This window comes from Microtus oregoni, unplaced genomic scaffold (assembly GCF_018167655.1).
Source record: "Microtus oregoni isolate MIOR12 unplaced genomic scaffold, Mior012 000054F_ref0000373, whole genome shotgun sequence".
Lineage (NCBI taxonomy): Eukaryota > Metazoa > Chordata > Mammalia > Rodentia > Cricetidae > Microtus > Microtus oregoni.
The window spans coordinates 15357628-15500121 of NW_024543830.1; the positions used below are offsets into that span (position 1 = coordinate 15357628).

The 142494-nt window shown below is 46.5% G+C and overlaps 6 protein-coding genes across 10 annotated transcripts in view; 1 reads left to right on the forward strand and 5 right to left on the reverse strand.

Annotated features, from left to right (window-relative positions):
• Positions 1-3147, reverse strand: part of LOC121437992 (glutathione S-transferase Mu 4) — a 5518-nt gene extending 2371 nt beyond the window's left edge. Inside the window, exons 1-7 of the mRNA XM_041638155.1 lie at positions 2953-3147; positions 2671-2746; positions 2199-2263; positions 1825-1906; positions 1628-1728; positions 211-306; positions 21-131 (exon numbers count right to left, since the gene is read on the reverse strand). Of these exons, the coding sequence (XP_041494089.1) occupies positions 21-131; positions 211-306; positions 1628-1728; positions 1825-1906; positions 2199-2263; positions 2671-2746; positions 2953-2988 (567 nt within the window). The 5' untranslated portion in view covers positions 2989-3147. The remainder of the gene's footprint in view (positions 1-20; positions 132-210; positions 307-1627; positions 1729-1824; positions 1907-2198; positions 2264-2670; positions 2747-2952) is intronic.
• Positions 3148-26363: 23216 nt separating this feature from the next.
• On the reverse strand, positions 26364-27328 carry LOC121438060 (60S acidic ribosomal protein P1-like). Its single transcript, XM_041638270.1, has one exon. It carries the CDS (start codon positions 26738-26740, stop codon positions 26396-26398), a length of 345 nt encoding a protein of 114 aa, XP_041494204.1. The 5' UTR covers positions 26741-27328; the 3' UTR covers positions 26364-26395.
• Positions 27329-30090: 2762 nt separating this feature from the next.
• On the reverse strand, positions 30091-42007 carry LOC121437994 (AMP deaminase 2). Of its 4 annotated transcripts, none has more exons than XM_041638160.1 (18): positions 41748-42007; positions 36634-36761; positions 36332-36462; positions 35974-36042; positions 35773-35884; positions 35318-35504; positions 34925-35066; positions 34730-34819; positions 34397-34526; positions 33527-33721; positions 33314-33445; positions 33008-33171; positions 32600-32726; positions 32348-32511; positions 31958-32078; positions 31526-31699; positions 31241-31351; positions 30091-31106 (listed from the first exon to the last, which is right to left on the reverse strand). In XM_041638160.1, exons 1-18 carry the CDS (start codon positions 41755-41757, stop codon positions 30900-30902), a joined length of 2394 nt encoding a protein of 797 aa, XP_041494094.1. In that variant the 5' UTR covers positions 41758-42007; the 3' UTR covers positions 30091-30899. The 4 variants fall into 4 exon arrangements, with proteins under 4 accessions (XP_041494094.1, XP_041494093.1, XP_041494092.1 ...); XM_041638159.1 differs by having other exon boundaries at positions 36634-36764; XM_041638158.1 differs by lacking the exon at positions 41748-42007 and adding an exon at positions 40782-41723.
• Positions 42008-49414: 7407 nt separating this feature from the next.
• Positions 49415-57465, forward strand: LOC121437931 (guanine nucleotide-binding protein G(t) subunit alpha-2). Its single transcript, XM_041638069.1, has 8 exons — positions 49415-49532; positions 51360-51402; positions 51638-51779; positions 52619-52776; positions 54249-54377; positions 54590-54719; positions 55825-55978; positions 57275-57465. Exons 1-8 carry the CDS (start codon positions 49415-49417, stop codon positions 57463-57465), a joined length of 1065 nt encoding a protein of 354 aa, XP_041494003.1.
• Positions 57466-65569: 8104 nt separating this feature from the next.
• LOC121437910 (guanine nucleotide-binding protein G(i) subunit alpha-3) lies at positions 65570-104793 on the reverse strand. Its single transcript, XM_041638028.1, has 9 exons — positions 104543-104793; positions 81646-81688; positions 81395-81536; positions 76186-76343; positions 73886-74014; positions 70411-70540; positions 69925-70078; positions 67677-67887; positions 65570-67584 (listed from the first exon to the last, which is right to left on the reverse strand). The coding sequence occupies exons 1-8, from the start codon at positions 104658-104660 to the stop codon at positions 67697-67699; spliced, it is 1065 nt and encodes a 354-aa protein (XP_041493962.1). The 5' UTR covers positions 104661-104793; the 3' UTR covers positions 65570-67584; positions 67677-67696.
• Positions 104794-105830: 1037 nt separating this feature from the next.
• Positions 105831-113464, reverse strand: LOC121437733 (G-protein coupled receptor 61). Of its 2 annotated transcripts, XR_005973006.1 has the most exons (3): positions 113403-113464; positions 108384-110558; positions 105831-107801 (listed from the first exon to the last, which is right to left on the reverse strand). XR_005973006.1 is itself a non-coding variant. In XM_041637805.1 (2 exons), the coding sequence occupies exon 2, from the start codon at positions 109973-109975 to the stop codon at positions 108626-108628; it is 1350 nt and encodes a 449-aa protein (XP_041493739.1). In that variant the 5' UTR covers positions 109976-110558; positions 113403-113464; the 3' UTR covers positions 105831-108625. The 2 variants fall into 2 exon arrangements, 1 of the variants encoding a protein (XP_041493739.1); XM_041637805.1 differs by having other exon boundaries at positions 105831-110558.
• Positions 113465-142494: the final 29030 nt, after the last annotated feature.

Genomic DNA, 142494 nt, shown 5'->3' on the forward strand with positions numbered 1-142494 from the left:
AAGGAGGATTAGGAAATCACCTCAAAGCGGGCCACGAAGTCCTTCAGGTTTGGGAATGCGTCCAGGCACTTGGGTTCGAATATACGGTGTAGGTCCAGGATATCATAAGCAAGGAAATCCACAAAAGTTATCTGCAAAAGGCCAAGAACGAGGGGGCATGAAATTCTGTGCCCCTGGAAAAATGACAACCCCCAGCTTCTTCTCTTTTACCTTTTCACCGACAAACCACGTCTGCTTCCCCAGGAACTGTGAGAAGAGCTTCATCATCCCAGGGAGCTGCTCCAGGTATTCTCCCTTCAGTTTCTCCTAAAGCAGAAATAGCTATCACCACAGAGTTCCCTGACAGAGCGACCAGGTCAGCAGTACCAGGCATGGTCCTACACGGGGTAGGAAGCCATCTCCACTTTGATTCCACATATCAACACTTATTTACCGGATTCCATGGTAGCTCATGCCACCCTTCAAATGCAATGGAAAAGCCAGAGAAGAAAAGGACACTGTGCACAATGGGAAATCATCATTCCTGATGTCTAAACCCATGAGTGCCCAGAGCACTGGCAGACACCGGGGCTGATGCCAGGCAGCACCAAAAGCAAGAACTGAAAGTAGGCAGAGAAGATGGGAGTTCCATATCATAGGTTCCAGAAGAATGAAATATATTTGAGTTTCCCCCATAAACTGAGGAGGATTTGAGGCTGAAGGAAAGGAGAGAAAGACCTTCAGGCTCTTCCTGGGTCACCTATAGAAAAACATGCTACCCCCCTTCCCGTGGGTGTGAAGGAAGCACTGGGAGGGGCTGGGAAGGGTTCCCTGTGAGTCTTCATCCTGGACTTCTTTTTCTGATCCATTGAGTGTACTTGTATTTAATGGACAGCAATGATGAGGGCCTAAGCAGAGGGCATAGGTGGAGAACACTTGGGAAACATGACGTCACTATCTAGGGTTTCGGTGGACCCACCAGCTTGCCCCTGCATGATCCAGAAAGCCCCAGTCCTGTCACTCTCTCTCCAATCCCTGCCCAGAGACTCAGAACTAAAAAAAAAGTGCCAAAAAGTCCAGTTCCATCTGCATTTCTGGTGACCATTGCAGCTTCCTCTCCTGTTTCTGCCAACAGCCTAAGTCCCTGTTTGAGCATTCAGCTCTTGACCATATTTGGGCACAAGCGCAGCTTATAGTGGACACATAATCAACCCGCACCTACAATCTATGTAATCTCCCTGCTTTCTTTTTGGCATATGACTCCTCTGGCCTCAATCTCTGGGAGTGGAGAGTCCACCCAGGAGTTGCTTTGCTCAAATAAACCTATTCTAGGACATTTTCAATTCAGCTTGATCTAGCTTACAGTGTTGACAGGGAAACCTATTAATGGGGTACAGAGGACCTGTTATTGAGGAACGTAATGTCTGCTCTGGAAGTCTGGACTAAGACAGGTAGAGCCTAATAAGAGTGTTCATTTGATATCAGTGTTCTGGGAACTGCTGGTGATAACACAGAACACATCCTGGAGGATAAGTGGCTAAGGAAATCAGAAGGTAAATAAGACCTATGCAGATGGGAATCTGAAAGAGCTGACTCCTGACCCAAACACTGTGTGACCAGCCCAGCACGGGAGCAGGATGAGACTCACAAAGTCTGGGCTGTAACAGACTCTAGCCAGGTCATTGGAGACATCCATGGCCTGGTTCTCCAAAATGTCCACACGAATCTTTTCTTCCTCCGTCTCTCCACCTGCAGCACACACAGCACAGACTCACCTTTAGCCTCTCACCCCAGTCCAGACAAGGAGATTGTCCCCATGTCCACCCTGCAGCCAGCCCCACTCACACAGGTTGTGCTTGCGGGCAATGTAGCGCAGGATGGCATTGCTCTGGGTGATCTTGTGGGGCCCGTCAATTAAGTAGGGCAGCTGGAAAGACAAGCAGGGACAGTCAGGTGGGATATAAGGTCCCAGCCTCACTTCCCTGGGTTAGGACAGACATGTGGCCATGTGGCCTGGCATTCAGCGAGGCTAGCATGGGAAGTCCTCCATGAACACAGTGCACACTGAATGGAAGAGCTGGGACACAGCCCATCACCCTGTGCAACCACCAGGAATGGGAGCAGGAGAGCAGAAGCTCTGACCCCAAACCCCCTCAGCCAGTCAAGGAGATGAGGTGAGGATGCCATGCCTACCCCAAACCTCCCTTCCCTGCACCTACATTGGGAAAGTCCAGGCCCAGCTTGAACTTCTCACTCAGCCATTGGCTTCTATCATAGTCAGGAGCTGTGGTTGATAAGGTTACATAAAAAGAAATCAGCCTAGTGTCCAACACGCCTATTCCAGGAACCCAACCTCTAAAGCAGGGAATTGCAGCCTCACACACTGAATCTCACTATCTAAGGTTACAGAGATGAGGAGTGCTTGGGGCTGTGGGTCCTACATCTCTAAAACTTACAAACGGTTCAGGCAAGTCTTCATGGGGAATGTGATCTAATTTCAACTGTAGTGGGGACCCACCCTCCATTACCAGGATTCAGTATTAAGATCAAGCCCACCCTCTGGAGGTTTCTGGAAGAGGAAGATTCTAAGTCCACCTGGAGGAGCCCTGTCATGTAATGTAGGTCAGAAAAGGGCTGCTAAGCACCAATAGACAGGGGTAAGGAAGAAGTTTGACCAGAAGATGGCATTACCGTCGCCCATGACGTATCTCTTCTCCTCATAGCTTGTGTCTGTGTATTCCAGGAGCAGGCGAATAGCATGAGCCAGCTGTAGAGATAGGTCAGGAATGGGGCCTGGGGATTTCTGTGACCTCACCTCCCGCCAAGTGAGTACACACAGGCGCACGCACCAGAAAGCACGTGTGCAGGATTCTGAGCCAGACAAGCAAAGGAATTCCTCTAGGACCCGCCCCCTCACCGCTTCCCTCATTCTAGCCCCGCGGCGATTCTTTCCACCGTCAGGTGGGCGCTCACCCCACGGATGTCCCAGTAACCCAGTGTCATAGGCATGGTGCTGGTGCTGGTGCCAGGGATTGAGTCCACTGGCCTCCGGGATGAGCACCTTTGACTTTACCCTCCTGCTCTATGATAGCTGGGCGGGGCTGGTGCACCGTGCGGTCCTGCAACACACTCCCAGCAACGAGGATCTTCGTCAACACCTATGGAAGCAAAGTTAATGAGCTCCACCCCCAAGAGACCGGAAAGCCGCTGCGATTCCGCCCGAAGTCCCACCCCCATCCTCCTGCCCAGTGCGCAGAAGCAGATCATTGCCTGAGCCGCTCACTTGGCCAGACTGCTCTGGCTGCTCGCCTTGCTGCCCTTGGTGTGTGGCAGAGTCAGGCCACAAGGGAGTCCCCAACCCGAGAGTGTTGATTAGGCACCTCATCCCTGTGGTCAAACAAAGCAGATTCCTGCAGGTTCTGCTGAAGCCTTTGTCCGGAGATGATGTTTCTCTGCCTAGCAGAAAGCAGTCTCTGTTCAGAAGTACATGTAAATTCAAAGAGATTTTTTCTATCACAAACCTCTGATCCAAAAAATGTGGGAAAATGGAAATTTTGAAGGTTCAAACATGTTCAGGACGTCTGCTAATATTATTCAAGGACTTAAAATGAGTCACGTGTCTCTCTGTTTTGTGACCACCCGATTATTTTTACTAACACTTCCTGGAAGGTCGGAGGGTTTACAGGGAACCCTTCCTCCCCCCTCAAGGTCAGCTCAGGGTCAGCTTCTAGCAATTGCCATCAAGAAAGAGATGCCTGAGGTGTCTATTGCTGCTGTTCATAGCAGAGTGTACTGTTCCCAACACTGTTTTTTTTTTTTGTTTTGTTTTGTTTTTTTTTTTGGTTTTTTTTTTTTTGGTTTTTCGAGACAGGGTTTCTCTGTGGCTTTGGAGCCTGTCCTGGAACTAGCTCTCTAGACCAGGCTGGTCTCGAACTCACAGAGATCCGCCTACCTCTGCCTCCCGAGTGCTGGGATTAAAGGCGTGCGCCACCATCGCCCGGCTTCCCAACACTGGTTTATATATGTGTACAAAGACTGTGTCTGGAGGACGGGGGAAGTAGGCTCTCCTTTTGATCAGCAGGGATAACTTAGTCACTCTTTTTTTTGTGGTTTTTTTTTTTTTTTGCTTGTTTTTTTTTTGTTTGTTTTTCGAGACAGGGTTTCTCTATGGTTTTAGAGCCTGTCCTGGAACTAGCTCTTGTAGACCAGGCTGGGCTCGAACTCACAGAGATCCGCCTGCCTCTGCCTCCAGTGCTTTGTAGGTAATATGTATCCTTTGAGCTGACCTATAATAACCTACAGATCAATACTTTGGAGGTTCATGAAATCCTTTTTATATTGGCTCAAGGGAAACTTTTCTTGGCCCTATTAGAACAGTTCCAGACTGCTGGTGATAGGTAGGTGGGATCACAGTGCTCTTAACCCCTAGTCCATCTCTCCAGCCTCTGTCGTAACATTTTAAAATACAAGAAAATAAAGTCAGGCTTGAGCTTTCCAGGTGACTCTCTACCAAAAAAAAAAAAAAAAAAAAGATTTAAGAGTGAAAGAAAAGCACAGAGAATTAACAGAACAATTCCGTGAAAAAAAGCTCTAGGAGCCCAGTATAAAATAACTAAGTCAGCCGGGCGGTGGTGGCTCACGCCTTTAATCCCAGCACTTGGGAGGCAGAGGCAGGCGGATCTCTGTGAGTTCGAGACCAGCCTGGTCTACAGAGCTAGTTCCAGGACAGGCTCCAAAGCCACAGAGAAACCCTGTCTCGAAAATCCAAAAAAATAAATAAATAAATAAATAACTAAGTCACGTAGCATGCAAATCCAGATCCTAAGTCCATTCCTTTACTATGAAACTTTTGTGACAGGTTATAGTTGATTTTCACATGTGAACTTAAAAAGAAAATAGTGATATACTAAAGTCTTTGTGTTTGAGACAGGGTCTCTGTAGGTAGCCCAGGTTGGACTCCGAGTCTCCCCCTTCTGTTAGAATTCCACAGTGTGCCACCATGGCCAGCTTAAAGCTTTAAATAAGTCTTTAAGCGCACGGTTTAGTTCTGCTGGCTGTAGAGCAGATTCATATAGCATGTTTACCCTGAGTGGCGGAGGGGCCGTGCCGCTCAGGGGCAGTTGACATGGTCTGCCCCATTAACCACAGGCAGATGCCATTTTTGTGCTACTCTGTGTTTGCCTTTGTTAGATGTCTCCGTGAAGTGGAACTATGTCATGTTTGTTTCTCTGTGAATGATTAATTTCACTTCCTGTTGCTGTATGTTGCAAAACTTCTTTCTTGGGCTGGAGAGATGACTCAGCATTTAAGAACACTGGCTGCTTCCAGAAGACCCAGGTTCAATTCCCAGCACCCACATGGCAGCTCACAGCTGTCTGTAATTCCAGTTGCAGAGGGTCTGACACCTTCACACCAATGCACATAAAATAAAGATTTTTAAAATAATTTCTTTCTTTCTCTTTTTTCTTTTTTTGTCTTTTCGAGACAGGGTTTCTCTGTGTAAAGAATTTCTTTGTTAATGCTAAGTAAATGTAACACGTTTTCTTTATCCATTAACCCACTGATGAGCACTTGGGTTGCTTGTTGCTTGGGCTGTGGTTGGTTGTGCTGCAATAAACAGAAGAATGGCCATATCCCTGGATGTGGGAGTGTTGGGATCATGAGGTAGGGTCTTTTTTAACTCCCCCCTTACTCTTACACCATTTTCTATTCCTGCCAACAGTATGCGGGCATTCCAGTTTCTCTGCTTGTTCTGTGGGGATAGCGGCTCTGTGAGGTGTGAGACGATACTTCACTGTGCTCTTGATTGCCTTCCCCTCGTGCCTGTTACCATCTACATCTTCTTTGGAGAGATGTCTATCGTGGTCCTTGGCAAAGATGGTTCAACAAATGCAAACCAAATGGACACGTTATGGTAACAGAATGCAAGATAGAAATCCTATGTCCTTCTATAGATATAGAAGTAGCATCTTGTAAAATTCAGCCACTCTTGTTGGAACATGGTCAAAAGACAGAGGAGTGGAGAACAATGCCTTGGGGAGCTATGAGAGAGGCTCCAGGGAAAAAGTCAGAGCCTTTACTTCGGGTGCATTGTGTTCCCTGGATTGTTCTTGCATGTGATCACGCCTCCTGTGTTAAACATTTACATTGCATGTACAAGACATGTTTATTGGATGTTGGATGTCAGAACGTAGTTATAGAACACAGTCTGGTTAAAAGATTGCTGAGTGCTGTCCCCAGTGTCTTCCCTGAATCTGCATATGGGCTCTGCCTTGCTTTTGTGCTTTCTCAAATATAATGTATAGAATGTGTCAGGCAATGAATGGTGTTTAAACTGGTGCGTCCTAAGGACATCCTGGGAAACGGCTGCTCTGTTAATATTTAGTCTGTGATTACTGGCATTTATTTACATTTCTCATCATGTTCTTCTGAATTCAAAGAACCTCACCTGGATCATCGCTGTCTTTGTTTCCTTCGGGATAAAGGCACACTGACCCCGAAGGAAGGCTGTCTGCAGCAGTGGGCTGTAGTCTGTCCACTCATCCGACCCTCAGGTCCCAGGTCTCAAACAGATCTACATAGGAAGGTGAAAGTCAACAACTCTCATGATTCAAAAACTCAAAAACTAGATGCAAAAGGTTTTGAGTTTTTAATACTCACAAGTCAACTAGATAGGTCAACATAATAAAAGCATGTGTAAGAACCCTCCATCATAATTAGCTGTAAAGACTGGAATTTGCCAGGCAGTGGTGGCGCACGCCTTTAATCCCAGCACTCGGGAGCAAAGGCAGGTGGATCTTTGTGAGTTTGAGGCCAGCCTTGTCTACAAGAGCTAGTTCCAGGACAGGCCCCAAAGCTACAGAGAAACCCTGTCTCGAAAAAACAAAAAGCAAAACAAAGCAAAACAAAAAACCAAAATACTGGAACTTTTTTCCCTCAAAGATTATACATGTGGTGTTTAACCTGCACAGGCGTCTGTGCCCACCCTGTTCTTGGTACCCAAGAAGGTCAAGAGAGGACACTAGATACCCTGGAACGGAGTTGTGGGCAGTTGTGAGTCACCATGAGGGTTCTAGAAATCAACCCTGGGTCTTCTGGCAAGAGCAGCCACTGCTCTTAACCACTATGCCATCTCTCCAGCCCCTACCCCAAAGCTCATAACCAAGATAAACAATGATAACTCTCATGGTTTCTGTTCAACACAGCGCTCAAAGTTGTGGCACAGCAACCAGGCGAGCAGGAGGAATAAAGGCTCCCACATTGCAAAGAAGGAAGAAAGTTTACCTTGATTTGCAAATTTCATAATCTCTCACACAGAAAGCCTTGCTCTGTGCTTTAGTGGTAGAGCACATTCCTAGCATGTGCAGGGCCCTGAGTTCAATCCCTAACAGCAGTAAAAATAAATCATCAAGGTGTAGGAGCCCGTATGTGACTCAGCTTCCATCTGGAGTCAATTGTGACTTAAGCTTGCCTGCTCCTCCTGCATCCTTGAGGACTGTGAGAAAGTTCTGATTGAGCCCACGGGAAAGAGCATTTTGCCCTTGAGAAAGAACACATTATCTACTAAGACACGGGCTGGTGAATGCCAGCTGAGGACACATCCAGATAGAAGGAGAAACTGCTTGCTCAAGTACAGGGATGGTCTTGTGGTTGGATACTGACTGACTGTCTCTGCGGTGCTCTGTGCTGCCTTTGCGTGTAAGCAGGCTCTGAAATAAACTCTGGACTGGTTGGTATTTTACCAACAGACCTCCCAAATCTACCCTGTGTTTTCTGTCTCAGTTTCTTTCATCTGACATTTCCTTAGCCTTATTGCCCACTCCCGACTCCAGGTGTCCTGCCCGACTCTGTTGGCACAGGCTCCATCGTGAAGGTCTGGAGGAATCGCTCTGCAGTTAAGAGCACAGACTGCTCTTGCAGATGACCCAAGTTTGGTTCCCAGCACCTAGGTCGGATGCCTCACAAGTGTTTGCAACCCCAGCCCCAAAAGATGCAATGCCCTCTTGTGTCTTCCTGCACTCACATACATATACCCACAGACAGGCACATGAAATTTTTTAAATTTTGGGCAAGTTAAAAGCACATACTCTTCCAGAGGACCTGAGTTCAGTTCTCAGCACCCATATTAAGGGGCTCACGGTCATTTTCTTCTTTTTTTTGTAGTGTGGGTGCCTTTGAACCCCAGCCCCAGAGGGATCTGACCCCTCTGGCCTCTGTAGATATCTGCACTCATTCTTAGTCACCCACACATAGACACACACAGACACATAGTTAACTGGAGAGCACTATCTGTGGAAGGACTAACCTCCATCGTCTCCTGCTTACAGTCAAAAAATTAAACCAGAACCCTCTCCAAAAGTCAACTCACCCATGCCTCGGGCTTGGAATTTGAAACCTGATTCTATAGACCCCGTAGAAGAAAACACTTTGGGATACTGGTCTAAGCAAGACTTCTTGGAGATGACACCAGAAGCACAGACAGCAAAAGTAAAAATAGACAAGAGGGTCACACCAGGCTACAACGCTTCTGCAAAGTCAAAAAGTAATGGGGGGGGGGGGGAGACGGACATTTGTGAATTACACACCTAGTGAGAGTCCATACCTAAAGTAGACAAGGAACCTGCCACTACTCAGCCTGAAAACATCTTTTAAAGCCTTGAACTATACATCTAAAATATAATTTATTTATTGGCCTTGCTAAATAAAACAAGTTATTAAATTTATCACTGAGTGAATTGTAATAAGTTTTCTAAACAGGTAGAAAATCATTCCCTATATTCTGCGCACATACCTGGGTCTCTCTGTAATTACTGCAGTCAATGCAATTACCTGTCTAGTCTAATTATTTTCTTTAATTAGAGTAACCAAACTTTTCTTGTTTTCTCTAGACACAAAATAATCATAGGGGGTGTGTTTAAAACTTTTTAGCTACTTTTAAATTTACTTCTCCTGCTGAGTGCTGGGATCATAGTCATGGACCACCACACTTGATTTGTGCAGTAATGGGAACCCAATTCAAGTCATGCTGGGCAAGCACTACCAACCAAACTACATCTCCAACGCCTTTAAATTTATTTTTAACTAATAAATAAGAAATTATGCATATTAGCCAGGCAGTGGTGGTGCACACGTTTAATTCCAGAATTCTGGAGGCAGAGGCAAGAAGATCGCTGTGAGGTCAAGGCCAGCTTGGTCTACAGAGCAAGTTCTAGGACAGCCAGGACTACACACAAAGAAACTCTGTCTCAAAAACATATATGTGTGTGTGTGTGTGTGTGTGTGTGCATGCATACACACATATATGTATATACCACATTATTTTTGTTTATAGTGTATATAAGTTTATACATCATATACTGAGAGGTGGTTAAGAGCACTGACTGCTCTTCCAGAGGACCTAGGTTCAATTTTCAGCACCTACATGGCAGCTCATACCTGTCTGTAACTCCATTCCAAGGCTTCTGACATCCTCACACAGACATACATGCAGGCAAAACAGCAATGAACATAAAATAACATTATAATAATAATAAATCATGTTAAAGTTATGTCATAATTATTTCTTTATAGTTAAAAATGCAGAATCTTTCCTTCCAGCTTTCAGAAGAACACGTGGCATTATTTTTAGGCATAGTTAGCCTCCTATGCTATATAACACACCAAAGTTTCTTTTAACCATAATTTGATACTTTCGCTATCTTTCTGCAAGTACAAGAATCTTGCATTATCTAAACCTTCTGATAAAGCTAAAGCAAACACACATGCATTATCATCTCTAAAAGTAATTGCATATTTTGTTGTTCCACTGCACAAGGAAAGATTAAAATTATGTTCCATAACCAATGTTTTTGGCTTTTTCCCCTAACTCTTAAAAGCAATTTCATTTGCCTAGAATCAGAAGCCCCTGTCCAGTCATGAATGGTGATTGTCTTAGTTAGGGTTTTTTATTGCTGTGAAGAGACACCATAACCATGGCAACTCTTATAAAGAAAACATTTCATCCGGGTGGCTCGATTACAGTTTCGGAAGTTCAGTTCCTTATCATTATGAAGAGGAGTGGTATGAGAGGAATCGCTGGGAGTGCTATTATTTTGCAGGCAACAGGAACTTGACTGACACACTGGGGTGGGGGGTATCCTGAGCATAGGAAACCTCAAAGCCTGCCTCCACAGTGACACACTTCCTCCAATAAGGCCACACTAACAACTAACAAAGCCACACCTCCTAATAGTGCCCCCATAAGATTATGGGGGCCAATTACATTCAAACTACCACAGTGATATCCAGCTTTGACTAAATCCCACACAGACAGGTCATACACAGCCACCGAGCTGCTCTTCTAATTCTTCCCACCTGAAACTTCACCCCTTCCAGCCTGACACCTGCTCCCTACGTGTCCGACACACCCTCCCCATGCGCTACACCAAATTCTTGTGTCTACCAAATTCTTGTGTCTACCTAACTGCAATACAGGTTGTAATCCTAAAAGACAGACTCCCAAATGCTGTGATCCTACCTGTCGAAAATGATGAAAATGTATAATCTGAAAAATCACAACTTCAAAAGATTAAAATCCCAAATGTGGACATACTGAAAGCTGAAAACAACAACTGTCACTGAAAAAAAAAAACGAAAACAAACAAACAAAAGCAGTTGCATAAGATGGCAGAAATCCAGACTGTGCGAAGAGAATTAGCCTGTTCTGTGATTTCCAGGATGTTTCTAGGAGTGTGGTGAAGCATTTTCGGGGCTTGCCTGGGTGTTGCCAGAGAAGATTAGGTGGGCGTGTGAATGGACAAGCGGGAGAAGATAAGCCACAGTGTAGTGCTGTTACTCGACCTGTGAGGGCAAAGCCTGGGATCTGGCAGTCCCTACAAGGTAGGCTGAGCCATCTGTCCCCAACACACAATTAAAGAGACAAGTGATATTGACTAACAGAGAAAGGAGATTTATTCAACAGGGCCACATTGGAAAGAAGAAAAGGCGAGGTCACGTGTCGCTCAAGTCTGTCTTGGGTGTACTGGTGTGAAGATTGATCCTGCCCAGCCCTCGCCATTTCTGGGCTCTGGTTTGTCTCACCTGGAGGTCTGACCAGTGTTGCCCTGTGTGAAATCTGACACACTGACCAGTGTGAAATCTCTTCATGGGAGGCAAGATTCTCCTCTGGCTGGCACTAGGACTTTAGCCTTTTCCTTTCTTCATTGTGGGGCTCCTGGGAAATTTTGTTTTTAATTTTCGAAGCCTTCGTTTCAAGAGTGTGATAGTACAAGCAAGTGCCTCTCTTCCCAACACCTTCTGCCAGGACCATTACAGCACCATCCAGGCTGCCCAGCTACAGAAAACAAACAGAAAGCTAACTTGTCCCTGAGAGTTGAGACCAAGCTTCCTGCTGCGGCCTTGGACACCAGCACTGCAGGTGCTACGGCCTTTGGACCCCCGGATCTGTGCCATCAATCCCACATTCTTGGGCTCTTTTAGCTAGTCTCCCTTCACCCTGCTTATCAGCACCAGGTTTTACAATCTGCTGTGCCACGTATCTCAAGTTTGCATCATTCCAAATCCTGGAAGCATAGGTTATGTGAAGCCCTTCGTCATTCCAATTCATGGCAAGCTTTTGCTTTTCTGCAAATTTTACTCTTTGGATGTCCAATATCATCAGCTCAGTCACGGACTGTGTGTGAGCACTGCCCATGCATGGAAAGATGTTGAAACGTCCTCGGTAAGTGAGGACATGGTTTTTGTACATCTGCATTTGTGGAAGACGAAGGTTTGAAGGGTCCCACTTCTTTGGTCAAGCACTTCTGCAATGGTGACTTGCTGAGACTTTGGCTTTGTTCTGTACTTGTAGTATTGGGGATGAATGCAGAGCTTCACACACGTAAAGATGTACCACTAAGCTATACTCCCCCACCCTGTGTTCTCTTCTCTCTTCTCTCTCTCTCTCTCTCTCTCTCTCTCGCTCTCTCTCTCTCCTTCCAGACTGCTAGTCACTGCAATTCGGAGAGGCCTGCCTCTTGCTCCTGCTCCATGCCTTCCTTGCCATGGTGGGCTCTACCCCTCTGGGATTGTAAGCTAAAATAAACCTTTCCTTCCTGAAGCTCTAGTCAGGGTGTCTAATCACAGCCCCAGTGAAGCATCACCTCCCCCTCAGATGCCCTCCCCTCATCCTCCCCTGGCCATCAGAGTGCTGCTTCTGCCAGATGTGCTGTTGCTGGTGGGAAGAGAGAAAGCAGAGCTCTGTGGGTTCCGGGCCAACTCGGTCTATATAGCAAATTCCAGACCAGGCAGGGCTGCGTAGTGAAATCCTGTCTCAAGAACAAAATAAAAGCAGAGTGCTCGATCTGACTTTAGGTCCTTTATTTGCCTAATCCATCCTTATTAACAAAATCAGTGCAAAATTAATTTCAAAACCCAAAACCCATCGTAGAATTCCCTAAAATCACCTTTTGAGCCTGCAGGTCCCATTCTTGGCTGCCCGCTGCCTCAGTTTACCCAGGTTATCATTCAACACTTATATGGACAAAATTTTCCCAATGCATAAATGCAGATTCCAGCTTCTACCCCGAAGACCAACACCTGACTTTGCTGCTACAAAAGGAGCCCCACCCTAATCCAGCTACACCTCAATAGTCAGCTTGAGGAGACCAGAGAAATCAAATTCCCCTTTCCAATAAACCATTCCTCTACTTCTTCGTACGAACAAAAAGGACAGAGATGCTAGACCACAGACCTCCTAGCTGCCTTCTCTGTCTCAGAAATTAAGGCCACGGCTCCTCTGCCGCAGGATCTCCACCTCCCGTGTGCGCAAAGGGAACTCAGAGACAAACATTCTGTACCCCCACTCTGAGCAAACAGCTCTGATGACCCCACCCCCGAAACCAGCTTTGACTTGTGGCCAGTCTCCCCCAACCCCCACCCCTAGGGAAAATTCTAAAAGTAAGACATTTCCGGCTCTTCCTCGCTCTAGACCCTTGCTTTCATGTCCGATCTCTTTCTCTCTCCTTCTAGGTCTGCCATCATGTTGTATGTGGCTCTCGTTCTCCTACTCTTCCTTAATGAAGCTCCCCACCAGGTTCCAAAGGGGACCTCTTCTGTTAGTCACTTTGTGTTGCCGCGATAAAATACCATGACCACAAAGCAACATGTGGGTGAAAGAGTACGAGTGTCTGGTTCCAGAGAGAAAGTCTGTAAGGGCCGAGGAGCCCTGGCAGCCAGCAAGCAGCAGAAGCAGAGAGGGCACGCCTTCAGCTGCGAGCACGGAGCAGAGGAGAGCAACAGCAACGTGGAGCAGGGCTCTAAATGCAAAACCCATCTCCAGTGACCAACTGGCTTCTTCCAGCAGGGTCTCACCTTCTACAGGGAGCATAACCTTCCCAAACAGCGCCACCAAGTAGAGGAGGCCTAGACGGTTACAGCCTGAGAATCCCCTACGGAGACCTGTCCCTGAGACTAGCTAACCCCAGACCTGCTAAACAGGAAAACCCTGACATCTCACAGTTCCTAAGCCTCCTGATTATCTGTAGCCGCGGCTGCAAACTGAAGTAACTAGTTTGTTGTACAGACTTAAAGGCCCACGAGGTTTCTGGCATCAACAACTCCTACAGTGCCCCCTGGTGTCCAAATGTGCAACTACAAATCAGTGGCCCTAAGGTTCTTTTAGCCCATTACATGGAAGAGATGTGGCACAGCCACACAGCCACAGTTACCTAAAGGAAATGATACTTTTCTTTAACCAAGGACGCCATCAGTTCCGTGAGCTACCAGGCCTATATCTTCCCAGAGAACCCAGAATTTCCTGATTCCCACAAAGGTGGCATGGGGGAAGAACAGCCATGGGTTTGCACCAACACAAAGGCCCAGCAAGGGCCTGAATGGGGACAAGAAAACACCAGGCTTCCCTGCAGTGGGGTCCCTGGAGATTCTCCGTGTGACTATGCAAAACACGGTCATATCTCTAGCACCTCCAGCTCCCCAAATTCTGAGCTTCTGTTTGGCTGCAGGACTGAGGTGGTGTGGGATCAGGGATGGTTGGAGCATCAGCTGATTTAGGCTCATGTAGAAGGCTGTCTGCAGCTTCCACACCCACTCAGGTGGCAGCCTCAGGCACAGGAGTCAGTGGCAGGACGGGGGATGGGGGTTGATATGGTCAGGATATATTGTATAATATATATTGCGTTTCATACATATGCATATTTCAAAAAAATTTAAGAATCAGAGGTATCAATGATAACTCAGCTACACCTGGAAGAGCCTCAGTGATCCCAGGTCCTGACCACCTCAAGAATACAACAGATTAAGTCGGGTGGTGGTGGCACACGTCTTTAATTCCAGCACTCGGGAGACAGAGGCAGGTGGATCTCTTTGAATTTGAGGCCAGTCTGGTATATGGAGCTAGTTCCAAGACAGCTAGAGCTATTAGACAGAGAAACCCTGTCTTGAAAAAACAAAACAAAAAAGTAAAATAAAACAGGTTATCATCTCACAAAAAGCCCCTTGGCCATTAGCATAGAAAGGCCATGCTGCCCAGCAAAAGGCCGTGTCAGCCCATGGAAGGAGGTCCTTCCGCAGGCACAAGGCACTGGACTGCAAAATAGCGCATCTCTGACCAGGGCCACATTGATACAGGGGTGATGCAGACGATTCGTGCTTCTCAGAACCATGCTTCAACTCCCTGTACCACACATCATTCTTGGCCGACATCTTTACGCACACTGTGTTTGGTATTTTGAGTCTTTATTGTAGGTGGCTCAGTGGTTGGCTTAGCAACTGGAGGATTGGTCATCTCTAGACGCCCCCTTGAGGATCTGTCCTGTGAGGTTGTGTCCCCCAGGAGCCTCCTGAACACCTGAAATTAATCTCACCGGTGCACTGTGGCTGGTATTTTGAGTCTTTATTGTAGGTGGCTCAGTGGTTGGCTTAGCAACTGGAGGATTGGTCATCTCTAGATGCCCCCTTGAGGATCTGTCCTGTGAGGTTGTGTCCCCCAGGAGCCTCCTGAACACCTGAAATTAATCTCACCGGTGCACTGTGGCTGGTATTTTGAGTCTTTATTGTAGGTGGCTCAGTGGTTGGCTTAGCAACTGGAGGATTGGTCATCTCTAGACGCCCCCTTGAGGATCTGTCCTGTGAGGTTGTGTCCCCCAGGAGCCTCCTGAACACCTGAAATTAATCTCACCGGTGCACTGTGGCCTCTGCTAATCTAGCCACACAGCCTGGGCCCTCCACACGGACTGTCAATGCTCTCCTCCCCATATCTGTCCCCTCAGGAGCTTTTGACTCCAAGGCCTGAGAGAAGAATAGCTACAGAGCAGTTAACTACAGTAAAAGCCATCTCCTGGGCCACCTCAGGAAACAGGGCTGTCTGGTGACAAGATGGGCAGCCGAAAGGCAAGGGGACCAGAAAGCAGCTCAAAGACCCACACTGAGAGACCAAAGACATCAATGGTAAAACATCAGAGAAGAGACCAGAGAAGCAGCCTGGGAGAAGTGACAGCTGAGCGACAGAAGCTCAGCAGTTGGAGGACCATGGAGGACAGTTGGATGACGTAGAGGAGTAGGGGAAGTAGGAAATGTGTGTGCGTGTGTGTGCGCGCGCGCGCGTGTGTGTGTGTGTGCGTGCGTGTGTGTGTGTGCGTGCGTGTGTGTGTGTGTGTGCGCGCGCGCGCGCGTGTGCGCGCTTGCACGTGCGCGCACGTATCAGACGGAGGACCCCTTCTGGTGGCGTTACTTGACACCAACCCTCTGCCCTTTACTTTAAAGACAGATTCTCTCCCTGGCCTGGAATTTACCAAATATCCTTGGATATTAAATCTAGACCAGTAAGCCTCAAGGCTTTTCCTGTCTCACCTCCCCAGCACTGGGATTAGAAGAGCAAATCAGGAGCCTAGTGGTGGTGGTGTACACCCTGAATCCCAGCACTCAGGAGGCAGAGGCAGGCGGATTTCTGAGAGAGAGAGAGAGAAAAGAAAAGAAAAAGAAAGTGTACCTCACCATGTATAGCTTTTTTTCTTTCTTTCTTTTCTTCCTTTCTTTCTTTCTTTCTTTTTTTTAATGTGAGTTCCAGGGATTGAACACTGGTCCTTGGACTTAAAAGACAGACACTTTACCTCCTGAGTCATCCCCCCAGCCACTGATGACCTATTTATTAAAAAATGATTCTAGTGTCATCAACTGAAGATGGGAGTGTAAAATTAATGAATATAAGCAGAATAAAAAGTTAGCCTGGGTGGCCCCTGGCAGAGTTGATAACGCAGAAGAAAATGCAAGGCAGGACAGGCTAGTCAGAATCAGGGGGCTGTGTGCTCTTCTGCTTTGTCACAACCTGTAAACGTCTCCCGGAAACACCTGTGTGTCACCGTGTCTTGATGTGAAATTCAGTTACTCCGAGATAGCTTCATCTGCAAAGTTCTAGGGGTTTCTAGAACACAGAAGTGGTATACCACAGTGACTCGCCTTGGAGTCTAAAGTCAAATAGACATGAATTTGGAGCCTAGCTCTACATCGCAACACAGAACAGCCAGAAAATCCCTTAATCTGTAGATTAGAGCGTCCATCTGTGAGATGTAGATAATAAAGGAGCTACTGTCCAGTGGGGTGTGCAAATCTGAAAAGGAAAGTAATTCCGGGATGGAAACAGGATGAACAGAATGTTGGTCAGCTGGTGGGGGCTGGGAGCTCAGGAGTTTGCGAGAAGGGCCGCAGCCAGCCAGTGGGTCTAGGTCTCCATTGTTACTCCCAAAGCCTTCTAAGAGCCGGGCGGTGGTGGCGCACGCCTTTAATCCCAGCACTTGGGAGGCAGAGGCAGGCGGATTTCTGTGAGTTCGAGGCCAGCCTGGTCTACAAAGGGAGTTCCAGGACAGGCTCCAAAGCTACAGAGAAACCCTGTCTCGAAAAGCCAAAAAAAACAAAAAACTAAAAACAAAAAAACAAAAGCCTTCTAAGATCCATGCTCAGGGCGGCTCCTCCAGGGGGCGCTCTGGGCCAAGATCAGCCTGTGCAGCAGGAACAGAGGAGGAGGTCCTGGGAGTTAAAAGAGACACTGGCATGCTTGCCTTCAAACGTGTGCCCAGACACACCCTCATTCCCCTCCACCCTCACCCTGGACCCCAACATCCCCGTTTCTCACTTAGGCCTTTTTGCAGGGCCTGACAAAAGTCCGCAGGATGTCCCAGAGGGAGCACAAAGAGCACACAACGGGCCAGGAGTCTGATGCTGACCCTCACCCGGCTCACTTCCTAGCCCTGAGACTGGCGAGGCATGTAGCCACTCAGTTGTCTACGCCATTATCGCGAACAATTCTGACCCCGCCTTGCTCCAAAAGGCGTAAGGCTGTTGGTAGGAATAATCCCACTCCTGTTTAACCCGCAACAGTCTAGTGAAAGCTAAAATGTGGAATGCCAAGTGCCACTAAACAGATATGGTTATGATTATTTTCCCCAAAAAGTAATTTACCTAAACTTTTCTAGGTCTCCCAACAGAATTTCTGACACAAGCACTGAATTGTGCAAGTCCTGTGTTCAAACTCAGTTTTAAATACATAGACTTTTGGTGGCGCATGCCTTTAATCCCAGCACTCAGGAGGCAGAGGCAGGCGGATCTCTGTGAGTTCGAGGCCAGCCTGGTCTAGAAGAGCTAGTTCCAGGACAGGAACCAAAAAGCTACGGAGAAACCCTGTCTCAAAAAATAAAAAAATAAAATAAAATAAAAAAATAAATACATAGACTTTGATCCTACAACAGACCCTCGCGAGAGAGACTGAGCTGGGGTTCGGATGTGAACATCATGCAGGGGCCCATGTGTTAAAGGCTTGCTCCCTAGCCTTTGGCACCAGTGGGTAGAAAATGGCAAAATTTTTAAGAGGGAGGGCCTCCCTGGAAGAAGTTAGGTAATTGGTGATGTGCCCTTGAAGAGGATATTGGGACCCTCCCCTCCTCCTACATGATGCTTCCTGGCCTCCGTGATCCATAGGGACCTCTCAGTCTGCGTTCCCTCTACTGAGTATTGTGCTGTCACCAGTCCACAGCAAAAGGAGCAGGCAGCTGGGGATGCAGGCCTCTGAATGCGAGCCAAAACCAACTTCTGCTTTTAAGTTATCCCAGGTGTTCTGCCCTGGCGACAGAGTTAACACACCCTGGTGTGACATTTCGTAGACAAGAGGACGAAAGCTCAGAGTCCACATAATTTCCTCAGGAGCTCACGCTAGTGAGTGACAGTGTACCTTGAAACTGAGTTTTAACCCGAAACACATACCTCCGTGGGGCCCAGTGTTCGGCAGCAGGGAAGTTTGTCACCATCTCTCAGCATGTCTTTTGTCAGACTGCCAGCCAGTCATGACACTGGGTATTTATGCCACCCTGTCTTAACTATTGGTCTTTTTAAACACACACATACACATGCACGTGTTAAGGGCCAGAAGACAACCTCAGGTATAATCCTTAAGAACACTGTCCACAGGTCATTGAACCCCGGGGAGCCTCCTGCCCAGCACTGGAATTCCAAGCAGGTGCCCTCAAGCCCAACATTTTTGTTGTTGTTTGATTGGTTTTGTTTTTTTTTTTTTTTTGAGACAGGGTTTCTCTGTGTAGCCCTGACTATCCTGGAACTCACTATGTTCAGGCTGGCCTCAGACTCAGAGATCCGCCTGCCTCTGCCTCCCGAGTGCTGGGATTAAAGGCGTGCGCCACAACTACCTAGCAAGCCCAGCATTTTCTTCTGTAGATTCTGGCACCTGAACTCAGGTCCTTGTACTTGAAAGGCAAAGGTTTTATCAACTAAGTTATCCTCCTAGCCCCTTAACCACCAATCTTTTTTTTTAATTGTACTTATTTTTCTTTTACGTGTATGGGTGTTCTGCCTACATGATGTCTGTGTGCCACATACCCACAGAGGTCAGAAAAAGTTGGATTTGCTAGAACCGGAGTTACAGACGATTGTGTGCTGCCATGTTGGTGCTGGAGACTGTCTATAAGAGTCTTAACCACTTAGTCATCTCTCCAGCCGTTAACTACTCCTCTGATGCCCTTCTCCACACCCACGGCGACCGGTCACATCCAGATCACTCACGCCAGGATGGGACACAACATTGTCCCCTCTCAGAGACTCCTGCTCCCAACCAGACACATACCTTGAGGGCCACAGTAGAGAGGCCAAGCATCAGCTCTGCACTTGCCAATTGAGTCATCTTAGACAATCATCCACCCTCACGGAACCTCAAGTTCCTCTCGTTATGAGGGAGAATGCCAGACATGGTGGTGAACCCCTAAAAATCCCAGTATTTATGAGGCTGAGTGAGGCAGGATGACTGATGTTAGTTCAAAGCCAGCCAGGGCTACATAGTGAACACTAGCGTGCAATATAGAACCTCTGTATCAAAAAGGAAAGGGGAGGCTGGAGAGATGGCTCAGTGGTTAAGAGCACTGACTGCTCTTCCAGAAGTCCTGAGTTCAATTCCCAGCAACCACATGGTGACTCACAACCACCTATACTGAGATCTAGTGCCCTCTTCTGGCCTACAGGCAGAATACTGTATAAATAAATAAATAAATCTTAAAAAAAAAAAAAAAGAAAGAAAGAGTGGGTCTGTGATGATGCTGATGTCAGAGACCAGCTCTGACAAAAATACCACTTACCAGGGTAGGGGCATGAGGACTAGAAAAATAGTAAAGAGAATGAAGATGCAAATAAAATAATAAAACAGAAAGCATAAAATAGTATGGGGAGAGAGTTCTAGCGAATACTGAAATCCGCCAGCGTTTAATCTTCCATACAGTTTTATTCCCCAATACAACATAAAAGACTGCTTTAATATGACACAAAGGACAATTAGAACAGTTACTTGCCTCAATACTTGAGACATCAAGTTGTTAGCATTCTATTGTTTTTGCAGTGAACCCACCCTAGACCAAGTATCCTAAAGGCAGCCACTCCCAAAGTCAAACCTCCTATTGCAAAAGAAGGCGCAGAAGTGTGCTTGAATTTCCTGACCATTGGTCAGGGTGGAGTGGATCTACCTGTATGGGCCCTGTTAATGTCAAAGAAACCAAGTAACCCCATCCTAGGTCAGGGTGTATAGCCACGCTTGTCAACAACTTTGCACAAGCTAAAACTCTCTGATCTTCAGACAAGGTGAAAATAGGCTCACATTTTTGGGCCTCCACAATTCCTCCCTTTTTATTAATTTTAATAAAGCCTGAGCTTCCGCTGCAGGACAGCAGTGCCTGCCTTAGGTGAACACTTCCCATTTTCCAGATTTACTCATCTTCAGTACATGCATTCCACTCACGCATGCCCATGTCTTAGCGGGAAAAGGCTCAAACCCATCTCTGACTGCCGGCCTCTGTAAGCAGAGGGTTAAGGGAGATGGCCTCTCTTGGTGCTCTGTGCCTTTGAGCCAACATTTTGTCAAGAGAGTTTACCAAAAACGAGATAACCATGTGCAAGCAGATGATGCTTTGTAATATAATGCTCCTATGGCTACAGCATCTCCTAAGCAAAGGAGTGGAGGATCACCAGGGGTGGGAGTGCCTTTTTGAATTGGTCTAAAGTGTTTCTTAGCAGTATTCAGCTGTATCAAAATCTAAATCTGTCTTATCAAATATGTCCAATTTAAGAATTCATTGGAAATGTCAAACTTCTCTTAGACAAGTCTTTATCCTATTCTAATCATTAACATCTTACTATGAACTAAAGTAGTTACAAACACTTTATGGTCAATGCCATAATTCTAGTGTGGAAATTAACGATAAACACAAATTGTCAAATCCCCAATTTTCTTAAATCTGTTCTAGTCAAAAGACAAGAAAAGGTTTTTCTGATGGGTGAGAGTCCAATTGCAATGCTGCTTTTAAATAACTGCCCCAGTCTCTGAGCAGCAGCAATAAACCCCTAGGCTATCCTCCTCATCTCTAAGAGGGCCTTTGGTCACTCCTTTTTCTCCATAACAAGTCCTTTTTCCCCAGAGGGGAAAACTGAGGTCTCAGTTTTCAGGTTCTTTCAACATTTCAATAGCAGACAATCCAAATTTGGTGTCCCAAAGTATAAAACAGCCAAATGTTCAGTCTGTATTTCTGGTCTGGCTCCAATGTAAACAGGACTCACTAGGTCTGAAAGTTTGTGCAGCAAGTCCATCAAGAGGCTGGAAATCACCAGCCGTCATCACGATCTTCTTTCCCTTCTCAGACTGCAGCATGATGGAGGTCAGGAACATTGGTTCAGGTACCCTTTTCCTCAGCCTGCAGCATAGTATGAGGAAGTCAGGAACACAGACTGTCACTCTGACTCTCTGTGGGGGCGTTAGCAGCTATAATGTCATTGGGGCTGGCACTCTTCTTCTGGACACATTGAACCAGACATTCTGGAAGCTATCTTGCTTGATCCTCATCCTGTGAAAAAAATACAGACACGCCCTCAGTCCCATATTCACACAGGGTCAGGCCCTCTCCATAATCCAGTGCAAGGGTCTCTCCACCTTGCTTTAGCAAAAGTCATCTTGGTGCCATCATGCTGAAATCTGTCCGTGGCAGAGTGCTCATGGACTTCTGTATTCAAGAAATTATATTCAAGAATACATGGCTTAAGGCAGTGTGTGGCAGTTGAGGATATAATTCTCCTGTTTTTATCTTTTGAAGTTGTGTTTTCAAGGAGCCATGGGCACGCTCCACAATTCCGTGTCCTTGGGGATTATAAGGAATACCTGTCTTATGTTTGATATTCTATTGGGAGCAAAATTGAATAAATGCTTTACTAACATATCAGGACTCATTATCCATCTTTATGATTTTTAGGGTTCCCATGTATGAGAAGTGTTTTAAGCAATGAGTTATTACATGCTGAGTGACTTCCCCAGTTTGTGCAGTGTCCATCAAGAATCCTTAATATGTATTGCCACATGTCTATATCTTAATTTGCCAAACTCTGCGATATGAGTAACATCCATTTGCCATAAGTGATTAGGAAGTAGTCCTGAGGTATTTACTCCCAGATGAGGTACAGATAAATACTGTGGGTATATATTACATTGCTTAACAATTTGGCGAGCAGCTTCTCTTGTTAATCTAAATTGTTTTCTTAAACTTATACTATTTTGACAATGCAGAGCATGTGATCACTGAGCAAGCTCAACCTGAGATAGAGTGATTCGTTTTATAAGCTTGTCAGCTAAAGCATTACCTTCAGTCAGTGGACTAGAAAGATTTGAATGCGCTCTAACATACCCTACAAAGCATGGCAACTTTCTTTGTTGTATGACATTTTGAATTTGCTGGAATAGCATTTTAACTTGCTTATTACTAGTCCCAATATGTGGGATGGTTTCTAGGACTCGAAGAGCAATAAAAATATATTGACTGTCAGTATATAGATTAAATGCCTTATCTGAAGGAAGCTGAAACACTATAGCAACAGCTCACAGCTCAACTATCAACCAAGGCTGGTTCTGTTTGCATTATATGTCTTTCTCCATTAGCAACACATGCAGTTCTTTTATTGGAAGAACCATTTGGGGAAAAAAAAGCATCCTTTAAGGGATCTTTTGCTATAACTTTTGGAAAAATAAAGGAATACAGTTGTGCAAATTGCAGCAATGGATCAGCTGGGAAAAGATTATTAATCTGGCCTTTAAGTTGAGCAAACACAATTACCCAAAAATTATTATTTTGAAATAACCAATCAATCTGTTGCTTAGTATAATGGAAGTTGATCATCGTAGGCTTTTTGTTAATCTGAGCCACCTCTCCAGTCCTGTAAGCTATCTTTTTAATTTAAATTGCAAGTCTGCCTAGCCGACAGGCTTAACTTGCTCATATGCATTTTAAAAGACATTTGACTGGGCCTGGAGTTGTAGTTTTTTGAGGTTACCTTTTTGTAGCTTGGCTGCCAGGTTGGGAACCTTGATTTGGGTTCGTAGTTCAAGCTGGGCTGAGCAGCTGAGCGGAAGTAATGCTCTCCACTGCTTGGCCAAGTCCTTTTTTGAAAGCCGGTCCCTCATCGCCTGTTGTGCCTGGGCAGGGCACAGGCTACATTCGGTGCCCCCCCCCCACACACACACACAAACTGTGACTGACTGGCAAATTTAGTTCAGGATTTCAGGTGCCTGCCATTGTAGGCTCTGAGACTGCCATGTCCACAAGCTTAGGCCGGTATAGTCATGCTGATTTCCTTTATTACCTCTGCTTATTTATTTTAAATCTTGTAATTATAAATCCTGAATCCTCTCCTCTGTTAAAAAACATAAATTTATCCACAGGCTTCTTGGCTCATGGACTAATTGGCCTCTAGACATTTTCATTGAAGGCTCCGAGTGCTGACTGTGGGAGGTAAAGCCCTTCAAACTTTCTTTCCTTTCTTGGCTCCCCCACACAGTGTGGGTCAGACTCGGCTGGCTACAGCATGTTTTCATGGACTGCTACAGTCAGTGGTAACTCAGGCCATTGCTGGGCCACACACCATACCGCCATCATTTTCCCCACCGGCTCAGCAGCGGCAAAGGCTGCGGCTTGGTGACCACAGCATTATAACTTGTCAGGGGGCAAAGGTCAGGCTGCACTTTGGCCTCTTCCAAGTCCTGGATCACCCCGAAGGTGCCAGTGGGTGCACTGCCAATGAGGGGGAGGGAATATACTATTTGCAAGCTCTAAAAATATCTGCCTTTGGTTTTCTCCCATTTTAGTTCCCCTAGCTATCAAAATACATCCAAGCAACCTGCACCGATAGTTGAATACTATTTCCTTGTCCTATATTGACAAATATTATTTACAAGTTTCACTCCCAATTTTCCCTGCCTCTTTTTCCTTTTTTATTAACTATTAGTATTTATTTTTGATCACTCATTACTTACCTCTATGCCTGTGGTGTCATTTTCCTCATGCAGGATCCCTCGTGTACTCCCTTGTACACTGGCCACACTTTTGTGCATTTTGGGGTTTACCTGTCGCCCCAGGTTGGGCGCCATTTGTCGGAGACCAACTCGGACAAAAATACCACTTACCAGGGTCTAGAAAAATAGTAGAGAATGAAGACCTCCACAGATTGACACGCAGAGCAGGCCTCGGTACTTTCCACACACAGGAAGAACGCAGACCTCTGTGTGCGGGGGTGTCTTTTTTTTTCTAAGATTTTTTTAAGATTTATTTATTTATTTTGTTTACAATATTCTGTCTGCATGTATGCCTGCAGGCCAGAAGAGGGCACCAGATCCCATTACAGATGGTTGTGAGCCACCATGTGGTTGCTGGGAATTGAACTCAAGACCTCCGGAAGAGCAATCAGTGCTCTTAACCTCTGAGCCATCTCTCCAGCCCCAGGGGTGTCTTTATCCTGCTAGAAACAGACAGGTCCTTTCATTTCCTTCCTTAGGGCCCCAGGCTGGGGTCTGCTGGTCTCCACTCCTCTACCTACTGATGTCTCAGGGCTCACTCTCTCAGCAAATAGGCTCACAACCCGACCAGTTCCTCGTGAGCCAAGTGAAGATGGATGCTCTAATCATTCTTGTCACTGTTTAGCAGGCAGCAGCCACGGCTACAGCTGAGACAGCTGTACCACACAGCCTCTTCAGCCAGACAGAAGCACTGACCTGGAGATCAGACCTGAGGCTGAGCCAATCTTCTCTGGAAGAGGCCTGGGGACAGGGCTCTCCTGAGCCCCAGGCAGACCCTGCAGCTGATTCTGAGGATCCTCCCCTCCAAGAGTTACAAACGTTAAAATGCACCTCTGGCCCTCATTCAATGTAACTCTTCTTCAGCTTAAACTAGACAGGCCTCCGTTGACTTGCTTTTGAAGTTACCCGACTAGAGCAACTCGTGCAACTCGTGTAGTTTAGAACTGGCTACGACTGCGATCATGCTGTGGAGTCCAGAGTGTTTGCCAAAAACCCAGTTTACAAATTGTTTTCAAATATGATGACATTTGTATGGATACTAAGATTAACAAATATTGAAACTGACATGCTATTTTCTTTAAACATTTGTTAGTTTCGGTTTCTCTTTTTTTCTTATTTTACAGCCTCCAAAGTTGTAGCTCCACAGCTTTGCTTGAGCTTTTGAAAGTTCACTCCTCAGGTCTACATCCACAGCCAGGGCTTCTTCCTGGGTCACCCCAACTCCAGACACTGCCGGAGACCCTGTGGCATCTACCTGCAGAGACCACCTACCCCAGGACATCAACCAGGCAATGCTGAGCAACTTTACTCCTATTTAGAAAACAAGGTGAATTGCTGAACATTAAATGTGAGTTAATATTTAAGTTCTATTGGACTTTCCTTGAATAAATTCACCTGTGAGGCAATAGTGTGACAGGGTTTGGATGAGCACACGAAATGTCCCCCGTTTTTCTCCAGGTCCCCAGGAGGGGGCGCCCAGAGAGCAGCCCAGACTACCGTCGGCTTGACTTCACTCTGGGCCAGCCCAGGGCAGCAAGGAGAGAGATTCTTCTGCTGTTGGCAGGCGCCGTTTGGGGCATTCTAAAGCACTGATTGTAAGTCAGCCGCCAACCACTCCCCTATCCTGCAAACAAAAGGCAGTTTCTGCCCCAGCCAGGACTACACGGCGAGTTCAAGGCTAGCCTTTGGAGGCTGGTAAGATGCTGCCTCCCCCAGGAGGGGTCCACACTCATCTCACAAGCAGACCACAGGGAGGGACTGGCAGGGAGACTGTATGGGAGGTCTGGAAAGGCAGAGAACAAACAAGGAAAGGGCTTTGGTTAGCTTTATCAAGTGAAAGAGATGTCTTAAACCTGGTAATTCTCTCTTATGGGCTTGTAGGTTAGGGTGAGAATCTCGAGTCTTGTGCAAACCCAAGCTGAAGCCTAACCAAAATCTTACCGACTGCTTTAAACCCAATGGCGGGGAGAATCCAGCATGAGGAAAGTACTATGGATAAAAGTCCGTAGGCATAGAGAAGGAAGGATCTTGCCCGTGATCACACGGACCAGGAGTACAGCTAAAGCCCAGGTGTTTTGGCCCACAGTGCATAGCGAGTCACTCACCCCAGGCCAACTTTTTACATTTTGAGCATAAGTACACATACCATGGTGCATGTGCTGGAGGACAGTTTTCAAGAACCAGCTTTCCCTTCCAAGGATCCACCCAGGGCAGTCTTGGCAGCAAGCACCTTTACCCACTGAGCCATTTCACAAGCCCAGGCTCAGTTATTCTTAACACAGAAAAGTTATGACAGTAAACCATGGAATAGGGTACAGCAACAAAATTTATATTTATAGATTTGTTTTTTGATTTTTTGAGACATGGTTTCTCTATGTAGCTATCCTGAAACTCAATTTGTAGACCAGGCTTGCCTCGAACGCACAGAGATTTGCCTGCCTCTGCCTCCTAAGTGCTGGCATTAAAGATGTGCACCTGGCTTATAGATTATTATTTTTTTTTTTTTACAGATTCATCCTTTTATTAGCCATGGTATCAAAACGCCTAGTCGAAAAGACCAAAGCCCATGCCGTCATCAGACTCCTCGGATTCTTCCTTCTTTGCTTCCACTTTCTTCTCCTCAGCTGGGGCAGCAGCGGTGGAGGGGGCAGGACCGGCTGCTGGTGCGACTCCAGCTGCTGGAGCAGGCCCACCAGCCCCTACATTGCAGATGAGGCTCCCAATGTTGACATTGGCCAGGGCCTTTGCACACAAGCCAGGCCAGAAAGGTTCAACATTGACACCAGCTGCTTTAATGAGGGCATTGATCTCATCCTCCGTGACCGTCACCTCGTCATCGTGGAGGATGAGGGCGGAGTAGATGCAGGCGAGCTCAGAGACAGAGGCCATGTTGCGGACTGTCGGCACGGTGCTAGTGGCCGGATGAAGTGAGGGCCTCACCCCAACGCGGCCTTAGCTTCCTAGGAAGAACCGAGCACCTTGGCGGCAGCAGAGGAAAAGCGCTTATAGATTATTTTAATGAAACGTTAAAGATATGTTAATGTTTTTAAAGCAGATTTATATACAACATAATCTCCATTCAAAGAAATCACTTGAATTTAGAGTATGGTGACACACAGCTGTAACCCCAGCACGAGGAAGATCGTGTAGAAGAATCGTGAACTGAAGGCTGCCTGAGCTGCATAGGAGACTGTCTAAAAAACAAAAAAAAAACCAAAAACTACTTTCGAAAAAGAAGTGGGAATGGCAAGATGACTCAGTAAATGATTGCTGCCACGCCTGACTCAGCTCCATGTCCAGGACCCCCGTGGAGGACGGAGAGAACCAAACTGACCGCTACATACACTCATGACAAGAACACATCGAGGGTGCATGCGTGTGCACACACACACACACACGCAAAATAAATGTAATAAAGATTCTTTTTGAAAAGAACTAGAAGGAAAACATAAATATGTAAAATAGATTCATGCATACACATAGCTCAAGTATGCTCGTTATAAACACTTGGTAAAATTGGTATAGGCAAGAATATGATTTTTACTTCCTACTTTCCTGTATTAAAATTTTTTTCTTTAATTCGGTCATTTTATTTATAGGTATGTTTCTGTTTTATGCCCCTAGAAGAACAACCCAAGGATCTTCCCTCCCGTGTATTTTTGTCTTAATTCATGGTTTGTGCTGCCATCTGGGGCTGTCAGGACAATGAAACCAAGCTGACAAGGCGGGAGTAGATTATTCCGCCTGTTTTTCCTAGGTCTCCGAGCTGCACATCACATTTGGGACCATGTCACGCTTGTTTCACCTGGCAGCAAGGTTCATTTTCCCTGCTCTGAGATCAGCAATGACTGCCAACAGAGAGCCATGCTTTTTCCTGTTAGGAGCCAGGTGACGACTCTGGAGCACGTGCTGGTAAGGATGGGATGTGTCTCTTCAGCACCACTTACACTCTTGAGAGCATCACCGGGAAATACATGTGCCCCATTCTGTAGTGCAGAAAAGTTCCTTTCCTTTTTAGTTAGCAAATCCTTCCTTATCTTTGAAATGTTAGTTGTTCCTGGGCTGCGCGTGCAGCTCACTAACCTAGAGTATGAAAGGTCTGGCATTCTGTCCCTGGAACCACAAGACCAAATTCCAAAAAGGAAAAAGATTCACTTGTTGTTGTTTTGTTTTCCTTTCTTTCTTTCTTTCTTTCTTTTTTATTTTTGAGACAGGGTTTCTCTGTAGCTTTTTTGGTGCCTGTCCTGGAACTAGCTCTTGTAGACCAGGCTGGCCCCGAACTTGTTTTGTTTTTCAAGACACGGTTTCTCTGTGTAGCTTTGGAGCCTGTCCTGGAACTCGCTCTTGTAGACCAGGCTGGCCTCGAACTCACAGAGATCTGCCTGCCTCTGCCTCCCGAGAGCTGGGATTAAAGGTGTGCGCCACCAGCGCCCAGTGCTGGGATTAAAGGCGTGTGCCACAGCCGGGCGGTGGTGGCGCACGCCTTTAATCCCAGCACTCGGGAGGCAGAGGCAGGCGGATCTCTGTGAGTTCGAGACCAGCCTGGTCTACAAGAGCTAGTTCCAGGACAGGCTCCAAAACCACAGAGAAACCCTGTCTCGAAAAACCAAAAAACCAAAAAAACAACAACAAAAAAAAAGGCGTGCGCCACCAGCGCCCGGTGGTTCACTGTTGATAAATGTTTGAAAAAGAATTTTCTGCGAAACTGAAAACCAAAGTCCAGTTGTTACGAAACTGGAAAGGTGGCTGAGGGCTGGGCCTCAGCACCGAGAAAAACCGGGCGAGAATATGAAAGGAAGGATTTGCCTTAATTACAAATTCAGCAAAAGAATATGGAGTCCTCAGTGCCGGTGTGGGGCGGGCAGGGCTGGCCTTCAAGGCACGGTCTACACCTACTAAGCCTGTTTGCCAGATTTCACAAAGTTAGCTCCCCTCATTCTTGGAAAGCATTGTTTTGGGGGGGTGCAGACAAGGCCCAGCAAGGTGTGTAGAACTTATCTCCAGTCTGTTGCTATCCCTTTCTACCTCCACAGCCCATGTCAATAAGCAGAAATTAGTTTTTTTGGCGTGGTTTTGTTGGTTGGTTGGGTCAGCCTTCCGCTCATGCCCAAACTCCAGCATTCAATACAGATATGTAAATGACTAAAATGAATTGGCTAGGAGCCAGTGAGAGTCAGGAAGGTAAACAGAGCTGCATTGGGTCTCTGGGGCACTGCTGCAAGTCTGAGGCCAGATGCAGACGAGCCCTCCTACCTGCTCAGAGTCAGGAGTTAGGGAGTGGGGGCTGCTGCCAGCCTTCATGGGCTCCCAGCCAGGCCCTTCATCATAACGGTTTGCAATTCTGAAGCAGGAAGCCCTTAGTACCTCTCCAGCAGCTGTGCAAGCGTCTGTTGCCTATGCAGGAAATACCCTACGCTGTTCAGGGCCGGTTCTACTTCCCATTTATTTTATTTATTTATTTATTTATTTGCTTATTTATTTATTTATTTGTGTTTCAAAACAGGGTTTCTCTGTAGCTTTGGAGCCTGTCCTGGAACTATCTCTGTAGACCATGTTGGCCTCAAACTCACAGAGATCCGCCTACCTCTACCTGGTCTACAAGAGCGAGTTCCAGGACAGGCTAGGATCAAAGGTGTACTTCCCTTCTTTACACGCCAATGGACTCTAGTACCTTAGAGGCAAAGAGATGCCCTGAAAACCGTACCACAAACTTGGGGTGGAAAGTCAACTGCTAGAGAGGGGTTCAAACACCAGCAGCTCCAGCTCCTTGCAATACAATCTGACAGTCTCACCACACCTGCCACAGGCCTCAGGCAGACATGTAGGGGCATATGTTCCCACCTGCCATGCGGTCCCTAAGAGGCTGCACAGGAGGCACGATGTGGAAGCGTGCCGTCCTTCCAAGCTGGTGTGACAAGGATACACCATGGACCTGGAGCCACCTGTCCCCTTCAGAAGGGACAAACCGGGTAATAGCGCAGTGGGCATCTTCCTCCTACTGACACCCTGGTCTCTGTGCAAACACACTAATCCACTTCATCCATGTTGTGCGCCTCAGAATGTACTGCACGTCATAGCTGTGACAACACACCCACACATGACCCAAGCACTCACAGGCGTCGGCAGGACCGCCACCAGCCTTTGTTAGACAGCAGCCCAGGCTGTACTCCATCCAGAGTACCTTGCCACTTACCACCTTTCCCTCCCAACAGAGACCTTCACATGCCTCATTACTTAAATAATCTTTATTTCTCATGCACTAGGAAAATGGGTCATATGAAACACTGTTCTTCATAGCAAAGGCCTTGGTCTAGAACATAACGCATAAGGCTAACTGGGATCTGGGCCTGGCCAAAGACCTGGGAACCCCCGAAGGTGGTACCACCCCCAGGGCTAATGGCAGGCCCAGCACCCTCCAACTGTACACACAGATGAGGGCAGCTGCCCGTTCCCACAGGGGCACAAGGGAGCTGGTAACAGAGGGACATGTGGAGTGGGGAGGAACAGAGGAGGCAGTGACTTGGCAGGGGCAGTGGTCCAGGCCTCCAGGGCCATGAGCAAGCCAAAGCCTACTCTGCCTAGCACAGACACCGAGCAGCCAGTGCCACAACAGAGGGACCATAAGCCCCTCCTGACTGCCCCATGGCCACATAAACAAGAAGGGACCACAACTTGAACTCTAGTCAAAGCCTGGATTTGCCGAGGTAGGGCTCCGGAGGCTAACGGGGCTAACAACACACAACTATCCCAAGCCCCTGTGGACACTGAAGACACCATAGGACAGCCAGACCTCTGACAATCCTGGGACGGGTCATTAGCAGGGCCAGCCCTAAATCTCAGTCATCAGGTACCACCTGAGCCAAGACGGCAGTGAAACAGATTCCTGGACTTGCTTTCATTGAGGTGGCCCAGAGGCAAGACCTGGTCAAAGACATGCAGGATGGAAACAGAGAACAGAGACATGCAGAGACCACACCAGGTGGAAGGGGGCCAATCACAGACACGATCAAGTCGCTGAGATGGGCGAGCACTGCACGGACCAGGTTCACTAAGGCCCCGGGCTCATGACAAGGCCCACTTCCTCTGGGATGGTCTCCAGCGTCTCACTCTGGATGGCCTGTGTGATAAGCGCCAGCTCCTGGCACAGGGTCTCATGGCGGTAGCCTACTCGGATGTCTGGCACGTTGGTACGGCGGATGTCATTGCCCTCGGGGCCCTCCTTGGTATAGTTGGGTCCCAGCCAGTGGCTTTTTACCTGCAGAGGGTGTGGTGTGGGTGATGAGCAGAAGCTGCAGGGAGATCCAATCATCATAGGGACACGACCGGGACCCCGAAACAAAGGATGACAAAGAGGTGACACCCAGCCCCAGGGAGGGTTGCGTATCATACCTTGTGGGAGAAGCCACTCATGAGCACACTGTTCCGAGCCAGTTCACACATGTCGCAGGAGCTGAGCTTCCACACCTGAGTGGCAATGCTGTACTCCTCCATCAGGGGTTCCTGCACAGGCCAGGTTCCTTGAGAGAGGCATCTGGTCCCTGCAGCCTCTCCCTCCTTTAAGGGCTTAGCTAACAGTTGCAATGCTCCACCAGCAAGGGGCAGCACAACCCAGAGAAACCCAGGGATCCCTGAGACACCCGCCCGCCCAAAGCCACCTGCTGCCGTGGGTCTGACCTTGGTGAAGTGGAACTGCAGGGGATCATCCGTGGACAGTGAAACCATGAGGCCGCGGGACAAGTACTCGGGTAGAGGGTTCCGGTGGTAGCTGAGGAACAGGCTGTTGTTGCTGAGTGGGGACATGGCGATGCCGATCTGAGCCAGGTAATATAGGTACTGCAGGACAGGGGCCTGGGGAGGTAGGAGGAAAGGAGGAGTTGTCGGGAGGCCTCAGTGCTGGGAGGGAGTACTGGCTCTGGGGAGCAGGGGAAGGGGGCTCCAGGTTGGGTCTCACTTAAGAATGGTAAATCCAAGCTGGGCTCTCAGCTAGGGGATGGGTGGGAAGAGCTAAATATATAGGGAGGAAGGAATGTGATCTCATGGCTGGGTGAGGAGGAGGAGCAGGAGGGCAAAGAACTGCATGTGGAGGCTGGGGGTGTAGACCCTGACCTTGCGCAGGAGCAGCCCGTGGGAGATGTTCTCGGCCAGCATGAAAGCTGACACCAGGTGGTGGATGGGCCCAGCCTCCCCGCAGTGCGGCCTCAGCACAAACGTGTGGAAACCCCTCTGCCTGAGGAGTATGAAGATACAGTCAGTTCCAGAGCCCGGATCCCACACCACCGGCACACACATGCCCTCTAGCTAGTGGCTGTGGGGGCCTAGGATGGAGGACAGGGGCAGATTCTCCACTAGAGGGGATGACAAATGAAGCCTATGGGCACAGAAAGAGCCCAGGCAGGAGGAGCCCCCCAGGGCAATGTGAGTCAGGGCACTAGCAGCCTCCGCTCAGGGCGCTCAGAAGCAAGGCAAGCGGAGGGTCAGCACCCCTGGGATAAGCACCTGCGCAGATGGTTCAACACGGCCATGTTAGCAAAGGTGTAATACAGGTAGTAGGCGTAGGGTGGGTTGTCCTCCTCCACCCAGGCTTCCGGGAGGGGACTCTCCAGGTTGAAGACGTGGTTCTCCGGCTTGGACTCATCATCCACACTGTCAAAGCCATCCACCTGGCAGACAGCTGGTGGTCAGTCCGAGGGCCACAGCTGGGCCCTCACCCAGCTAGCCTGCCCCCGCCCCGCCCTGGCCACTGCTCACGTGCTCCAGAAACAGGTGCAGCTCTGGGTGACTGGCAGGGTGCACGGTAGCCTCAAACAGTGGCAGAAAGATGTTCTCCAGCATCTCTTGGAAGTTGGCCAGCTGGCCCTTGGTGCGGTACACGTCACTACAGGGAAGACAGGACACAAGCAGATGCAGGGCCAGCAGCAGGACAGCAAGGGGCAGAGCTGTCATGAGGAGCACCAGCCTGAACCACAGTGGGAAGGTGGGACATCCGGAGAGACCAGGCTGGACAGACCGTGGGTTGGCCTGGGAGGCCCTTCCTGGCACTCAGAGTGCCTAGCCTGGCTCCTGAAGGCTTAGCCATCCCAGCAGAATGGAAGGCAGGCCCTGGCCCTTTGTACCTGAACAGCCCTGGGGCTTCCTCCCACTCTAAGGGACACTCACAAGAGGCGGGGCACCTGCACCAGCCAGCGCACATTGGGAGAGTGCACTTTGTGCACCACTGCCCAGCGTGCCAGCTTGTCCCACTCGTCCCTCGAGCGCCCGTAGATGGACAGCCGGAGCTCTGCGTTCTGGTATTTGCTCTCCTCCAGGTCTGACATCACCTCCTAGACAGCAGAAGCAACACAGCAGGTTCCTCCCTGCTAGGGGACCCAGCACAGGTGTTCCTCAGGCCTCCTGCCTCCCCGCTCCTGGCACTGGAGCCCTCCTACACGTGGGCTCTAGCTCAGTAGAGCAGCCGCTCCATACCTTGATGATATGAGCAAAGTACTTCCCAGAAATCTTGTTGTCGGTTTTGATGAAGATCTCGCGGAGGACAGACTCCCCGATAGGGTTGTATTTGGCATTGAATTTATCAAATCGGTGGAAGGTATTCCTGTCCTGGAGGAGATGGGAAGGCCGAGTCACACCCCTAATCCCTGGCCCTAGTACCGACCCAACACCCCAGCCCCTGGGACATACCGCATGAACATCCAGTGTGTCCACGCTGAGGTCATAGGCCGTGAGGTTCATGCTCTCGAAGACCTCCCGCAGGGTCTGCTCACGGCCCTGCTCAACATGCACGATCTCCTCCAGATGCCGCTTCATCGCCCGCTTGATGAAGCGCAGCAGATGCTTCTGGTTCATGCAGGATGAGGCATGGATGTGCGTGTCCACCTGCAGCAGAGAGGGACCGCGGGGTCCACCAAGGGCTAGGGCTTTGCTACTTCAGCACATGAGGACTACAGTAGTGATCCCCTGAACCCACATAAATGCCAGGGGTATGCAGCAGTCTACCTATAATCTTAACGTGAGGATGGCAGAGGCAAGGGAGACACAAAATAAACCTAGACTAGTCGGAGCAACAAACTCTGGGCTCAAGCGAGAAACTCTGTCCATGTTAACTTTGGCTTCCCCGCCATGTGCGTAAGTGCGCACAGGCATGTGCACATGCATGCACGCACGCAGACACATACACACACACACTGTGACCATGTACTTGCAAGCATGCATAAACATATGCACACATACCACACAAATGCAAAGTTGGGGAGAGAGGGCTCAGCAGGTGAAGGCACCTGCCACCGAACCTGACAAGCCACTCCCCAGGACCCAGAGGGCAGAAGAGGAGAAAGGACTTCTGGGAGGTTTTCCTCAGCCTCCACATGCCCACACCCATACACACACACAATTACATAATTGGAACGTAGTAATTTTTTAGAAGAAATGTCCATGGCCAAAACGGGGTACAAGAGGGCTCTCCATATTGACTGTTGGGGGGCGAGGGGAGAACCCCAGTCTTGGGAGGAGAGAGATGCATCAGGACACAAAGACCACAAGCTGAGGGCCCACCTTCCGGATATTGTAGAAGTCCCGGTGAGGCACTTTCTTCTGAGCAGCCAGTTCCTTCATCTCGTTGAGCAGAACATGCATCTGGAATTTGGAGCTCAGGTACTGCAGCCGGCGGTAGCAGAATGACTTTCTGGGCAAGAAGGAAGAGAAAGACTCAGCTCCTGATGGAGGTTCCTGGGAAGGCGAAGGCAGGAGGCAGGAGCGTACAGAGTAAGGGCAGCAGACTAGGAATACATGACTCGGGAGTGGCAGGAGACAAGTGACGGTTGTCTGGGGCAGGGCAGGGCGAGGCTGGAAGATCTGGGCTCTGAGGTGGGACAGGTGGAAACTTACATGGGGCCATTGATAATCAGGGCCATCAGCACATTGACGTCAGCAACAAACTCCTGTAGGTCAGGGTACGGAAGTTCTACCTCTGGACAGCTAGCATGTGGGAAGCTCAGGTGAGGAGAGCAAGGCAAGCCACCTGGCCCCTCTCCCAAGCCAATTCCCTATGGTACACCCCAGCACACACCACACCCCTCTTACTGCTCATCAGGATCCCTGCGGGTGTAGACATGCACCACACCACGCACCATGCGCAGGCCCAAGCCCAGGTCCCCAGGCATGGTGCTAGGCTCACAGTGCTCATACGGGTGCTGCTCCAGGGCCGGGGGGTGCACCGGGGCATCTGCAAAGGGGAGAGCGGGGGAAGAGTCAGGGCCAGGGAGCTTCAGACCTGCAGCTGCCCAGTCTGTGGGGTCCATAGCAAGGGATGTCAAAGGCTACAAAAGAGCAGCTATGGGCCCCAACCTCCACCCTGCCTGACAGCAAGAAGCCAGAAAGCCTGGGTGCGGGGAAATGCAGGCAGGGCAGAAGCGCCAGGCTCCAATCCTAGGCACCCAGGGCAGTTGGGGTCTGGGGAGGGACGGGAGCTCCCACCAGCAGACACAGGGGTATCAGGGCTCTGCTCATAGGTTCGCGTCTCCAGGGGCTTCTCAGCCAGCTGCTGCAGGTAGCGGCGGGTGGTGGGGCAGAAGCTTTGCAGGGCCAGGGCCATGTACTTCTCCCGGATGAAGAGTGCCCGCACCACACTTTTGGCTGCATCTAACAGGTCTGTGAATGGCACCTGAAGACAAGGACAGGCAGTCACTTTCTCCGGTCACTGTCCACACTCAGGCTTATAATACTCACCCTTTGGCCATCCCCAGACTGCACACTGCTGACCCCCAGTTTCAAAGGCCTCAAGCCCAGGACTACCCAGCCCTCTCCAGTCCCAGCACCTCTGACACTCCAGGCACCAGAAGAAAGATGTACTCTCTAGCTCCCGCTCTCTAGCTCCCGCCAGTTCCCCAGGCCAGAACTCTCTAGAACCCAAGGCTTCACTTCACACTCACCCCGCACTTCTCCTCCCCAGAGATGATGACCCGCTGAAATTCCCGTTCCAGTACTGCATCGCGCTCCCAAGGACCCCTGTCACCCTGTCCCTCTCCTTGCTCCTTGTAGAGCCTATGAGAAAGGAAGACAGAAGGGGTTGAGACAGCCACAGTACAGACCCCAGCTCCACAGGCCCCACGCATGCCCCCTTCCTTCCTCACTGTAAGTCCGAGTCACTGTCTGTCTTCAGGAAATCTTGCTTGGCCCGAAGCAGGATATCTGGCTCCAGCCTAGAGGTGAGAGGAAAAGGGTCTGGTAAAACAAGACCAGTGGCTGCAGCAGCCGGGTCCCAGCCTGTGCCAGCTGCTGTGCACACACTGCCACAGGTGGTCTTCACAGGCAGGGCTGTGGACCCTGGGCTGCTCGCAGCCCACTTCAGAGACGAGAAAGCAGTTCCAGAAGTAAGACTCTAAACCTCCCAGAAGATGGAATGAGCATGGCCTGGCTCCAGAGAATGTGCTCTGTGCTGCCTCCCCAGTGGACCTCAACGGGACAGGGGAGAGGCAGGAGCAGGCTCACTTGACATCCTGGCTGATCTGCCGCTCCAGCCGCTGCCTCCGCTCCTCCAGCTGCTCAATGGGGCTGGCCTCTGGGAATTCATAAGGGGCGCTGCGGAGCTCACTCTCAGCCAGTGAGCGGCTGAACAGCTCCTGGTACCAAGGAGGGAACGAGGAAAGGTCAGGAGGCCATGCTTTCAAGCCCTCTGCCCCCCACCTCCCCACAGAGTCTGGGCAAGGGGTGTGGGCAGGAGGCAAGGTTCCTGGGCAAGGCTTAGGGTCAGCCAAGAATGAGGTGAGAAGGGGTGGGGTGCCCGGTGATACCTCAGCGATCTCCTTGCATTTGCCATCCATAGACGTACGAAGGTCGAGTGGGAAGTGCTTGAGGCCGGGGGCAGTGCCCGGCAGGGATCGGGCAGACTGCAGCGGAGAGGACCCCAGACTACCCCGAGCTTCTGTAGAGACAGTGATGCCAGGGTCAAGGGGAGGAGGGGTAGGACCTATCTAGGAAGCCAAGAGCCCGTTCCCACCCTGGGGCCAGAACCTATTAAAAGCCAGGGCCTAGACACTGGGCAATATATCCACTGAGACAGAAGAACAGCCATGTGGGGCTCCCAAAGGAACCCATCCACATCTACACAGAGGCCCGTCACCACCCCAGCCTCAGGGATGAGGTCCTGCGCCTGCCTATAGAGCAAATGAATCAACTCTGCAATAAGAACTTGAGGTGGGGGTGGCCCCCTCCCTTAGACCAGGAGGATCTATCTGCATGGGACTACTTCCCAGAAAGGGGTGCACATGCGCGCGCACACACACACACACACACACACACACACACACACACACGGCACTCATTTAGGACCAATGGCCACACTAAGGATCGTCAGCTTCTAGCGCACAAACCCAGGATCAGATCCGCCCCTGGCCTAAAGGGTCCTTCACAAACAAGAACAGGGCGGCCGTCTCCTCTCCTAGACCTGCAAGGCACAGGCAAGTACAGCAGACACTCTGAGAAGCAACTATCCAAGAAGAGGACCTGGTTGCTAAGGCGCCCTCTCTCGAGGACCCCAGAGCTGCCATGGCTGCCCCACCCACTGCTAGCTGTCCTGAAGGGAGCGACCACAGTCTATGCCACTTGGAGACACTAGCATCTGGGCTGGAGGCCCCACGGAAGGCCCTGGGAAAGGAAAAGTTGGAAGCCAGGGGTCTTTCTACTCCAACCAGGGCAGAACAACTCTTCATGGGCCCCACCACGGAGCTAACACTAACGGTCTGAAGCAGCTAGTCTCCTGGACAGCCTGAGACCCCAGCCCACCAGGAAGGACCCAGATAGGTCCTTCAACAGTCTTAGCCTCCTCCTGCAGGAAGCTGTTCACAGACTCTCGGTTCTCCCAGCCAGCTGGAGAAGATGCAGCCATCCTTCCAGAACCCTCTTCCCCACCTCCACTCTGTCTTAGAAAAGGACTCGGAGGCTCTGTCTAGGCAGTATGCCTTATGGTCTTTGCACCCACTTCCTAGTATTCCAGGTACAGTCCCAAAGCTGGACAAAGAAAGAGAAAGGAGCTTAACCTAGATCAGGACCCAGCTACTGACTTGCCGTGGTCCCTACTGGCACCCTACCTGCGGAGTTCAAGAGTGTTCTGGTAGCAGCCCCGTGCCCCTTGCCTGCCTGTTTGCCTTGTGAAGCTGCAGTCAGTCCCCCAGGACAGCTCAGGGGCTGGCATGGGCTGTACCAAGTGCGGCTATAAGCAGGGGAGACCCTGGGATGGCCCCAAGTAGGGGGCTGGGAGAGTTCAAGGGAGTTCAGAAACCCAGAGGAGAACTCTAACAGAACCTTAACCTCTTCAGTGCCAGCGAGGTCCACCTCGATGCAGGGATCTCAACAGGGAGAAACAAGACAGGCTGATATGGCCAAGCAAGGCAGTCTGAAAAGGAGGGGCCAAGTCTCCTTAAAACCACAGCCCTCGGGGACAGAAAGTAGACACAGTCTGGCTGGCCAAACGGTAGGAAAAGAGACAAGAACGGAGACCAGCCATCCTCCCCTGGGCCCTGAGCCTCTGGGCAGTTACCTCTGTCCACCAGTCTTTTGGGCCCTGACTATGAGCTCTTCGGGAGAGACAAGGTCTTTGCTACATGCAAAAGCTGGCTGGTAGTTGGACCACCGGTTGAATCTGGATAGGAGCTAGTTACAGAGGCTTCTTGGCCTCCACATCAGTCCCAAGCCCACTGTCAGGGTAGGAACAACCTATTCAAGAAGACTACCTTGGAATATGGGAGCAGCATTTGGGAGACACACAGAACTCTACTTTTGTTTGTTTGCTTGTCTTAACCTCTGAACACAGGCTATAAGTGGGTCAGAAGTGGCCTTGTCCTACCTGGCCCCAGCCCCAGGACTCACAGGGGAATGTCCTACAAGTGTTCTGTAAAGCTTAGGGCCCTGAGTCCAGGAGACTGCAATCAGAAATTCCTGGGATGCTCCAAACACTTCCCACATGGAGCTCCTTCAGCCGGGAGGGTGAGAGGGCCTCTGAGCCCAGTACAGGGACAAGGCTGCTAATTAGAAAGAGCAAGAACAGAAAGGAGCTTTGTAGGGGTGATGAGGTGATACCATTTCTCCCTTGCAAGAGCACAGAATAGGTAACGATCAACAACTACCTACCCAACCCAGGTTTCAAAGTCTTTGATTATCAAGAACCCAGATCCTAGACCAGGCAGTGGTGGTACACATCTTTAAACCCAGCACACAGGAGCCAGAGACAAGGAGGATCTCTGCATTTGAGGCTAGTCTGGTCTACAGAGTGAATTCCAGGACAGTCAAGGCTATACACAGAAACCCTGTCTCAAAAACCAAACAAATAAAAAGAACCCAGATCCGGGTCCTATCCATCCTCTTAAATATATTTGGGGGTTTTGTTTGCTGTCTTTTTCATTACTGGGACCACACTGAGGCCTTGTGTGTGCTCAACCCTCACCCCTTTCTCTTTTTCTCTAAGGCAGGATCTTACTAAGGGGTCCAGGCATACCTGGAACTCATGATCCTCCTGCCTCAGCTTCCCAAGTAGCTAATGACAGGTGTGCATCACACATCCAGCCACCAGCCACTTCTGCGTCCCTGAAGGCAGACCTCAGAGCTGCAGAAATGAAGTCAAAAGCCCTCATTTTAAACCCTTTATTGTCAGGTAACCCTGGGCCTACACAGCAGAGCTGGATGAGCCGGCAGGGTTCCAGCAGTCAGAGTCATCTTCCCAATCTGTCACATGACTACAAAACACTACTAGACTCACCAGAGGGGACACACTGGCAACAACCTCCACACTCCCTCAGGCCAGGTCCTGTCTCCCTGGCCCGGGGCCATAAGTTGGCATCACAACATGACATATACAGCCCAAAGCCAAGAGGGGACCACACCATCAGCTCCAGGATTCTGGTGCCTAGTCTCTCCTCTTGACTAGGAATCCTCCCACCCCCCCCCATTATCAAGACTGCCTCACTAGGTCTTGACCCCTGGGACAAGATGCTCTCAGGGTCTAACCACCCAAGGGTCTCTGGTTCAGCCACAGAGTAACCAGCGCAGCCCCAGAGCACACACTTGGAAGACACAGATCTGAGCACACAGCCTAGCACAGTACAAAGCCCTAGTCAGGCATCTTCCGCAGCCTAAGAACAAGCTAGAGGAGGGTGGCCAGGGTGTAAATACAGCTACGAGGGGTTAACAACAATCACCAAAAGGTCTTTATTTAGCCAGAACACTTGAGCGTGGGGGACACCCTCACCCCTGGAAGCACAAACTCTAGTAGCTGAGTTCTCACCAGGACAGACAGTCAGCAGCACACAATCAGCCGCCAATGGTGCAGAGATACCCACAAAATAGGAGCCAAACCCAACGGTGCAAGGTACACAGCCCACTAGGCATCCCAAGGACTCCCGCTCTCCGGAAGAGACTCACAACACAGACCAGGAACAGGCACACAGCAAGGAGAGTAGCAATTGAGCCCTAGCTCCATATGTGCCAGCAATGCATGACCCCAGATGTCAAAGTCCGCCACTCTCACCAACGAGGGAGTTTTGGATCTAGGGTCTTGGAAAGCCTTAACAACGTGAGCCTGCCTTACCTAGGCACAGACACCAAACACGGTAGCCAGTCCGCAAAGCAGGCAGTCCCACACCCTCCCCACTCCATTCACATACACTTCACACGCCGTCTTAGCATCTGCACAAGCAGACACGTGTGCACAGACGACTCTCCTGCACCCACATCCACACCCACTCCTTGTTACGGAGGGCAGCATCCCTGACATGGAAACCTCAGGCACCCCCTCCCGGCCCCCTCTCTCCGCCATGGAAACCAGCTAGTCAGCCCTGGAACCGAGGTTAGAGAGGCATCATTGCAGAGAGGGTGCTGCAGAAGGGGGCCCCTCTCTGAGGCACCAGGTGACCTGGACGAGCCCATGCCTGAAGCCAAGAACACTTACCTGGAGCAGCAGCCGAAGCTTGCAGGCTGGCCCGCTTCTTAAAGGGATATTTGGACTTGGACTTGCTTGGGCCAGGATAGGATGCCATGGCTGGGGCCAAGGCGACAGCGAAGGAACCTCACCGGCTGAGGCCAAGCTCTCTTACATCCAACCCCTTCCTCCGCCCCGCCCCCAGCGGGAGTGACTGATGCAGGAAGCAGCGCCCCGCCAGCGGAAGAGGCCCTGGCCACGATTTCTGATGTTGTCTAGGCAACCTCGGGGAGTGGGGCCTCCATCCTGCCCCTTATCCCTCCCTTCCCACTCCAGTCCCTAGAGTGACGTGACTGATGGTAACGCGGACTGGGGTGGGGGTGGGGTGCAAAGAAAACAGATGGAGCAGCGCCAGCTCTCAGCTCTGCACCACCCCTCACCCCACCTCGCGAGCCCTCATCCCTTGCCAAAGCTTCAAGGCAAAGAAGCCAAAGTCCAGGCTAGGCTGGTCCGGCCAACCAGAGCGAAAAATAATAAGCAAAAATACAGCCTGAGCTTCTCCAAACTCAAAACCCATTTCCTCCAGGGACAAGGCAAGCGTATTCATGAAAACCCAGCGCCTCTGAGGTAGAGCCCACACTGTACTCCATCTGACCCCTGCTCTAGGGACAGCTCAGCTCTGGGAGAAGGAGGCTGAACGAAGAATTCGAGCCCGGGAGGGAGGGGCCTGTCTTGGGAAAATTCCACTGACTGGCAGACGCTGCCTCCTAGGAAGACAGGAAGAGCAGGAGGCACGGTCCTGTCTGCGGTCTGTGGGAAAGACCCCAGACTCTGCCTGCACACTCAAGCTCTGCTTCCCAGACCCTTCTAGGATCTGCTCACATCCCCTAGGTCTTGCAGGCTGTGCCAAGACCCTCACGCTCGCTCTTGTCACCCGGACCAAGGCACCTCTGTCCCGGGATCTCTGTATCACCAAAACACGCGCCCCACGCTTACCTGAGGCCATACTGCCCGAGTCCCGAGTGGTACCAGGGAGGCTGCCTAGCAAAGTCTGCCCAGCGGGAAAGCCCGGCTGGGGTGAAGGGAGAGGGCCCCACCGGGGCGAGGTCGCGCCACTGGCCCCTGCACCCGCACTGAGAGGCGGGAAGGCAGTTTTTCAAAATGGCCAGCTGGCCGAAGGCGGACTCCGCCGACTTCTGCCGCCAGAATGACCTCAGGAGACCCTGGAGTCGCGACCCCCCAGCCCGCACTCAAGAGGAAGCCGGCCACGTGCTCCGCAGAAAACCGGACCCGGAATTCGCCTACGGTTCTTTCACTACTTTCTGGGCATCAATTAGCGATCCGAACCCCGTGGCCGAGCTGCGGGGGAGTCACGCAACAGGTGCGACCCCGCCTAAACCTTCCCGGACGCGCGCCAACCTCGCTTGCCCCAGGCCCCGCCAAGTCTGCGGCCACGCCCCGCTCGGCCACGCCTCCGCCCGTCTAGCCACGCCCCCACCATTCTCCCTGTTTCCCTAACGCCACGTGGGCAGCCACCCGGCCCCGCTTGGCCTGGCTTGGCCTTTTGGTCTTGGGCGATTTTTGTGCGTCAGCTTCCTCATCAGTAAGATGAGATGAGGTAATGACAGCATCTCATTCAAAGGAGTTACTGAGGATTGAATGTAAAGCCCCTTTGCACAATGCCTGGCACTAAGTCAGGTAGCTATTATTAGGGTCACAGAATCCATTTTAAACAGAAGCCTAGCCCTTGCATTCTCGGCATTCCCACCTGAATCTGTTTCCTTCTATTGAACATTGGTAAACAGGGTGTGCCCTTCGAGGCTAGTTCCCCATCCCACACTAGTTTCTATATTGAGGTTAGACTAGCCAGAATATCTAGGTTCAAATTCAGGCATCTCCACCTACTCCTGATTTAACGCTGAACTTCTCTGAGCTATTTCTGTAAATGAGTATCTGCTCTATATGATGCTGGTGAAGATAAATGAGTTAATTATAAGTGCTTAGGCCTGTGTCTGGCCTGTTAAGTTACTACCCAATGCCTGGGATCCTTATTGCCAACTCATTGGCTCTCCTTGTGGGTTAAGTGAAATTGGACTGTTTGAATAGGGCCTCTCAACTCCTCAAACCAGCATTCCTGTGCCCAAGGGTCAGTCCTACCTAAGGGAAACCTGGAAAATCCTCTCACTAAAAGTCCCTATTCTTGCCCTTGGGGGAGTCCTTCATCCCCCCCCCCCCACACACACACCCAGCTGTTCTAAAGGCCTCACCACCCGCACAACTCTTCCTTCCTGTCCCTACCCTGACCTCTGGGCCCTGAGCCCCATTCTCTACCTACATCCGAGCCTACCTCCAGGGTGTCTCCTGTCCATCTTCTTAAACTTTGAAAACTATTGCTCTGGGAAGGGGTTGAGGGCTCAGTGGTAGCATCCCTCTACACGTGGGAGGCAATGCACTATAAGAAGACAAAAACACAAACAAGAAACCCCCTGCAGTGGCCCCTTAAACTTAGAAGAGCAGTGGGGGAAATCCAGCTCACAGAGAATCCAAGTCTAAAACAGAACAAGAGATACCTTGTTCCTACTTTGTTATGTTTAAATATCAAAACAGGAGCCACTAAAAGCTTCCCAATACAGACGAGTGTATAACTGAGACACACTCATATAACCTAAGAACCATTTAGCAAAATATAATCAAGGGTCTCAAGTTCTACTGTTTTGACCCAGTAATCCACTTCTAACATTTTTTTTTTACAGATCAAAAAATAATTTTATTAGTGTTTAAAGAAAAAGCCCCAGAGTGTGCAACTTGTGACTCTCAGCAGTCAGTCGTCTGGAAGAGGAGAAGAGAAGGGAAGACACATTTAAAAGAGAAAAGAAAAACTGCGCCTCTCTCAATCAGGACTCAGGAAGATGGGCAGACCCAACAAATTTCACAGTAGCTTCTAGGGATTTCTTCAGAGGATGGGGATCCCAAAACTGTTCTTTTAAAAAAGGATTATCTGAACCTGGGTAGTTGTGGTACACCTTTAGTCCCAGCACTCTGGAGGTACACACGGGCAGAAGAATCTGAGTTCAAGGCCAGCCTGGTCTACAGAGTGAGTTCCAGTACAACTGGGGTTACACAGAAAAACCCTGTCTCAAACAAAACAAAACAAAAATAAAAATAAAGGGTTATCTGAAAAATATCCACAAAGTTGTTCAATATTGCAATGTTTACCACAGAAAATTTAGAAATATAAAGGACCAAGGGGAATGGTGTTTGTTTGTTTGTTTGGTTCTGGAAGGCAAGATTTCTTTGTGCCCCTGGCCGTTCTGGAACTCTGTGTGCTGGCCTCACGCTCAGAGATCCACCTGCCTCTGCCTCCCCACCACCTCCTGGCTAAACGGGAATGTGTACATGAACTCAGTGAAATACAACCACTAATATTGTTCTTGGAGAGCGTTTTAGTCACGTGAAAATGCTTACAACATCAAGTTGTGGAAGGATGGATGCAAAGAGAAAGGTCCTAATCGTGTGATTTATATGATACACACAGAAAAGAAGTATACAGAGTTATAGCATAATCAAGAGGATAGAAATCAACAAAAATCCTGCAGAACTAATCACCCAGTCTCACCCAGACTTAGAAAGTGGGCTATTCTGAATATAGCCCTTAGACATTGTGAGAAGGTTGGTTTCCAAAAATGAATAAAATAAATCCCAAAATTATCAATCAAGTACCATGTGACATATAGAAGGTCATTTATAGTCTGGTAAAATGCAGATTTTTTTAAAATATTATTTATGGTTTATTTAACTTTATTTTATGTGCATTGGTGTGAAGGTGTCAGATCCTCTGCAACTGGATCTTCAGACAGTTGTGAGCTGCCATGTGGGTGCTGGGAATTGAACCCGGGTCCCCTGGAAGAGCAATCAGTACTCTTAACCACTGAGCCAGCCCTCCAGCCCCTAAAATGCAGATTTTGACATAATTTTAAGGGTCACAGCATTACATTGGGCCAGGCCTATGAAGATCCCCTAATCCAGATCTACCTACCCAGCCAATAGGTGGCAATTGTTCTCCACCCAACCCAGGCAAACCAGTTCATGAGCGCCTTCATCTTTAAGTCCCACCAGCAACAGCACACCCTTCAATAGATAGCCTTCCCCCACCCCCATACTTGAGGTCACGTGGTCTGTAGTGGTTGTTAGGAAGCCCACCCTGCTTCCGTCAGTGTCCCACCCACTCACACGGGCAGAATTTCAGTGGGGTTTTATTGTCCATGCAGAGCAAGGCTTGGGAAATGAAGGAATGGGTCCCCTTGTGGCCTTGGACTTTGTGGTATTGAAGCCTTAATGCTGCTCCAGTCTCTGGCACTTACCTACTGCTAAACACCGCTTCCTCTTCCTCCTAACCGATTTCCACCTTGGCTTCTCAACTAGACCTTCCTGAACCCCTCTTGACATCAGCACCCTCCCGTTTCTGAACAGCTTCCCTGCTTTTCTGACCTCTGGTTCCCTCTCTAGTGAGGCCAGCCTGGCTAGAACTGATCTCTTCTAGCAGATACTAGACTTGGGAGAACACAGCCGAAGCTTCCCAAGAATACTTGCCCAGGGCAATTTCTATGCCCCATCCTATTCCCAGACCTTTCTAGAATCAAGCTTGACCCAGCATCAACTCTTATCCCCTCACCTCAGTCACCCAGAACTACAATAGCACCAAGCACTTGCCTCTGTGCTTGTCTGCAGGTCGGCCCTACCTGATACTCCAGGCCCGTCACTAGCTGCTCTGTTTCCCTTTCCTCACCTCCCAGCTCTCCCACCCTTTCCTGTCCAGTCCATAGAGCTTTGCAGTCTAAGCTCATGTTTATACCTTTTCTCTTTCATCCTTTCCCCTCCCCAGACTCTTATCTTCCATTTCTGCTGGCCTGGCTCCCTGTGGAAAGTCTGTCCATTTCACAATCACCCCTTGCTTTCAATATTATCGTTATTTAAAATGTGGTCCTTGTATAGCTCAGGCTAGCCGAGAACTTAGGATTCTTCTACTCTGACTTGCTGCATGCTTTGTTAAGGGCAAGAGCTGTTGGCTCACACACACACACACACACACACACACACGCACGCGGGCGTGCACTCTTTTTGTAAAACTCACAATAGATGTATAATTGCCTCTCCTACCAGGGGGTGGAAGCAAGGTTTTCTGAATCTCCAATATTAGCATCAGCCCTTTGTTACTCTGCTTTCCCCAGCCTCCTCACACGGACTGCAAGTTCCCAAAGGCAATTCTTCCTGTGTCGGTGTCCCACACTCCATCTGGGGCACAGCTTCTCACTAAATGTGAGGCTGAACCTGAGATCTCATTCACTTAGGAAGCATGCCCAAATTCCCCGGGGAAACAGCGCCTGCTTTCACTCAAAATGATATGGCCACCTTAGGGCTGTGACCCAAACCCCTGGCTTCTGTCAGGCCTCATGCAGGGGGGACCACTACTCTAAGAGAGGCACTCTGGGAAGGCAGGCGGTCTGAGAGTGTCTCAGCTCAAGCGTGAGAATGGGGAGCTTCCGCCTACCGCCTACCGCTTGTGACCAAGCAGAGGCAAGCACCAACCAGAGTCTGGAGCAACAGCAGCTGGGATGAGAAAGAGGGCAAGTGTTTCGACATGTGTTCATCGAGCTGGGGGTTTCTCTCAAGCACAGGCCCGCTGTCCAGTTTCCCCATTTGCTCAATGGTTCGGTTCTTTTTCTCACTCACGGGGATGGGTGGGGGTTAGGGAAAGGAGGACTATTGACTTCTCTGTTTCCCAAACTGCGTGCCCTGAAAGCAGCTGCAGAACCCACCTGCAGCAAAGGCACAGAAACCACCAGCGCCATCTTCTGCTGTTGGGCCTTCAGTGCAGGTCTGGTCTCGGTCTAAGTTACCAATACTGTGGGCAGGGCAGGGCAGGGCAGGGCAGGGCAGCCAGCGCCAGAGGTATAATTACTGGAACCTCCTAGCCAGGATTCCAAAACAGCCACAGTTTCAAAGGGACTCTTGTTTGCCCTTAAGTCACTAGGCACTTGCCAATTTTTTGATTGGGAAAGCGGGATTGCCACTGCAGGCCCTTAGCAGTCATTTCTCTCATCAGTCTCCAAAGTCTGGTCTGCCAGGTCCTGGGAGGAGGGCAGAGGAAGATGCTAAGCCACGGTTCCGAGTGTCCGGCTCGTGGGGGAACCTTGCTTCTCCTCACTTTTCTCACGCCACTGTCACACAATCTTGGCTCTAAAGGTGCAACCAGTCTGTTTATCGTAAAGGTTCTTTTCTGCCTTGGCTCTTCCTGGACATCACCTGGGGAAAAATTTAAATCTCATGCCTGGACATCCAAAACAATTTACCTTAACACCCTGTGGGTCACCCAAGGGTTACACACACTGGCATGCACATGGGCCTGGGTTTGATCTCCATCACCAAATAAACCCGGCGTGGGGGCACATTAACTGTAATCATAGTGCTTTGAAGCTAGGCTACATGAGACACAGTTTTAAAAAAAATCTTTCTAGTAAATGCCAATGTATACATCCCAAATTTACTTTTGTAGGGCGGAGTTTTCAAACTTGCCAGATGATAAAAACCACTTATAGTAACTTCATTTTAGCTTCCAAAATGAATAGTAACCGAAATTTATAGATTCTAAAATACAATAAAATATTTTACAAGTGTTTCTAACTATTTTAACATTTTTGTTTGTTTTTTTTTTTAAATATTTATTTATTTACTTATTATGTATACAATATTCTGTCTGTGCAGGCCAGAAGAGGGCACCAGACCCCATTACAGATGGTTGTGAGCCACCATGTGGTTGCTGGGAATTGAACTCAGGACCTTTGGAAGAGCAGGCAATGCTCTTAACCTCTGAGCCATCTCTCCAGCCCCCTATTTTAACATTTTTGAAAAGCCAGGTGATCTCACAACCATATTTCAGGAAACACATAAGGAAAGGTATAGGCAAGTTTGGGGAGAAACAGTTCCTTAGGGCAGGTCTTCCCAACCTTAACACCCTGTGGGTCACCCAAGGTACTGTTAAATCCTGATTATTTACTGGGCTTTCTGAGCTGATATTTGAGACCGTCTTTCTAACAAACTTCTAGGGCCTCTGATGTGCCTGCTCCTTGCGTGACAGTGATTCTCAGCCCGTGGACTGCGACCCCTCTGAGGGGCTGAATGGCATATTCACAGGAATCGCATATCGAGTATCTTACAGATCAGATATTTACATGACAATTCATAACAGCAGCAAAATGACAGTTATGAAGTAGCGCCAAAAATAATTTTATGGTTGGGGGGCATCACAACATGAGGAACTATACTAAAGGGTCGCAGCATTAGGAAGGTTGAGAATCCCTGTTCTAAAGTATCTCAGTCCAGGTGAGGTGAGCACTGGGAAGACTCATTCAAATGAAACTACTGGCCTTGAGAACTATGGCCAACGAGGTACTACATTCAGTGTCTGTGAGGCAACTGTGAGGTTGCGCCCTCACCCCCACAGGACAGCCAAGATGAGGGCGAGGGAGCAGAGCTATTCCAGCCTCTCCAGAGGCGGAGTTCAACTGCCCAGGGGAGAAGTTTGTTGTGTAAGGTGACACTGGCATACAACCCACACAAAATACCAGCGAAGTTCACTTAGCCAAGTGTAGCTGGTGTGGGGTAAGGGGAAGCAAGGCAATTTCTCTACCACATACTCCTTTTCCTTTGTCTTCATTAAGCAAATATTTGATGAGGACTCACTAGTAAACCACAAATTCAAAGGCGAATCAGATTTAATCTGTGAATGGAAGAAATGCACAATAGTAAATCAGAGAAACAAAGACTCAGTCGGTGGTGGCACATGATTTTAATCCCAGCACTCAGGAGGCAGAGGCAGGTGGATCTCTGTGAGTTCAAGACCAGCCTGGTCCACAGAGGCAGCTCCAGGACAACCAGGTTATACAAAGAAAACCCTGTCTCAAAAAACAACAATAAAAGAAAGAAAAGAAACTCTCTCTCTCTCTCTCTCTCTTACACACACACACACACACACACACACACACACAGACAGACAGACACACACACGGCATTCTGAGAGATGAGCCGGCACAAAGCAACAATAACAGCTCCTGGAGCAGACGTCTTTGCCAGGACTATCCCTTCGATTCCCTAAAACCAAGACCTTGTAAACTCAGCTAGGGGATCACCTTTAACCTTCAGCTCTTCAGCTTTCCAATGCAAACGAACCCCTAAAACGGTGGCTTGCAGGCTTGTTTGAGTTCTTTAGAAGGGAGGAGGTGACTGCTTCCTCCCAGGGCTCCAGTACCTGTGTTCTACCCAGCTGTGTCAAAACCCAGGTCATTTCCCTCATTAAAGAACATTAGAGCCTTTGCCCTTTGCCTGACTGGCAAAGCTTTTAATTAGCTTACCCTGGCATACTGCTAGACATAAAGGGGACAATCCCTAGATTCAGAAGCAGTTCTCCAGTCGGAGGAGGGAGTCTCAAAGCAGGGTAGGAAGGGTGCGAGAACCAGTAGTCCACACTGTCACTAACACTTATGGGAGCAGAAGACTGTCACTCTATCCCAACCCAGGTTTTCTTTATCTTGATCTCACAGACAGGAGCCGTACTGGAAATTTTTCGGAGCTAGAGAAAGCAGTTCTTCTCTGAGGAGAGAGCAGAGATGGGGAGTGGAATCAGTGCCGAGGATAAAGAACTTGCCAAGAGGTCCAAGGAGCTGGAAAGGAAGCTGCAGGAGGATGCTGAGAAGGAAGCCAAGACGGTCAAGCTGCTGCTGCTTGGTGAGTCACATGAGATGGGCTAGCGGAGGTGAAGAGTAACACTCTCTTTGCCTTTCTGGTGGGTTGATGGGACGGGGAGGGCTGGGCATGTTCTCATCCTGGGCCAGTCCTCAAGCTAAGAAACCAAGCAGAGCTTAGAGCTAAGTTAATATGGGGACCCAGAATGTCACGGTCACTGGAACTGTCTTGCTTTTCCTTGAACTATGAATAGTTTAAGTACAAACCTGGGCTACCCAACTGCAACAACACCTCTTTTGGGGTTCAACAACTATCAAGAACCCTGGCCATGCAGGCACACCCCAATCCTGCAGTCAGAGAACTGTGGTATACGGTAAGAAGATAGGACTCTCTCTCTCTCTCTCAGCAATGGGTTCGTAAAGCACCACGCCATCCCAATAGTCTCAAGGAGAAGCCTATTGGCTTTTGCCAAGGAGTCTGGATTCTTCTCCTTGCTCTCAAAATAAATGTTGGAGAACCTGGTAAGGAGGGGAGGGCCGCAGGGAAGATGGAGTCTTTAACAGAAATGCCCTTCTGGCTTTCTGTTAAGTAATTGCTCTAAAACCCCTGACATCTGGACGGTTCATTAACTGGAGGCATCGTAAGCAGATCACTGGTTGGTACAGAGATGATAAAGCACCTCTGTGGGTCAGTCACGGGAACCGATCATGGCTTCAAACAGAAAGCAAGCAACTGACACCTGGTTCACGAAAAAAGAAAAAAACCACAAGAAATAAAAACACCAGTGTTACTACTGAAGTGGGACCGTTGATCTGTGTGTAGCAGAACGCTGGCTGCCTGGGACAGTTTCCATGAAGAACCTGGGGACTTGAAGCAGTAAAGACCAAGTGCACACTAAAGGGGCCATTTGTGAGCTGGACCCAGGCTCCGAGGAACGCGGGAGTTACATAGGAACAGGGGCTAATGGACCCAGGCTCTGTGGAGGAACGCGGGAGTTACACAGGAACAAGGGCTGATGGACCCAGGCTCTGCGGAGGAACGCAGGAGTTACACAGGAACAAGGGCTGATGGACCCAGCCTCTGCCGAGGAAGCGGGAGTTACACAGGAACAGGGGCTAATGGACCCAGGCTCTGAGGAACGTGGGAGTTACACAGCAACAGGGCTGACCGACCCAGGCTGCCGAGGAATGTGGGAGTTACACAGGGACAGGGGGCTGAGGAACCCAGGCTCTGCCGAGGAACACAGGAGTTACACAGGAACAAGGGCTGATGGACAGATCTTTTAAGCCTAAGCAGATTGTCTAGGTTCAGGGTAAGCAGTTTAGAGGAAACAAGCACAGGCAAGGTGGGAGGGAACGGAGGGATCAGGTCAGTAGAGAGGCTGATGGACAAGAGGACACTGGAATGTTTCAGCTAATAACAGACACCGTCACGGTAGGAAAAACAGCATCTCAACAAAGAGCCCCAGCTCTTTCCAATCCCAACCAAGACTACTTGTGTCTAAACAGGCAGCGTGACTATCTTAAAGGAATATCTACAAGTCTGTCAGTGGTTCCCAGCCGGGAACTTTTGAGCCCCAGGGGCCACAAGGTATGTCTAGAGATCCTTGGTTGCCACAACTAAGAGTGGGCTGCTAGTGGCCTCTAGTGGGTAGAGAGCAGGAAGGGTGCTAACCAGCTTACAGTGTATACGATAGCCATAAAAAAGGAATCCAGGTCTCGATGTAAATAGCGTTAATGAGGACGAACTGCTATAAATCCAGGTGGACGAGCCTAAAGCTCATGGTGTCTCTCAGTAAGTTCACACACCGTCCTCTGGACCACTGGGGAGAGCCGGTGGAAACTGACAGCATGGACATTTGCCTTCCAGGTGCTGGGGAGTCAGGAAAGAGCACCATCGTCAAACAGATGAAGTGAGTACGACACAACCCCGGGAGGACTGAGGTGGGGCGCCATGGAGCCAGTGTTGGTCTAGTAGGACGGTCCTTAGCGCCAAAGACCTGATTTTCAGTGCCCCTCCCCCAACCTGCACTAGGAGACAGCAGTAGAAACAGGTGGTTTCCTATGACCCATATATCCCCTAGACTCCCAATCCCTTAGGTCTGGTTCCTCAGGTCCCTCCAAAAGTTTAGTGTCTGTTCCTTGAAGGATCATTCACCAGGATGGATACTCTCCAGAAGAATGCCTAGAATTCAAATCTGTCATCTATGGGAACGTGTTGCAGTCCATCCTGGCTATCGTCAGAGCCATGGCCACACTAGGCATCGACTATGCAGAACCAAGCTGTGCGGTACGTGATTAATGTTATCTGGTTCAGGGTGAAAGCAGGAGAAGAAATAGACAAGAGACCAGCAAACCACAAGGAAAGTCGGGTAAGAAAAAGCTCTGTGTAACTCAAATTGCATCTGCTAAGCTCCAGATCACTTTAATCCCAGTAGGGTAAACAAGCTCTACCTTTATAATGATGTTTTTCTTAAAGATTTATTTATTTATTATGTATACCGTATTCTGCTTGCGTGTATGCCTGAAGGCCAGAAGGGGGCACCAGATCTCATTACAGATGGTTGTGAGCCACCATGTGGTTGCTGGGAATTGAACTCAGGACCTTTGGAAGAGCAGGTAGTGCTCTTAACCACTGAGCCATCTCTCCAGCCCCTATAATGAATGTTTATGAAATCAACTCCCAGCATATTTTTGCCTCTTAACCTTATCATTTAAATTCTCTCCTTGAGCTTCTAGTCCTAGCCACGGGACTTTTATAAGCTAATACACTAGCCTTTTATACACTGAAATACACTAGGTTGTGTACTTCAGGGCCAGTGTAGCTTTTACATTTCCAGTCCCTGCAGCGAAGGACCTATACCTTCTAGCCGTCCACTTTCAGCCTAATCTGAAGTCTAGCACTTGAAGGATCATCTGATACTATCCTCTAGGCACCCCAGACTAGCTACATCTGGAGAGCATGCTCAAAGTAAATTAGCATATTTCCTTACACTGCACTCTCACTGAGACTGTTCCACCTTAGGCTTTGGTAGCAATATCTACGTTCCATCCAGTAAGTTCCCAGAAACCTGGACGGTCACTGACTCCCTCCTAGTTCATTCTCAGCCACATTTCTCGATTACACAGGATGCGGGTCGACAGCTCAATAACCTGGCAGACTCCATTGAGGAGGGGACCATGCCCCCTGAGCTGGTGGAGGTCATCAGGAAGTTGTGGAAGGACCCTGGCATTCAAGCCTGCTTTGACAGAGCTGCAGAGTTCCAGCTCAATGACTCGGCATCTTAGTAAGGCTCCGGGTGGGAGGTGGGATGGGATGATGTTCAGGAGAAACCTCACCCAGCTTTAAGCGCCAGGCAGTGGAAGCAGCAGACCCACAAACTAAACTTAAGGCTGTGGGGACATCTGCCAGTTCCCTCTGTTTTGCATTTCTTTACACTGCCTCCCTGCAGCTTACGAAGCTGAAGACACAAAATTCAACACAGTGGCTCTGCTTAGCAGCCCTTGGCCCTATCTCAAGAGTCAAACCAAAGAAAGATGGTCAGACACTAAGAGACTTATCAACTTTGCAAAGCTGGTTCCAAAATGATAAGAGATACAGCTATCAGCCCCCCACAGTACAGTATCAGAAGTGGGCATGAGCTGTAAGACCAAACAGACCCATGTTTACCCCTTTGTCACCTCATCTTGAAATGTTACCATTGAGTTTCTGGGATCCTCCCTTACGAAGGTTGTCCCTGCTAGGGCACAACATACACTACATCTCAGAGTCCTTGCTTGTACACTAGCCTTCAAAGCTCATTAGCCCCACTTTCTGGTAGAAAAACTACAGCCCAGAGAAGTCAGTTAGCACGGAAAAGACTGCGCATAAACAGCAGCGGCTGCCCTTGGCTCCAGGTCCGGGCGACTACAGAGCTGAGCTGTACAGCAGGCCACAGCGCTTTCTTGTTCTGCTTGTTCTGCATTGAGACAGGGGCTGACTGCAGCCAAGGCTGCCCTGAAACTCATTCCTCCCAAGGAATCCCTCTGAAGTTTTCCTTTATCTGTAAAGGGGGACAGGAATCTTAAAGTCTTCCAAGATTTAGTGAGACTTTAGATGTGAAACTACGCAGTGTGCATTAGACATGTCAGTTTTCCTCCTGCTCCATCTTAGGTCATTTCAGTTCACAGCTGCCCTCTGCCCACCCTTCGTGAACTTCCTCATGTTCTCAGGAAAGCGGGGCGCACAGTGAGGAGTCCAGTTTAGCTGATTCACAGCCACCCTGAGCTCACTTTCCAGCCCCTCCGCAGCTATCACTGTCCTAACAATTTCACTATGGATTTAAAATGCAAAGAAGAAATCATATCATACCAAAACATTTAATAATTCCTTAGTATCTCCAAATATTAAAATGTGTTCACATTCCTGGTTGACTCGGGAGAAGGCCCACACATTGCCTTGTGTTGTGTCTTCCAAGTCTCTCTCTCTCAATCTGTTTCCGGTCTCTTGATGGAACTTTGCACACATTTAAACAAGTCTTATTCAAGGGTCTAGAAAGGCTTAGTCAGGAGGACAGAAGAGCTGCCTCAGGTGGGTGTGGCATTTGTACGATCCTCAGCCTCTTTCCTTCCCCTAAGCGCACAAGCATTTGTACAATCCTGGTACAGTGCTGTGGACGCCAGCCCTGCTTCTATTAGCGTGTGACTTAGGGGGAGACCCTGTGCCTCCTTTAGTCTGGACTGCAGACTGGAACATCACCAACACCACTGTCTTCCCTAGCTACCTGAACCAGCTGGACCGGATTACAGACCCTGACTACCTTCCCAGTGAGCAAGATGTGCTCCGATCCAGAGTCAAAACCACAGGCATTATCGAGACCAAGTTTTCTGTGAAAGATCTGAATTTCAGGTCAGCATTCGGTTCCCTGGAGGCATCTCGGGTCTCACAGCTTGTTTCTTGGCCTCTGCTGAAGCCCAATTCGGGATTACTGTCCTCCTCCTGCCTCTCCTATTTCTGATTTTGCTACTAACTGGCCCCAGGCAGCCACCTCTCAGGGTGAATACCAAAGGCGAGTGACTCACACGTTGGCCACACCCCTGCTAACAGCTGCTTTTTCCCAGGATGTTTGACGTGGGAGGGCAGAGATCAGAGAGGAAGAAATGGATCCACTGCTTTGAGGGAGTCACCTGCATCATTTTCTGCGCGGCTCTCAGCGCCTATGACATGGTGCTGGTGGAAGACGATGAAGTGGTGAGTGACCCCGTCTCCAAATCTTGTCATTCCACTGCCCAACTGGCTAGAACTGACAGCCTAGACATCCCCTAGCAGACCAATCTCTGCCTCGACCTTATTAACTCCAGAAAATCCCCTTTCTGCTGCAGTTTCGAGGTTTGTACTTCAAAGCTCCAAATTTCCTGAGCATGAGTTTGGTGTGAGATTAGGAATCCAAGCATTGGGTGCGGCCCCCAGAAAGCTAGAGGCGGTGATGCTAAGAGGAAGCAGACAGATAAAATGGGCAGTGCAGGGACTTAGGATGTCTATATGCCAGCTCCCTTCTCTTGATTTGAGAAAAGGAAGTCAAAGATGTGGAAACACTAATTTCACATAAACGTCTATTCCATGTTGGCCAGGTGCCCAACAGAAATACAGCTTTGCTGTCATTTCCACGTCAGTCTGAGTGTACCAGGTATGGAAGTTATCAACAGCAGGAGAGCTACCAGTGAGGAGACTACAAATCAGTTTTCCCTGATTGGATGACAAGAATGACTTCCATTCAGCTGATGGTGCACTTCAGGTCCCTAACCGCTCACCTGACATGGGGACTGGCTGACTCTGGACTCCGCACACATCTCCCCGGTGCCGGCGGTATGGCACTGGGAAATCCTCCAGCCCTTACCTGTGGCACTGGGGTCAGAGAATCCACGTCAGCCATGCTCCACCTGAGAGAAGCTAGCAAAATCATCCTGGAGATGCAAGTAACAAAATGCTGATTTGGGCCTGGTTTCAGCCTAACGGCAGCACTATGAATACTATTTGGACTCTGGAGCTAAAGATCTCCACACATGGGTGTTCCTCGCCAGTTACTACCACAGATACCACAGATCCATGTCCTCTCTAGCATTCATAACTACAAGGGAACTGAGACTCTGGATGTGAATAATCCCCCTCGAATCAAGCTATTAAAATGACAGAAGGGAAATTTAAATGTTTGGTTGTCCCCCACCATACTAAAAACAGATGATCTGTTCCCTTGCTTTCCCTTTTTATTTGGAACACTGGCCTGTTCAGTTAGAACAGGAATAAACAGACATCCACCCCACAGGCTGATCTGCTATTTCCCACGTTTCCTCCCCAGAATCGCATGCATGAGTCTTTGCACCTGTTCAACAGCATCTGTAACCACAAGTTCTTTGCAGCCACCTCCATTGTCCTCTTCCTCAACAAGAAGGACCTCTTCGAGGAGAAAATTAAGAAAGTCCACCTCAGTATTTGTTTTCCAGAGTATGATGGTAGGTGCTGACTGCTGCAGACAAGAGTGATGGGCTCGCCTCATTCCAGGGCAAAAGGAATAGTTTTAAGGTTCAAGTTCAGATGTTTCTGGAATAGAGCAGATGTATACACCAGAGCCACCGACTGTTCCAAGGATACCTACCAAGAAGCAAAAATGGAAACACAGGGACCTTTCCTCTGTTCTACTGTTTCACTCAAGTGAGAAACACCTTCATGCACGACAGTCTTCACTCCTGACAGTCACCTGCATGCATGACAGTCTTCACTCCTGACAGTCACCTGCACGCACGACAGAATCCTCACTCCTGACAGTCACCTGCATGCATGACAGTCTTCACTCCTGACAGTCACCTGCACGCACGACAGAATCCTCACTCCTGACAGTCACCTGCACGCACGACAGAATCCTCACTCCTGACAGTCACCTGCATGCACGACAGAATCCTCACTCCTGACAGTCACCTGCATGCACGACAGTCTTCACTCCTGACAGTCGCCTACATGCACGACAGTCTTCACTCCTGACAGTCGCCTGCACGCACGACAGTCTTCACTCCTGACAGTCACCTGCACGCACGACAGAATCCTCACTCCTGACAGTCACCTGCATGCACGACAGTCTTCACTCCTGACAGTCACCTGCACGCACGACAGAACCCTCACTCCTGACAGTCGCCTGCACGCACGACAGAATCCTCACTCCTGACAGTCGCCTGCACGCACGACAGAATCCTCACTCCTGACAGTCACCTGCACGCACGACAGAATCCTCACTCCTGACAGTCGCCTGCACGCACGACAGAATCCTCACTCCTGACAGTCGCCTGCACGCACGACAGAATCCTCACTCCTGACAGTCGCCTGCACGCACGACAGAATCCTCACTCCTGACAGTCGCCTGCACGCACGACAGAATCCTCACTCCTGACAGTCGCCTGCACGCACGACAGAATCCTCACTCCTGACAGTCGCCTGCACGCACGACAGAATCCTCACTCCTGACAGTCGCCTGCATGCACGACAGAATCCTCACTCCTGACAGTCACCTGCATGCACGACAGTCTTCACTCCTGACAGTCACCTGCACGCACGACAGAATCCTCACTCCTGACAGTCGCCTGCACGCACGACAGAATCCTCACTCCTGACAGTCGCCTGCATGCACAACAGAATCCTCACTCCAACAGTCGCTGACCGTATTTGTCTAAAACAATACTCCAAGAAGCAAATTAGCCACCTAAAAATTGAGCCCTAGAGGTTAATTTATTCTCCTTTACTAATTTTTTTAAAACCAGGGAACAACTCCTATGAGGATGCCGGGAATTATATCAAGAGCCAGTTCCTTGACCTCAACATGAGAAGAGATGTCAAAGAAATCTACAGTCACATGACCTGTGCGACAGACACACAGAATGTCAAATTTGTGTTCGATGCAGTTACAGATATTATCATCAAAGAAAACCTCAAGGACTGTGGGCTCTTTTAATGCTTGGTTCCTCGGGTGTACATTCTACAAGCAGACTTAGAATCTGAGAGACTTCGTGCAGAAGATGAGTCAACAAGTGCCGGGACATGACGGACAAGCCCATTCTGTTGGAGATACAGAAGGAACACTTACAACTGTCTTTCAAGTAGTGTGGCTAATACAGTTTAACGAATGCAAGGCCAAGGAGCCTAAGACCTGCGTTCCAGTACTAGCTCTGCTTAGTAGAGTAGAAGGACTTCCATTTTTTCCGAAGCAAAAGTCCCTCATCTTATTTTGAAGATAACTTCCTTACCTACTTCCCAGGGCTATCCTGAAGAGCACAAACCTAACTGAAGAGAAAGCACTTGGAAGCTGCTGTGGTCGGCCACAAAAAGCCCATGAAGGTTGCAACTACCACACTTGGTTATTAAGAGTAAATTATCTCAAAGTGTAATGGCAAACCTTCCTTATATTGAGTGATAAACTATTAAAAATTAAACCTGCCCCTGGGTTTTTACTAGCAGATCAATATGCCTCAGCTCAGAGACTGGCTCACTGGATGAAGGATGTGAGTCTACTCATTTCTAAGGTACTCACTCAGAAACGATCATCCTCATTAAAAATAAGTTATCTCTCTCCCCTACCCTGGGTGCCCAAACTACTTCCTTTCTCTCTATAAATAACCGCTTAGCTATGTAAGAGTGTGTGGCTGGACTCGAGGACACCAACACACTCCCACTTAGGACATTACCGCTGCCACTTCTGTATCATAGAACTGGAACAAGAGACCAATCTGATACTCATTCCCACTGCTCCAGGCTTCCCAGGAACAAAAGCCATTGCTGAGCTGGCTTTAGGCACTGGAAATTTTTGCAGCTGGGTCCACGTGAGACTGGCTGCAAACATCTTCCCAAACAAACCAGGGATAAATTATTCCTTTGAGCTCCTCTGAGGGGAAATGAAGCTTGCATTTATCTTGACAGGAGGTGGTGAAGCCATGTATAGATTTAGCATTTACAACTACTAGTGAGGAGAGCACTTGGCATCCACGGTTTAGTATATAAAAGAAAGTGTCAATTAACATGAAAATCTGCTCCTTGCCAGAAACACCCATTCACACTTAGATGCTTCCAGCAATATTAATACCCGAGAGCCAGCCAGCATCACGGGCTTGAAACGCACCAAAGAACCAACGTGAGACCACTGAAGTGAGGATTCGCTTAATAGTCTGAACGAGCAAAAGAATACACACATGCACACTGCAACCTGCCAGAATCGCCATAGGAACTACTCTAGGTATGGCTATTAATAAAATAAATAAGTATTAAGTAAAGCCCATCTGGGCAAAGCACTTGCACTAAAGGCAATGCAGGAACTACGTTGATGGCACACCCCAGTCATCACTAACCTGTTCACTCTAACTCAGTATACAATGATTCTGAGAATGTTCTAGATCATGAATTCCTACAGCAGGATGAGGAAGGCTAGGGATCTCTCTTCAGAGTAACAGTTTGTTTGGTTTCTCTGTTTTTATGAGATGGGGGCTCATGGTATTACGGAAACTGCTCTTGAGTTTGAGGGTTCAAGAGATCCACCTGCCTTACTCTGTGAAGAGCAGGACTACAGGCACACACCAGCATCCCCATCTCAGAACGCTTAAAAAGAAAAAAAAAAAAAGATTACCCTTATTCTATGTGGATGAGTGTTTTGCCTGCATATGTCTGTGAACTACTTGCATACCAGGTGTTCACTGATGTCCAAGGGGGGAACCAAATTTCTGGAACAAGAGCTACACATGGTTATGAGCCACCCTGTGGGTGCTGGGAACAGGACCCAGGTCGTCTGGAAGAACAACCATATTTTTAAACCACTGAGCCATCACTCTGTCCCTCAGAATGCTTTACAATGCATAAAATAAAATTCAGAATTACAAAGGAAACAAGCAAATTAAGCAATTTTCTCTGTAGACTCTGAAGCCCCAACTTTTAACAAAAATTCAGTTACAGCCAGTAGTGCTGCACAGCTTTAATTTCAGCGCTGCACCCAGGAGGCAGAGGCAGGGGCATCTCTGGGAGTTCCAGGCCAGCCAGGGGTACATAATGCAACTCTGTCTCAAAAGGCAGAACCCAGAGCATGGTTGTCTATTCAAGCTGGAAATTTTACCCCACTTGCTCCTTCTAAGAGAGCCTCCCCTCCGGACTGCACTGGTTTCTTTGCTTCTATTGATCTCTTTGGCTGCTAATATTCATTTGCTCTCCATTGTAAGAGCCAATGGAACAGGATTTCTGGCAGAGCAATGAAATTCTCAAGCCAAAACCAGCTGCATTTTAGTCTTCTTCTGTTTTCTGACAGGTTAATGTTTAACTGGCTCAGAGATTCACATAATGTACCTTGCACGCACATCTCACAAAATGACTCTCTCGGCAGACACAGGAGACAGTGACTCCCGAGAGGCCCATCTCCCCAGCTGCTCTCAAACGACGTTAGGATGTGGCCACATATACTAACTCTGTGGGCCCCACTGGATCCCATTCACCTGCTCGTCCACACCTTAGAACAAAGTCAAAAGGACTTCCTGAAACTTGGCCAAGTCTCCCCTCCAAGGAAATGGGGACACATAGTTGCTGGTGCCATTAGCCCTCGCCCCAGCTCAGCCTGTCCCTCCGTTCCACTCTCTAGAGCTACAGAGAAAGTCAATTTTTACTTTCATGTAAATGGCCTGGTTTTTGATTGTTTTGTTTCTGCTTGCTTGTTTATTTATTTATTTATTTTGGTTTTTCGAGACAGGGTTTCTCTGTGGTTTTGGAGCCTGTCCTGGAACTAGCTCTTGTAGACCAGGCTGGTCTCGAACTCACAGAGATCCGCCTGCCTCTGCCTCCCAAGTGCTGGGATTAAAGGCCTGCGCCACCACCTCCCGGCTTGTTTTTTTATTTTTGAAACACTGTATAGACCGTGATTGTTTTGTTTCTGCTTGCTTGTTTTTTATTTATTTATTTTTTTTATATATTTATTTATTAAGTATACAATATTCTGTCTGTGTGTATGCCTGAAGGCCAGAAGAGGGCATCAGATCTCATTACAGATGGTTGTGAGCCACCATGTGGTTGCTGGGAATTGAACTCAGGACCTTTGGAAGAGCAGGCAATGCTCTTAACCGCTGAGCCATCTCTCCAGCCCCCTGTTTTTTATTTTTGAAACACTGTGTAGACCTCAAACTCACAGAAACCCACCTGTCTGTCCTCCAGTTGTTGGGATTCAAGGTGTGAACAACCAGGTTAAATAGCCTATTTTTATCTGTCATTCTGATTATGTGCATGAAAAGATTTTGTGTAAAAAAAAAGCACACAAAAATGCTTAAAATCAAATCTACGGCATTTATTCTGCTCTTTCTTTTGCCTCATTAAAAGCTGATGTTAGTCACTATGTGAGATGTCATATTCTTTGTAAGCCAGCAGAGAGTGTTTTCACCAGCCCAGCCCTCGTCTTCTATTGCAACCTTAGTTCTTAGAAAGCTGAATTCAACAGGAACTAAGATAAACAGGTTCCCACGCTGAACTGAGCAGCACAAAAGTATAATCAAATTTGTTTACCAGCCTAAGTTCCTGTTATACAGCCTTAAACAGCACCGAGAGGCTGTGAGGCACTTCCTACCACCGCGTGGTTAGAGAACACTGTGACAACCTGGTAGAGGCTGCTAGAATCTCACATAAATCTGATGGGTATTTTAACACTGGGATGACAGTTCAGGACAAATACTGTGTAAATCCACGTATCTGCGGAACGTAAGAGCCTGAAAAAGAGAAGAGAATGGTGGGCACGAGGGCCCGGAAGAAGAGGAACCGGGAGTTACTATTTAGCATGTAGAACTTCCCATTAGGAGAAGAAATAAATTGTGGAGATGGATGGGGGTGAAGGAAATCTAATAGTGGGAATGTGCTCTTTACTTAATTATAAAACCTGGAGCTCTTGTTATGTATTCTTTCCTGCAGTAAAAACAATGGAAAAGCAATTAGCAATGTGCTGGGCACTTTCTGTGGGTAAAGAAATGAGACAAAAAAGCAGAAGCCAGGGCTGGAGAGATGGCTCAGTGGTTAAGAGCATTGCCTGCTCTTCCAAAGGTCCTGAGTTCAATTCCCAGCAACCACATGGTGGCTCACAACCATCTGTAAAGAGGTCTGGCGCCCTCTTCTGGCCTTCAGGCATACAGACAGAATATTGTATACATAATAAATAAATAATTTAAAAAAAAAAAAAAAAAAAAAAAAGCAGAAGCCATTCAGTGGAAGACACACAGACTTTTAAGAATCACTATTCCCTGCTGTTTTCAAGGCCAAGCAGCATTTCAACCCCACTCTCTGCTTGGAGAAAAGCCGGAGGTGCTGTGCTGGTGTGGTGGTGAAGGGGGAGGAGCTTATCTCCCACTGTCCTCTTTACCCAGCACAGCCCCCCAGAGCTGACTCCACTGCTGGCCAAGGATGGCAAGTGCTAGAGCCTGGGGGTGCTGCCTGCAGTCACACAGGGTACCGAGACTGAAATGGGAACATACCAGTGGGAACAGAAAATAAGATGGCTGAATACAAAACAAAGACTTTACTCTGTTTCACAAGAAAAACAGAAATTCAGGATCAACTCCATCCATGTCTGCCATATGCTGTGTGCAGCAGCTGCCGCAAACAAAGGCGTTGTGAGACATTAGTATAATCCTGATTATCATAAAGCACATTACAAAACATCTTCAAATGTTTGTTTCTATCTGGTCAAAATTATGGAGTATCATACCTGGTATTTATTTAGTGTGGCCCACCTTTGGACAGCACAAGTGGAACGTAAGACTGAAAGTGACCTGCTCAAAGGTTCACGGCTTAGGTAGAAGCTGCGGAAGAGTGGAACCCAGCACTCCAAGTAATTCTCAGTCTCCTAAGATTTCTAAGAGGTCTCAGGACTTTTGTCCTACATGAGCAAAGATTTAAAAACAAAAAAGTAATTTCTAGAATTCTATCGATCTCTCTCACAAACTTCTCAGTTACACTGTCTGAATAGCCCAACGAATATCGAGGTGGGCCTGGAGATAGGTACAAGATGACATAGGCCAGATCACACAAAACCAATTTAGCCAATGTATTAAAGTTAGCCAATTTAACATACTGCAATAATGTATCACTAATTATTTATTACTTCTGCCACCTTGTGATCCCCATAAATGCATATTTATCTGTTAGTACACACATTTGTCACAGGATATATATATATATATATATATATATATATATATTTGTCACAGGATATATATATATATATATATAGAGAGAGAGAGAGAGAGAGAGAGAGCGCGCGCGCGCGAGAGAGAGAGAGAGAGAGAGAGAGAGAGAGAGAGTGTGTGTTTGGTTTTTTAAGACAGGGTTTCTCTATGCAGTCCTGGAACTTGCATTGTAGACCAGGCTGGCCTTGAACTCACTGAGATCTGCCTGCTTCTGTCTCCCTGAGTGCTGGGATTAAGGGTGTACGCCACCACTGCCTGGCCTTGTCACAAGATTTTTTTAAACATTTTACTGCATAAATAAATACTGTAAATAAATGATGTGGAAATAAATGTTTGTGTGTCCCAAGTCTCTTGAAATTCTGCATAAAAATTAAATACTCTGCATCTGAGCTGTAGAAATGGTTTGACCCAGCAGCCCTCATACCAATTGTCTGTACGAAAGGCACTTTTAAGGCATGCGAGAAAATAAATTTAGAAATGTTAAGACATTTTATTTCCGTGTATGAGTGTTCTGCCTGTATCTATGTATGTGCTTGACCACCACTTGTACCTGGTGTCCACAGAAGACGATGTCACAGTCCCAGGAACTGGAGTTATCAATGGTGGGTGCTGGGAACTAAAATCAAATCCTTGGGAAAAGCAGCCAGTGCTCTTAACTCCTGAGATAATCCCTAACACCTAGAAGTATTTCTAAATTACTGACAGAAACCCTGTCGTTCACTAGTGACTTTGCAATTATGCATGAATACATGTTTTTCTTAATATTAGTTTGTTCTGTTTTCTCAAATTTACTTTAAACAAACAAACAAACAAACAAAAACCACGTTTTCCCAAGGTGTCTTTGTGAGTTTTAATTTAGTTCAGTTAGTCGGGGAATCTGCATAAATTAACCATGCACTCCAAGTGTCAGCATCATTCCTCAGGACTCTGTGTGTGTGCATGCGCACAAGATGAGAGAATGAAGACCTTGACCATTATGGAAATCAGTGTCCTTGCTTCTAAAGAGAAACCTTTATTTCCACTTCCTAAAAGTTCATATTGAAACCAAGTTTCCATGGCAAGCCTCTAGATGTCCTGTATTTTGTGTGTGTGTGTGTGTGTGTGTGTGTGTGTGTGTGCGTGCTTATGGAAACCATATAATAATGTACAATGGTCAGAGTCACATGGGGAGCTCTGTCTGATCCAGTTCAGGTCTCTGGTCTGTACTATGGAGCCTGAGAAAGAACACAATAATTACCTGGGATAGAGGCAAACTAAGCTAACATTTTCCCGAGAGCAGCATACAAGGAAAGCAAGATTCCCAAACAGTAACACTCACCAACCTCAGTGCTATTTAGCTTTGATCAGAGGACTGTGATTGACATCCTTAACATCTGGAAGAAGGAAAAGTCAAAGAAAAGTTTTTAACTAAAATGAGATTGCCTTCACTTTCTAGGTGATTTCAATCCACAGAGTCCTGCAACAAGCGCTTAACCAGCGGGAGATATGACTGTGACACTCAGCCCAGAGAAGCGCTAGCTAAAGCCACAGCTACACACAGCAAGGGCAGCCAGGAAAGCCAGCAGTGCCAGGGGGTGGTGGCACACGCCTTTATCCCAGCACACAGGAGGCAGAGGCAGGCAGATCTGTGAGCCTTAAGTCTGTAAAGTGGACATACAGGACTGTTACAAAAAACAGAGGGGAGAGGGAGGGAGAGAGGGAGAGATTGGTTAAAAAGTCTATGTGTATGTATAATTATATGAGACTTTTTAAAAGAAATTTTTTTTTTTTTTTTTTTTGGTTTTTCGAAGCAGGGTTTCTCTGTAGCTTTTGTATCTGTCCCGGAACTAGCTCTTGTAGACCAGGCTGGCCTCGAACTCCCAGAGATCGGCCTGCCTCTGCCTCCCGAGTACTGGGATTAAAGGCGTGTGCCACCATCGCCCGGCTAAAAGAAAAAAATTTTTTTTAAATATTTATTTATTATGTATACAATATTTTGTCTACATGTATGCCTGCAGGCCAGAAGAGGGCACCAGACCTCATTACAGATGGTTGTGAGCCACCATGTGGTTGCTGGGAATTGAACTCAGGACCTTTGGAAGAGCAGGCAATGCTCTTAACCTCTGAGCCATCTCTCCAGCCCAAAAGAAAATTTTTTAATTGGTCCACTTGTCCTATGATTTTAGTAGCTTTTAAACAGTAACAACCCATCAGTTAAGTAATACAGTGAGCTAGAGCTGTACAATTTAGAATTCGAATTATCTAAGATGAAAATATTATGTGAAGATCCAGTGACAGACACCGGTAATAGTTTTGGGGGTTTCACGGCAGGTGTAGTCTTTCACAAGCCTGGACTGATTAGGTGAGGAAAGACAGTCCATTAGAGGAATACCTCCCATCTGCCCAAACTTCCATTCAGGAGAAGATGTGGCTGTCAAACTAAGGTCAATCTATTGTTTTTTAATTAAATAAACATTAATTTTCTTAGTTGACTTCTTAGATGATCCAAAGGTCTGGCCACCTTAAAATGAACATTATCCATTATAAAACTCCAGCATTTCCCAGATGAAACTCCTAACTTTTGGCTTCAATCTTTTTCCTCCAGGCTCATAGGATGTTTAACTCCCACATTCTGACTCTGCCTAGGAAATGTTGAACACAAGTTAGAGATCTGAAAGCCTAGCTGAACAGGAGCACTTTAGAGTTCACAGATCACCAGCCCACGACCAAGAAGTCAATCTCTTCAGACAGTTTTGGTCATTTTCCCCTTCGGGTCAGCTCTGAAACTCCAACTGCCCCCTCCCATCCTAAATGAAGGTATCTGACTGGTTAGGATGATTCCATGTAAACAGAAAGCAATAGAAGTAGTATGTAGAGGCCAAGAAGTAGAGAACTTCTATTTTTAATTAACAGAAAGGTTTAAAAAATAGACAGATTCAAATGAAAAATACAAAATGCATTCTAAAGTAAAATTAAGCATGGATTATCTATTATTTTAATTATCAACACCATTTCATTAAACCCAAAGTATAGAAAAGTCATGAAAACAACATTTCACTAGTTCTCGTTCCCAGATATTTTATATTACAGAATACAGCAAAGGAAAGACAAGTTCAGAGTAGGACTTAGGAACCCCTACACTTGGAAATTAGGTCAATTGCTGATTAAAATCAATACTTTTCTTTCTTTCAGATGACATTTTCCTAGACCTAAAGAAATGCATGTCAGATAATAGTTATTCTGTCTGCACAAGAATGATTTCCCCGTGAGAATTAAAAATTTTAAAAGCTGCCGGCAAAGGCACTGGTCACTGTGGCTTGCTCTTCGAAGCAGTTCTGACCACCAACCTTTTAAATGAGTAGGAGGTGTCATCAGAAGATGAACCGGGTCCAATCTGAAAAGACTGGACCTCAAAAGGCACTGCTCAAACGACTGGTCTGAAATGCTCAAAATGCACTCTGTTTGCCAACCTCAGAGGCCCACTCGGTGTTCAATGACAGTTGCTATACATTGTACAAAAGGACTGTCGCTCTCAGCACAAGCAGAATATACACCAGGAAGCCGGACTATGACTCACACCCTCGTACACAGACTGGACAGAACACCCTCAGCCCTAGATTTGAGAACAGCACCACAAATCCAGAGACCCATTCTACCGAAACCCACTCTCAAAGGCCAAAGCATACTCAGCAGGAGCAAAAGGAAACAAAAGACAGGGTTTCCAGAAAGGACTAGTTACAAGCAGGAGTAATCCTGAACTCTTTACTCACCATTTTAATACTGCTGCCAACTGTAACAGATTAACATCTGCACACATGACAAAGTGGAAAAAAGCCCCCAAAGGCAAGTTTAGAAAAAGAGCAGCCTGACTATGGATCACTACAATTAACACTGCTACAGCAAAACCAACGGCAAACAGGGGTTTGGCACCACATTTACAGGAAAAGCATGCACTGTTAATACAGCTTAGATGTCTCCCAACAAAAAAGGCCACGAAGATGGAAAACAGGGGCACCTCATACAAGATTCTCCATGACGGAGACAAACAGGCAAGAATCAAGTGGTCACTTTAGTAGATCTGTAGCAGCAAGTCATTGGTTCTCAATTTAGCAGTCTGCATCTCTAACTGACAGCTATCCTGTGTGTGACTGTATCCAAGAAGCGGAGTTTCTATCATATTACGTCAGTACTCACCTAGAAATTTGGTAACCAGCATAAACAAGGCTAACCTTCAACCACAGCTTAGGAAATGAGTGCTAGGAGCAAACTGTAGAGCTCTCCAATTTAACTGCTGGTTGGAAGCCACCATGGCACTTTAAACATGACGGCAACACGAATTTCATTCAGAAAAGCTGTAATAACGTAGTCCCAATAACCAGGAAAAAATTTAATTATGGAAATATTACACCTGACTGTTCCAAGAGGTAAAAACAAACAGCTCCTACTAAGAGGAATATTTTCAAGATGTCTGGTCACATCATGTGCATAGTTAAGACTGAGTTCTCAGAAGATTCTTTTGCAAACAAGTAAGATTTTTTTAGTTTTTCTTCTCTTGATGAGAAAAATCTTAGAAACTAACTACTGGTGATTTGTTAAGAAGGAAAAAAGTAAGCTACATATTTAAGTTCTGGAATGCAGCACCTTGACGTCAACACGCCCTAAACATTTGAGATTAGAAAATCCGAGCGATGCCTAGATGAGCCAGCCACACTTTACAGCTGTTCCAATTCCAATGTCTGACGCGAACGCCTCATGCCAACTAAACATTCCCTAATACAGAAGATTGTGCTAAAGAGTGCTAAGATTCTGCATGCTGCTGCCATTCCCTGGTCCCATCATGCTTGCAGCTGACCCAAGAGACAGCAGGTGGTGTCGGGTCTCAACACTCCTCATTGCAGTAACTGAAAAAGAAGAACACCATTAATTAGAAAACAATTACAAAGGCAGACAGAACACCCCACCAGAGCAGTGTAACCAACTGCCGAGAGTTTACCTGTCACTAATCCCGTCTCCTCAATAAAGCCCACATTCCTTTAGGTTGTTTTTAATGATGACATCTGTAACAGCATCAAACACAAACTGCACATTTTTGGTGTCTGTGGCACAGGTAAAGTGAGTGTAGATCTCCTTGGTATCTTTTCTTCGGTTCAGATCTTCGAACTGGCACTGAATGTAAGCAGCTGCCTCTTCGTATGTATTGGAGCCTGAAACAGACAACCAACACTGTCAGCTCCAATCATAACAGCCATCCATATGTACTTAAGAAAGGCAACACCACACAACCGAATACAAACAGAATTATTCCTCTATTTCTGTTGTCATTAGGATGTTCACTACATTCTTCAGGAAAACGGACTACCACTGTAAAATAAAATCATCACACACAAGGAATAAGGAAAATAACAAGTTTCACTTCCTCTTCATTTAGATTGTTTAGCTAAAAAAGAAATCTAGACAGTGTACAGAGGAAAAGTAGGCAGTTATGTTTCTGGACAATGCAAGTGTTTAAAAGGCACATGTTGCCCCTTGGAGTGATCCTGAAATAAGGATCCCAAGAAGGTAAAGCATTCATTTCAAAATCATTCCAGTTTTTAAAAGGCTTAAGTCAAGGCAAACTAGCAGATGGAAAGAAGTGGGACCCTAGTGCTATACTCTGACACAGGTCTCACTCTCATGACTTCCTACCTCATCCTCCCAATGCAGCATTCAGGCATCACCATTATGCACAGCTAGCAACACACTTTAAAGGCTGAGTTCCATCTCAATAGAGCTGCTGCTTTTTAAGGAGTAGGGAGGAGAAGACCAACAGCTAGCCTTACTTTTAATACGTATCATCAGCACTCGCCATCTACTTTCTACATCATCTTTTGGCCTTGGGAAGCCTTTAGTTAGGACAGACTTAGAAACTGCCTGTTAAAGCCAGGTAAATTACACAAAGACAACATGCAGCTGGTAGTGCTGGCCTGGAGGGATGGCTCAGCCCTTGAAGGCTAGGCTCACAACCTAACTATAAGAACAGTTAGCTCGCCAGATGGTGGTGGCACACACCTTTAATCCCAGCACTCGGGAGGCAGAGGCAGGCAGATCTCTGTGAGTTCGAGGCCAGCCTGGTCTACAGAGCAAGTTCCAGGACAGCTCCAAAGCTACAGAGAAAGCCTGTCTTGAAAAACCAAACAAACACCAAAAAACCCCACACAAAACAGTCAGTTCCAAAGGTCATTTTCTAGTCTTTTTGAAATCTGTATTGCTGACTACTCACTTTGTAAGCATGTTCCTTGCTTTCTTAAGAAAAAAAAAATCATTACACTTATTTATTTATTTATGGGGTGTATGTATGTGGGTTCATGCATGCCACAGTGTGCACATGGTAGTCAGAGGGCATCTTCCAGGAGTTGGTTCTGTAAGTCCCAGGGACTGAACTTGGGTCATCAGGCTTAGCAAAAAGCACCTTTACCTGCAGAGCCATCCCCCTGGCCCAGTGCCCTAAAGTAAGATACTGGTTGTTTTCTTTTATAGACTTTATAAACCTTTATTTCTCTCCTATTGATAGCTAGCATGTTTCTCACTTTATCACTTTCTCTCCTCATTTTACAATCATCTCTCTGACTATAAAAAGAATATCATGTCTCAGCTAACAAGAGTCCTTCTATGGAAATAATTAACTATGGCTTTTCACATAGTGGTACAGTCCTGCCATTCTTGTTTGTGATCCCTAATCTCAAATAACCGACTGGCCTCCAGCTTTTTACTTTTTTTTTTTTTTTTTTTTTTTTTGGTTTTTCAAGACAGGGTTTGGCTGTACTTTTAGAGCCTGTCCTGGAACTGGCTCTTATAGACCAAGCTGGTCTCAAACTCACAGAGCTCACAGAGAACTGCCTGCTTCTGCCTCCCAAGTGCTGGGATTAAAGGCGTGCACTACCACCGCCTGGCATACTTCCTTTAGCCATAACCAGAATCTTTTGCTAGAAACTCAACTGGAGGTTAAAGCAATCCCAGTGCAGCCTCGTTGTTTTAATGGAGGGACACAGAAATGGTGGCAATGCCATCTTTCATCTTATGAACTGAATAGCCAAGAAAGTCAGTAAGTGGACAGAAAAGAAAGAATGAACACGGAGTTGAGGTAAGAGATGAAGGTTACTTGCAGTGGGTACAGTATGTACAGTATGTACCCACCAGAACTCCACGTTACACCCAGTGAACGCGTGAGTCATCGCTGCTGACCTAAGACCCACAACCTTTACCTGTGTATTCTGGGTAACAGATTGTTAATGGGCTCCTCTTTATTTTTTCCTCAAAAAGGTCTTTCTTATTAAGAAAGAGGATGATTGACGTGTCTGTAAACCACTTGTTGTTACAAATGCTGTCAAACAGTTTCATGCTTTCATGCATCCGGTTCTGAAAAGCAAACAGGATTTGGATGGGTTAGCAGCAAAATGAACTCACGGAACTAAGTTAGACATTAGCATAGCTTGAAGCTGAGTCAATCTTGATTTGTGTAATTCTTGGGGTTAGAGGATGAGAAGGGATGGCTGACAAGATGCAATCCTGTCCACATAATGTGGCTACCGAGAGCAAATGGAGACTGGAACAATTAATTGGTTTTGGAAATCTAAGCTCAATGACAAGAAAATACAGGGCATTAAGTTTGGTTTTCGTGAGCAAATGGTGGCAACCCATCTTCCTATGAGTTCTGTCCATTTCCAGCTGTATCGAATGTTTTAACATACCATTTCCTCATCCTCGGCCAGAACAAGGTCATAGTCACTGAGGGCCACACAGAAGATAATCGCTGTCACTCCCTCAAAACAGTGAATCCACTTTTTCCGTTCTGATCTTTGGCCGCCTACATCAAACATTCTGAGTAAAGAAAGAAAGCCCAGATTCAGCAAAGTCACATTTACAGTTCTCTCTAGTCTGTCATGGTTAAGAACCTCCTCGTTATGACATATTCAAATCCCATTTATAACAGAAAAGACAAGGTTCAAATCAAATATGTCTAAGTAATTGTCAGTGGCTAAAAGCAGAGCCCACAGCTGAGCCTCCTCCCTTTCAAAACATGTACTGGATGTGCCAAATGTCAGCAGAGTTAAAACTAAAAGTGGATTGAAGGAAGGAAGGAAAAGAAAGAACCCATGCAGAGCTGAAGAGCCCAGCTGAAGATAACTGCAGCCATAGCAACTGGTGTTTGCTGGGTGTTTACCATGGTGCCAGGCACTACACCCTAGACCATGGCACTCTAAATCCACTTTCTTTCTTTTAAAGATTTATTTATTATGTATACATTGTTCCGCTTGCTTGCCAAAAGAGGGCACCATATATCATTATATGATGGCTGGAAAGTCACCAAGAGGTTGCTGGGAATTGAACTCAGGACCTCTGGAAGAGCAGCTGGCACTCTTAATCTCTGAGCCATGTCTCCAGCCCCTCTAACTCCACTTTCTTTCCTTAGCCTCACTATGCTGCCTCTCAAAGTGGCTTGTTTCTGTACTCCCAACTTGCATTCTGAGTCCCAAGTTTATTTGCCTTGTGTTAATGAAAAACATACAGAGATACTTGCATAAAAATTAAATTTTATATTGGAATTCTAAGAATTGATCAATATTTTTTTTAAATCCCTGCACCAAGTTTGGGGGTAATGACTCAGCCAGTATTCTGGAGGCCTAGAAGAATGGCAAGTTCAAGGCCAGCCTGTGCTACACTGCAGGACTATCTCAAAATAAATAAGCCTAAGCAGCATTTCCCAACACCATATCTTGCTTGAACCTAATCAGCAGTAGCAAAGCCTCAACTGCTCACACACTATGTTCTGTTCCAGACTTATTTTAGACCTCTAAGTGCTAAGTTTGTGTCAACAGTGTCTGTTTTTACTTTCTACAATGACAGGAACAGCTGACCTTCTCGGATGGGGTCAGCAGTCAAATGTTCACATACTCTCACGATCCGTGTCTGGCTAGTGAGTGCAATCTTCAGTAACTCAGAGCCTAAATGTCCAGCGATTTTTTTGCTCCATAGATTAAGAGAAGTAAGATCCATGTGCTTTCTCTAAATACGTCTGACGTGAGCATTCATCCTCTCTCTTCCTGGCCCAACTCTCCCTTCTGAAGGATCCTGTAGTTCTTTGCAACCTTTGGTCTTGTGCGACAGCTAAATGATGTCATCACAAGTTGGCCTTAGTCCAGAGTCCACTGAAGGGCTTAAAAAGGCTAACATTTCACCATATAAATCTTTGAAAGAGAGGTATATTAGCACACCAATAATTGCATTTAACGTCCCGTTTTCTGAAAGTCCATAAAACTAGCAGAATGCTATAAATTCCCACTACCAGCTTTTAGTACATAGTAACACAGTATTATTCACTAACAGATCAACATTTTATAAACATTACCTCATAACTGAGAGGCAAGTAAGTAATTACACAATGCCTTGCATATGGTAGATGCTCAATAAATGTTTGAATAAATGGATAGTGGTTTTGCCTAGAGAGAAGAGGAAAAGGAAGAGGTGATAGTACTTCATAATCAGGTATCTCCAGCCAATAATAACGTGGATGTGGCACTTTCATCTGACTGGCTACTCATCCTAGCATAGAAAGAGAGTAAGTAATTTGACTTGGCTACTGACCCTTACATAGAAAGACAAGGTTACCTAGCTAAAGACCATTCTATGAATGACCAAAAATGTTTCCCACACTAAATATTGGTTTTGGTATTTAATTAGAATTGAATTATTAATTTTACAGTACACAAAGAAACATCTCATTCCTATGGCTTCAAGGGTAATCCATACAGTTTCTGCTGATTTTGTTATTAAGTTCATCAGTACTTAAGATAAGCAGCCAGTTCACCCTAAAATCCTTCACTAGGTTTCAAATCCAAGTTAGTGTGCTAAGATTCCAATACCTTACCACGTAGTGGTGCATGCTTTTAATCCTAGTACTCAGGAGGCAGGCAGAGGCAGGCAGATCTCTGAGTTTGTGGCCAGCCTGGTCTACAGAGTGAGTGAGTTATAGGACAGTCAATGCTACATAGAGAGACTACGTCTCAAACAACTAAAAAGACTTCAATACCTTGCTGGCTGGGTAGAGGTGCACACTTTAACCTTTAATCCCAGAACTCAGGACAGCCAAGGCTACACAGAGAAATCCTGTCTCAAACCCTGCCAACCCCAAGAATTCCAATACCTCAACTGGTACTGGTGCTTAAGTCCTGTGTGGACTTGGAAGCCCTGACTCTTCACTTGAGGATCTGAGGTAGCGCTCCCTTTGTGTGCAGTAGCAGCGACTTCCACACTCACACAGTCACAACCAAGTAACCTCTCAAAACCTTACAACACCCAGCGTTGGAGGGGGAAAGGTTGCTTCCAACTCAAAGGTCACGAACAGAAAAAAAGGAAGCAACAGCAGTTTTAGCATTTTAAAAAGAGAAGCAGAGGCTTTTTCTTAGAATGACTGGTGTCAGGAAGAAATTCTTTTAAAGCACTAGAATGTCCTCTAGAACAATTGCTATTTGTGTCATCACCATAAAACACCTCTATTCCCAGGCCTACTTTGCACGGCATACATCAATACAAAAGCCAAGTTTAGCTCCACCCCATTAAGCTTAGTGGGAAGGGGCCACTGAGAGAATGCTGCTAAGAAAATATTTCTATTTTAGTATCACAATGTCAGAACAAAGCCATCTATGAAAGTTATTTTCTAACTACTCAGCACTGTTGCAATCCTAACAACACTCAATACCTATTTGGCAACTAAGAAAAAAGTCTTGAAAATAAATATGAATTAACACAGATTGGCAATTACATGATTAATTCTAATGGTAGGTAAACTGTTAATTAGTTTTACATTCAATTTCCTCTAAATGGGCATAAATACTTATGTTACTTGGAGAAAAAAATAAATATGTGGAAAAAAAAAGTATGTGCGTTTCAATCAGATGCGACCTTAAGCTAATGGCCGATAAATATATTTAGTTTCTAAACCAAGGACCCCTGCTTACAAAACTTTACACCCCTACAGAGAATTTAACTAAGAGGGACTAATAAGCCAGGTGTGGTGGTGTATGCCTGAGCACTCGGCAGTTAGCAGCAGAGGATGCAAGTTTGAGGCCAACCTGTTCTACATAGTGAGACCTTGTTTCAAAACCCAAAACAAGTCCATGTTGGCTAATCTGTGTAACGCACAGGCAGGGAAAGGCTTTAACTTACTTGAAGTACAGCTCCTTGAAGGTGAAGTGTGTCTCCACAATGCCTGTAGTCTTCACTCTTGTCCGAAGAACATCTTGTTGAGTTGGAATGTAGTTGGTCTGGGATATTCTATCCAAATCATTTAGGTAACTAGATGAAATACACATTGGTTTTTACTTGATAAAGCCAACCATGGACACACAACAGGTCAACAGACTAAACTATCTGCTTAGCAAAAAGTAGATCCTGAGACTAGCTAGGTACTAGATGTGTAAGGTCCAAGGTTCAATCCTAAGTACCAACAAACCACAAAAAAAGTAGACCCTAAAACTCACTGATGGGACAGAAGAATATTATCTCTTCGGTGTCATAGAATGAGAGGGAAAAGCAAATCTAGCAGGGGGAAATTAATAGGTTCTGCACAAAGTAATAAAAATGGCTTTAAATATGCTGTGAAGGCATATTTTAAAACCATGGCAATTTTGTTCCTGCTAAAGAAAAATTCCTGAAATCTAATATGAAATAGGTTATGTATTTATACAGAAAAAAACAAACCTACAGGTGGCACAGACCTGTAAGCCCAGCCTCCAGAGTTCCAGGAAAGCTTGGGCTACATAGTAAGACCCATGAAAATAAAACACAAAAAATTAAAACACACGTTCTTGGATACTTAAATTTATGTGGGTTGCATACATAACTATTTGAGAGCTCATTAGGGAATGACATTTGAATTACAAAAATTAGAAGAACTACACTCGGTGTCTCACCAGTATATGCCTGTAAAACCAGCACTTGGCAGAGGCAAGAGGCTCCAAGTTTGAGAGCAATCAGGAAAATATACATATATACAGAAGTTTCAGGCCAGCCTGGGCTATGTAACAAGATCCTCTTTCAAAAAAGGGGCAAGAGTAGAGAGGAGACAAAAAGCTAAATCTTCATTGACTCCAGACAGAGAAGTACAAGAGCAGGCGGCACTACTGGAAGTGTGTCACCCAGCTCTTCCACAAACCAAATCAAGCTCAGATGAACAACTTTGGCGGGAGACAACTCTATACCCAACACGTAACTGGGAGTCACAGCTTACCCACTATATGACAGAAGAAGCAATTAAAAATCTACCTTTGATGACCACTGAACTACCTAAACTAGCACATAAAAACAATCCTATTTTTAAAAAGTGGACAAAAATCCTTTTACTGTATGCCAAACCATTTCCACTATAAGAGTTAAGGAAGCTTTATAAATACCACTTAATTGCTCGTAACAATTTGTGACAGAATGAGGATGGGGAAATATAATACTAGAGAAAATACCTTAATAATCAAAAGTGCACTATCTAGCTCAGAGAGGGCTACAGATGACAAGTACTCACGAGCCCCCCCAACACACACACACACACACACACACACACAACCACATTTTTAAAATACACCATGAATACAGGCCTTAAAAACATGTAGGGGCCAAAATGGGATCCCATGTAATAGTAAAATAGCAGTAGTAGTTACCAATTCTTTAAAACTAATACTCAAGAGAACTTCCTTGATGAAGAAATGATTCAACTCTATTCTCTGACATAATATTCTCATTCTACAGAAGTCTACTAGCATAGTTTGGCACAAGGTGTGAATGGTGCTGGGTTCTGTGGCGCAGGCTTGTAATCTCAGCATTTAGAAGGCTGAAGCAGAGGGATCACAAGCTCAGGCCTGCCTGGGCTATACAATGAGTTCACTGGCAACATGAGCGAGATTGTGTCTCAAAATAAAAACTAAAAAGAGGGTTGAGGATGTAGCTCACTGGAAGAGCATGCGCTAACATGCAGGAGACTTTAGTTCAATCCCTAGTACCCACCCCCACACAAAATTAAGTGGCAATCACTACTACCAGAAAGATTCGTAGTACAATAGAGAGAGTGTAAAAAGGGCTGACACACCAGACGCGGGGCTGCACACCTCTCATCCTAGCATGGTGGGCAGAGGCAGGTGGATTTCTGTGTGTTCAAGGCCAGCAGAGCTACACAGTGAGATCCTGTGTCAAATACAACAGCAAACCAGGGTGTGCGCGCATGTGAGAGAGAAGACATATCCGATTTTAGCTTCCCCTGCAGTTGGCCGTCAGTGCCTGTCCTATACACAGGGACCGACCTCTACTAGGTGTCTCCGCCTCACCTGCCTGCTGTAAAGTGAGAGCGCTGAACAAAGGATTCTATAGACTTCTGGACGTTTCTCATATTTAAATATTTCCTTAAGATAAGTACTGAACTTTCTCTAGACTCACCAAATCATTTTCTATTACAGTTTCAAGGGGAAAAAATTACTTACTATGAGGCAGAATCATTGAGCTGATATTCTCTGGATCTGCTGAAACAAGCCTGCACCCCACCATCTCGCCATAGCCGTTTAATCACGCCTGCGAGTTCAGAAGTCATGACTCCTTCTTCAGCACTGCCAGCTAGGACAAATAACTGTCTGGCATCATCCTAGGCAAACAATTAAGAGAGGGCAGATGAGTTCCCACTTCTTTAAGACTGGACGAGTGTCATGCACATATACACATACGTTAGATGTCATACCACCATCCTTCTGATGGACTCCCAATCCTCTCTCCTGATGACTCAAGAGTAATGCCTGGGTGGGAGTAGGGAATACTGGTCTATGAGACACAGCACAAAGACAATGCAATAGATCTCCATGCTGTTAAAGTAAGCCCTGAATGAGGACTGGGAGCACGGCTCAGTGATCAAGTACATGCTATGCAAGCATGAGGACTGAGGTCGGAACCATGTAAAAGCTGAAGGCCACAGCACAAGTGAGCTACATCCTGTAACCTCAGTGCTGGGAAGCACAGAAAGAAGGATCCCTGGAGGTCACTGGCCTACCATTCTGGCCAAAATGGCATGCTCCCCATCTGGAGAGACACTGTCTCCAAACATAAGGTGGAAAATGGTAGAAGAAAACATCTGCTATCACCCTCCAGCCTCCCACACTCGATGCCCACACATATACGCACAGGTGTATATGTTCCCGAGACCTGCGGGGTATAGCTCAGTGGTAGAGCATGTGCCTACCACTACATAGAAACAAAAAGGTGTGCGCATTAAGAAGTGGAGTCTGAACATGACTCAGGGACTACGACAAAGGTTGCCTGCTCCTTCCCCTTCACTGCAGAGAGCAGACAGGAAGGAGATGATTAAGGCCAAGTAACAGGAATCAAGCCCTCAAGGAAAATGTTAGGAAATCTAGGGAACACCACCAACATTCTCCAGCAGGAGAAAAGATAGCAGCAGAGAAAGACGATCATAATGTCCTGACCTTCAGACAGGAATTTTATTAGTTTGTAAGCCTTAAAAAAGGTGGTATGAGAATTTTGATGGTTTAATTTATTTTACCCATTTCTATACACATGTAAAACTGAACACAGCAGGACAGTGGTGGCGTACATCTCTAATCCTAATACTCAGGGAGGCAGAGGTAAGTGGATCTCTAAATTCAATGTGTACAGACTGAGACAGGACAGCCAGGGTTACACAGAGAATCCCTGTTCCAAAACAACAACCAAACTGAACCCAGATCTCAAAGATTTCTCTATATAAATCTAGTTTTTACAACCTTAAAAATTCCAAGTAACTATAAAGATGAAGTTATTTTTTAATCACATAATACATAAATAGAAAGTAAAGGGAGAAGAGATTATATATGTCTTTTATTTGTTTGTTTTGTTTTTCTAGACAGTTTCTCTATGTAACAGCTCTGTTGTGGAACTCACTTTATAGACCGGGCTGGCCTTGAACTCAGAGATCTGCCTGCCTCTACCTCCTGAGTGCTGGGATTAAAGTTGTGCGCCACTACCACCTGGGATGTTTATATCAACAAAAACAAAAACTAGCAAACAAAAAGCACTGTGGAACACAGATGCAGTAAAACTGACAATTTGTACATCTACCCACAAAATCACCACACTGCACTTAAACTAACTCTGCCGAACTCTACGTCCAGATTCTGTCCGATATTCACCTGGTAATACTGTAGATCTCTGTAACAATTTTCATGCACGATCTGCACTTCCTCTCTCGCTCTCGTTTCTTTTTTCGTGTGGTGTGGGAATACTGTATATGTAGATCTCTGTAACAATTTTCATGCACGATATGCACTTCTTCTCTCGCTCTCGTTTCTTTTTTCGTGTGGTGTGGGAGTACTGTATATATATGTGTGCACACACACCCACGTATGTGCATACAGGAGAGCCAGAGGAAGGGCTCAGATGTCTCTCTCACCCTGCCTTATTCCCGTGAGACACAGTCTCTCACGGAACCGCAAGTTCGTCATTTAGCTAGACTGGCCAGCCAACAAGCTTCCAGGATCTGCCTGTCTCTGCACCTAGTACAGGGGAAGCAGACACGGAGGACCATGCATGATTCCCTGTAACAATGGTACTACGAGTTCCTTATGCTTACACAACAAGCACTCTTAGCCACTCAACCATCTTCTCAACCCCTCTTCTCTCTTTCAAAATAATGATGATGATGATGATAAATAAAAGAGCAAATGATTAAGAAATGTTTAAGCATTATACAAACTGTCAAACATTCTAAATAACAAGTAAGATTTTTTTTTCCACGTATGGTATACTGCTTTATGTAACATCTGAAAACTACACAAGTACTGAAATTTGAGCTATACTCAAGCAGGCATACAAATAATTAAGCACATGTATTTTTTTAATACCATGTTATTCCAATTTTAGAAACTTCAAAATACTATATACTGGTACTGTTCTGTTCTGATTCTGAGAATGTTCTTTTTAGTTTGTTTGTTTGAGACAGGGTTTCTCTGTAGGTTTGGAGCCTGTCCTGGAACTAGCTCTTGTAGATCAGGCTGGCCTCGAACTCACAGATCTGCCTGTTTCTGCCTCCCGAGAGCTGGGAATAAAAGTGTGTGCCACCACTGCCTGGCCTCTAAGAATGTCCTTAAGGAATATTTTCCCCTTTCTACTTAATTGCTCACCAGCCTGCTCCAGCTTCCTGAAAATAAAGCCTTCTCCGTAGGCTTACAGAGTGCCCCTCCTGACAGCAAACCTTAAACAGATACGAAAGAGAACTGTACCGTACTCGGCTCTATTTTTTTCACTCTCTTAACAACCATTAAAAACTAGAGGAATAAAAAAGATAAATACAAATATAAAGCCTTAGCTATGAGAGAAAAAGAGAAACTACGAAAGATTAAAACTTTAAAAGCTTATTTTAAAAGGACTTTGGATTAGGCTGAGCGGTCGCTGTAAAGACAGATGACTCAGGAGTCCTGGGAGGGACTATGAATGTCAGGTCTACCTGGCGACACAGGAGTATTACTGATACCAGCTGTGTCTGTGCGTGAACACAAGCATGTGTGTGGAGCAAAGGACAACCTCAGTACTGTTGCTAAGGAGCATCTGCCTTGTTTGTTTGTTTGAGGCACCGTCTCTCTTTGGCCTGTGGCTCACTGATTCGGCTAGGCTGGCTGGCCAGAGAGCCCCCATGATCCTCCTATCTCGGTCTCCCCGGCACTAGGGTTTTAAGTTCACACCAACAACACCTGCTTTTTGTGAGTTCTGGGGATCAAACTCAGGTCGTCACAGAGAGCAAGGATTTTACTGACTGAGCTCTCTCCCCAGGCCCTGATGACATCTGATGAAGGAAGTAAATGAAAGGGAGAGGAACGGTCAAGAGAAACAGAGGTGGACAAGTGATGGAAAGAAGTACGAGCTAAAGGAGCCATCCCCGAAACTAAGAGGACTAAATACCAGGAGAAAAGCCAAGAGAGACAGGAAAAATCAATAAACACAGTTCTGTCAGCTACAGAATACAACAAGTACTAGAGAGAAGTATCTGGATAACATGAAGGAGAGAAAAGAACACGGAAGAGCTCCAGTGCAAAGAAGAAAAGTCAACAAGAGACAAAGACTGGAAAGGGCTAAGATAGGAATAAAAACTTTACTTGAACTCTCCAATTTCCCTAAGAAGAACAGAAAACTAGCCTGCACAGAAAGACCACTGTGAATTTAAATCTAGCCTGAACCAGTGTGTAAGACACTGTCTCTAGGAACCAAAAATGCAGGCGTAGTAGTCAAGAGCATGCATGGCTCTTGCAGAGAACTGGAGTTAAGTCTCAGCACTTACATAAGTAGCTTCCAAGTGCCTGCAATTCCAGCTCCAGAAAACCAAACCCCTCTGGCCTCCAAGGGGATCCACACACATAGGGACATATCCATATCTAAACACACATAGACACATAATTTAAATAAAATTCAAAGAGAAAGAAAAGGGGGCAGAAAGCAGCCTCTGGGCTGAATGCTGTTCACTTACTCACCAAGCATTGCAGGCCCTTAGGACAATGCCCAGGAGGGAAGAAGAGGCTCTAAACTATGTCATATGACAAGAAAAGTCACTCACATTTTCCTTCCCCTCCTTTTTCGCCATTGACACTTAATCTAGGTCCTGTTCCCTTATTTCACCCCAAAGATATATCTACTCAACAACACATTGAAACCACAATGGCCCTTTTAATATGTTCCCCTTCAACTTCCCACTGACCAAACATTAGCTTGCACTTGATAAACTGAGCAGCTGGTAGGAGTCCCTAAGCTACTCGAACCATACAGTTTTGTCTTTCCAGGCAAAGCCCCCAAGTCTCCTCCACTTACTTTCCCACGGCACTTGAGTATTGTGTCATTGAACACAGCTGACATCCTCGGATGCACCCTGTACTTCTCCAGCACTCTCCTAAGACTAAGCTGGTGACAATATAAAAGGTCTCCTGTCTTCATTTTGGCCCTTTCTCCACTGGCATCAAACACCCTACTTCACAAACTGCCCTCAAAGTCTACTAAATATATTATTATTATCATTAACTGACTTAAATTCCACTTTGTGTAAAGCAATAAAGAATTATATTTGAGTAAGTAATAACCCAGAGTTCAATGTAAGATAGTGACAAAACATTTTTTTTTTTTTTTTTTTTTTTGGTTTTTCGAGACAGGGTTTCTCTGTGGCTTTGGAGCCTGTCCTGGAACTAGCTCTGTAGACCAGGCTGGTCTCGAACTCACAGAGATCCGCCTGCCTCTGCCTCCCAAGTGCTGACAAAACACTTTTTGAATACCTGAAATCACTTTGAAAATTGGAGAGCTTGTGTTTATGGTCTTACAGAATTTACCCTTGACCCCTATAGCTCTGAAAGCAGGGACAACTACACAATCTGTCTTCTAGAGTCTATAGTTACTATCCTCAACTACGATAAAATAAAGCCCGTGGTACTGTGACAGAAGCAACTGAGTAGAGCCCACCGCGACCTATACTCTATCGACAGAATCCCACTCCCAGGCTCTGCTTGCAGCGGTAACTTACTATCTATTGAGTCAGACAGACAGCACATCAAAAACAAGCACACACTATTCGCACCATCTTATCTTCTTCTTGTTCCCTAAAACATGACACAAATTTGGCCTAACTGCATCTACAGAAGAGCAGCAAGTGAAGAGGAAATGAGAAATACTTACTGCTCTGGCAGCTTCCCCAAAATCAATCTTTAACCGTCCCATGGCTCTTATGATCGCAATGATGGACTGAATAGTATTGCTGTAGACAACTACTTTGTACTGTTTACATTCGTCCTCTGAATAGCCATCCTCATGAATGATTCTTCAAAAGGAAGAAAACCGCAAGTCAATACCATGAACGGAAAATGAAAACATTATGAACTTTCTATGAAGAGGGTAAATTCAGTCTTGCAGGCCCTATGTGAACTTACTTCATCTGTTTCACAATGGTACTTTTACCAGATTCTCCAGCACCTGAAAAAGAAAAATAGATTTTTAATTTCTTTGTACTCAAACAAAGGTATGGAATAATATGACTGGTAATTCTAGGTTAATGGAAAATACAGGTCCTGTGAAATTTTGTGAGCTTTCATGTTTATCAGGATAACTGTGAGTTCCTCAGTGAGAGCACTTTGCTTTCTTTACATTGGTATCATTTCTGCAAAACAGACATTACTCAAAGATAGCAACACGTATCTTTTTAGCAGCATCATAAAGTATGAAATACTCAATGAGCAAAAGAGCAATTGTGAACTTGTGGCTTACGGCCTATTCATAGTTATTAATTTTATGACTGGCCAATGGACCTGCGGAATGTTCCAGAAGTGATCCTTCCAGTCACAGAGCTAGAAAGGTTTCAAACAGCTGAACCTGTATTGCCTCTACTGTTCGTGATACAGCTAGCTCCTCTTCCGGGAAGGATTGTACCACCCTCCTTAGCTAACTGGAATCACCTAAGCTAAAGATCAAAGGTCAAGTAAACTTCCAAACCTTGACATCTGCCTGCTAGATCTTCTCTAGTCAATAATTCTTTCATCTTCCAAAATGCTCTTAAAACGCTACCACATCTCTCCAACATCAAATGCTAATTCTGACAACCCTGACCATCCTTTTTAGACAAAGGCCAGAGAACATTAACTCATTTTCCTACAACCAATCTACTAATCTACCTCTAGCTCCACTAACATTCTCTAGCTTCATCGACGGATGAGCTGTCTCTTCGACGTCCTCACTGCTGTGCTTATGTGTTTATCGCCTTTGCTTCCCCTCACCTGTGGCTGCTGAGACGTCCAGTATCACTGCTCTCTCCTTACTATGTCAGCCTCAGCACATAAACTGTTGAACTGCCGTTATACACACCGCCCCATCAATCTTTGACACCCCCACACACTCATTTTCCTCTAGCTACTCCTCCACTTTCCCTGGGCCTCTGAAAGATCTACCACTGTTACTCATTATGGGGATGGGGAGGGAGCAACAACACACACAGAACATATGTGGAGGGCAGCGAGCAGCCTGCAGGAGTGAGTTCTCTCCCTCCACTGAGGGGCCCAGGACTGCAAAGCAAGCAACTCTACCTACTGAGTTGCCCCTCTTTATGTCTCTTTGTAGCAAAATTTCCCTAGTGTGTCCTCCACACTTCCAATTAAATACCTCCAATTCATCCCCATCACTACTGAAACCATTTCTCAAGGTCTCCAAGCCACTGGCATCTTTGACAAGCTGAATGGTCATTTCTAGTCCTTATTCTGCCTTTCAAATCTGCTTTTTCCAAGTTAATCCTTGTCTTTTTCTTTATCTATACTAATGCTCTAACTTTCCTAATTTGGTGGTTTAAAGCACTATTCATGAATAAAATAAACCCCCAAAAAGTAAATGTATCAGGATGTTCTATGTACTTTGCTACCATTAACTCATTTAATCCTCACCCCTCTGTAAGGTAGACACTATTATCCTCATTTTATAATGAGATAAATGAAGCAGGAAGGGCGGGGAAATTGTCCACAGTTATATCTGGTGGCAAAATAGACATTTCCACTTAGTTTAGCTTCAAAGCTGGCATGTGCTAGATTCCCAAAGACCTTCAATCTTACTTTCCAAACTCGGCTTCAAAGTCATTACCTACCGGATATATCACAGTAGATGTCCCGTAAGCATCTCAAACTTAATGCCCAATACTGACCGAGTTACTTATTCCCCACTTCCACCTCAAACAAGCCTGTTCTTCCTTTAGTCTTTTCATCCCAGTAAAAGGCACTAACATTGAACTAACATGCTAAGGTCAAAACTGGTAAGTGACATAGAAGGAACAGTGTTAATACATGTTAAATATTACTAAAATTTTGTGTGTTTTTGTTTTGCTTTGTATGTGTAGTTTTTCAAGATAGGGTTTCTCTGTCTAATAGTCCTGGCTGTCCTGGAACTCTCTGTAGACCAGGCTAGCCTTGAACTCTGCCTGCTTCTACCTCCCGAGTGCTCAGATTAAAGGTATGCACTACTACCACCATAAAAAATTTAGTGTTAAAAATACACTGGAAACCACAGCCTACCTAATTCCTAGCAAAGCTTTTGTCAATTTTTTTTTTAATTTTTAAGCTAGGTCTAGCAGTTGGGCAGTGGTGGCATAAGCCTTTAAACCCAGCGTCTGGGAGGTAGAGACAGGTGTATCTTGTGAGTTGGAGGCCAGCCTGGACTACAAAGGGAGTTCCAAGACAGAGAAATCCTGTCTACAAAAATGAAAACAAACAACAAAAAAGATAGGATCTAGCTATGTAGCCCTGGAAGTCTGAGAATTCTATGTATAGCAAGGTAGCCTTGTACTTTTAAGGATCCTCTTCTTTCTGCCACCCAATAGCCCAATGGCTGGAATCACAAGCATACAGCACTCCTGTCTGGATCATGTCGCAACACTGACTAGAGTTGTCTCGTGGCCTCTATTTACACTCAAATTACACCGTGTGGGTAATAAGGTCCAATATACTCTGCTCCCTGCCGATCTCCTCACCCTCATTTCTCGTTGTCTCCACTCTGTCCTCAACGCTCTTGTCAGGCCAGCTTCTTCGGGTTTCCTCTAACACGCAAAACTGGTTCTCACCAGGCTAGATCTGACTCACGGTTTGCACATCTGCTGTTCCATCTGATTGAAATAATTTTTTGCAAGATTTTCTTCTTCACTCACATTTCTGCTCCCTCAGAACAATTCCTGATGAAATCACCCGAAGACCTCCTCCCCACACTGTATACTCCTTCACAGCATGGATTTTCACAGCAGACTTACTTTTCTCATCTCCCCACTAAAACAAAAGCTCTGCCAGACTGTTCTTCCCTGTGTTCCCAGGGGCCCCAACTGGGCCTGATAGCAATTAGTCAAATAAATATTGAACAAATGTGCTTTTTTTTCCTTCTGGTTTTTCAACACAGGGTTTCTCTCTATAACAGCCTGTTCTGGAACTCGATTTGGAGATCAGGCTGGACTTGAACTCACAGAGATCCAACTGCCTCTCCCTCCTGAGTGTTGGGATTAAAGGCCTGCACCACTATGCCCAGCACAAATGTACAATTAATATGCACGATAATGCACTAAATATTTCTTTATTTTATCAACAAAAAAACCTAAGTTAAAATAGCATTTGAAGATAAAAACCCAAAATAACTACACTCTTGCAGAATCAAGAAGTTTTTGTACGGGGCAGAGAGATGGTTTAGTGGTTAAGAAACTGCTCTTCCAAATGACGCACGTTCAATTCCCAGCACCCACATGGCAGCTCACAACTATCTGGAACTCCAGTTCAGGGGATCTGGCACCTTCATACAGACATACATACAGGCAAAACCTTAATGTACATAAAAAATGAATAAATCTTCAAAAAAACGTTATTACTACAATATTCAAGTAGCACAGTGTCTTATGACACTGTCAAAATACAAATTTCGCTATGCATACCTAGAAAAACTTTTCAGTTCTAGGGAAAAATCAGAAATGCATGCTACATGTTTTTTAAATCGTTAAATTCAGAATTCCAGACCATGTAAGCTTTAGTGTAATGAGGTACTAAATGCTCTCCTTTCAATACTGAAAATGGTATACCTATGCTCATGTCAGATTATTTTGAAAGGGATTATAAATAAATCTGTTAATAACACCACTAATATTTACCCATCTCACTAGGTTCTACTCTATGAAAGAGGATCTCCCCCCCCCCTCTCTCTCTCTCTCTCTCACACACACACACACACACACACACACACACACACACCTGCCTCCCTCTATGCTGTCCTACTTTTATTTCTCAAAGGTTCCCTAGAGAATGTCATTTTGGGAGCTGGAAATACAACTCAGTGGAAGGACACTTGCCTGGCATGTACAAGGCCCTGTTCATTCCCTGGATTGCAGAAAGAAGAAAAGGAAAATGTGTGCTTTGTAGCGAGCTGCATGGAATCACACCTGATGGAGATGTATAATCAACTCCTGAGATGGCTAAGGCCTGACCTATGCTATGATCACGCAATGATTATCAGCTGCCTGTATATGCGTGAACCTATGGGCAGTGCCCACCTGGCAATCCGGGATTGGCAGCCCATGTCTACTTAAGGGCTGAGAGAGGTTTGCCCGAGGAGAGAGGAAAGACAGAGAGAGAAAGAAAGAGGAAAAAAGGAGAGAGGTCAACGGAGAGAGAGGGGAAGAGAGGAAGAGAGAGAGAGAGTGAATAAAGGTCCTGGAATAAACTACAGTGAGAAGAGCTCCGGTGGTCGCGTCATCCTTGCGGGTCGAGGGTGACCGTGACAGTGCTTGCCCTTCCTTTTATTATTACTCTGTGTATTTCTTCCCTAGCTTTTATTACGCGTTCAGTCCGTCTCATAAATGAAGGCAACTCTTATTGCCCACAGGATTTGTTTTCAGTGTATGTTACTGGGCATTTGCTATACACAAAGAGTGAATCACATTTTGTATCACAAGGCCTACTTAGCCCATTCAGCTTGTAGACTCATGCAAAGTTCCACCATTTTGTCCATCTTCCAAGTACACTCTGAAATCTGAGTCACTTGGAATCCACTCACTGTTCTAGATGTCTTACTTAGGGGGTTTCTATTGCTGTGATAAAACCTCAGGACCCAAAGCAACTTGGGAAGAAACGGGTTTATTTCATCTTACAAATCTCAGAGCACACTCCATCACTGAGGGAAGTCAGGGCAGGAAACCGAAGGCAGGAGCTGATGCAGACAAAAGCATGGAGGGGTTTTGCTTACTGGCGTGCTCCTCATGACTTGCTCAGTCTGCTTTTTTATAGAAGCCAGGACCTCCAGCTCAGGGAAGGCACCACACACAATGGGTTGAGCCCTCCCCCATGATCACTAATTAAGAAAATGTCCTGTTGGGCAGTGGGGGCACACACTAAGGAGGCAGAGGCAAGTGAATCTCTATGAGTTCGAGGTTCAAGGCCAGCTTGATCTACAGATCAAGTCCCAGGACAGTCAAGGCTACACATAAAACCCCTGTCTTAAAATCAATCAATCAATCAATCAATCAATCAATCAATCCTACTGGCATGCCTACAGCTGGATCTTATGGAGGCATTTTCTTAATTGAAACTCCTCTTCCCAAGCTTGTAACAAGTAAGCATAAAATCAGTCAACACAGTAGCTTACTAAGGTGTAAAATAATTTTCTCTCTCCTTAAGTAATTCTCAAATTATTTAAATATCTCTTACTCTTCACGTATCTGAGCCTAATACTGTGTCTATTATATTTCTCAAAGCTCCCGCGTCTTCACCATTCCAAACAGCACCACTGCACAAATCACCAGCCAGTGACTCTCCCAGTTCTCCAGCCACCTCCTCTGACTCTGGCCTCCAGCTTCACCTGAGATACATCACTCAGGCAGCAAGCTCTCTTCCACAGCATTTCCCTCTGCGGTTTTGCCCACCATGTTCACACACTGTACTTCCCTTGCCAACTACGTATGACGTTTGGACTTCTAATTTTACCTATATTTTATCCTATATTACTTCAAAAATAGTAAGTTTAAAGGAATACTGACTTGCTATAGACTACGGCAGAGAAAAAACTACAGATTGGAGTAGGAGAAACTGAAGATGACCCTACAGACAATAAGAATGGGAACCATGGAGGGGGAGATTCTAAGGGAGAGAGTTGGGAGGGTCACTACATACATTCCCTCTTTCTTTCATCTAACTAAGGCCAGTCCACCAAAGAAGGTCCTAAATGTCCTGTGTCCTGTTCTGCTCATATGCCATGAAACAGGACGGCAGAACAGTCAACAGAAAATGCTCTGGGCAGTGCCTGGTCCACAGTACTGCTCAGTGACCGTTAGCCAGCCACTGTTTGTAAAACTGCCCTCGCTGCTGAGAATATTACCAAGTGATGTCAGGGCCTCAAAGGACTTTACTTTCTAAAAACTACTTTGATATTGATGTTGGTGCAAATTCCTAACAGAAAAGGCAGTTGTATTCAACAGTTGTCTCAAAGTAATAAAACTCTAGATGGATATGGATTCACACTTATTTAAAAAACAAACAAACATGCAAGCTAACAGCTCCAGCAAACTACAGCAATGTTTGCGGCACTCTCTCCACCCCACCCTGAGGAACAAAGACTCTCTTCGTTGGGTTTGTCTGCTGTCCTGGCTGCCATCCCCTCTGGCACGCTTCACCCATCTTGGTCTCAGAACTTTTCCTCCAAGTGTCCCCACAGGTCTAAGCCATTGCAGAGGCTTTCCAGTGGTACCAGAGACACCTTTTTCTTTTAAACACTTGTTTCTATAAAGAAATCTTGAAATTTCTAGCAACTCCACGTTATAACTAGAGCACAGTTTGGGCAGCTGGGTCCCAGACTGACACCACTCGTGAACAACCTTCTAGCAGTGCCGGACCAAGACTCTCTCCTTAGACTTCTATTGACATATACATGAGCAAAAAATAAATTCTGCTTCTTTCTATCTTAATTTCCTAGCTGGTGCCACCATACAGTAATAAACTCAACGGGACAGTAAATTTCAGTGCTACTGTGCCAAGTGTGCAGCTATGTGACCTTGGGTAAGTTACCTGACTACAAAGTCTGCCTCCTTATCTATAAAGAATGAAGAGCTTTGGCCTAGATGGACTACAGTTACACTCAAAGCTAACTGATCTCTTATTCTATACAAGACTCAAATCAAAACCACAAATGCACACCATCCTAACAACTCAACAATTTAAAACAACTACCATATTACAGGTATTAGTCTATCACCAGGCCAGTGGGAAGGACCTGTGTGAGGAAGCAGAGTCACTGGACATGCCAACTCCCATGTTCATCTGGCAGAGCACTCGCGTTTACACTGCTGTACGGACGCAATAGGGGTGGGGGCTGAGGGTTGGGAGAGCACAGAGAAGGGAGGGAAGATGGGAGGCAAATGATGAATTGCTACTACCAGAGATGAGAAGAGCACAAACCATGCTACTTCCAACAGGGACAAGTGTTTTCACGGATTCTCTCCTTCTACCATGTGGGTCCTGGGAACCAAATTCAGATCACAGGTGGGCAACAAGCACCATCTTGTCGGCTTCATGACTCACTGTTTAAGATTTATGCATGTGAGCCGGGCGGTGGTGGCGCACGCCTTTAATCCCAGCACTCGGGAGGCAGAGGCAGGCGGATCTCTGTGAGTTCGAGACCAGCCTGGTCTACAAGAGCTAGTTCCAGGACAGGCTCCAAAACCACAGAGAAACCCTGTCTCGAAAAACCAAAAAAAAAAAAAAAAATTTATGCATGTGAGTGTATGTCTGTGTGGGGTATGTTATATGTACGTGCACGCACAGGCCTTGAGACCAGAAGAGGACTTAAGGCCCTTCAAGCTGTGGTTACAGGTGGCTGAACCTCTTGACTGGGGTGCTAAGAACCAGACTGTGGTCTGTGTAAGAAGAAGTAAAGGCTCTTAAAGACTCAGTAATCTCAGGCCACCCTCCACTCCCCACCCCGACCTCATGATTTCTTTTTTAACAACAGTAAAAATTTAGATCAATGTTAAGAATATTTCACACAAAATGCTTTTCAACGCATTATACTTATTACAAAATCCAGTTGCTGCTTCCTTTCTCTTTCTTTTTTTTGGAGGGTGGGGGTGGGGGTGGAGACAGGGTCTCAGACTTCAATTCATGATCCTCCTACTTCGGGGGCTTGATATTGCAACTGCTTAACTCATAAAATGGTTAGAAGAGGGGGCTTGAGATTGCTCATTGGTTATGAGTGAGCACTTGCCGCCCTTGTTAAGGACCCAGGTTTGGTTCCCAACACCTATACTGACTGGGTGGATGATCACAATCATCTGGAACTCTAGCTCCAAGGGATATCCTCTTCTGACCTCCACTGGTACCTACATACATGTGGTGTACACACACACACACACACACACACACACTCAAAGACACACAGATACATAAAAAAATAATAATCTTTTTCAGAAGAGGGTTGGAGAGATAGATCAGTGAGCAAAAGCACTAACACCAAGCTGAACCGGAGTTCAAGTTCCAAGACCCATGTGATGGAAGGGGAGAACAACTCCCTCAATTTGTCCTCGAGCTTCCACACAGACACGCATGCACACACAAACAAATAAGCAAATTAAGGATACACACAAATAAAGGAAGGAAGGAAGGAAGGATGGAAGGAAGGAAGGAAGGAAGGATGGATGGAAGGAAAGAGGAGGGTACAATAAAAAGTGGTTGGACAGATGACTCAAAGGTTAAGAGCACAGGCTGTTCTTTCAGAGAACCCAGGTTCAATTAGCAGCACCCACATGATGGCTCACAACTGTCCGTACCTCCAGTCCAAGAGGACCTGATACCCTCTTTTGGCCTTCAAACGTTGTATGAATGTGGTATACCTATATACATGCAGGTAAAACACATAGAGATACATCTTTTCTTAATGTCATAAGTAAACAAAAGGTTAGAAGAGTTTCGAAGGAAAAATGTCTCTGCAAACACAAAAAAACTGTTCTTCATTTCTATTTAACAAATGCCTCCTGCATGCCTGGAACTGCTGGACAGGGAGGCGTCACGTGCAACTCAGTTCTGGAATCTGGTCTGGTGGGAGACGTCAGGGGGAAGGGTTTCCTTGTGAAGCTACAATACTCCTTGGTCTAAAGTACGAACAGAGCTTTTTACCTCAGGCCTCTAAGCACCCAAGCCTCCCCAAACGCCTACTGAAGGCCATCTTCAGTCCTTGCTGAGGCCTTCGCTGATTTCTGCCAGGCACAGCAATGACTTCCAGGGTGGCTGGAAACAGTTCCTCCTGTGAGCATCAGTCCTAGTGTCTGAATTAACTCTGGCTGTTCCTCTCACCCCTCACAGCATTTCCTCTGGCTGGCTGCGCGGCTCTAAGCATCTTCCCTGCTCCTAGTCTGCCTTGGCATGAGTTGTTCATTGATTTTCTTGGTTTTGATTAGTACAATTCTGAAACCCTTTTCAGAATAACCTGAAATGTTTCCATGCTTGTTTATCTAACCAGGATTACCCTGGCCCCACAGGACACTGTAACACAAGTACTTGGCCAAATTCTTTTTAAGTAATTGAGTTTGTGCCTGTTTAGAACTCTACCAGCCCTAAACTCAAGAGTAAAATCCTTCGAAGTACAAACAGTGCCTTCTTTCTGTGGCCCATTCCTCCAAACCCAACGCACAATCTAGGGCAGAGGAGACACTGAGCAATTAGTTGTGGGATGAATGACTTAGTGTCTATGATATTCAGTGGTTGCCCAATCACTTTTGTAACTGCTACTCGCAATGGACGGACTTTCAATGTGGGCAGTTAACAGGGAGATTTCCACTCCTCTGCTCTCTTGACTCGGCCCCACACCCCCACTCCTGACTATGCTTTCAACTCTCATCCTATGACCAAAATGACAATAAATTTGGACTCAGTGCTTGCCTCACTTCCCTCTACCCTTCTCTCCTGGATCCTTCTGCACCCACTCTTGTGTTCCAATGGAATAATCGGCTACGAATCTGTCCAGCCACTGCAATTCTAACTCTTGAGGGTGTAAGCAGTCAACACTCACAAGTATCTGTCCAGTGGATGAACTAAATAAAACAGGGCAGTAAATTTGCAATTAAGGCAGAGATCATGGGTCTTTTTTTTTTTTTGAAAAAGTTAGCCATCATCAAAAAGACCTAAAGGATATTATGAGAAACAATTTTATAAAACATTAATGGTCATCCAATTTTTCACCAAAGTTTTAAAACCACACGTTGGAAAAAGCCTTTCCAACAAATGGTGCTTAGAAAACTGGATATCCGGGGCTGGAGAGATGGCTCAGCACTTAAGAGCATTGCCTGCTCTTCCAAACGTCCTGAGTTCAATTTCCAGCAACCACATGGTGGCTCACAACCATCTGTAATGAGGTCTTCTGGCCTGCAGGCATACACACAGACAGAACATTGTATACATAATAAATAAATAAATAAATAAATATTTTTTTTAAAAAAAGAAAACTGGATATCCACATGTAAAAAACTGCAGCTCGGTCCTACTCTCCCCTGTATAAAAACCAGTTTAGAAATGGATCAGAGCCTTAAGCGAAGACCTGAACTCCAAACTGCTATCTGATAGCATAAGGACAACCCTTCAGCACCCAGGCATAAAGGACTTGGAAGGACGACAATATCCCAGGGCTGTAAAAGTGAAAAATGGGAGAATGTTTGCCCCTGGACACCTAACAGAATATTAATATGTACAACCTATAAAGAACTCACAAAACTAAATGCCCTAAAACTGATCTATGAACATGAAAATGAGTTGGACAAACAGTTCTCAAAAGAAGAAATACAAATAGCTAATAAGTACAGTATATGAAAGATGTCTCCCTAGCCATTAGGAACATGCAAATTGATATTACATTGAGATTCACAGCCCACTCCAGTCAGAATGGCTATCATGAAGAAAACAAACAACAAAAAATGCTGGTAAGGATGTGGGGAAGAGAAGCCCTTAGACGACGCTGGTGAGATGTGAACTAGTGTGACTACCATGTAAATGAGTGTGGCATTTCTCAAACAGCTGAAAATAGAACTGCCATGGTCCAGCCCCAGCACGCCTGCATGTGTAACCAAAGGAATGTAAACCAGCACGCCAGAGGTACTTGCACTCCCTGTTTACTGCTGCGCTAGCCACAGGAAGCAGTGTGTGGAAACAGCCTAAATCCCATCAAAAGGTGAATGGATGAAGAAAACTGTATAAATTGTGCATAGATACACAATGGTGTTTTATTCTCAGCCATAAAGAATGTGAAATGACATCATCATCCAGAAAACGAATGGGACTAGAGAGCATCATGTTGAGTGCAATAAGACAGACTTGAAGGACAAATGTGTGCACGCATATGTACAGACATCGGCCACTGCCAATTTTGGGGTAGGCAGGTATCCCCAAATTCTACCATGCGTGTGTACACACATACACACATACTACCCTAATTAATATATTCCTAACAAGACAGTATATGGCTTATTGAGTTTCACATCTTTTACCAAGAACATGGATATGATCCTACAAAAACCATAAAACATAATACTACTCAAAGCTCAGAGGGTAAAGCACTTGTCTAGCCAAGCAAGGTCTTGGGCTTTTGATTACCAGCACTGTAAGTCAAATAAAGCCAATCAATAAATAAAAATAAAAGGGACTGGGGATGTAGTTCAGTCGGTACAGTGCTTGCCTATCAGGCAAAGCCCTGAGTTTAATCCCTGGTATTGTATAAACTGGGTATGGCAGCACATATTTATAAACCTAGCGCTTGGGAGGTCAAGGATCAGGAGTCCAACGTCATCTTCAGCGACACAGGAAATCCAAGGCCAGCCTGGGATACTTACAGACACACACACAGGGAATAAAGCAGATTTTTTAAAAATAGAAAGGTCAATTAACTTATACCCATAAATCACTGAAGGAAGACACTGGTCGACTAGGGATTTGGGTTTAAAAAAAAATAGCTCAGCAGGGCAGTGGTGGCGCATGCCTTTAATCCCAGCACTCGGGAGGCAGAGGCAGGCGGATCTCTGGGAGTTCGAGGCCAGCCTGGTCTACAAGAGCTAGTTCCAGGACAGGTTCCAAAACCACAGAGAAACCCTGTCTCGAAAAAAATAAATTAAAAAAAAAATAGCTCACTCAGCTCTCCAAACATTACCAAAATGTCATCACTTAACATTTTGCACAACTATGTACAACACGACCAGTGCTGGTGACTGCCGGGTAAGTGTAGACTGTGCCTTGGTTCCTCACCTCTGCAGAACATAAGAATGTTTGGGAAGCAGTCACTTGTGAGCAAGGAGCCAGATTATGCTGACAGCTTCATAGTTCTAATTCTGCCATGGTGAGTAAGTTTCCTTTTTCTTCTTTGAAAGCAAGGCAACAAAAACCCATTTTGGTGCTAAATTATATGGTATTTATATACACCATGACATAAAACTATTTTTTATTTGGGAGTAAAGGAAATAGAAATCCCACAAACTATAATGTATCAGCAGTCCAAAGATCTCATTTTAATTCATAAAATAATTCTTCATTATAGTTGAAAATGTTCTCCAAGGCTAATAGCAATGCTAAACTCATTCATTAAACCCATTTATTTTAAAATGTTAGAATCGTATCCTATATCAGAACCTCAAATAATGATGGCAGCAAAGCACTTCTCCATTCTTACTTAACCAAATGTACATACCATACTCTAAAGAGTCATTGACATTAAAACATTAGAAAATGAGTAAAGGCCTACAAAATCAAAGTCTTCGATTTCAATTTCTTTTACCATATAAACACTTGCAAAGTTCAAAGAAATCTGGGTTTCATACACAAATTTACTACATCTGTTTTATCTTTTGTGACAATATTAATTGTGGTGGCACCTCCAGAAAAAAAGTTGGTAGTAAGAACAATGCAAAGTCTCTAGACCCTGAGAAACATATGCATTTGTGTGTACAATAAAACAGAGCTTAAAATAGCTACTAAAAATTTCAATGAAGGATCAGCAAAATGGCTCAGCAGGTAAAAGCACACACTGTGCTGGGGACCCGAGTTGGATCCCTGGCACCCAGATGGAAAAGAGACCTGTGACTTCCACAGGTGCACTACAAACACCTGCATTCAAATTCTCCCTGTCACTCACCTCAACACAATTATAAATGTTAAATATTTTTAATGTTTCAAATATCGGCTGGAGAGATGGTCCAGGGTCAAGGAGCACTTGCTGCTCTTGCAGGTCAGAGTTTGGCTTTCACTACCCATGTTGGGCATCACAACTGCCTTTAACACCTGCATTAAGCATGCGTGTGTGCACACTCATAATTTAAAAAAAATAGGGGCTGGAGAGATGGCTCAGCGGTTAAGAGCATTGCCTGCTCTTCCAAAGGTCCTGAGTTCAATTCCCAGCGACCACATGGTGGCTCACAACCATCTGTAATGAGGTCTGGTGCCCTCTTCTGGCCTTCAGGCACACACACAGAAAGAATATTGCATACATAATAAATAAATAAATATTAAAAAAAAATAAACCTTAAAATGTTTCAATTAAAGCGAGCTGTGGTGGTACACTGCTGTGATCCCAGCACCTGGATGGCAAAGACAGGAAGATCATCTCCTGCATCCTGTTCTATACCAGTCGTCAAGTCAAATCAATCTGCCTGCTCACTCGTGTCTGGTGCCTTTGCGCACTTTTAGAGCTGGTGGGCACTTCAATGGTAGAATAATCCCTAGTATGGGCTCCATCTCCAGCACCACAAACCACATCAAAAGGAGTTCCTGTATCTCTTTCAAAGACCATCTCAAATATCATGTCTCCTAGAACTTCCTTTCCAAACCAACTCCTATAATCAAATGCATTCCACACATCACCACTGGGAAGCTGAAACAGGAGGATTACAAGTTCAAGGCCACTCTGGCTACATAAATGTGTCAAAAAATTTTTTTAAAGGAGAATGAAGGAAGAACCTTCGTCTATGAAAAGACAATCAGAAATGCATAATCATAAATAATACATGAGTCTCCTGCTAGACAGTACAATATCGGAAACCACAGAGCTCAAGAAAGCCTTAATTAAATACAGTGTAGCGTGCTAGATTGACCCTAGCCAGAAAAAGAACATTAGTGGAAAAGCTGGCAAAATTTAAATACTGTACTAAAGTTAACATTTATATAACAGCATTAATATCTTGGTGACAATAAATTTACCATGGTGATTACTGAGAAAGTCAGCACTAAGGAAAACTAGTAGAAGAGTACACGGGAACTCTCTGCATTATCCTTGCAATTTTTCTGTAAAATATTTTTACTCCAAAATAAAAAGCTTATTAAAATATTTTATTCTAAAAATTTTCTTCATTTACTTATGTTAAGGGTATGACTATTTTGTCCGCATTTATGTCTGTGTACCACATGTTTGTCTGGTACCCAGAGAGATCAGAAGAGGGTATCAGATTCCCTGGAACTGGAGTTTTCTGTGTAACAGCTTTTGGTTGTCCTGGAACTCGCTTCACACACCAGGCTAGCCTTGAACTCACAAGAGATCCACTTGCCTCAGCCTCCCAAGTGCTGAGATTAAAGGTGTGCGCCACCACCGCCCAGCTAGTCTTTCTTGTTTTAAGATTTTTATTTTATTGTATGTGCATTGTTGTTTTGCCTACATATGTGTTTCTTTAAGGATACCAGATTCTCTGAACCACAGTTACAGACAACTGTGAGCTGCCACAGGGGCACTGGAAATTGAACCTGTGTCCTCTGGAAGTGCAGTTAGAGCTTTTAACCACTGAGCTACCCCACATTATGTGGAAGCCAAAGGAGGTTCAGGTGTGAAGACCAGCTCCTCCCAAAATCTATTTCTAAGCTCTGAGAAATTATTCAGGGACAGTCAAATGTGGATTCTCAAGCACCTTCCTCCTTTGCTTAGTTTACATTGAATATATTAATTTTTGTTACAACTGAAGAACAGAAGGAAATCCACTTACAAAGAGTAATATATCCAAACTAGAACAACTGAACCGGCCCTAACAGTGTTGTTCGGTTCAAACAGTTTGAATTACAGCAATGATACAGCTGATCACTAATCAGGTAACAGGATAACCTGGACAGATAACGAAGAGCAACTTGCTAGAGCCTGCACAAGAGCTATTCAAAAATGAAGACAACACAGAGAAAACGAAATACTGAAATAATTTCTTTTCTCTGTACTCTGCCGAACATTTCCGTCATGGGCAGTTTATAATGCATGTCTTTGGTTTTCAACTGTTTTCCTAGGCAGGTCTGGGATGTTAAACTAACTTCAACCGAACTAAATAGAAAAAATAACACAAAACAGTCCTCTTTATAACTTGTTAAATTATATAAATTCACAATCAAGGGACTCCCTAAGACCCACTTCACTGGTTCAGAGAAGGGAAAATAAAGTTTAGAGATTAGATTCAATCTCACAGGGTTGAAGCTTTATGCCCTGTATTATATGGTGTCTCCATTTCTGAATTGGGTTACCAGTTCTAAGAGGTTTACAAACACTAATATATTAAATTCTGCTGGCTAGAAAACACATTTTAAAACTAATCATCAGGACAAATCAGTGCCCATGGCTCTGCATCCTTCACAGTACCAGACCCCCATCTTAAGTTGGTCCTTACAATTATCACATTAACTCCTGAGTAAAGCAGCTCTCTCTTCACTTCCCCTGAGGCTTCACCCAAGGGAAAAACTAAGCCCAACTGAAGGCCTTAAGAAAAGGACAGCACAGGGAGCTAACTTATCTGTGCCCCTAAAGCTGCACTGCCAAATATTTTTACCTACCCCTTAACAAAGCCTTTAAGCAAAGGTTTTACCAACCCTGCTACTCTTCTTTGTTTTTTTTTTTTTTTGGGGGGGGGACAGGGTTTCTTTCTTTCTTTCTTTTTTTTTTTTTGGTATTGGAGCAGAATCAAGTTTATTTGCCTTATATAGAGATCGGGGTAGTAAGAAAAGTAGCTGTACATTTTCCTCTGCTCCCTTCCCTGCCTCTCCCCTCCCCTTCAATACTCTCCCATGGTCCCCATGCTCCCAATTTACTCAGGAGATCTTGTATTTTTCTAGTTCCCATGTAGATTAGATCTACGTATGTCTCTCTTAGGGTCCTCATTGTTGTCTAGGTTCTCTGAGATTGTGATTTGTAGGCTGGTTTTCTTGGCTTTATATGTTTAAAAATCACTTATGAGTGAGTACATATGATAATTGTCTTTCTGGGTCTGGGTTACCTCACTCAATAAAAAAAATGGAGTTCAGACCTAAACAGAAAACTCTCAATAGAGAACTCTCAATAGAGGAATCTAAAATGTCTAAAAGACACTTAAGGAAATGCTCGACATTCTTACTCATCAGAGAAATGCAGATCAAAACAACTCTGAGATTCCATCTTACACCTGGCCAAGATCAAAAAACACTGATGACAACTTATGCTGGAGAGGATGTGGGGTAAGGGGAACACTCCTACATTGCTGGTGGGAATGCAAGCTGGTACAGCCCCTTTGGATGTCAATGTGGCGATTTCTCAGAAAATTAGGAAACAACCGTCCTCAAGACCCAGTAATACCACTTTTGGGTATATATCCAAAGGATGCTCAATCGTGCCACAAGGACATGTGCTCAACTGTGTTTATAGCAGCTTTGTTTGTCATAGTCAGAACCTGGAAACAACCTAAATGTCCCTCGACCAAAGAATGGATAAGGAAAATGTATATTTACACAATGGAGTACTACACAGCAGAAAAAAATAATGACATCTTGAAATTTGCAGGCAAATGGATGGAGCTAGAAAACATCATATTGAGACATGGTTTCTCTGTGTAGCTTTGGAGCCTGTCCTGGAACTAGCTCTGTAGATCAGGCTAGTTTTTTTTTTTTAAACTATTTTTTATTTTATTTATTTATTTATTTATTTATTTATTATGTATACAATATTCTGTCCGTGTGTATGTCTGCAGGCCAGAAGAGGGCACCAGACCTCATTACAGATGGTTGTGAGCCACCATGTGGTTGCTGGGAATTGAACTCAGGACCTTTGGAAGAGCAGGCAATGCTCTTAACCACTGAGCCATCTCTCCAGCCCCGATCAGGCTAGTTTTGAAGTCAGAAATCCACCTGCCTCTGCTTCCCAAGTGCTGGGATTAAAGGCATGTGCCTCCACCGCCCAGCCCAATACTCTTTCTTAAAAGTAGTAGACAGAAACATTAGCTAGAGAAAAACCAGAAGTGATGAAGCATAGTCCCTGAAAAAACCCATTGGTTGTCTGTATTTTTTAACTGTTAATTTAAAGGTAACTAATCCAGGTGACATAAATTATTCTGGGTTAGATGTATTAATAACAAGACATCCTATCTCAGGAGAATTTAAACCTACCTGCCAACTACACATAATGACAACTTAACATTGAGAATAATCACATATGAATGAGAGAGAAACTGAAGCAGCGATGGGCTTGGTTCTTCAGTATTTCCACCTATGTCCAACTTAGATTTAATGAACGTCTATTAGAGATAGACACGGTCATTCATTAATCATTATTTCTCTAGCCATACTCTTTTCCTAGAGAACCTGACCTCCTTCGACACTTGACTCAGCCTTGTAATCTCGAGATACTCCATCAACTCTACCACGCAGCCACCAAAACTCTGGTGGGTACCTGACAAGGTTAGACCAAGCTGATACTTTCCCAGGAATCTGCATTAGGGATCCTGGAAGCCCATGCAAGGTAACAAGACAACTACTAGGCATGGCAGTATGCGAAGCAGGAAAGGTTCAGCATAAGCCAAAGCTGAGGCTGGTATGTGGTGGAGGATGAGGAGTATTGGAAGCAGAAAAAGATGATACGAAGAAGAGACTTAGCTCACGAAGCCGTGTAAGCAGACAGTGACAGTCTGCTCTAGAAGTGAGTGAGGAGGTATTATAATTCATGAGCATGCAACCTGCTTCTATTTCATTTTCTACCTATCCTCGAATGCTGCCTAGTAACTTACGTCTTGTCTATGAAGCCCTCCTTGACTCATCCTAGTCTGTTTCCTGTTCCTTACACATCTTTAGATTTTATTACGTCCTGCAACAAAAGATAAAAAGAAATCCGTAGTTCTCCTGCCTAAAGGACAAAGAGAAGCACGCTGGGTGTGAGTGCGTGCATGCATGCACTCATGTATTCATTAAAGGTGACATCAAAAACAGCATAAGATCTCAAAATGACAGGGACAGAGCGTACCCACTTCAGAACAGCAATAGGAACAAAGCTCAGTTTCACTAACCTCTGAAACAGACCTCCCCATCAAGAACCATTCTTAACAGAAACAACTGCCCCAAACTAAAAGACTGTTATATAAGTGTAATCAGCTGAAATTATTTTTAAAAGAGCCCACTTGCAGCCTCAACTCGGAAGTCACATGCCCTGTAAATCTTCTAAGCAATGAACACCTACTCCATATTTATCACCGCCTACAACAGCGCAGCAGAGAAACCAGGCAGGACATGGAGAGGTGATACGCTCTCACACTGTGGGAGGGATGAATACACTCACAGGAAGGCACAAGAGGGGGCTGGACGACGGCTCAGCAGCTAAGAGCACCTGTTGCTCTTGCAAAGGGCTCAGCACCCACACAGTGGTCCATAACCACCCTTAACTCCAAATCCAGGAGATCTGAAAGCCTCTTCTGACCTCTGTGGGCAAGAGGCCCACATGCAGTGCACCTACCTACAGGCAGGCAAAACACCCACACACGTAAAAAGTTAATCTAAACATTTTTGCTGTTTTGTTTTTTCGAGACAGGAATTCTCTGTGTAGGCTTGACTGTCCTGGAAGTAGCTCTGTAGGTCAGGTTGACCTCGAACTCACAGAGATCCACCAGCCTCTGCCTCCTGAGCGCTGGGAATAGATGCATGAGCCACCACCACCTGGCTTCTAAAAAAAATTATTTAAAGACACAAAGATAAGGTTATTAAAAAGAAACTTTATTTTCAGTGCTTGTCTCTTTTTATTTCAGTTTCTTTTTTTTTTCTTCCAGGTGTGATATATCCTCATGAGAAATTTGGCTTCTACAAACCTTCTCCTAATAGGTGGCAAAAATTATAAAGACTATCACCCTTACATGTAGGAGGAAGAAAGCAGAGTCAGAGAGAGAGCCACCGTGGAGATGCCAGGTCGGACATGCTGAATCTTTCCCGGTAAGCCACGACCTCGTGGTTCTACACAGATTATTAGAAATGGGTTGAATCAAGATGTGAGAGTTAGCCAATAAGAGGCTAGAGCTAATGGCCAGGCAGTAATTTAATTAATAGAATTTCTATGTGATTATTTCAGGGGTTAAGCTAGCCAGGCGGCAGGATGCAGCCCGCCGCTCCTCGTTACTACACTTACAGGGTAATCAAAGGAGAATCTTGCTTTCAATAACCACATTCTATCAGTAATTTGCTAACTAAATATTATGAATAATCAATTGTATGACATAAAATTTAAATATAGTATTCCAGTTCTCTGCATGAATAGGTTTGCCATAAAATAAATTATTATCGGCACAAGATTAGGAATTGAAGATCTTTGCATATCAACATGAAGAATGTCAAGGGGCAGAAACTAAAGTGACAGACCTCACAAGCAGTCTAATAGAGGGTGCCATTCACTGATTCTCATCTTCTAGACACCAACACTAAGCACTTATGTACATTACGTCATTTCACTTATGGAACAGAGGAATCACCCCTACTTACATAAGTGAACATAATTCACATGGTTAAGTGATTTGTCCTGAGTTTCACACCAGTAGACACAGGTGAGAGCTTAATTCGGTTTTGTCAGAACCCAAAAGCCGTGTTCTCACTCATTACACTAGCACCTTTCGACTTCTGTGACGCCATGACATAGACTGAGAAGCTATCTTTCCTACAAGATTATGCCATGAAAATGAAATGTTAAGTGTTACAGGTTATTAAATAATGAACTGGTATAAACCTTGCAAATGTTTTTTTTCTCTTCAAATTATTAAATTGAAGAAATTTGCAGAGACATACACCAAAACGGTCCAAACACTATTTCAAATGCTGTATCTAAAAGCTGTAAAACGCTTTCAGAGGTGGGCATGATGCCACATAATTACAACCCTGATACTGGAAGGCTGAGACAGGAGAGTTCCAGGGTAATCTGAGCTACACACGCCACAAGCCCCTGTCTCAAAACAAGACTTAAAATCTGAACACACAACTCCAAGTAGCACACCTACACCCACGCTATACACACTGGCTGGGAATATTTATACAGTTCAGGAGCAAATGCTGCTTAAATAGCAATTTGGCATAACAAGATCTCCCCATAGCATCTATAGGAAATTCAAACCAAAGGGGCAATTACAATACTGAAGTCTTCCTTAGTAATGAAACCTGTATTAACTTATTAATTCAAACTTCTTAGTACTTTTAATCTGTAACACTGACTTTTAACAATAAACAGCTAATATTCACTGCATGTTTTGCTTTATATTATCATGTTCAATCCTCCCAGCAATTCTGAAGAATCTCTACTTTCTATACCTTGAAAGTATAGAAACTGAGGCAAATGGAAATACTTTCCTAAGGTTGCAGCCAGTAAACACAAATTAGAATTTGAAGCATTCTGACTTCAAAGCCCATCTTGCCTGCAATCACTACATGAAATTATCACTACATACAAAAGAAAATATACAAACCAGGAGAGTCAAGAGAAGATTTCAATTTAAACTAAATTGGATAGTCTCATAGTGTTGAAGTAAAGATGGCTTCCAAGTACCTAAGGAAACTTTCTGCTGTCAGAAGAGTAGAAGGAGGTAACTGAATACCATATAGGTATTTTTATATACCATATAGGGAAATTTTACTTAAAGTATCATGAAAGATCATTTTTAAAAGTTTTTAAATTTATTAATTTTATGTCTGAGTTTTGAATCTGCATGTATGAATATGTATCAAGTACATGCGTACAGACAGTGGATACTGAGACCCTAATCCAGGTCCTCTGTAAGAACAGCAAATACTCATAACTATTGTGCCAACTTTCCAGTCCCAAGAAAGATCGTTTTACCTTCACATATGCGTTACTACACAGTCCAGGTAAGACCAGCTGCTTCTCCAACCTACATCAACTTACTGACTTAATCTGCTCAAAATATTGTTGTAAAAAAATCCTAAGAGGGAAAAAAGATTTCATGGTGTGGTACACGCCTATAATCTCAGATACAGGATCTCATGAGTTTTGAAACCAAGATTCTGTCTCAAATCAAAACAAAATGCTTAAAAAAAAAAGTTGGTTAAAAACAAACAACACAAATATTTCAGTACTTTGACTTTTACTTAAACTTTTCAAATTCTCTAAGCTATGGTGTGTTTAATTTTTTTTTTAATTAAAGGTCTTGGATAGTTCTGCTTGCCTAGGGTTTTTTTCAATGGTCACTATAAAGCAAATCACAGAAGACAAGGGCACATTTTTAATTTCATAATTGACTGATCAATATAGAAAATGCTAATGTCAGGGGCTAGAGAGATGTCTCAGTGGTTAACAGCACTGGCTGCTCTTCCAAAGGACCTAGGTTCAATTCCCAGCACCCACACAGCCGCTGACAACTGAACTCCAGTTCCAGCAGATCTGACACTCTCACACAGACATATGTGCAGGCAAAACAATGCTATGAAATTAAAAAAAAATATTTTAAAATAGAAAACGCTAATGTCACTGATATGGCGATATATGCTGTAATCCCAGCACTGGGGAAACTGACGCAGGAGGATGGAGAATTGGAGGCCCACCTAGACTACATAGTGATAACTGTCTCAAAGCCAGAAAACTAGCAAGTGGGGTGTTTTCTATCTTACTTCTGAAATGCCCCCGTGAACCAATGTCCACCACGAGCTTCAATAGTAAATACTTAAATACCAGCTAAGTACCAGGAACCATGGACAGAAGAGGCCTACCATATAGACACTGGCAGTCCAGAACTATGATTTGACTTCCTATCTTCTGGAAACTCAAACTCCATCGAGTAACCTTTTCTTTATATTCAAGCTGCCTCGTAGAGCTTCCACAATATATACAGTTCCCAGCACATCCGAGAGCACAGAGTGAGTCTGAGATTATGGTGGCTGCGGCTGTCCTCTGCAGCTTTGCAAAGGAAAACTGGTACTCTCCGGTGACTCCTTGGAACTCAATCTATCTACAAGTTCTGTTGCTTACAGAACTGTGACTCGTACATATTCTCACCGAACAGATTCCTCAGAAATATGAATAATGAAGGCGGCTGGATTTATTGGTAAGCTAACACCAGAGGACTTTACTTGATCTACTGGGCCTATTGAAGTTTAAAACTCAATTATCCTGACTAAAACATGTCTGACTATGTATAAAAGCCACTTGAGTATAAGGCAGCGTGCTGTAGTCCGGAAGCCAGTATTTTTACTTTAAAAACCGAATAATAAACCACTCCCGCAAATTTATCAAATCTTTACAGTAAATACACCCCCATTCCATATATTCCTGTTCTAACTCTATTCCCAATGCACATCATTCCTAGAACGTCACCACTGTAATCTAGTGCCCACTAATCTATCACAAACCTCAAAGATGGCATTCTTTCCACTTTCTCAGCTTACACCATCCCTATCCCGTTAATAAAAACAGGAGTTACAAAACCTCTAGAGAATGTTTAAGATAGGAAAAGTTGAAAAAGTAAGCCGGACTCTACACCCAAGTTTTCTTCTATACCTAAGAACTTCTCATTTATTTCACCTGCCTCCCCCTATATGTTCCTGGACAATCCACCTTACTAACAGTAGTGTGTGTGTGTGTGTGTGTGTGCTCTTTTACAAACAGCAGGTTCTTTATTTGACCCCTCTGTCCAAGCTTCTCTCACCATTCAATCCTCCCAGCTTTATCCTGCCATCAGGTATCAAACTCACAAACCCCGGACAAGCCCATCCGACACCACACACTATCCTCCTCAGCACGTTCCAATCCAACGTAAAGCCTTCCTTAATATCGGTCCCTTCCCTTATGAGCCTTTCCCGGATTCTCAACAGTCTCAAGGCTCCAAACTCCCAAACTCTGCTAAGCACCATCCCAGGCCGGTTACACCCTCTCCAACCTGAAATCCCCACGCCTTCCGGGGCCTCAGTCACCAAGGCCAAAACCCGCCCTATGCCGGGCATCCCCTCCCAGTCCCTTCGGGGTCCTTTCCGCCGGCCTAGCCAGACCCCTCATCAGCTCAGCTAACTCCCCGGGCCGGGCTCTCGGGACTCTAGCACTCCAGCTCCGCCCCCCGCCCCTCACCGAGCAGCAGCAGCTTCACTTCTTTGGCCGCTTTCTCCCCGTCCTCCCGCAAGTTGCGGTCAATCATCCTGCTCCGCTCCACCGCCGCCTTGTCCTCGGCGCTCAACGTGCAGCCCATGGCGGCGGCGGGAGAGGGGACCGGGCCCGGGCTCACTCACACACCGCGGGAACCACGACTCCACCGGCTGAGACGCGTCTTCGGCTGGGCGGTGGCCTTCTCCGTCAGCTCCCCTAGAGCCCGGAAGAACCGGATATCTACTGTTTACGACACTTCCGGCGACGCCCAGCGGCCGTTACCACTCGGAGCACTGTGGCGGTGCGAAGCGAAAGAGGTACGGAAAGCGGAAGTCCCCGGGAGTCTGGCCGGTCTCGTCAAGTGCTGGTGATCCGTCGCTCCGCACCTCCCGGCCTTAATACCCGTTTACCTCTTGGGCTCTTGGGCTGGCACAAGTGTAGCAAAAGAGGGCCTTCCAGCTCGCTGTGTCCTCTTGAGGTCGCACAGAAGGTTTGGTGGTGAGGACCGGATTCCTAAATAAGTGCTCACACCCCTCTGGAAATTTAACCGGGAAAAAGTCTCCCTGGCTAGAAAAACCCTTTTGATCAGTGATTGTGGAGCCCGGGTCTCTGCCCAAAGCCGAATGTTGGATACGTCAGCCAAAGCTGTCCCAGCCTGCTCTTTGAGATGGGAACAAACTGCCCAGCCTGGTTCCATCTATGCCTCACGCTACACCCCATTATGCGGAGGAGTAGGCTTCCTCCTGCCCTTAAAGGATATCTTAGTCCTTCTGCCGCAAAGCATGAATTTTCTGTGAGCTGTACGTTTGCCTGGCACTCCTATGTTGGCAAAGGATCACTCGACTTCTAGCAAATAATAGAACATGGAAAATAGGTGTAGTTCATTCATAACATTTCGCTGCTTCCCTTTCTCCAATATAAACCAAGGGCTCTGTGTTAGGTACTTAGTCCCATGTCTGGATGCAAACCAGTGCATCCTTCTTTAATGAGAGTTCCTGCATGATAGCCACAGCAAAAGGGAGGTTTAGTAAAAGCTGTTTCTCTAGTATCGCCTGAAGATTTACCTTCACAAGGTTCTGATGTATTTATAATTCTGAAATGCCTGTACTGCCAAATAGCCCCACAGTGGCTCACCACTTTTAGGAAGCAGCACCTTTTTCTGCAGCCCTTGAGCCCTTCCCTGGAATTTAAAACATATTTCTTCAGCAGAAGCAAAATTTAAAATACAAATTCCAGACAGAAAGGTCTATACAGTGAAAATTAATTAATTAGAACCATTTAATTAGAAGATTGACCTCATCCATTTCACCATAATGCTTATCAATTCCAAGTCTAAAAAGTCGCCCATTCATTTCCAAATGACCATTAAAAAGAAAGAGCCTGCTTTTCCTTTGTGATCACTTCCAGGGGAAAGAGGAAACACATTTATTGAATACCTATTTGCCAGGTATAGGTGTTTCCATGTCTCGTTTCTTAATCCTCACAACAACCCTGTGAGGTAGGTAATATCGACCCCCATCGCCACAGATGAGGAAATAGGCTCAGAGAGATTAACCAGCTTTCCCATGTCCACACAATGAGTACATCCAGCTGATCTTAACTTTACCTCTTTTTCTACCAGGCCTCTAGAAGGGCATTGCTTGGGGACACCCAACAGAAAGTCTCAAGTTTTTATCACCTCAATACCAAGCTGTAGGCAACAGTAACTGACAGGGTGATTGTCTCATCCTGTTGCTCCCAGAAGACCTTTCCAGAGCTAAGGATTGTATTCTGAACTTTACCAATGCATCTTGATGACTAGAAAATTCCTGGACGGTGGCTATAGCAAAAGTTGAGGAGAAAGTTTTCAGCATAATACAAAAAAAAGTTTTACTTCCTTTATGATCTGTTCCTACAGCCAGGAAAAAAAAAAATGGCAAGCAAATTCTTATATGCCACTTACTAGCTAATGGCAGCAAGGTCTTAGTGTTGGGTATTTCAGTATGAATTGGAGCTACCCTTGAACGTCACCCTTCCTTTTACGTGAAGCAAGGGTCAGAGGGCAAAGTTTAAAAAAAAAAAACAGCAACAAAATGGCTGCCAAGCAGTGTTTTACACACACACACACACACACACACACACATTCAGGCCTTTCCTGTTTCTATAGGGCTCACACTGCCATCTTCTGGCAGTGTCTGGGTCTACTAGCTAATTGGTGGATTCATGGTTTATGAAAGTTTTTCCCTTATGATACAGTAGGAAGGAAATTTCTCAGCCTCTAGGAAGAGAGGGAGAAATGGTTTTGAAGATAAAAGGACACTCCTTACTGTGTATACTTCCTAAGGGATTTCCCCAGTGTAATAGGCCCTAGACTAGAAGACTACACAAAAGATAGGAAGACAGACTGGAAATTCACCTAATCCAAAAGGGGAAAAGCTGTTTGCCAGGTTTCATCAGATGGGTTGTTTCCTTTGCTAGCGCATTTTGTTTCCACTCCCCACACTTTGCACAGTCTGCAGGGAGGCTCTGTGTATCACTCAGTGGACTCTCAGAAGTCAGAACCATGGATAGATTCTCCACATTGTACTACTTTATCAGATCTACATGCTCTACAAAAATACAAATATCTGATCAAGTTAGACTATGCACTCCTTGAAGGCAGAGACCACACATCATCTGTGTGTGTCCCAGCGAATGCTGGCATTCAGCTACACACTGAATAAAACTGAAGGAGTCAGTGTTGATATCAATATAACTTTTATCATAAAATTTATTAGTTGTCCAAAGGGGAAACTACTCCACTCCAACACACTTTCCCCCTTTGTTATTTCTGTTATGAACCAGAAATTTGTTCAGGTGTAGACCACATCACCCTCTAATTCTACCCTGATCCTTTGGTATTCAACTGCGGGAAGTGGAATGGACAGGAGGTTCCAGATAGGTAGCCTGTCTAGGTTGCAATTAATCCCTCTCCATTGGAAATACCATTGCTGATACTAACCAACATGGTTCCTATAGTCTTAATCAATAAACAGCAAAGCCCAACTCTCTGCCCTCTCTCCAACCCAGGGCTGCAGGTAGGAGACACATTTAAGTCTTTATCACAGAAGCTAATTTTGAGAGCAATGAACGAGGAGAGGGAGGCATTTCATGGACTGTGGAAACCCCACCCTTCCCCTTGCCCGACCTTAGTCTCTTGTACCCGATTGTCCAGGGGGCTGGAAGTGGGTCACTGCCATGAGGAGAGAGATCAGGGAGGCCAGTCCTGGAAAGAAAAGATTGGCAGTATTATTGATCAGAGTAACTTACCTGGCCTTTCAGTATCCACCCTCAGCTCTCTGATCCCCCAGTTAGTCTAGCTACTCAAAAGGCAGGGAGGAAAGGGGCAGCCTGTCTCGTGTTTGTCTGTGCTGAGATCAGGACCCAAACCTCATCTCCTCCATGCAGAGAAGAGAACAGGAGAGAGCTGCAGAGAGTTTTCCTGTCTTCTCCCCCACTACCCTTACTGCAATTTTTTCTTGCGCTGTTGGCAAAATCCAGAAAAGAGTTCACCCTACTGGTCTGCTCACTTTAAGAGAAATCTTAGACATTTAACTTTAAAAAGGAATCTGTTAACTCATGATGACACTTGGCTACAGTTTTTTCTTTTTTTAGCCTAGTAAGTGAGAAGATGTGGGCCACTCCCTTCCCTTGTTTTAGTGTAAGTATTACCCTGAACTATTACACCAGAGAGAAGTAAACCTCAATGGTCCCCAGCTCCTGGCCTGCTGCTCCAACACCTGCCCTTAGGAAGTTTCCCTGTCTCCTGAGGCATGAGAAGTTCACTGGTAGAAAGGTGTCGCCTCACCTTTGTGACCCTTTTCTCTCATCATCGTCTCACCAAACCCAGGTTCCCTCCCCCAATAGTCAAAGAGCACAGCCAAGTCCAAGGCTTTTGCCACATGTCCATCCTGTCGACTCTGGTCCTGACCCAGGAAACACCAAGCAAAAGCTAAGTCCAGAGACCCCAGCCCAAACCCCAGCCAGCTGGAAAAGGCAGTCCTTAAGATCGTAAACCAGCCCCAAGCCTTATTTCCCTCCAAGTGTCCATCAGGACTCCAGCTTTTGTGAGGGGGCGGGACGGAGGTAGCTGTCTGACATGATGATGTCGCTGGTAAGTTGCTGCTCCAGGAACTCCGAGGTCTCCTCAGCAATCTGGCCTGGGATTCGAAAGTCAACAGCAGGTGGTGGCTCCCGCTTAGGGCTGGGTAGGGGCCTGGAAACCCAGTTCTCCGAGGTCCCCTGGAGGAACTGCAGGAAATTCTCCTCAATAGAGCCCTCCCGACTAGGCAGCCTCAGCTCCTCCTCTGGAGCTGCCTTGAAGAAGCAGACAAACTGTTTGCTAAGCTCGCCCCGGATCTGACGGTTGAGACATCCATAGAAAAAAGGGTTGGAGGTGAAGCAAAAGTAGCCGATCCAAGTCACCACGTTCTCCACCTGTCCTGTCGAAATGGGCTGAGCGCTCAGGGCCACGTAAAGATGGAAAGAGAAGTAGGGTAACCAACAGAGCAGGAACTGGCCTCCTACAGCCAGGAGGACCACTGCTGCCTTTCCACCCCCAAACGTCCGGTGTGGAGTGGTCTGGTGAGCCCCAGAGCTGGTGACCATAGTAGAGCGGCTACTAAGAGACTCAGAGCGTTGCCGGGGTGTCTCCATCCACGTGGGCAGCGGCCCGTGTTGCATGGCCGCCACACGAGCCACTCGGAACATGCTGCAGTAAACCACAAAGATCAGGATCAAGGGCAGCAAGAAGTAAAGAACAGCAAAGACCACCACAAAAAGCTGGCAGTAGACACTATGGTTCCATTGGAGAGAACAGCCTGGGTTAACACTGGGAGCGCCTTCCTCCCAGGAGACCCTGCCCAACACTGGCACAGAAGCCATGGCCAGGGCCTTTATCCACACGCCCACTAGCACGGAGGCCACCAGCCCCAGTGTCATGCGTACCTCGTAGCGCATGGGGTGGACCACATAGTAGTAGCGCTCCACGTTAATGGCAGACACCGAAAGGATGGCCAGGCTGACAAAGCAAACGCTCAGGAACAAGTAGAGGCGGCAGGCCACCTCCCCGAAGAGGGCGTGGTCAAAGAGAGCGGAGCTGGAGAGCATGGCCAGGGGCATGAGGGTCAGAGCAGCCAGTAGGTCCACCAGACAGAGATGGAAGACGAAAACAAATTTTCGGAGGGCAGGTGTCTTGGCAATAACAGCCATCACGGCAGCGTTGCCAGCCACAGCAGTAAGGTCCAACAGGAGCATGAAGAAGAGGGCCACGGATTCTGAAGCCACGTCCTGCAGTCCCAACTCGGGGACCCCGCTGGCAGTAGAGGGACCTGGTGTTTGAAGGGCTCTTCCCAACGTGGATGTGTTTCCTGATGACTGGGGGATGGATGAGGACTCCATGGGGCCGAAAGAGGACACCCAGGGCTCTTTCTGTTACGGGCCCATCCCCCATCCTACTCCTCAGCCCTGGGTGGTAAAGCCCAGGCCTAGGCTTCCCGATGGATTTCCTTGGGGGCCTTGCACTGGAATCTGTAGGGCAGGCCTTTATCACAGCCTTCCAAACAGGGCTCTTCTGTAGTGGCCAAGCCAGGCAGCTCTGAACTCAGAAGCTCGTGTCCAGTTTCTGTCAGGCGGTAGACCCAGGGTCAGTCAGCCCTGGTGAAGGGAAGCGGCCCACTGGCGAGGGGCGGATCCTCACATGCAGTGCTCCACCTTCAGAGTGGTCTGTGGCACCTTTCTCCCCCTTTTTCTAGTTCTCCATGTTTTTCTTCCCTTTTGAGGGCAATTCTAAATCCTCTGTCTCCCTTCTCCAGGGTCCTGAGGAGTCTAATAAGACAGTGCCCTGGCTTTAGGGTGCCTTGTGTGAATTCTCTGATTTCTCGTCAGAACTGGGAGTAGGAGAACACGATTCAGCTTCTAGGTCCAGGTCTGGGCATTACTCACTCTGCAACTCTTCTGGACTCCAGTTTCCTCGCGAAGGCATCTGTTAAAAGAAGGAATAACACCAATTTCATAACCTCACAGCGTCTGGTTTGGTTGCTTACGAGCAGCACTGATCCCACGGAGCAATGGTCACGTGGTGCACGGCACACGCAGTGTCCTACGCACTCCATGCCATCAACTCATCTTCGTCCTCACACGATCCTATGGACACACAGTAGGATCTCCATTTCTCCACAGATAGACCTGCAGCCCAGAGAACCCCAAAACACACAACACCGGCAGCCTGGCCCCAGGGACAGTTCTTTTGCCTGCTATCCCTTGCTATGCAGGAAAGTAGCTTCCCTATCGACTAGAATCATAAATTGAGTACATCACTGTCAAGCTTGATCAGACCCTACTAACATCTCTTCCCCACTCGAAGGCTATCGCCCAGGAAGGACAGCTGTGCCTTAGTCCCTCCTGACGTCATCACCCCCAAACAAAAGCTGCCAGTTTGGGAATGATGAGGACGCTGCGGTGAAGACAGAATGTCCAGCTGCAAGGGACGCCAGCTCATCTACTCCTGAACTCCCGCGGCCGGAGGGCGCACGCCACTGGAAAGCTGTCCTTCCCTTCCTACTCTTTTGTTTGTTTTTGAGACAAAATTTCTCGGTGTAGCCCTGGCTGACCTGGAATTCACTCTGAAGACCAGGTTGGCCTCAATCTTAGAGATCCGCCTGCCTCTGCCCCAGAGTGCTGGGATTAACAGCAAGTGCCACCACCGCCCAGCTCAGCTACCTGCTCTTTAGCCACTCGGGTGACTGTCCTATGTCCTAGCTGGTGGAGGAAGGGCATCTCAGCCCAAGGCACTTTTGGTTCTGGCCTCCTCCCATGGTCACAGAACAAAGGGTGAGAGCGGATGCCCCTGTGAACGGGGTGAAGGTGCTGGGGGCAGGGCAGAGGGCTTAGACGGCAGAATTGGGTACACAGAAAGCAGAGAAAACCAGACTAAACCAGCACCTCCCACCTCTCCTGATGACGCAGGTTGCGTCCATTTTATGTGTCATTATTCACATGAAGTTTGTTCATAATTGAAATAGGTGTCCCCAGAGTAATATATGCATATCTATACATGTATATATTATATATTTTAGGATATATGAGGATATATATCTCTCTCCCCAGTACACTATGTTGAGTCAAGCAGTGTAGAGAAAAGCTACAGACCGGCCATTCTGTAAACAAGTTAAAAGTTTTCTGGACCATTCTTTCTGCAACTGTGAAATGGGAGGGTTGGCCTAGAAGACCATGGAGCTTCTGACGTAGAGCATTTTACTGCTCTGTGAGTTCCTGGGATAGGGAGCACCTGGCGGTTGCTCCACTCTAAAGAAAGATCTTTCATTTCTATAACTGCAGTGAAGAGAACCACACAGCCTGCCAGAGCCGTACTTCTCTCAAAGTTACTCTACAATCACCATAGGTTTGGGTGTTACTATAAACCTCACACTAATCCAACTTCTTACATGCCTTGCATGCATTACGTGGTCAGGGCAATTCCTGTGAGTTGAATCAAACTCAAATTGACTAATCGAATCCTGGCCCCAGAATACAAACTCCCAAAATATTCAGTCAGTCATCTGTGTGCCAGCCAGGAGATTCTCTTCTGAGAAGGCTAGCCCAGGCTCCTGGATTTGCGGCTTCCCTAACTTTGAACAATTGCCCTAGAGACTTGCATCTCTCCAGGGAGATGTCAGATTCTCATAAGACAGTCTACCAGGAAAAAAAATGCCCCAAAGAAATACTAGATGATGCATCTTTACCCTTTACTCTCCATATTCATTCTACCTGAGAGTGGGGTCTAAAAGATGAGGAGTTCAATCCAGCAACGCCTAGCTACTATCCCTGGCTGAGAAGAGCAGGCACGGTTTTCATGTGGACACACGGACACACAAGGGTGTTATGCAGCCATGATGGAGCCTTGGGCAAGAAAGCACTGGGCATTTTTCTTTCTTATACCCCTCCACCACCACCACACCACCACCACACACACACATACCGGTCTTGTCAAAATTTTGACAGTGGCTTCAAATTCCAGGATTCCAATTTACCTCCTAACAGACAGACCAATATACTTGGCTACTTGGTACTCTTTCATTCATGGGCGGTTATAGAGGGGAGGGTGGTGGTGTAATGGCTTCACAGGGGAAATCCAAGGAGCCTGACTCCACTCCTAGCTCATGTCATCACGCCTTCTCCCTCCACAGACATATCCTCCCACTACCCCCTTCAGGACCACCTCCAAGACCTTTCAGGACCTGGAAGGCTTTGCCCCTATAGGCTCCGAGGTCTGGTCTCTGGCAGGGCCAAGATCGAGTGTCAGAGATCCTCACTTCAGGATGTAGGATGTGCACACGTGCCTAGCCCAAGGCCACAAAGGTGTTGTTGGGATTCACACGTACCTGGGTCTCACATCCAGAGCCTCTGGGCCAAAGATCAGAGCTGGGCTGGCCTTCGGGCAAGAATATGGCCCCTCTTAGGCCAGGGGAGATCTCCAGGGACCTTCAATACCTCTCCCTAGCAGAGCTGCCCACGCCCAGGACTCAGATGCCCATCATCCTGGAATGCCGAAGGGCCTATTCCTTGGATGTGGGGACCTATCTCTATGACACAGAGCCGGGCAGACGGAGAATGCTGTCTGTTGCAGGATGCAGTTACTCTTGCTAGCAGGAGATGACCAATCTCCCATTCCTAGGTTTTAGAGATGGGACACCTGGGACCCCAGCCTATGACAGAACTGCCCACCATACCACAGGGTGTGCCACCCCTTGGAACACCACCCTTCTGCAGCCCTCACCACCAGGCCCTGGGTCTGGCTTCCATTCCTGGCCTAGTCGGCAACTCCTACCTTTGCTGAGCAGCTCCCAGATCCTGTGTGATAGCTCCACTCAGCTGATGCTTCTCCAAGGCTGCTGAAGCCTGAACCACTGCAGTAAGCGGAGAGAGGCAGCCAGCAGAGCAGGATGCTCAGAGAGCTTCTGGGTCCTAGTGGCCTCCTGCTTTCCACCAGCCCCCTTAAAGCCACTTCTGGAGCAAACAGCTGGGCCTCAGGACTTCCAGGCAGGGTGCTCAAAAAGCTCCGTTCCTCACATTTCCCTCAGGATTCTAGACTGTGTCTCAAAAGGCAAGCGGGCAGGGAAACTCTCCCAATTGGCCTGGTAAAGAAAAGGCCCTAGGCACTTAACAGCTGAGTTACCTTGGGCCAGTCATTTCCATTTGGCCTTTGTTTCTTAGCTGTTCAATAGAATTACGGGGTAGATAGCGCCTGAGGTTTCCGACAGGGTTATTATTTATGGCGTGGTTCTGTATGATACCAGAACCAAGATGCTTCTGTATAGGCAGCCGGAACTCCAAGACTAGAGCTAGGGAAAGCTGAGGCTCCTGAGGTGGATTCACAGTTTGACTCTTTCAGAAAGTAACACATTCATACAGCAGACAGATTAAGGGGTGGCAGTGGGATCTGACCCTGCATTTGTCCCCACCCCAAGCACACCCCCATTATTTTCCTAAAGTGGATATTTATTTGGAATGCCTGTGAGGGTTTATGGAGACAGGGGATCTAACACCTCCTGAACTACCTTTTGCACATCTGCACCTCAGCTCCATGGAGGCAGCGTAGAAGCCAGATTCCCAGGAAGGCTCCGGGTGGTCTGCGTTTGGGCTGGACAGTGGGCACTTCTCCCACAAAGTGTCAAGACTGTGTGACAAACCCTTAGACGGGAGAGAAGGGGTCTGGCCTCCTGCTGGCTCTGAAGAATATTGTTAGTGACTGATACCGAGAACAGGTGCCTAACAAGGCAAGTTATGATTTCCCCAGAATATGGACTCAGTATTTTTTCTCTTTTAGGTTTGTTTTGTGTGGGGGGGTGTTTTGCCTGCACACGTGTTTGCTGCCCATGGAGGTCAGAAGAGGATATTGGATCCTCTGAAACTGGAGTTAATGGATGGCTGTGAGCTACCATGTGGCTGCTGGGAACCAAACCTGGGTCCTCTCTAAGAGCAACAGGTGCTCATACCTGCTGAGTCAACTCTTCAGCCCCAAGGCATCCAAACTCTGGAAGTGAAGACATCCCTCCAAGTCTACCCCCAATAGAGCAGAGCCTCCAGCCTGAACAAGGAATTCAGATCAGATCTGAAGCTGTCTGCCCCCAGAGCCTCGGAGGGGGACACAGGCACATTCAACACCTCCTTCTGGCTCCAAGGGAATTCTAGAATTGTTTACTAGATCTAGACAAGGAGTCATAAAACCAGTGATTTACCCAGGGGACTCAGAAGGTCAGGCTGCCCTGCCCGCCCCCCCCCCCCCAGGGTTTCTCTGTATTAACTCCTGGAATTTACTACGTAGACCAAGCTGGCCTTGAACTCAGAGATCCTCCTGACTCTGCCTCCCTCTGCTGGGATTAAAAGCGCACGCCACCAGCCAGCCTGGTTGGACAAGAGAACTGACTTCCTAAACCTGGTGAGAGATCATGGCTACCACCAATCACTGTCTCTGGATTCTTAACGAATGGCAGACTCATGACCCATGACATCTTCGTTTCTCATGCCAGTGTTTAAGGTAGCGACTGCCTCCGAGGAAAAAGAGGGCACAAGGTGAAGCGACTTCCTCCGGGCCAAATAAAGCCAGAATCAATATCTGAACCCAAATCTGTTTAAAGATAAAACGATTTCTCAGTCTTCCCTGGTCACATGACCTCTCTGGAGTCCCGAGGTGACACTAAGAAACAAAAGCAGAGATTGATACCGGGCCCAGAAGCCTGTCCAAGGATTCAGAGAGAGCTCGAGCCGAACTGATTGTGCATTAGTTTTTCCATATGTGAAAAAGGCAAAAGGCCTCGCTCCCCAGTGTCTCTAGTGGGGAGTTAGTGGGAGTTAGAGAGGCTATAATACAGATGGAGTATGCTTCCCAGGTAGCTAGCACAGCTATTATGACTGGCTAATAAGCTGGGATGGGGCCAAGGGCAAGGTCATGAGCCCTCTACTAAAAAGCTACTGGGGAGAGGAGTATGAAGGAAATGGTGGGGTCTAACTCATCTTCCCAGATGCTGGAAGCCATCTTGGCTCTGGGAAGAGGGAAATGGACCAGCGGGCAGGGGAGGAAACTGCCTAAGGCTGGAGCAACTGATAACAGCAATGCTAGTACCAGTCAAGGGGCAGAGGTTACCTCTTGAAGTCCGTTCAGTGAGGGTTCAGAGTAGCTGTTGATATAACACCTTTACTCTAGGCCATTTGTTTAGGGTTTTGTTGTTGTTTGTTTGTTTGTTTTGAGGAAGTGCCTGGCACTGTTGCTTAGGCTAACTTTGTACATGTGATCTTCCTGCCTCAACCTTCTGGAAGCTGAGATTACAGACCTGAGCCACCATACCCAGCTCAATCCCCTCCAGCACAACGGAGGAGACGAGAAGACCAAGTGAGAGAAACTGAATGTGGTCTTCCAGGTCCCACCAGCAACCCTCGGTCTAGTGTGCACACCTGGGACCCCTGTTACACGATGTGGGGAGGACCCCCATCCCCACAGTGTCATGTCTCTTTTGAGGGTCAGGTGGAGCCTTGGGAGCTGATTGCTCCATCCTAAACTCCTCAATAGAGGCCGACCCCATCTTTGCCCATCCTCCTCTCTTGGTAGGCTTTCCCCACCCCATCCACTCTTTTCTGCCCGGGATGAAACCGTGAATTCAGCTGTACATCCTTTACTCAGTAAATGGTGAGAGGCTTTCTGGATGCTCCTCCCCACCTCCCCAAAGTGCCTTCCCTGCTCAGTGGTACCCTCTCTTCCTTCTCGGGTCCCTCTGCTTTCTGGCAAAACCTGCTCTCAGGAAAGAGCTCGATCAATCCCTTCGCACAGAGAGCAGCTTCGTGTGTGCTTTCTCTCTCTCCGGGGAATATTAACAATTTAACAGGGAAACAAAGGGAAGGAGCAAAATGTTAGGATGACAGCAAGGACCAGGAGTGTCCCTGAGATCTCATTATTATATACAGAGTGCCTGTGAAGCCACCTATTCTCCGGGCTGGCCTCACCCCAGCATGTCAGTCAGCAGCATTGTGTCCTTTCTGTACCCATCTCCATCCTCTGGACACCCAATCATTTCACCCCATCACAGACACCCAAAGAACAGGCTCTCAGCTGGGGCCTCCCCACTATGGCTCAGGCCCTAGATGTCCAGAGACCCGGAACATCAGCCTCAGGGTACCTGCACCCTAGGCATCCACCTCCCCTACCCCCATTTGAGAGGGCTGGGCAGAGGTGAGAGCCTTTCCATTTCTTTTGTTCCCCCACAGTCTGGCCCACACCCCCTGCCGGGAGCCAAGATCCCACAGTATATTCAGCCTGCAGCTGCCACTGGTCATGTGAGCCCATTGCTAGGTTACAGGGACCCAAAAATAAATCCTTCCCAACCAGATTAGAAACTGGGGGCCTCGGATGAACCAGGCTCAAAAGAGTGGCAGGAACATCCACAGTGAATGAACGGGCCTGGCCATGCTGTCTGCTTGCTAACCAGCAGTCAGTCTCCACCCCGGACCCCCAAAGAAAAACTGCAGATAGCTTCTGATTCCATAACAACACAATAAACAGGTTTATGGGCCGAGAGGCCATCTTAGTGGCCGTAAAGAGCAGCTCAAACCTTGCTTCTGTCAGGAGCGCCAATCCAACACCCTCATCAGCTTGCCCCCCCACCACCACCCAGAGGCCTCACCCCACACTAGAGCCCCCGCGCAAAGCACCACTGACCGTCTGCCTGGGACCTGGGGGACAGTGAGGACCAGTTGTTCTTTCCCAGCCAGAAAGCAGGCACAATGCTGGACCTTTCATACATGTAGCCCAGTCTTCTGGGTCAGTGCAGAAATGGAGGCTCAGAGAGGTTGTGTGACTTCCTCCAAGCAGCAGAGCTGAGTTGCTAGGAGACAGCATCACTTGATGGGGAATGGGGTGTGGAAGAGGACAGGAAGTACAAAGGAGGAAAGGGGAGAGGGTCCCTCAAAACTCTTCCCTGGGGCCTAACTATCTAATTGGCCCTGCTTGCTCTGAATCAGGGTGCTGTCTCCATCTGCATGACGTCTGCCTCCTCCAAGTGAGATGGCAGCTTATGGAGGACATACAGCACACAGACACACAGACACACACACACACACACACACACACACACCGCCCCTGTGGCCACAAGCTCTGGATCTTTGGAGAGACTATCTCTGCTGTTGAGGCCTGGGGAGGAAGGTGACAGGGAGAGAGTCCTCAGAGTTTAGTAGTCCAGGGCCCACTCTTACAGATCAGAAGAGCCAGAGGGGGCCATATTGCCCCAGGCTACACAGTTAAAGTGAATGGGGGGCCAACCTGACTCTGAGCTTCTAGGTTTTATCCCTCTCCCCCCTGCTTTGGTCTGTTACTAAGAATGTAATACTTGGCTCAGGGCAGTCTGGAGTCCTTCCCAACACCCTGGCACCCTTCCTCAACCTACCTCATTTCCAAGACCCTCCCAATTGCTGTACTCTTCAACAAAGAACTTTCTCCTGACCAGGTTCTGGGAGGGCCAAGACTGTCCCTCATCGTCACTGTACAGACCCTGGATCCCCTGTTCTGCATACTCCTACCATCTTCTGAAGTCACACAGCGCCCTTTCCTCACCCCATTCTGCTCCCTGCAGCCCAATCTGCTGGCTCCATAGATTCAATGTGAGCACATTGTGTTCCTGCTTCGTGGGGAGTGGGATCCAAAGACAAGGTAAGCCTCGCCTCTTGCTGCACCAAGGGTGGGTTATAAGCTATAAGGGAGAGTCGAAGTGCTATGTAGATCCAAGGGAAGAGGGTGAAGAGGAGGAGCAGGGGGAGGAAGGGGGAGGAGGAGGAGAACTCCATGAAGTGCATGAGCTCTAAAGGAGGGATAGGATCGGATTTGATTTGATTCTTTTCTAAAAATTGAGAAATTATCCTTGTTGGACTAGAGATATACTCAGCTGGAAAAGCGCTTGCCTAGCGTGCTCAGAGGCCTGGGTTCAATCCCTACTGCGGAAACATCATAAACCAGGCACAGTAACACACACCTGGAATCCCCCAGCGTTGGGGTGATGGAGGCAGGCAAATCAGAGGTTCAAGGTCATCCTTGGCTACATAACAAACTGTAGGCCAATCTGTCCTATGTGAGTCCCCGTACCCCAAATTTTAAATTATTATTCATTTGCCTATCTATTGTGTGTGTGTTTGCAGGTAGATATGTGTTATACATTTGGGGTTGTGCACATGCGTGTGAGGCCAGAGGTCAGCCTTGGGTACCTTTCTTCAGGATCCATCCACTTTGTCTTCAGTTGTGTGTGTGTGTGAGCACTTGTATGCCACGCTGCACGCGTGGAGACTAGAAGACAGGGTGGGGCATCAGTTCTCTTTGTCTGCCTTTACATGGGTTCAGATGGAACTGAAGCTGCAGAGTTTGTGTGCCGACTGGCTCTACCCACCCAGCCACCCGACTGGCTCTACCCAGCGAGCCGCCCGACTGGCTCTACCCACCCAGCCGCCCGACTGGCTCTACCCACCCAGCCGCCCGACTGGCTCTACCCACCCAGCCGCCCGACTGGCTGGCTCTACCCACCGAGCTGCTTGGTGCCATTTTGTTTTGATTTTTTCCCAACACTTATTTATTTTCTTTGTGTTTGCATATTGAGAACGTGGTGGGGGGGGGGAGAGAGAGAGAGAGAGAGAGAGAGAGAACAACTTTTGAGTGGTTCTCTCTTTCCACTATGTGGATCCCAAGGACTGGTCTGAGTTCAGTCCCTCTCTGTTTATTTTGTCTTGTTGTTTGCTATGAGACAAGGTCTTTCACTGGGAGCTGGGGCTTGCAGCGGGGTGGGGGTGGGGGGCTCTGGATCTTAGGGCACCACCTGTCTCTACCTCCCACATGCTGAGATGACAAGATGACAAGCTTGGATGTTTTTGTTTTTTAATACAGTGTTTCACTTTTTAGCCCTGTCTGTCCTGGAACTCACTCTAAGACCAGGCGGGCCTTGGACTCACAAGAGATCCACCTACCTCTGCCTACCAAGTGTTGTGATTAAAGGTGCATCTGACATGCCCAGTTTAGCCTGTCTTTTTTTTTTAAAAAAACAAAAACAAAAAAACAAAAACAAGGGCTGGAGAGATGGCTCCACGGTTAAGAAAACAGGCTGTTATTCCCAGAGGTCCTGAGTTCAGTTCCCAGCAACCACATGGTGGCTCACAACCATCTGTAATGAGATCTGGTGTCCCCTTCTGACATGCAGGCAGACACGCAGACAGAATACTGTATACATAATAAATAAAAAATCTTAAAAAAAATAATAAAAATAAAAAAAACAGAGTCTAAGAATCAAACTTAGCCCCTTATACACAGAAAACTTTTTACCAGCTGAGCTATCTCCCCAGCCTCAATTCATACAGCCGCACATAGAAATTGTATGGCTTAAGGCACAACCTGACATTTTGACAACTGTATACAATGTGTTAATAATTAGATCAGGATAGTTAACATCAATACAGATTTACCATTTTTTTCTTTTTTTTTAAAGAAAAAATGTATTTATTATGTATACATTTATTTATTTATTATGTACACAGTATTCTGCCTGCATGTATGTCTACAGGCCAGAAGAGGACACCAGATCTCATTACAGATGGTTGTGAGCCACCATATGATTGGTGGGAATCGAACTCAGGACCTCTGGAAGAATAGCCAGTGCTCTTAACTGCTGAGCCATCTCTTCAGCCCCATTTCTTTCTTTTAAAAATTCGCTTATTTTTATTTTATATACATGAGTGTTTGTTTTGTTTGCTTGTTTTTTGAGGCAGGGTTTCTCTGTGTAACTCTGGCTGTCCTGGAACTCACTCTGTAGACCAAGCTATCCTTGAACTCAGAGATCTTCCTGCCTCTGCCTCCCGAGTACTGGGATTAAAGACATTCTGCCGCCGCCACCTGGCTGTATATGAGTGTTTTGCCTGTGTTTATATATGTGTACTACATGTATGCCTGATGCGTATGGAGGCCAGAAGAGAGTTTCTGATCATCTGGAACTGGAGTTCAGGACAGTTGTGAGCCACCATGTGGGTGTTGGGAGCTGAACCCAGGTCCTCTGCAAGAACAGTAAGTGCTCTTAACCACTGAGTCTATGCTCCAGGCCCTTTTTTAAATTTTATGTGTATGGGTATTTGTCTGAATACTGAGCATGCAGTGCCTTCCGAGGGCAGAAGAAGGCATTGGATCCATTGGGACTGGAGTTATAGACAGTTGTTTGTTGCCCAGTGGGTGCTGGGAATCGATCTCAAGTCCTCTGAAAGAGCAACCCTTGCTCTTACCCTCTGAGCTATCTCTCCAGCCCCCTCCCGTTTATCATTTACTTATGCTGAAGCATTCACCCACTTTCTAGGAACTATTTGGTGTACGTTTTGTTCTGTATTTGTTTCGTATTGTTCTTCCACAGCTCAGGCTGACGCTGTACTCCCAGTCCTCACACCTCAGCTTCCCAAGTGCTGGGATGACAGACGTGTGTCTCCATGCCCAGTTCTAGGAGCTGTTTTGAAAGAGTCTGTTACTTGCTGACCACAATTAGCTTGCTGTGCTGTGGAATATTAGAAGCTACTTCTGGGTGGATGTTAACGTGAGTGACAGAAGGAAGCTGAGGAGGAGTGGCTCAGGAGGAAGGCACGGGCTTAGCCAATCGAGGAGAATGGAGGCTTTGATAAAAATTTTTCAGGACTTGTGCGTGCTGCCTCATTCTCTGTGAGTTCGTATGTGCTTCATTCTGTTGTGTCTGTGTAGAAGATCTTAATTCCTTGCTGTCCTCCATGCCCTCTGGCTTGTACATTCTTTCTGCATCCTCTTCCTGAGGGTTCCCAGAGCCCTGAGAGGAGGGATTTGATGAAGACATCCTGTTTAGGTGAGTATTTTGAGGTTCCTCACTCCCTGTGTATTGTCTGGCCATGGACTTCTGTATTTTTTCCCATCAGCCTCTCTAATGAGGGCTGAGCAAGGCACTGATCTATAAGTATAGAGAAATGTCAGTAGGACTCATTTTGTTGCTACATTGCTTTTTTTTTTAAAAAAAAAATTTATTTATTTATTATGTATACAGTGTTCTGCCTGTATGTCTTCCTGCAGGCCAGAAGGGCACCAGATCTCATCGTGGGTGGTTGTGAGCCACCATGTGGTTCCTGGGAATTGAACTCAGGACCTCTGGAAGAACAGCCAGTGCTCTTAACCCCTGAGCCATCTCTCCCACCCTACATTCCTTTAATAGGACAGTAGTATTTGGTTTTACCCTAAGCCTCTGGGCTATCTAGTCTCAGATTCATGGTCACCCAAGCTGTGGCAGGTATGATAATCTCCAATCGATAATCAACTGCAAATGAAAATATAGTTTTCTCCCAGGGAGTCTCATGGGGAAACAAACTCCTGGGAGGGTAGGCCTCATGCCCAGCATGTAGATGGCCAGCAGAAAATACACTCAGAGGTTAAGAGCATTGCCTGCTCTTCCAAAGGTCCTGAGTTCAATTCCTAGCAACCACATGGTGGCTCACAACCATGTATTGGGGTCTGGTGCCCTCTTCTGGCCTGCAGGCATACACACAGACAGAATAATGTATACATAATAAATAAATATTTTTTTAAAAAGAAAGAAAACACACTCAGTGGGGACTTTGGAGGCTCCTTGTCTCATAATATTGTGTCAGAGCTTTTTCTTTTTTTTTCAGAACTTTTTCTTGTTTAATTTTTTTTCTTTTTGCTGTCTCTCAGTTTTGTGTTTTTATGGAATTCCTGGAAGAATAAGTGGGTTCTGCATCTATATCTGTTCCTTGCAAGCTTTCTTGGGCTCATTTCCTTTCGTTTGTCTGTTTTGTCCTATTCTGATATGTTTGCTTTCATTTTATCTTACTATATTATTATTTTTGTTTGTTTTTTAATGACAGACAGAAAGGGGGTGGATCCAGATGAGGCGAGGTGGGGATGAACTGGGAGGAGTAGAGGGAAGGAAAACTGTAATCAGGAAATAATATATGAAAAAAATCTGTCTTCAGTAAAAGGAAAAAACTATATTAGGATCCCTGAATGACAGTACACCTTGTAATCCCAGCACTCAGGAGGCTGAGGCAGGAGGATCATGAATTCAAGGTTAGCTTAAGCTACAGAGAGACTGCCTCAAAAGAAAGAAAACATCAGAGAAGATGGCTCAGATGTTAAAGCCCCAGTGGTGCAAAAATGAGGATCTGAACTTGGCTCCCAGAATTCGTGTAAAAATATCAGAAGTGGTTGTAGGTGTGTGTAACCCAGTACTGAGGAGGCAGAGGCAAGAGAGTCCCTGAGGCCTTTTGGAACAGCTAGTCTAGTCTAAAGGGTGAGCCCCTAGCCAATGAAAGACCCTGTCTCAAAAGAGATGTAAGGCGTTGCTGAGAATGATACCCGAGGTTGTACTTGGCACCCGTCTGCATACACATACATGTGCACATGCACTCATCACACATGACCTTCACAGTACAAGGACATGTACACACATGCGTACACATATACACAAAGAAATGGAGAGGGCAGGGAAGGAAGAAGGAAGGCAGATGAAAAAGAGGAAAGGAACCATCAGGATGTCTTTAGTCGTCCACTCGATGGGAAGATGATTTCTACGTAAGAAGTGAGGATAGAGAAGTAGCTCTACCGAACTGCAGGGGCTTTGGAGCCAGCCTGAGAGGCCAGGCTTGGACGTCAACACAGCAAAGTGTTCTGAGCAGGGAAATTTGAGGTTATCACCGTCGATTTTTGTGAGTCCATGATTAAGTACAAGCTCCAGAGAAAGGGGGGCTAAACTAGACACTGGGAATCTTCCTTATGTTTTGGGGCCGGAGAGAGGAGCACACAATGCCTATGTCATGAAGCAGCTGGGGCCTGGGAACCGAAGGTCAGAGTGAACACAGAGGAAAGGACAGGTCAGAGTGGAGGAGACGTGGAGATCAGGGATCCTCGGGGTTCCAGCGGGGCTTTGAGAGCTCTGGCCGAGGTGACTGTATGCATGCTGCACGCCCATGCTTTGGGCAGGATGTGAGAAGGAGCAGAGCAGCAATTTGAGGGCCTGGAAATCACCCCTCCAGAGTCCTGATGCCATAAGAAGCCGCTCAGCCTGATCTGCAGATGCATAGTACCCTAGGCCACGCAGATGGGCATCTCAGCTTGGGATGCCCAACTCAAGCCCAACTTCTTTAGCTTCGGCCTAAGAACAAGGAGCTGGGCTGGATTTCCCACTGGAGGGAACCTAAACATACCCAGGTGTCTCTTCTCTTACTCTCGGGGTCACCTTTGCTCTATGCCTCTGGCCCCTTCCAAGAGTCTCACAGTTAGCCAAATCCAACCAGGCCCTACTGGGCTCCAGGGAAATCTAGGTCTTCCTCTCTAGGCTGGGCAACCACCTTATGGTCCTTCCCCCAGCAACTCTCCTTCCCACATCATTCTCTCCCTGTGCTTCTGGGCCACCTAAAAACAGAACCACGCCTTACGGGGCTCTCATTCCTCTCTGACCACACTCCAAGTCCTAAAACTCTCAAAGGCTCCTTAAGGATAGAGAGATAGCTCGTGACTGTCCCCTCAGAGATGGGTGAGGAAAGGTGGAAAATGGCAAGAGGAATCTGTCCCTCTTAAAGTTTAATAATCTTAAGAGAGACAGGGGTTCCTGGATGAGAAGGCTCTAGATTAGAAAAAGAGAATGCCGCTGCAATAATTCAGGGCCCTCAGCCTGCACTGGCAGGCTATAGGCACAAGAGGGCAGTGTTGGCCACAGAGCGCTGAAGTGTTACCGCAGCGTCTTCATACACACCTTCTCTTTGCCAAACCTACACCTGCTTTCTTTATCCTGGGGATGTGTGGTCCTGCGTGCATTTTTTTTCACACCTCTGCAGTCTCAGCTGTGCATGAGGGGGATTTGATGACCTGGGGTCCCCGCAGCAGCCCTGCGTGACAGTCAGGGGATCCACCACACTTGGAGACCCTTTCCCGGCACCTCTAAGCTTCAGCTGTTAATGACGAGCTGAACTAGGACTGTTGACCGCGAAGGTCATTTATTGTGTGTGTTTTGAATCTTAGCCAGCACTTATGGTTCTTGGGTGGCTCCTCTCTCCGTGGCTGACAGCCTCAGAGGCTCACGGCCTGGGCAGGTGAGCCGGAAAATGAATGACAGTAGTCGCTTTTGATCTCTTCAAAAAGATGGGTCGTTCTCAGAATCATGGCCAGGCAGAAATCGTGCCCAAGAACTGAGGATGGGCCAAGAAAGGGGTACCATATCCAACTGGGTCTGTGGGTTCATATTTGAAGGTGCAAATGGTATAAGGGATAAAGAATGTACTCTTTTCAACCCGGGCCGTCCCTAAACACCATAGAGGCCATACTGAGCTGCTCTGACTTAGAAGCTATAAAAAGCCTAGAGCCCCACCCCCAGACCCCTCCCAGATCCCAACAATAAGTCCTTCTCTACTCTGACTTTTGTTTCCAGCTCCCCTCTGAACCCTCTCCCACAGTGCACAGTTCACTGGCTTGCCCAGCCCTCAAGCCAGCGCCTCCTACACAGTCATAATTCTTGCCTTGTGCCCTTTTGACCCCAACCATTCTCTCCCTGGTCCTGAAATTACACACCGGGTCCCTGGATAGTCTCTGCGGCACCTCAGCTTCCCTGGTGTGGCATCTAATCTGGCACTTGGGGCTTGACCCTCTAAGCACAAGGTGTGCCCTGGTTCTATTCTCTGAGCTCCTATTTCTTCCCTGGTGCCCCATTTTCTCACTTTTTCTGCCTCTCTTGTTTGATTTTTTTGGTTTCTCTCCTTTGACTCTCTCTCTCTCTCTCTCTCTCTCTCTCTCTCTCTCTCTCTCTCTCTCCAAGCTCTGGGCCATAGGCCACAGCTCCCTGCTCTACTCCTATCTTTGCCTGAATGTACACCTTCCCCCTGTCTCTCGTCTCTCCCCACCCTCACTTCCTCCTCGGCAATGAGTACGCTGAGAGGCTGATCCATGCCTCCCTGGATGAGGGTATAAATAGCAGAGGCTGGGCCAGGAGCCAGACTCGCCTTTAGCCCCTGGCTTGGGCATCTGGGACCTGTGTAAGGGAGAGTCCTGGACAGGGCCTCAGAGCTATGGGGCCAGAGGGAATGAGGATTGGAGAGCCACTGTATAGAGTGTCTGAAAGTAAAGGATGTGACAGCAAGTGTAGGGAGAGGGGGAGTTCACACGCACACACACACACACACACACACACACACACACACACAGAGAGAGAGAGAGAGAGAGAGAGAGAGAGAGAGAGAGAGAGAGAATGATTCAGTAGCCCCAACTTCTGCCTTTGGAGCAGGAGCTCAGCCAGAAACCCTCCCACCGGCCACTGGAGGGCCCTGCGGTCTCCTCCAGGGCACAGATGCAGGGGCCCAGGTGGCTGCCAGCCGACTGCAGCTGGGGACTGGAGCGAAAGCTGTGCCCTCAGGAAACAGGCCACACTTTCACCCCAGCCAGTTCCCGGCCTAATTAGAGACCGGAACGGCATTGATCGTCTCTGAGCTCATTATGTCACAGCTGGGGAACAGCTGGCCAGTCTTTTCCAGGCCATTAGCTGCGCCATGAAGTGGAGAAGAGGCGGGGGTGAGCGAGCAGGATCAATACTTTGTCTGTGTGTGGGGGAAGCAGCTTGGTGGCTGCCTCCCCCTGTCACTCTGGGCTGTGTTTCTCTCAAGGACTGTCTCCTGCTCACAAGCTTTGTGTTCACACGTAGGAGCCTGGAGGAAGAGACTCACTTGGGGGCCAGTGCTGGCCCTGCTTCTGGGGTCCTTTCCAACCTTCTTTCGGGGCATAGGGAGAAAAAAGGCTCATATTACCTACCCAGTCTCAAAGGGGACCTTAAAAGTCCAGGTCCTCTCCACTCTGCAGGAAGATGACACCCAAGGCAGCTGTTTCTCTTGGCCCCCAGCCATCAGTGTGCCTCTGGGTTTGGCTTCCTGTGGGATGGGGAAACCGGCAGAAGATCTTCTGATCCTTGGGGAATAGGGGTGCTGGAAGAAGGGAGGGAAGAGGCAATGGCTCTCTATAGGTCCCCATTCTGGCCTGAGGCTTAGCTGGGTGGCTACTGAGGCAGGTGTGTATGCTGCCTGACCCCAGGAGTCTGAGGGAGTCCAGCATTGCTTAGCAAACTGACCCTTTACTTTCTGAGTTTTAAAGTGTCAAACCTGGAAGGATGCTCTGAAACCTTATGGCTTCTTTCTCATTGGACTGAGTGAGAGAGAGGGTTGGCCTGAGCATTGAGTTCTGTTGAGTTCTGCTGTGCCTCACTGATCCATCTACCTGGTGCTCCTTTCCGGTCCCTTCCACTTCTTGCAAGCATCCCACTTGGAATTTTTATGTAGCCCAGAGGTCTCCAGGGCACACGTCCTTGAGTTTCTGGCACAGGGCAGGAGAGGAGTGGCTCTGTCAACTCTTGTCCGCCGTGAGAAATGGCACCAGTTGCCGGACCTCTCACGGCCCCAGCTGCATTGCCAGACTGTGACCCCACCCCACTGAACAGAGGCCAGACCACACAGAACACCCTCTGCTCTCCAGACACCTATGACGGTCCCTGCAGCCTCAGCAGCGAATGGAGCGTAGACCGTGGTCTGAATCCTAGAGTTGAGCTCCATCCGGGCCCAGCTCCAGCCCTTAGAAACCAGTGCTTGGCTCTAAGTAGAAGCACAAGAGAAAAAAAAAAGGACACTTGGAATTTGTGTTACCAATGAGGAGACTGTGTCTCAGTGAAGAGACTTTGCTCAAGGACATCCACAGGCTGACGAGAGATCAGATTTCCCAACTCCAACTAGGGCAGTGTTGGTGAATTTCAGCACATGGCCTAGCTCTGAGATCTCCAACAAACCAAGCTCCTTCCCCACTCCCCACTCCACCCCACACACCCTCTCCACTCTCCCCTATCCTCACTCCGGACTCTTAGAACAGTGAGGGGACCACTGCCATCACTGCCAGGGTCATCTATCAGATAAGGGTCAGTAAATGAGGGAGACACTGCCACCCAAGAAGTGTAACAGAGACCACTGGACTTGGCTCTGTCTGGCGTGGGCCCATTCTGTCTGTCTGCAGCCAGGCGGTACTCAGGGCAGACAGAACCTGCTGGTAAGTTGGCCCTAGCTGAACTCCCTCCATCCAGAACACAGAAATGAAGGTTGAGGTACTAGAAACCAGGGTTGCTCTTCCTTCTGACATTGGAAGGGAAGGGGACATCTACAGGAGCTTGAAGATGACGTAGCAACAGGACAAGGAAGGAGGGAGGGCACAGAAGTGAGTTCTGGGCCAGCTTCCCGGAGCCTCTGGCAGGCACCCTCATCTTTGTTTCCTTCTCTTGGCTCTAGAACAGGGCGTGAGTGACAGTCTCAGCAGCAGGGACCAAGATGCTCACCCCTGTGGTTCTAGCTGGAATGTGGGGGCTGGGGAAAGGGGTGGCTGTGGCAGCTGGAGCAGGGGCAGGAACAGGGTATTCCAGAGTTGAAGATCTAGCAGTGGATGTCTTGAGATTGAGAAGGAGAGCCCCGAGAAGAGAAGCCAAGGACACCAGAAAAAGAACCCCCCCCTCTCCAGGTGGGGAAAAGGGGCCCAGGAAAGGGAACAGAGGGACATGACAATGTCTGTGGTAAGGAGCATTGCTAAAGTCCCAACTTTGCTTCTGTGGGTGTCATTTATCAGCATTGTAGCCTATGGCAAATCCCAGATCCGATGGGGCAAGTTCTGATTTGTAAGAAATGCACCTGGCAGTCCTTGCCACCCAGGCTGCTGTGGCTTTGAGGCTTACACGAAGGAATGTGGGTGAAAGGCTTCGGGAAGTGTCCAGACCTCAGCAGTGATTTTTATTAGCCCATGCCAGTGGGTGTGGACCCAGCTTCCTACTGTCAGAGTAGCTGGCATCGTAACACTGCGTGCACAAGTATTTCTGTCACTCGTGACAAAAGCAGAGGGCTCTCCTTCTAGCAGGGACTGTCCAGGGCACTCGAACAGATGTTCACGAATCGGCAACAAGATGCATCATTTCCCACAGCATCTCTGCAGACACCGAGAGCGCTGGAGACCCAGGCTTCCAAGACATGGGCATTCACACACTTGCACACACGGACACAAACACACACCCCATTGCCAAGTCCTGGCAACGGTGACTCTTTCTGGGAGCCGGGTGTTCTTAGTTCTCAGTCCATCAGAGAGTCATGTCTTAGAAAGTGACCACACTGAGATGATGCCTGGCTGAAAAGCTGAAGACGTGGGGGCTAAGGGTGCAGCTCGGCATTCACTGGCTGTAGGCTCCTGGGAGAAAGAAGATACATACCTACGGTGACACACCTGCTGCCACATTTTGTGACTTACAAAGTTCTGTCACACATATTATCATTTTATACATATTTAAATCACACATGGTAATTTTGCGGGGCTCAGTTCCATCAGCTGAGGCTCTACGACATGCAATGGTTTCTTCCAGATCCTCTCTAACTTGCAGGAGACAAGATCAGAACCTAATCTAGATCATTGATTCCAGATCCATTCAGTTCCTCTGACGCCCCTACCTCTTTCTCACGCTGGGAACGCTACCTCTTACGTGGCTCTCCTGCCAGAGCCCAAAAGCGTTCTGTTCAGTGTGTGTGCTTTCGTTACTTATTTTACAATTTTATTTATTTTTATTTTGTGCGTATGTTCGCCTGTATGTGTGTCTGTGCACTATGCGCATGCGGTATCCGGGTAGCCGGAAGATGGCATTGAATCCTCTGGAACTGGAGTCACAGCTGGTCCTTAGCCACCATGAGGGCACAGGAAATGGAAGCTGGGTCCTCTGGAAGAGCAGCAACGCTGTTAACCACTGAGCCACCTCTCCAGCTCCAACTCTTTGTTTTGAAATAGTTTTGAATTTCTAGAAAAGTTTCAGAGAACTCTTGCGTACCTTTCATTCAGTTTCCTCAGCTTCATTTCACACTTGAAGCTTACCATCCTCCCTGCACTTCTGCCTCTCTCCCTCGTTCCGACATACACATGTATTTCTGATACATTGGACAGTAAATTGCAGGCTTAATGTCCTTTTACCACTTCATATTTCAGTATATACTTAATAAAAAAATTCTCCTATATAATCACAGTACACCAAAAAACTGCAGTTGAAAAACTACCCTTGATACAGAACAATGTTCAATTCAAATTTCACTGACTGTCCTAAAGACATTGCTAACAGATCTAGGTTTCAATCCAGACCCATGTGTCCCATGTGTGTTGCATTTAGGATTGTCTCTTTCAACTGGAACAACACAAATCTGTGTTCTCTCTCTCTCTCTCTCTCTCTCTCTCTCTCTCTCAAGAATAACTCCTCTGGTTGCCTTGTAGAATGTCCCTCAGCCTGGCTTTGACTGATGTTGCCTTGGTGAGTGGATTCAGGTTCTACAGTTCTAACAGGAATCTTACAGAAGCGACTGTTGGTGTTCACGATTGTTTTCAGTTCATTTCACCCAGAGGTTCACCACGTTGATTTGTCCTATCCCTGGGATATTAGCTTTTGTCGCTTGGTTAGGTTGAGGTCAGCCAAGTCGTTCCACAATAAGTCAATAAGTATTGTGTACTTATCAATTAGTAAGTATTTGTGGGGAGACATTTTGAGGTTGTGTAAACATCTTTATTTCTCATCAAAATTTCACCCAGTGGTTTTAAGATCCACAAATGAATCTTGCCTAAATTATTTACTACTATTATGATTGTTGCCAAGTGGTGATTTTTCTAACTTTATTCTTTTTTATATTTATCAGTTGGCATTCTATTGTAAGATAAACACTTTCCTTTCCCCTTTATTTATTAATGTTTATACCAATCCATTCATAGTTTATTCAATGGGTTATAACCTAATATCAGAATGGCTTGTCCTGCTGTGTAACTGGTCTCAGGTTTGATCTGTGAGCATCCCTTTAAGCCGAATTTTCTATGCTTTTGACAGGTTTATACTATTCTTTGATATTTCTTCCTTTCTAGTGTAAGATATTCCAGGTTCACTAGTATTGTCTAGGCTGATCAGATGTGTGTGTGTGCATATGTGTGCACACGTGCATGCATGCATGTGTGTGTGCGTGTATCTAAAATGATAGTTAGAAGCCAAGATCTGGCTGACTGGTGCTTGCTGCTGTTGCTTTTCATATCTTTCAGGACACACAAATGAGCTCTTAGATTGCAATAGAGAAATAATTGTCCACGTGTCGAGGAAGTGGCTTGGCCAGTAAAGTTTGTCACACGAGTGTGAGGACCTCAGTTTGATCTCCAGAACCCATGTAAAAGCCAGGCTTGATAGTGAGTAGCTGTGGTCCCTAAACTGAGGAGTCAGAGACTGAACCTGACTGCCCATCCAGCACAGTTGAATTAGTGAGCTCCTGGCTCAGTGAAGAGCCTGTCTCAAAAACAAAGGCGGTGAGCGATTGACAAAGACACATGATGTTTGCCTCTGGCCTTCACAAGTACACACACACCACACCTACACCTACACAAAGAGATATGCTTGTACGTGTACACATACACACACACATACACACACAGCTACACCTATGTATATTGCAAACAGGAAGGTGGAAATAATTGCCTGCTCCCACATAGACAACTCCAAGATTACTAACCAGGAGAAAACACAGCTCTCATCCTCAACACTTCATTTGTTTGTTCAGTCTCTTTCATCCAAACCAACCTACTGACCTCACAGGCGACTATCTTGGCCACAGGCTCATCCAGTATGCAGACTGGGGCAGCCAAATCATGAGCCCAGTCACGCTGGCCACGCAGGCTATGCTGGCTGAGTCCTCCATTCCAAACAAAGGTGGGGGTGGGGAAGGACAGGTTCTACAAGTTTATGGGTTGAATGTATTGAAGAGTTCCTTTTGTCATGCTGTGAAATCAGTTCCTCCATCATCCCAACACTTGTCATACGTTCAGATAAACTTATTCCAACTACAGAGAGCCTTAATGGCCCTAATAGCAATCTTAAAGTTAATGCTAGATGAATTATTAAAGAAAATAATTTTGAGACAGGGCCTCACTGTGCAGCACTGGCTGACCTGGCATTTGTTGTGTTGACTGGAGTTTAGACTAGCTTATACGCTTGCTTCTGCATGCACTTTGGATTTGTGAAGTTCATGCACTTTGTCCTGCTTTCTATTCTGCCCACTCAGGTGACAAGACAGAACGCAGGCTCTTCTCCACACAGAAACACAATTTCAAGCAATGTATATCAGAGCCTGACTAGCTGCTTACCAAACCGTTTCCTTTGAGCTCCTGTGTCCACAGCTTGACTACATTTCCCAAAGTCGCCTGCGATCAGATGTGCTCAGAAGAACAAGTCTTGGTCAGGGGAATGTGGCAGAAATGATGAATGCCAACAGCTGACTTGACCTGTAAAAACCTTCCATATAATTGGGCATGCTCCGTTTCATCCTGCATCTGCCAGCTGAATGCAGAGGGTCCAGCAGAGAATTCTAAAGTCCTTACCGTGAACGGAGCCTTTAATGGATAGTGCTGCGTCCCAGGATCACCAGCTCAGCCATTCACTGCATCCCTACGTGAAGCTATGCTCAGCCTTCGACTGAACTAAGCCAGGAATGTTGGGGGTTATCGTTAGCTGATCCTACTCAACACAGAAAGTAAACAGACTGTCCAGATGCAACATTGAAAGTCCAATATTCCCAGATCAGGCCAGGTTATACTGACTTGGTACCTGGGGAGGCTCCAAGCCTATCTTTGACTATCCCCAAACAACATTTTTCTCTTTGGTCCAAGTGTAATATTAGTTCCGCCCCCTTTTATTTCCCCCCGCTTCGAAAGGGGTTTGTGATCAGATGTTGTACTTCGTCCTTTTCCCAGGTTGGCTTTTTCTAGGTGTGTCTTCAGCAGATGAAAACATCTAGTTTGTCTAGCATCTGCCCTCCAGCAGAGGTAGGCTTACCCTGTACTATAGTCTCTTTGTTGAGGGGAAGGGGCTGGCCCTTCAATTTCCTACAAGTGGGTCTTGCCATTGGTCTAAGGGAGCTATGACCAGGGATGGTCCGACAGGTCTGGCAGGCAAATTGATTTCTTCCTCTGTCTGCAGTAAGCCAGCAGCAGCTCTGCTCAAGTGGAAGGCACCTCTACATCCTGTCTTTTTCAAAGTTCTAACTACTCACTGTGCAAAGTTAGCACAGTCTAGGCTGCTAGAGCTCTTCTGGGGATGGAGAGATGGGTGAGCAGTTAAGAGCACACGTACTGCTTTTGCAGAGTTCTATTCTCAGCATCCACATCTGGAGGTTCACAACTACCTGTAACTCCAGCTGCAGAGTATGTGACACTTCCTTCTGTACTCATCAGGTATCTGCACTCCTGTGCACAGACCTGTGACACACATACAGATATACAGATAATTACCAAATAATAAAAACGAGCCTTAAAAAAAAAGGAAACTCTTCCTAAGGCCGTTCACTCTTTGTTTTCACGACCCAGGGAGAGAAGAAAGGGAAGTTTGGTAGCACAGAAGGGGAAATTTATTCTGGAGATGTGGCCATAAGAGGCACAAGCAGCTTTTTTAGCATGGAATTCCAGGAGAACACTGATACCAGATTTCAGACTTACAGCCCCAAAATTGTGTTTCCAGACCAAAACAAAGCTCAGAAGTCATTTTGCCTCATTTCTTAAAGAGGAAAGAGGGACCAGAGTGACTAAGGAGCACGTCCAAGGCCACAGAGGTAGTCACGTCTGACCAGAGTCCAGAACAACATTCTTCTTTGCACCTTTCTTCTTTGATCTGCTAGCCCAGTGGGAACCACTCAGTTTTAGGAGTCAGAGTAGCAGATGTAATTAGGATACTAAGTACTGGAGGATGTGGTCCCTAAGGACCCATCCTTCCATGCCCTTGGCCAACCTCTAGCCTCCCTCTGAAAGCCTCTGCCTGCTTCTTTGAGAAGCCGGCTCCAGCACCCACTAGGGAATGACATAAACAGTCTGTCTGGGGTGAGTCTCTCAATTCCAAGGTGAAGCAAAAAGAGTGAACATTTCCACTTAGAGCTCCAGGGCATCTGGGAAGGGAGAGCACCGACAGACTGGAAAGGCATGGAAATTTCCCTGAGCCCAGAAGTATGCTTGGAATAGTATCAACTGCCGCATCACCACTCGAGCCCAGCCTTGTTAGTGAGGCAAGCCGCAATCGGGGAGATAATTAGCTTGCTGTTATTTATTCCCTGCGCTAATCAGCAGCCCACTGCTTGCACAGTGGAGAGGGCTCCCGCCCCCAGAGCTATGGGGGTTCTCGGGGACCTCTAGTTACCAGCCAGAAAACAAGTAGCAGAAGACAAAGGGCCAAGGAGAGGGACAGAGGGAGGAGGAGACCCGGACCCCAGGCCCAGGCTCCTCTGCAAGGAGGAGCTTTCTGCTCAGTACACAGGTCCCTGGGGAGAGCCAGCCAAAGAAGCATCACCAGGCGCTCAGGCCCCGCCACACTCTTCTTCGTTTTGCTCTTGGGCTGGGCTCTGGTCGATAATGGGCGGCGGGCGCTCGGCTCCCTGTTCTGCCTCACTGCAGTCAAATTGCCTTTTTCCAAGGCGACTTTCAAAAAAAGATGACATTTATCAAAGCCTGCTGAGTGGTGACCTTGGTGGGAGGGAGAAAGGGCGGGTGTACTGTCTGTGCAAGCAGGCACAGAAGAGGATGAAAACCTGCAGGGAAGGAAATGCTTTCAAACCTCAGAGTTGTCAGAACAATTATGGGGAGCTAGCCCTGGGATTGGGCATAGCTAATCTGCACTCAGTGCACTCCCCGCTGTCCACTTCGGCATCCTCACCAGCCCGTTCTCACAGGTAGTCCCTGGCTTCCATTTCATCAGCAAACTGAAGATTCTCCATCCCGATACTAATCACCAGGACGGGGTCAGGACGTGGGGTCAGCGTCAGTCACGGAACTTCAACAAAGGACAGGCTAAAAGGCTATGCTGATTGGTTGAAAGTGGATGCTGGGGTGGAGGGTTGGATGATTTCTCCGGAAGTTTATTTGTACAGAAAGTGCACCTCTGTCTTACTTTAATGAAGCATCTGTCTGGAAGGACATTGTGGGAGCCCTTTCTTCCTACCTGTTAATCTTTGGCTCTGCTGCTGTACACGACGTCAGAATAGGAAGAAGACTAGAGGTCGTCAGCCACTCTCTGGTGTACTCAGGACCCAGCTGTAGACTCATTTCTTTCTCTTCTCTGGCTCTCTGAGCCTTTTATACACGAGCTCTTGCTCTCACCATGTCCCATGACCACCTGGGTCTTGGTTTCCTTTACTTAGTTGTAACACTGAGGACAGAGAGGGTTTCTCTTTAGATTCCGTCCTCTCTTGTACTCCTAAACGCTCACAAGAGTTCTCACCATGTGTGAATGGGGTGTATAGGAAAGAATGAATGAAAAGAGTAATGAATGGCCGTCCGTGCAAACTGGCCATGTGCAGACACGTCCTAGCTTGCTACCTCATCACTGAAATGCCTGAGGACATTTCTGAACCTGGAGTAGACATCTGTTTGTCTGACTCCTCTTCTAGCCAGCTGTATAGTTATGTCATTTGGAGGCCAAGAAGAATAGATGCTCTCAATCTAGCAATGCATGAAGTCTATGCTTCTAAAAAAAAAAAATGAATGTGAAATTGCATGTATGTCTGCCCGTGTGCTTAGTGGGAAGGAATCTGCCAGCTTTGCAAAGGGAACTGCATCACCAAATTTCTGAAGCACACTTCACTTCTTTCCTTCCTCTTTCTCATAAACAGCTATGCTAGATGAACAGAGGGCTTTGCTTTTCTGTTTGTTTTTCAGATTTTATTGATTCTTTTCAATGATGTGAATGGGGTGAGGGGCGTTGCGCACGTGAGTGCAATGTCCATAGAGGCCAGAAGAGGGCAGCTAACCCCCTGGAGCTGGAGGGACAGGTGGTTGTGAGTCACCTGGTGTGGGTGCTGGGATCTGAAGGGGGGTCTTCCCTGAAAAGATAGGGGACCCCAGGTATTATGCACCCTAACAAAACTGCTCCACTAATCACAGTAATTAGAGGAAGATTCGTCAACATACTAAAATTAACTGTGAATGTTTGGGGTTACTTGATAAAAATTCTACCCAAAAAGAAGATCTCCACATTGGATGGCAGCCATTTGATTCATTCAAGACCTTTTTTTCTTTGAAGTTCAGGTATTTCCTTGTGGAAACAAAAAAAAAATGGCTTTTGGGTTGCTAAATCTCTCTCTCTTTCTTTTAATTAATTTCTTTTGATTTTAAAAAAAATTTTATTCATTTGAGTGCTTTACCTGCATGTATGTCAGTGCACCATATGCACGCCTGGTGCCTGAGGAGGTGGTGAGCCTCCATGTGGGTGCTGGGAATCAAACCCGAGTCCTTCACAAGAACAAGTGCTCTTAACTACTGAGCCAACTCTGCAGCCCCTGCAAGCCTCTTTCTACCATTTCAGAATACTACTTCAATTCTCTAACTTATAGAGGCTCTGGGCCCATGATTTCTGCAGCCAGCAACCTGGCTCCCCGTTGGAATCCTGTAGTAAATCTCTCTTTCCAAAGCCTGCTATGTAAGGTTATTGTTGTTGTGATGATTGTAATGACAACGATAATGATGACCATGACGGCGATGATGGCGATGCTGCTGCTGCTGCTGCTGATGATGATGATGATGACGACAACGACGATGATGAGACAGGTCTCACTATGTGTCCCTGGCTGGCCTGGAGCTCACTATGCAGATCAGACTGACCTCAGACTCACATAGACCACCTGCCTCTGAATCCCAAGTGCTAGGATTAAAGGCATGCACTACCACATTCAGGCTGTGTAAGATTCTTCTTTGCAGATCTGAAGATTCCAAAAGACGCACTGTTCCATTCTACATCGTTCAGAGTGCATGTGATGACATCTTCCCATGATCCATCCTCTTTTGTGCATGAGTTGTCAAAGTTTCCCCAAATGTCTTCATTTAATCCTTCCCAAAAGTCTATAATAATTCTTAGATAATTAAATCTAAGGGTGCAAAGAACCACTTAGAATAACACCCCAGAATTCTAAGTAGGTCTGGAGATGGGCTTTGGAACCTTCTCTCCAAGTTCCTTTGACATTCAGATGCCGGCACACCTAGGAACATTGATTGTCCTAAAGGGTAGCGTTCCCCAACTTTCCTGGCCAAACTGCCTCCGTGATCTTAACTATGAAGGTTCTCATTCAGTAAGTCTGGAGCTCTGCATTTGTACTTTCTCAAGATTTATTTTTACTTTATGTATCTGGGTGTTTTACCTGAATGTATATATGTGCACCATGTGTATGCAGTGCCCACAGAGACCCGAAGAGGGCGCTGGAACTGGAGTTACAGATGGTTATGAACTTCTATGTGGGTGCTAAAAATGGAAACCAGGTCCTTCCTCTGCAAGGGCAGCCAGAGACATCTCTCCAGCACCAGTTGGAGCTGTTAATAAAGAAAGTCTTATAACATCTACTTCCTGTGTGAGAAAACTATGACTCGGGGTAATGTCTCCATAGTCTCACAGCTGGTTGTCAGGGATGGAACTGGAGTCCAGCTGTCTTGGAGGAAATTGGGGGATCTTTCTACTAGACCAAAAAAGCCATGCAACCTACAGGGATCCTGAACTTAGTAAGCAGGTGATAGGTACTTGCTAAATGGAGTTCCTGTGCCATACTTTCAAGGCCTTCGACAGAGGAAGAACTCTTTCCAAAGCGTATTTACAGCCCACTTCACCCAGCCTCCCCCTAAGGCCTGTAACATAGTGCTCTGCCCTAGGGACTCAACAGATGTTTGTGAGCGAATGCATATGATACGATTACTGGACTGTGCACCGCTCCAGCAGCAACCTCTGGCTGTGCTCCAGGCTGTAAACGAGCTTCCCAGAACTGATCTGGATACTGCAGCTATAGTCTGGCCTAAACCGAGTACAGCGGTACTTAAAGATTGTAGTCTTTTTTTTAAAATTATTTATTTATTTATTATGTATACAATATTCTATCTGTGTGTATGCCTGAAGGCCAGAAGAGGGCACCAGACCCCTCTACAGATGGTTGTGAGCCACCATGTGGTTACTGGGAATTGAACTCAGGACCTTTGGTAGAGCAGGCAATGCTCTTAACCTCTGAGCCATCTCTCCAGCCCAAAGATTGTAGTCTTAAAGGAACTGCTCTCTGTGCTGGGCTGAACCTGTTGGAACAGCAAGAGCCCCCTTAGGAGCGGGCAGGACTGGCTACTGACTCCAGGTCCTTGTTTGCTCAGCCTCTATTGTGGCTTCCTCATGACTTTCCAATCCTTCTTAAATTTTTTTCTTTGTTGTATGTGTACAGGTGTTTACCTTGCATGTACGTCTCGGCACCACATGTGTGCATTGTCTATGGGAGCCATACGGTGTCAGATCTGGGACTGGAGGTACAGAGGGTTTTGAGCCTCTACATTGGTTCTAGGAATCAATCATACCTTGGTCCTCTGGAAGAACGTTCAGTGCTCTTAACCCCTGAGCCACCTCCCCAGTCCCTAGCTCCCCATTCTTTATCACCTAGAACTCTGTTCTGTCCATAAGCTCCACTGGACTCTGGAACACAGGACTCTGCAGAACATAGACCACAGACCACAGCTTTAGTGTGTGCTGTCCCTAACAGTCCTATAGTACATCGACATTCAGTAAAGCTGTGAGTTCCTGTACCACATTAGACCCATCCACATTCCATCATGGCCAGGGGAAGAGCTCATGAGGCCCCACCCTTCTCCGAGGGACTATCGACAGTTAATTGTGCCTGGGTGATAGGTGTAGCTTTCTGCAGTGATGTGGCCGTTCATACACTGCCCATACTCGAATAAATAAACTCCCGCCTATATGTGCAAGAAAGTTTGATTAAAGTCTCTGTCTCTGTCTCTCTCTCATCTCTCTCTCTGTCTCTCTGTCTCTCTCTCTCTCTCTCTCTCTCTCACACACACACACACACACCATGGAGGCAGCTTGCTGTGAAGAAGTATTTCAGTGGGAGGAGTAGCGATGAAAGAAATGAATGGGGTGTGAGAAAATGACCATAATTTATTACGTACACGTAGGAGATTGTGTGAGAATAAAAATAAATTTAAAAGGACCCCAGCCAAAGACACAAGGACAGCCCACTCCTCCTTCCGGATGTGTGTACTGCTGACTGCCTGCTAAGAGAGTCTGTTGAGACGGTAGGAGCTTGTTGAAGTCTCATTACCCTATTAGGCAGGTATTCTTATTGTCACCTTAGCGTAGCCTCAGTTACTTGCTCTCATTACGCAGTGAGGGGCAGAGCAAGGGCAGGAAGCCTGGCTGCTGAGACTGCACTCTACACCACAAAATGACACTTCTCTCTCCTGGCTCTTCATGCTCTGCCAGCTAGCTTGTGAACTTGACTGCTAACATCTCTTACAGCCTGGGCAGTCTGAAGCTCTCTTTACTATAGGTAAGGGCCAGACCAGCCAAAATTATGATAACATGATAATCAGTTAAGAAGAGTATAAATGGTTGAATTCCTCAAGTATAACTGGAGTCAGAAAGTATGATTAGAGCTGGCCATCGTGGCACACAACTTTAATTCCAGCACTTGGGAGGCAGAAGCAGCTAGATTTCTGTGTGTTTGCAGACAGTCTAGTCTACATGGTGAGCTCCATGACTGTCAGGGCTATATAGAAAGACCCTGTCTCAAGAAACAAAACAAACAAACAAAAAAGAAAAGAAAGGTGAAAAATCTACGTACATAAAGTGTTAATCAAATGGTCACAGGTCAAGGGGAAACATCCTTAGCTGTTTGTTTGACAATTATCCCACCCCACGTCAAAAAGCCCAGACTTCCTAAACTGGCATATTAAACTCTCCAGACACGATACAAAGTAGTCAAGAATTTGTATGATATGAAAATTAGCTGAGACATCTCAATGGTAGCTAGGATTTAATTTTAGACATAGAGGCCTTTTTTAAAAAATCAAAAGGGGTTGCATGAGCAAGAAAAGAAAATATTTTCAGGTTCATGACAAAACTGCTTAACTAAAAAAACGAAAAAAAACCCCAAATCCTCTTTAAAAGGCTGTACACTGGGGGCTCTATGGGATTCTTTTGCAATCATTCTTTGGAACCATCCCTACACCTTGGGATGCCTAGTCAGGAGCAGGGAGACTGTGATGGTAGAATCCTGTCCTTCGGGGATGGAATAACATTTTGAACCATGAAGTTGTCAGATATATTTCCCAGAAACGTCTATCTGATGACTCAGGTCAAGACTATTTTGAGATGTTCATATGTATCAAGAGTTAAGAAAATGTTCATAATCTAGCTACCTGGAACAATCACTTTCATGAAGGTAGGACAGCCCTGACTGAGAGCTATAGACTAAAGGAAGTCCCATCAGATAGGTTTGATAAACCTGAAGAGCCCAGAGCTCTGAAAACTGTCTGTGGTACTCCCTCGGGCCTCCACCATCGATCCGTTTTCAGCCTCCCGTCCACAAGCTCATCCTTGTGGACTGCAGAGTACCCAAAGCTTTCAGAAGTGCGCGTGGTGGAGATGACAAAGGCAAGGCGTGGCAAGAGGGAGTGTGGCATCAGCTTTCTGAAAAGAGGGAATTATTTGCCTATAGGATAGGGAAGAAATGAATGTACAAGCACGTTGAGAACTGAGTAAGTAAAAGAGCAAAGGAAACAAGTGATAATTTATAAGGCGGGAAGTGCCACAAGATTCCCACAGAAGAAGCGCCATCAGGGACAAAACAAAAAGGGAAACACAGGCAAACTTCTTGATATAGGAAGAAGGCAACTCAAACGGTGAGCTCTAAACCATATCCCTTTAAGCAAATCTCAAAACGACATTTTTATTTTATTTATTTATTTTTTTTTGCTAACTGCTCCAAGAAAGCATCATTTTATAGGCTCCATCTTCTGGGGATGCCGAAAAGTTGCTGTTATTACTAATACCCTGATGTTCTCCACAAAACTCAAGAAAGACTTCAAACATTTCAGTTTGGGGGCTCAGCAGTTGAGAGCAACTACCGCTGTTGCAGAGGAGCTGTTCCCAGCACCCATATCAGGGGCTCACAAGCACCCATAACTCTAGCTCCACAGGATCCAACACTGTCTTCTGGCTTCTGCAAGGGCACCCCCACATGGTGCACGCACATGCATACACACGTGTACATGCACTGGCACCCCCCCACATGCACAAATCATTGAAAAACATATTAACTTATAGATCCTTGTTTATTATTTATTTTTAATTTTTAAGGTGGGACCTTATATATCCCATGCTGGTCTTTATCAAACTCAAGGTTTCTTGGATGCTTGACAATCACTCTACCAACTGAGTACATCCTCAACCCCAAATTTTTGTGTTTTCCAGCCCCCAAAGTTAGCTTTTTCTCCCCTCCCCCCCTTTTGGTTTTTTGAAACAAGGTTTCTCTGTGAAGCTTTGGAACTTGTCCTGGAATTTGTTCTGTGGCTCAGGCTGGCCTCGAATTCATAGAGATCCGCCTGCCTCTGCCTCCCAAGTTCTGGGATTAAATGTGTGCGCCACCACTGCCCAGCAAAAGTTATCTTCGTAATAGGGTGTCTCCCCCGGCCATCCTCTGCTTTGTTCTATTCTGTTTATTTTATTTATTTACTTACTTATTTATAGGCAGGCTTTCTCTGTGTAACAGTCCTGACTGTCCAGGAACTCACTTTGTAGCTGCCTCTGCCTCGCAAGTGCTGGGATTAAATGTGTGCACCAGCACCCCCCCTCTTTCAAGTCTAATGATCAATACCAGTCAGCCAATAGGAAAAAAAAATAACTTCTAGTGTGAACGAAAGCAATCCATCCAGTCTCATAAGTTAATAGATATATGCAACCTCTTTTGTTCAAGTCCTGAGCTAGCCAAATAACCTCTGAAATTGCATTTAGGAGTAATGGGTTGATCTATTCCAGCAAGAGGAAATAAATACACACTATAAATAACCTGTTGCTATTTATCCTGCACAGGTTGTCTTTTGTTGTGAATTAATAGATAGTTGTTTGATCTAAAAGCAGCTGAGGCAGTGGTATTATGAGTCAGTTCTCTATACAATGCCACCCGAAGGACTTGCTGGGACAATGCCTTGTTCAGTGTGGCTAGGAAAAATGAAGGTGTGGTTTCTAACGCTATTTATTTGCAATTAATTCAACTAGCTACACGTGCTGACTCACGGCTACCGATTTGAATGGCAAACTACTAGCCCCTTGCGACTCATCACTCGGTCTGGGTCTGCAGAATTAGTATCACCCACCACGCTAGAAGCACAGACTACTGGGCCCCTCTCTGGACTAGTGAGTGATAATCTCACTGTTGACAAGATCCCTCAGTGGTTCGTATGCTTTTTTCTTTTTTTTAAATTTAAGTGTAGTCAAAATCGAAAGAGACTGAGGACACCTACCCAGAGTATAGCTACCAACTCTTAAAACTGGCACCCAGCACAAAGGGCCTTCTTCTTTCCTGCTACCCGTGTCTTCCCTACCTTCCAAACACAGCAGAAAGAAGAGAGAGATAGAACCAGAGAGCCTCGAATGGTGAAATCTAAAGGAAGAATGGGGAGGCCAAAGCAAGGTAGGAGGATGCATTTTTTCCAGGGATATTTTCATAAAATGCAATGATAGTCTTCCCTTGTCATTACTGAACAAGGATAGTGGGTATACAGGAGTTCATTCCATACTTTTAGTATGTTTGAAACTTTCCAAAGTTAAAAAAAACAGATGTGATTTCAGAGACCATAGGTGTGATAACAGCTTCAAGACGGTCCCCAACTGTCTTTTTTTTTTTTTTTTTCCAAGACAGGGTTTCTCTGTAGCTATGGAGCTGGTCCTGAAACTAGCTCTTGTAGACCAGGCTGGCCTTGAACTCACAGAGATTCCAAGTGCTGGGATTAAAGGCATGCGCCACCA

Coding starts and splice junctions, on each gene's coding strand:
- LOC121438060 (XM_041638270.1), bottom strand. CDS start 26,740: ATGGCCTCTGTCTCTGAGCTCGCCTGCATCTACTCCGCCCTCATCCTC.
- LOC121437994 (XM_041638157.1), bottom strand. CDS start 40,869: ATGGCATCCTATCCTGGCCCAAGCAAGTCCAAGTCCAAATATCCCTTT. Junction 35,885..35,973: donor GACAGTGACTCGGACTTACA/GTGAGGAAGGAA, acceptor CCTTTCTCATAG/GCTCTACAAGGAGCAAGGAG. Junction 31,352..31,525: donor TGCAGTTCCACTTCACCAAG/GTCAGACCCACG, acceptor TGGCCTGTGCAG/GAACCCCTGATGGAGGAGTA.
- LOC121437931 (XM_041638069.1), top strand. CDS start 49,415: ATGGGGAGTGGAATCAGTGCCGAGGATAAAGAACTTGCCAAGAGGTCC. Junction 49,533..51,359: donor GGTCAAGCTGCTGCTGCTTG/GTGAGTCACATG, acceptor TTTGCCTTCCAG/GTGCTGGGGAGTCAGGAAAG. Junction 55,979..57,274: donor TTGTTTTCCAGAGTATGATG/GTAGGTGCTGAC, acceptor TTTTAAAACCAG/GGAACAACTCCTATGAGGAT.
- LOC121437910 (XM_041638028.1), bottom strand. CDS start 104,660: ATGGGCTGCACGTTGAGCGCCGAGGACAAGGCGGCGGTGGAGCGGAGC. Junction 76,344..81,394: donor TTGGGGAAGCTGCCAGAGCA/GTAAGTATTTCT, acceptor TTGTTTGCCTAG/GATGATGCCAGACAGTTATT. Junction 70,541..73,885: donor TTCAAGGAGCTGTACTTCAA/GTAAGTTAAAGC, acceptor TTCTTTACTCAG/AATGTTTGATGTAGGCGGCC.
- LOC121437733 (XM_041637805.1), bottom strand. CDS start 109,975: ATGGAGTCCTCATCCATCCCCCAGTCATCAGGAAACACATCCACGTTG.